Source organism: Ostrea edulis, chromosome 4 (genome assembly GCF_947568905.1).
Source record: "Ostrea edulis chromosome 4, xbOstEdul1.1, whole genome shotgun sequence".
In the NCBI taxonomy this organism is placed as follows: domain Eukaryota; kingdom Metazoa; phylum Mollusca; class Bivalvia; order Ostreida; family Ostreidae; genus Ostrea; species Ostrea edulis.
Window position 1 is genome coordinate 40601274 of NC_079167.1, and position 144179 is coordinate 40745452.

General features: G+C 35.9%; 4 protein-coding genes and 2 pseudogenes across 8 annotated transcripts; 3 read left to right on the forward strand and 3 right to left on the reverse strand.

Moving 5' to 3' along the window:
* Window positions 1-16043: 16043 nt before the first annotated feature.
* Window positions 16044-45641, reverse strand: LOC125668168 (steroid 17-alpha-hydroxylase/17,20 lyase-like; annotated as a pseudogene).
* LOC125668172 (failed axon connections homolog) lies at window positions 18268-30766 on the forward strand. The gene is made up of 6 exons (XM_048901997.2): window positions 18268-18424; window positions 22949-23072; window positions 23891-24093; window positions 26401-26597; window positions 27558-27674; window positions 30495-30766. The coding sequence occupies exons 1-6, from the start codon at window positions 18312-18314 to the stop codon at window positions 30596-30598; spliced, it is 858 nt and encodes a 285-aa protein (XP_048757954.2). The 5' UTR covers window positions 18268-18311; the 3' UTR covers window positions 30599-30766.
* Window positions 45642-49684: 4043 nt separating the features above from the next.
* On the forward strand, window positions 49685-79670 carry LOC125668170 (steroid 17-alpha-hydroxylase/17,20 lyase-like). 2 transcript variants are annotated; one of them, XM_056162634.1, is made up of 11 exons: window positions 49685-49772; window positions 53550-53714; window positions 59418-59495; window positions 60008-60106; window positions 61147-61240; window positions 65222-65377; window positions 67935-68146; window positions 68339-68467; window positions 69251-69355; window positions 69452-69583; window positions 79070-79670. In XM_056162634.1, the coding sequence occupies exons 2-11, from the start codon at window positions 53576-53578 to the stop codon at window positions 79420-79422; spliced, it is 1497 nt and encodes a 498-aa protein (XP_056018609.1). In that variant the 5' UTR covers window positions 49685-49772; window positions 53550-53575; the 3' UTR covers window positions 79423-79670. The 2 variants fall into 2 exon arrangements, with proteins under 2 accessions (XP_056018609.1, XP_056018610.1); XM_056162635.1 differs by lacking the exon at window positions 49685-49772 and adding an exon at window positions 55561-55664 and having other exon boundaries at window positions 53589-53714.
* Window positions 69849-74562, reverse strand: LOC130054127 (failed axon connections homolog). Its single transcript, XM_056162639.1, has 4 exons — window positions 74273-74562; window positions 73807-74003; window positions 72447-72563; window positions 69849-70121 (listed from the first exon to the last, which is right to left on the reverse strand). The coding sequence occupies exons 1-4, from the start codon at window positions 74431-74433 to the stop codon at window positions 69982-69984; spliced, it is 615 nt and encodes a 204-aa protein (XP_056018614.1). The 5' UTR covers window positions 74434-74562; the 3' UTR covers window positions 69849-69981.
* A 5832-nt stretch (window positions 79671-85502) lies between the features above and the next one.
* On the forward strand, window positions 85503-117261 carry LOC125668173 (steroid 17-alpha-hydroxylase/17,20 lyase-like; annotated as a pseudogene).
* Window positions 101316-113288, reverse strand: LOC125668171 (failed axon connections homolog). 4 transcript variants are annotated; one of them, XM_048901992.2, is made up of 6 exons: window positions 113046-113288; window positions 110529-110652; window positions 106552-106754; window positions 106079-106275; window positions 104796-104912; window positions 101316-101589 (listed from the first exon to the last, which is right to left on the reverse strand). In XM_048901992.2, the coding sequence occupies exons 1-6, from the start codon at window positions 113156-113158 to the stop codon at window positions 101486-101488; spliced, it is 858 nt and encodes a 285-aa protein (XP_048757949.2). In that variant the 5' UTR covers window positions 113159-113288; the 3' UTR covers window positions 101316-101485. The 4 variants fall into 4 exon arrangements, with proteins under 4 accessions (XP_048757949.2, XP_048757951.2, XP_056018613.1 ...); XM_048901994.2 differs by lacking the exon at window positions 113046-113288 and adding an exon at window positions 112880-113043; XM_056162638.1 differs by lacking the exons at window positions 101316-101589; window positions 113046-113288 and adding exons at window positions 102045-102374; window positions 112880-113028.
* Window positions 117262-144179: the final 26918 nt, after the last annotated feature.

A 144179-nucleotide genomic window follows, 5' to 3' on the forward strand; every position in this document is an offset into this window, starting at 1 on the left:
AACTGTCCATTCTGTGAGAGAAAGAACTGATCGAGGCCCTACGGGCCTCGATCAGTACTTTCTCTCACAGAATGGACAGTTTGAGGCTTATATCCTACTTACATGTAAAACATTACATCTTTTGTTCTAAGAATGGACAGTCTCAGGTAAACCCATTGAGAATGATAATTATGAATAAAGCTATTTTGAATAATCTGACAATATAACCAGTCTTGCGTATAATTCTGTTTCTTTTGTTCACTTATTGGACAGTGTCAGGTGAGTAGTCTTCTACTGCAGGTTTTATATTCACTCACTCTATAGTACTGAGCCATATCAACATGTCTTCCTCTGATGGGGAGAGCATTTTCATTGCACAGTCAAAATTGAAGGATTTTAGTGAAAGTATTGCAAATATTCTGGATATGGAGGGTGAAAAAGTTATGAAGTCAAATTTTGATCTGAAAAGTATTGTGTTTTCGAATATTTGGATGAGGAAATAATTAACGCCAGCCAAAAGAACCCAATACAACTATCTCGTGAGGTGAAATTATTGATGAAAGCGAAAACAATAATTCAAAATTATGATATGCTAATAAAGAAAACTTAAAAAAAAAACGTTGTGAAGAAGTTTCGGAAGGTGCCTCTGTATCGAGCGAAATTCAAATACAGTATGGAAATATGTCTTTCAAATTTAAGTTTTGATGCGATATAGTAATGGTCAATGGAATTAAAAAATTGTGAATCTTAGGAGTTGAAGCAGAGAATTCTACTAAAGGGAAATATCATTTTTAAGTGTTTCAGTGATTTTTCCAATATCTGTGTTGGTTCTTACTTGTAGGGAATTTAAAATTAAATTTGTATCTCTTTGATAAATGTATTGTCTTTCTCTTATTTTCAGCCTACCTGTAGATGTCTAATAAGTTATTGGGTTTACCTGTAGGTGTCCAATAAGTTGACAATTACTGTCCATTATTTTTAAGAACGGACAGTATCTGTCCATTCTTAAAAATAATGGACAGCAATTGTCAACTTATTGGACACCTACAGGTAACCTTTTCACTACAAGTAGACTTTCTTCTATATAAAAGCCTAAAAAGACAAAGGATTGCGTAACAAAAATGTTTTAAAAGCTGTTGCAGTTTCTTTAAGCTTTCTCTCACATCTTGTTATAATTATATTTTATATTTCTGGTCGGGTTGCACAATGTGCAAACAGTTTATAAAATGGTGAATGACTGGTGGGCGAGCAACAGTAGCGTCCCTGTAATAGTACCTACTTTGTGTAATCAACTCCTTTCACACCTCTCACTTGATGTTCCTCAAACTTTGTACATTTGTTAGGGATACATTAAAGATGTGCATGTGCCTTTTTGAAAGTGATCAGACATTTTTCGAAAAATTTACATGTAGTTGAACTTCGTAATTTTTAAGCATTTCTTGAATACACATGTAGATGGTAACTATTTTGTGTAATCAAATCATCATGCACCTTTGACTTGACATTCCTTAAACTTTGTACAGTTGTTATGAACACATTGAAGATGTGTATGCGTCTTTTTGAAAACGATTAGACTTTTTTTTAAAAATTACGTGTAGTTGAACTTGGAAATTTTTTATGCATTTCTTGAAAAGATGGTACCTATTTTGTGTGATCAACTCGTGCACATCTAAATTGATATTCCTCAGTAGTTATCGACACATTTAAGATGTGAATGTGTCTTTTTGAAAGTGATCAGACTTTTTTCAAAAAAATTACATTTAGTTGAACTTTGTCATTTTTTAAAAAGCATTTCCTGAATTGACGGTACCTATTTTTTGTAATCAACTCCTCTTACAGCATTTATTTGACATCCTTCAGACCTTGAACAGCTGTTATGGAAGTATTGTAAATGTGCATATGTCTTTTCGAAAGTGATCAGGCATTCTTTGAAAAATTTACATGTGCATGGTGAAGTTGAACTTAGTCATTTTTTAAGCTTCATGTAACTAACTCAGCTTTTACTTAACATTCCCTGTACATTATAGATGTTATACAAACATTGAAGATATACATGTAACATTTTAAAAACGTTTCTCCCCCCCCCTTTTTTTTTGGTTGTTGAAAAATTCTACCTTTAATTTGTCATTTTTCCAGTATGTTTCTACTGTTGTTCTTCTGATAGATAGCATATTTTACAAGAACCCGGTCATTTGTTCTGTGTTTTTGAATCATTCTTTTTTTTTAAATTAGTATTTTTGAATATGTTAAATACTTGATATGTCATTGTTCTTGAAATTATATCAATTGAATTGTTATTTTGTTTTTGTAATAACAGTTTATATAGGATCCCTTAATTTCGAGCAGACAGTGCCAGAAGTGTGCCGCAAGTTTGCTGCAAACTGTGTGCCAGAAGTCTGCAGCAAGAGCGTGCAGCAAGTTTGCCGCAAGCTGTGTGTCAGAGGAAAAATTTGCATACGAAAAGTATACTTGCGGCAAATATGCCGCACACTGTGTGCCAGAAGTGTGTGCCGCAGGTTTGCTGCAAACTGTGTGCCAGAGGAAAATTTTTCATACGAAAAGTATACTTGCGGCAAATGTGCTGCCAGAGGGCTTATATTTTTGTAAGGGTTATGAAAGGTGAAGGTAACGAACAGTGATTAATCTCATAACTCCTATAAGCAATACAAAATAGATAGGTGGGCAAACATGGACCCCTGGACACACCAGAGGTGGGATCAGGTGCCTAGAAGGAACTAAGCATCCCCTGTCGACCTGTCACACCCGCCGTGAGTCCTATATCTTGATCAGGTAAACGGAGTTATCCGTAGTCAAAATCAGTTTGTCAAGAACGGTCTAACAATAATTATTGGTATGAAACAAGTCACACAGCATTTGACCCAATGATAGGTTGTATTGGCAAACTAGATCGTTATAACGATTATTATATATGTAAAATATACACATGTAAAATAGTTTAACATGTAAATACAGTGAAATATCTTTTCCGTGACAACAATATAATTTATTTAATTTCCTTTTACTTTAATAGATGACGTTAGTTTTGAAATTCGATTTGGAACATCCAACATATCAAATAATTCTCTGATCAGAAATGTTAATCTACCGACTGCATTTCTATACAAACGACATTTCAAATCAAAGAATGACTACAATAAGTTCGTTATCAACACAAAGATGGTTTAATATTAATCTCAAATCCAAACGACACTTTCTTAAACTCATCACAATATGATTGGTTCATTGCCCCCTACCTCCACTGAAATCTGTACACTCTAGTGGCACATACTCAATTTGAAGTTTTCACCGTTTATATGACGTAAAATTTCTAAAATCATGAAAATATATGCAACAGCTTTATGTGCAGAAAACATGCATATTAGTCATATCATAAGGAGTGGTAGAATCATTGAAAGTTTCACCAAATATCGTTCAAATTTGCATCCTTACGTGTGGTTGCCGAACATTGTTGAAGTGTTCACCTATTTCTAGCACGAACTGTAAGGTGGGAAACGAGTAAGAGTAAGCGCGGACATCACTGTTCCGTTGTTTGTTAATATAAGACTAGTTTTATCTCTATAGCTGTAACCAAGCTAAATATCTCAACTTATCTAGTAAAACACGCTTCCAATTCCGTACCCCGTAAGGTTACCATTCCGCACCCCCAAATGTGGGGTTTTACACGGTGTAAATACAAACACCGACATAAAACATTGTTGCAAGCACTAAAGTGATGAGCCAGAAGATTTTGGGAAGTGTAATAACTTAAAACATTCAAGAAAGGGTGTTCCAAAGGATTCCTTTGTTTAAAAGCGCGTGAAAATTACAAAGCGAAGGCTATTAAAATTTAGAGTTTCGATCAAATCCGGAGATGAACGAACTAAATGAGAAACGTGTCGTAAATCATATTGAAGTAACAATTTATTACTAGGGCAGTCGGGGAATATTGTAGATAGTTTTAAGAATTTATTTATGATCCTTAGCTCAAAAAACAATAGCCAAGTGGACTGCACTCGTATTTTGCTCAAAACAAGCAAATCAGAACAAGTTTGAGAATAGAAAATGTCATTTATTGAGTAAATGACGAAAAGCATATATAGTACAGGGGGTCATTAAAACCAAGTAAAAATTAAGATTATATGCTGCAAATGACTAGATGACCCCCTGTTACATATACACTGTATCTATAAAATCAACATTGAGAAAGAGAACATATATACACAAAATAAAACCATCCGATAGGGGGTCTAACAAGATGACCCCCTATTGCATACACATATGTAAAAAGATTAGCATAAAAATATTGCCTGCTCACAAAAACAGGGTGGGTAGCAACAACAACTCAAGGCCATGAATCCAAGACAAAATGAATTGGATTAACCCCAACCAAAGGCCACTTGGCAAGTAGATAGATAAAACCACACATAAAAATGCATTAATTAAAGAATCCGCCCGATAGATAAAACCAAAAAACTGGCTGTAATAACAGTCCATGACTCATTGCAGTGAATAACAGACACAAGCAACGTTTACCAATTTATTCATATAACAGCAATGACACATTCGGGATATACTGAAATGGACAATATCGGCCGCATGTGAAAATTTTGTGGGGTAACTGGGGAGTCGCCCAGTGAGCCAGTTTAACTTAACTTGTAAGGGGTACACTGGGGGGGGGGGGGGGGGCGAGTAAAACATTCAGTGCCCAGACCTGAACGGACACCAGCGTTCTAAGGAGGTAAGCGAGACCCGCCCTTCTCACCCTGTCTCCTGCAGTGCTACCTGGTATGTACATTATCATGTTGGACATAAGCCCCAAACATGCATCAGACTGTAGCATCCCCTCACTGAAGTGAGGTGGATGTGGGCCCAACCGTCCCCGGTGGTGGCCCCACTATTAGTTTACTTGTTTTAACTTGTACGACTTTTAGTACTGTAAATTGCCCCCTGCTTTAGAAGCAGGTGGGGGAAACAACCAGGTTTGGAGCCCAACCGTCCCCGGTGGTGGCCCCACTATTAGTTTACTTGTTTTAACTTGTACGACTTTTAGTACTGTAAATTGCCCCCTGCTTTAGAAGCAGGTGGGGGAAACAACCAGGTTTGGAGCCCAACCGTCCCCGGTGGTGGCCCCACTATTAGTTTACTTGTTTTAACTTGTACGACTTTTAGTACTGTAAATTGCTCCCTGCTTTAAAAGCAGGTGGGGGAAACAACCAGGTTTTGGAGCAGAAACAGTCATCACATACCATTACCGACTCCCCAGTCCCCAACCCCCCCTTAAACATGCGACAGTCTAATTAATTAGACTCAAATACACTGTATCAACAATTTGCCTTAATATTAAAAATTCCCCCTTAACATTTAAAAAGTTGTTATTAAGGCACTCCATCCCGAATGGCAATGCAGTCACACTTGGTGTGGTCCAGGCTTTACCATTTACTTTATCCAGGTAACCTGTTGGAAGTCTTCGTCTGTTGCGAAACCTATGAAAGAGAAGGAAACAGCAGAACCAAAAGGAAAGAACATGTATATACAAATTAAAATTGGGGGAGGGTGGGTGGATGCTTCGGTTGGAAAAAATGTAATGAATGGGTTCGATCACAGGGAGTACCGAATGTGACGTAGTGCATACGAATTAACTTGTACCATCTAGCCGCTAAAGTCACGTAGACCCGACCTACAGGGTGTATCAAAATGAATACGGACTATTTGATATAAACTCAAATAATCTCGATTATTACAATGTGAAAGGATTTGACAAGTAACCAAAAAATAATGAACTGTACACAAATAAGGTATTGATATCATGTAATCTGCGTGCACTTAAAGTGGCAATAATTTAAGAAGTGCCAGCAAGGTCAACCCTCTAGACAATAAAAATTACAGACACACAGTTCTGGTTTTGCAAATATCAACAGCAGAAAACTTCTGAACTGCTATGAAAACAAAATGAAGTGCGGGAATCAGAACAATAATATATGCAAAACATAACAATTGTCTTTGAACAGAAATAACAGCAGACTACTGACCTGTCATTACATATTAGCCTCATCAAAAACAGAAAAATTGAAACACACCTGAAAATCGACAGGTGCAAATTTGAGATTACATGAACAGCAGCCAAATGCTGACCTGTCATGTAAAATCCTAAAACCTAAAAGAGTTTATACGGATATAACGACGGAATGCATCAGAATTCCATCTTATCAAAGTCGACAAGTACAGCAACCCACAGAATAGAATATTATTTATTGCCAAAATCATAGCCCAAATACATACATGTAAAGAATATAATTATTGTTACAAATAAAGACAATACACAGTGAAGAGTGATTCTTCCGAGTTAACACACTGTCATTGGTGGTATTTAAAGTTTCATATGTAGATACCTGTACTCAGTTGGTATATAAACGTGTACATTATACCTACATGTATGAAAGTCTGTATACAAATGTATACACAGTTTACACTGGTTCGATCGATCGATACAAGCCCTCGACTAACAACACTTTTGTCTGATAAATCCATATACATATGTACATGTAAAACATGTAGATTATCGATATTTTATAGGCCTATATGTTGCAGCCCTTCACGGGCAATGGTAGCTGCAGAACTGTAGCTCTCTGAAAAAATATTTTGACGGAACAGAGAGCTACAGATCCACCCCTTAGAAAAACCTTCCATTTACGGCGCACAAAAAGCTGTGCACGGTTGAGGCCTGATATCGTTGTATTCTTGTGTTGCTGTCTCATAAATTTAATATGAAAAAATTCTTAACATATTTTCCTACTATACTTGTGTCCAAACATACCTTCAAATATTCATTAAAGCCCCATACAACCCGAAAACTCCCAGCTTTAAATGAGTTCGTTTGTTGACGTAGCCATGTTAGGTAGCCGGTCAGTTCGAACCCCGGTTCATTTCCATACTTACACAATAACGTCTAGATGTGAACTAATATCCCCATAAATATTTTAGCTAAATATTTTAAATAATATATCATCCCAGTTCCTTTAAATAATAATTATTCAAATAGCTAAACTCACGGCAATGCGGTTTCCATTAGTATGGTCCGGTTTCCATCCCTGTCACACGAGTGTTAAGGACTTTTGTAGCATTTTACCTTTAGAAAAACTATATTTTTAATTTCTATAAATTATTCGTGTTGATAATAAATGAAGAGCGAACATATAACTTATAACGGATTTTATGAATATATACCAACAACAACAGGGTTCGTAGTAGCTCTCTGTTCCGTCAAAATATTTTTCAGAGAGCTACAATTCTGCAGCTAGGGCAATGGCGAGGTCTCAATATGAGTGAAAGATTCTCGAGAAGGACGTTAAAGATTGTTAAAAGACAAAACACAGTTACTGTCAAAAAGTTATTGAGCTGTCAATTGATAAAATCATGTCATCTCCCAACCAGAATTATAGACGGAGTAGATTCTGTAAAATCCTCGTCACGGCGTGGTTTGTTGCTTTGTAATAATTTGTAAAATTCACCTGCAGCAATTTCATTTGAAAAGGGCGGATTAAATATCAATTATCGAAAAATGATGCCAAGAAACAACCTTATACATGTAGCCATGTATTTCGACATAGAAGAGTTTAGAAAAGTGTGTTTAATGTATCGCACAAGTTTGTATCAAAGTGATTTTTTTCTGCTTGTAATTGTTATACCATATAATTATTTACTATGGGAAAATAAATATACCAGCCTAGTGACGATTTCACGATTTAAGAAAATCGGGCTTGGCAAAGTAGACTTGTATTATAACACCACCCATATTTCTCGTAAAAATCAGTGGTTTGCTAAGTAAACATGCATCTTTTATTTTTCAAATAAAAAGTGGAACAGGCCTTCTTATATGTATTTACTTTTAGTCGTACATGTATATATGGTCTGATTGGTTGTACACTATCTAACGACTCATATTATGGAAGATTGGGATTTGCCCCCAAAGGAAATCTACTTTATACTATAACAATGATAACAAAATAAAACACTATAATTAAGATCGATAGCTGAAATTTTATATTTTTTATTCAATTTGTTTATGTAGTGCCTATGCATGATTTTAGAAATCAACGAAATAAAGCATAAAGAAGATTTACAACTTTCAAAATCCTGACTTTTATGCTTCTTAGACAGTACAAGGGTTTTGTCAATTATCATGCATTAAAACGATAATTGACAAAACAATTGTACTCTATAAGAAGCATAAAAATCAGGTTTTTGAAAGTTTTTTTGTTGTTGTTGCAGTTTTAACATATTTTGGAAGGTCATTCCACAAACTGACTGCAGCTCAGGTACATGTAAACGTGCGTTCTCCGAAAGACTTTGTACGAGTGAGTGTCAGTAATATTTTCGATATTAGTGGTTGGGGTGGGGGATACACATCAATGAGTTCTTGTAGATATTCAGGAACACATCCCGTCAGCGTGCAGAAGATGAATGCCGAGAAATTGTATTGTGGACGATGCTGCACTGGAAGCCAATGCAGCTGAGCTAAGACTGGGCGCCAGACATTGCTTGCTCCGGAACTTGGTGTTCCGTCGGTTTATGACCCCGGACCTTAGTGTCTTATGTTGTCTCTCCGATTCTTCATTAAAAAGTGGCGCTAATGCCGATACCACACACGTGTTGTGATTTTCCTTCTTATATTGGCGGGGAAAATATGATCCCGTGTCGTTGTCTTTGACACAAGCCTGTACCTTCTGTAAGGGTGTTGCTAAAACTCGGAACGGAAGACGGAATGGAATTTAAGAAATAGAGAATGATTAATGTACATGTAGCTAAGATAACACCAAAAACTCGGGGGGGGGGGGGGGGTGTTCCATTTTGATTAAAATCAATATTTTGATAATTTGTTTACAAGCGCGGTAAAAAGATTTTATCTTAGAATTTTGCATCATAAATTGAATAAACGTTTGTATAAGAATTTATAAAGCGTGTTACAAGAAAGGTGAAGATAACGAACAGTGATCAATCTCATAACTCCTATAAGCAATACAAAGCAGATAGTTGGGCAAACATGGAACCCTGGACACACTAGAGGTGGGATCAGGTGCCTAGGAGGAATAAGCATCCCCTGTCGACCTGTCACACCGCCATGAGCCCTATATCCTGATCAGGTAAACGGAGTTATCCATAGTCAAAATCAGTGTGCCAAGAACGGCCTAACAATCGATATGAAATATGTAAGAAAGCATTTGACCCAATGATAGGTTGTATTGACGAACTAGATCGTTACAACGAGCCTAAAATTTGCGAAATGCTGACTTGAATCGAGAGTGTTGAAACCCCTGTACCATCAACTTGTTTGTCAGTCGATTTAAAAACTGACTATACGCAGAACAAGCTCTTGCGTATCGAATCAGTTGAAAGAAATTTAGACATTTGGCTATGGGTTTATATCCTCCCGTGGCAAAACGTCAGTAACACACATGTACAGCTGTACATGTATTTATACATAATACCGTGTATGTGTGTACTTACAACAGGGAGTATGGTATTTATAAAACAACGATAATTCATAATCTTATTAAGTCAAAAACTTAAACATCTTGTGTTTAATTTATCATTTATTAACTAACAGAAAGTTAGTGACCGCAGCACTCCAATCCTAAATAGATAAAGAGGTGACCTTTTAATTTCATTCAAGCATAGATTCTCTCTTAGCCTTTTAGCTATTTCATATATCATGAAATAAATCTGTTAATTCCACTTACTACAGATCGTAAACTTCACCCTAGATTGTATTGGTTCTGTTTTGGTCTTTCTTTCCCGCTGTATCTCCTCAGGTTCAACACCAATCCACAGCTAGGATATCGGTAAATGTAAGAACTTTCACATAATTCATTCCTAATGAAGCAAACCTTTTATACACACCGGACGCTTTCGCTTTCAAGTTTGATGATGATGATATACATAATATATATATATGTATATATATATATATATATATATATATATATATATATATATATATATATATATATATATAATATATATATACTACTCAAAATTTGATAAGGATCATAGATATTTTTCTGTTTAAAAAATTAATAACTGCATAACTGGCAATATTGTGTCCAAATGAAATCAAAAACGTCTTCAACAAACTTGCACGTGCATTTCATGCCATGGGAAATGCGTGTCTCATCACAGTTTATGCTTTTGCTACCATTGCACGATTTTCACTCAAGCATCGGTGTCTGATTCTTTCTAAAATTTCAAACTCACTTGAGTGTTTACACTAGGTTTATCAACACAATGCCCCCTCAACGTGTAAGGCGTCGCCTGACGACAGAACAACTGGGCAGATGTACTGGAATGCTTGACGCTGGCTATTCACAACGTGACGTTGCAAATGCACTAAACGTCAGCCAGAGCGTTGTAAAAAGGGCCTGGAACCGATAGCAAACTTTTGGTACAGCAGCACACCGACATGGGGGGTGGTCGTCAGAGGTCGACAACCCAACGCCAAGACCATTTTGTGGCTCTTCAGGCACGACGCCATCCCTTCTGGACAGCAACCAGCCTACGTAACGACCTCCTGAACGCCTCGGGAGTGAATATGTCCACTCAGACGATACGGAATCGGCTTCACAATGCAGGTCTCAACTCGAGAAGGGCATGCGTTCGAGTCCCTCCCACTGTTCGACACCGGCGGGAGCGATTGGACTGGGCTTAAGATCACGTCACTTGGACACAGAACGATTGGGTTCAAGTTTTGTTCACCGATGAGTCCAGGTATTGTTTGGACTTTACAGACAGGAGGCACCGAGTGTGGCGACGACAACGTGAACGTTTCCATGATGCCAACATCAGTGAACATGACCGTTATGGTGGTGGTTCCATCATGGTCTGGGGTGGAATCAGCAGGGATGGAAGAACAGATCTTCATGTCCTGGAGAGAGGAACAATGACGGGGGTGCGGTACCGGGATGAGATCCTCGATGTTTACGTCAGACCCTACGCTGGTGCTGTTGGCCCTGAGTTCATCCTGATGGATGATAACGCCCGTCCTCATCGCGCCAGGGTGGTGGAGCAGTACCTTCAGCAGGAGACAATTGTTCGTATGGAATGGCCACCGCGCTCGCCGGACTTGAACCCGATTGAGCATGTATGGAACATGCTGCAGGTTGCCCTTTCACGCCATAGAGCACAACCCACGACTTTGGCAGAGCTCGGAAACGCCCTCGTGGAAGAGTGGAACAACCTTCCCATTGGAAACATCCGGGTGCTTATTGACAGCATGGCTCGACGTTGTCAAGCCGTCATTGATGCAAGGGGAGGCCATACCAGGTATTGACACTTCATCGACTAAGTGTAATGATGGACTATCCTCCAAAACTGTGTAATTCTTTCTCTGGTTTGCTGTTAACTTTTTGTAATGAAATGCCTTTTGGTGTTGTTATCAGATTTCAAGCATTCCGTATTGATAAAAGTTCATGCCGTTCATGAATTTTCATTCATAACCTGAGTAAACACGTTTCTGAGTCAAATTTATGTCTTTTGTTATGTTAGTGGTAAATTACACACATATAACCTAGTGATCCTTATCAAATTTTGAGTAGTATATATATATATATATATATATATATATATATATATATATATATATATATATATACCAGGCGTAGAACTAAATTCAATTCAGTTTTCTTTGAAAATATATCTAGTTCGATAAAAAGCACACTCGGTTGAAAAAGGCTATGTTAAGGGAAAATGGTTGTTTTTTGTTTTGTTTTGATGTTTTCTGCCACACTCAACAATTTTTCAGTTATATGGTGGCGCCCAGTTTTTATTGGTGGAAGAGAGAACCCAGATGCAATGTACCTGGGAAGAGACCACCGACCTTCCGAAAGTAAACTGGGAAACTTTCTCACTTACCGGCGCAAGCGGGATTCGAACCCGCTCCGACAGAGGTGAGAGGCCGTGTGATTTTGAGCGCAATGCTCTAACCACTCGGCCACATAAAATGGTTGAAAAATTTATCTTTTATAATGTTGTTTCGGGGGGGGGGGGGGGGGGGCTTTAATTTATTCAAAAACTTCTACGTGAACAGAAAACACTTCTTGCTGTGGTCTTCAATTCGAAATTTAGATATATTGAAGACATTTTGTCAATTAACAATGATAACTTTCATTCATATGTCAATTCGATATATCCCTGTTAGCTGGAAATAAAAGACACCACAGTGTCGTCCACTTCTGCTTCATGCTTAGATATATTTTTTTAAAGTAGACATTAACGGCAAACTGACAACTCAACTGTGTGACAAACGGGATGATTTCAACTTCTTCATCGTTAACTGGTATAATCCTGTCATATTTGCCGGTGCCTGAGATGATTCTGGCTGCAGCGTTTTGGGTGGATTGGAGCCACTGGGTCTGTTTTGATGGTAAGTAGAGAGAGTTGCAGTAGTCCAGCTTTGTTGTTATCAATGCATGGACAACACATTCCAGCGATTCCCTGTCCAGATAACTCCTCAGCTGGCTCAGATTCTTAAGTTGGATTAATGCACCTCTGCACACTGATGATATATGTGCCTCCATGGTCATGTGACAGTCAATGGTTACACTAACGCTTTCAAGGTGTAGTGGGCCACCTTAAACGAATTCACCAACGCTTCGCCCCTGAACTACTGCGAGGACGTGTGACATAATAATTGAAACATGATTATTCAAGATACAGGGCTCACGGCGGGTGTGACTGGTCGGCATGGGATGCTTACTCCTCCTAGGTACCTGACCCTACCCCTGGTGTGTCCAGGGCTCCGTGTTTGCCCAACTATCTATTTTGTATTGCTTATAGGAGTATGAGATTGATCACTGTTTGTTATCTTCAGCTTTCATACTCCAGATCTCTTCGTTCACAATAGTAAAAACATATGTGCCGAAATGAAGCGAAGCATCAAGTGTGTACTATAGATACTTTTAGTATGAATGCTAGATGTTTTAAAAGCAGTAAATCAAGTAGATGTAATCTTAGAGGATTTTGAAACTGTCCGTAAGTTTAAGTACCACAAATCCAGAATCAGTGAATTTTTGGTGCTGTGACAGTAATCACAAATCCAGAATCAGAGAAATTTTCGGTGGGTGCGACAAAAATCCAGGGTTGTTTCCTTTCCCTCCCTGTGTAATAAACTCGTTATGTTGAGGTATATTTGTTTTTAAAAATCCTCCGCGAGTATATTGTAGACGGGATATCCGTATTACTTTGTTAAAACAAGGGACTTCGGTGTCATTTATTTTCAGTTTTATTTTCTAGATGAGAATGCCACATTCGTTATGTGCCATCAAGATATAATGCTTCCCTAATATGCATTTGTCATTTGGATTCTAGCCACTGCAATATTGTATGTACAGCTTACTCCGGATATATTGAAATTCAGGGGACCAATCTTTTTCTTTCAATATAACCGAAGTTGAAAATAAGCGAAATCGGAAATATCGACCATATCGGAGGCTTCATTTTGGCATCTCGATCCCCGATTACGAAAGCAGAAATATGAATTTATTACATTACACAATTTACAACATATAGGTAATTGATTGAATTTAGTCCACTGAAGATTTTTATTTAAAATAAATATGTGAGTTTTGTTAACTTTTGTTTCTTATTGAGCTGACGAAGAATGAATGTTTCAATTTCCGATGTCTACAAAACTCTCGTCATCTTCTTTAGGTAGCGTCTGTATATAATCTTTTTAAAAATAATTATTAAATTTACACATACAATTTCGAGGTCGATTGTACGTCACATTTTCATCCGTAATTTCGTTGTTGTTCTCGTCGCCGATAGTTCCCTTGCAGTATGTACATGTATATAATATCGGAAGTAAGTTCTTCCCTTGAAAGGATCGCCGTGAAAACATTTGACACACATGTATGTCTAGGCTAGTACCATCAGAATTTCAGAACCAGTTGTTTTTTTTGTTGTTGATTTTTTAAAGAAGTTCACTAACATAAGCAAGTTGCATCATGTTGTCTTTAAAGACATTGTCGCTGTCCACTTCAGATGTTATAGACTAAATATTTGGAGATTTTAATGTGAACCCAGTCTTGCTAAAACTATTTTTAATGCACTGAGATAGCGCTAAGGTGTTTGAAATTACTTAAGCAAAATTGTCATTTTAGATTTTGACTTCAAATTTTTACATCTCTTGCAGTTATTAATTTGTAATTTGGTGTCCAATGATAAAGTTTTCCTTTTTTTGTGGGGAGGTCAAATATTACAAATGATTCTGTCATCAAGCTGTTAGGGAGTGATTATACCCCACGGTTATTTTATTCCTATGAAAACACGCAATTAAAAGTAATCCATTGGAAACCAATCAACTGACACCTAACTGTGTATTATGAAGCCACCAACCTGGACAACTAAAATCGCAGGTGACTTCAATGTAGCCGTTATAAAAACAATACAATATCTACTCAGCGTACCGATAATTGATTTTAAAATAGGCGATATTTCAATATAAGTGATTTCAATTTAACCGATATTTTAATGCAAAGAAAATAAGAGACTGAAACTTGGGATTTTGTTTTTCTATACTTATATTGAAGTCGCTTATTTTAAAATATCGCTTATTTTGAAGAAAAACAAAATCCCAAGTATTATATTGAAATATCACCTATTTTTAAATCAATTATCGGTACGCTGAGTAGATATTGTATTGTTTTTATAACGGCTACATTGAAGTCACTTGCGATTGAAGTAAGCTGTAATTGTCGTATCTCCCACTCAAGGCATCCCACTCTCACCACAATCCCCCCTCTCCCATTTGCCGATGTTGATTTGATAGCAATTTGTTACAGATCCATCTTTCTATAAGTTTTAATATTGTGGTTACGTTAGCTTTCGAGTCAACTGGCCTTAATAATGGATTATTTTTAAATTTCCTTTTCTTTCTAATATCGCGAATTGTGCACACGGGAAAAGGTGCTTATCGCCAATTCTTATTTTGACTTTTTGATTAACATTTGACAGATATGTAGAATAAAATTTTGTAATCCTACTTTCGTCCAACGGATGAGAGCTCGTGTCAAAGAAGGCGTAGCACAATAAAGATATCTCCCTGGTCAAAGACGGTAAAACGCCGAGCATAGGCCTAAATTTTGCAACCCTTCACTTTCATTGGTGACGGCTCCATATGAGTGAAACAATACATATATAAATAAGTTGTTGCCATTCACACGCCCCGAGAGGCATAGTACAATAGTAAAACATGTAAATTTATGCATAATAAAGATATTTGTATATAAATCATAGATAACAACAGAAGGCACCGAGGGACGAAGGTTGAGGAACATAACATGTGTATATTATACATTTATTGAATGATAGTGAGGGAGATATGAAGATTTATTCAACCAAGAAAAATCATTCCCCGAGGGCAACGCCCGAGGTGAATATGATTTTTCTTGGGTGAATAAATCTTCATATCTCCCAAACATTCATGCAATAAATTGTTTATTATACCGAAACAAAGCAAGAATCAAAAGTGCATTTGAAATTGGAGTCCTCTCATCTATATACATTGTATGTAGCTGAGATCGTCCTAACACGGTAACACGGCGCCGTCAACGTATTACGGTAGAAGGTACAAACAACAAAATACAGTGATATGATAACCAGTTTTTGTATTTCCATTCTCCTTAAATGCTGATTTACTTGCTTGTTTTTGTATCAACCAAAACCATGCATTCAACTGTGTATTAGAGACCAGCACAGTAACTATGAAAGTAGAATGACTCGGACTTATTGTCCGAGTCATTCTTTGTCTACCTTGACGTTAAATTATGGAAAATGCACGAGGCTGCCCTAGGGGTAAATATGATAGGGAGATAGGAGATATGAAGTTTTGTCATCCCTGGCACGTGACTGTCTAGACCAATCAGATTACGCGTTAAATAGAATTCTCATACTGAGGTATAATAATACACCACATTAGCACATTGTAATATTTCATTGCCATATAATACTATAATAGTATTAATTGCTCCACCTCGTACCAAAAGTTGCCATCACAAGAAATACATACAATATGTAAGTTAGATCACTGCTTGTATTATGATGTGTACTGATATTGGTAATTGGACTCCATGCTGTACCAATCACAATTAAGGTAAATAAATTTTGACAATTGCAGTAATACAACCAAATGATACAGTAAATAATACAATATACAATCAATCAATCATAAGCCTACTACATGTCTACGACCTATATTATTACGTAAAAGTCACGACATTCTTATAACGTTATTGACATCACTAAGTAAAGACAGTCATTGATTTAAAAAAAACTTGTCTAATAACATTGTCATGTGCTTAAATTGATATACATGTATATATGTATTTCACATGCTTACTTATGTAATTATCATTGACATACAGTATTACATTGATATGTGAAATTGTGTAATGAACATGCTGATTTATGTAACAGTTGACATACAGCATTATCTCAGTGGCAGATTACAGGTATATTTGGATAGAGGAATGTTAACATTATTTACATTACGATTTAATAGCTAGAGAAAAGTATACTATGAAAGGTGAAGATAACGATCAGTGATCAATCCCATAACTCCTATCAAGGTGAAGATAACGAACAGTGATCAATATCATAACTTCTATAAAGGTGAAGATAACGAACAGTGATCAATCCCATAACTCCTATCAAGGTGAAGATAACGAACAGTGATCAATCTCATAACTCCTATAAGCAATACAAAATAGAGAGTTGGGAAAACACGGACCCCTGGAATACAGAGGTGGAATCAGGTGCTTATGAGGAGTAAGCATCCCCGTGGCAGGGATAAATCTGATTGTTATGACTTATCAAATTATTATAACCCTTTCGTTTTCTGGTGCTATTTTTAAAAAAGCCGAAGCCAATGATTAAGGAATGTTGGTTTGGGTTATTGTTGTGGTTGTTTTAGTCTATCACTAATATAATACACTAGTTTATCTGAATGTTTTATCTATCAAAGATTTAAATTCTCTCCTTCACTACAATTTTGTAATCGGAGGGTAATTCTATTCCAAAACCGGTCATTTTGCATTCAGGGTTTGGTTTGACGCCGTCTGGAAGACGAATCTCAAACCGTTGCAATAGATTTGCACACATCAGCAGTATTTCCGGTTTGGCGACAGTTTCTCCCAAACAAACTCGGCGGCCTGCCGAGAAGGGAAGTCAACTGTCTGGTTTTGCTGGTTTCGATTTGCCATTTTCGTCAAGGTATCGATAAGGATCAAATTTCTTTGGTTCCCTCCAATATTTAGGATCGTGGTGTAACGCCCAGAAATTTATGAAGACGGTGGTGCCTTTAGGAATGTCGTATCCACCTATTTTTAAAAAGAAAATATGTCTAAATTCAGCAGTTATGTAATTACTCATAGATTAATGAATTTTGGAATAAGTCCTCAGTATCCCTTGCTTGTCGTAAGAGGCGACTAAATGAGTCGGTCCTTCGGATGAGACCGCAAAAACCGAGGTCTCGTGTCACAGCATGTGTGGCATGATAAAGATCTCTCCCTGCTCAAAGGCCATAAGCGCCGAGCATAGGCCTAAATTTTGCAGCCCTTCACCAGCAATGGTGACCTCTCCATCTGAGTGAAAAATTCTCGAGAGGGACGTTAAACAATATACAATTAATCAGTCATGAATTTCGTAGCATCAACATCTTCGCTAGCCAAGGGTGACGCTCCACGGTGTTTCTCTTTTCAGTGAAAAGAGAAACGTCGTGGAGCGTCATCCTTGGCTCGCGAAGATGTAGCATCAATTACATATCAATCACATTGTGGTTATATATATTTACATGAAACGTACATGCATTTGGGTAGGAAGGTATGTATGTAGGACAGTGTATGTATCCTGGTCCTGACACTCTTGTCTGATGCATCACACCACGCGCATGCGTGTTGTAGTAAACAAGTTAATCCTGAACGGAAATAAAGTTCAAGTACATATTGACGAACTAGGCCTATAACTGACAAAATTGTGTTTGCATTTACCACAATTTTGAATAAAAATATAGATATTCAACGTTTTAAAAATGCGTGTAGGTACAGTAATCAATATACATGTAGCATTTAATAGAAAAGGAAGGTTTCAAAATTCGGCATCCCTGCCTAACTCGAACTTTGATTATCTAAATGCTACGTACATCAATACCTCTATTATGCATTAGCATTTTAATTATCCGTGAAACGGGATGTAGTCCCGACATTGGGAACTAAAGTGTATCTATTATTAGAATATGCGTCCTGATATAACATCCTGTTCAAATCCTTGCATGTCAACATTTTATGCATAACATGGATGCTGTATTTTCTCAAACAGGTTTTCTGAGAGTATGTGGGACGGTAGCATTAGGAACTGTTATAATGTTGGTCCTGCGCAAGCTCCGACAGAAACCAAGGTAAATGACAAATCGCCAATTTGATGTTTACGTTTATGCTCATAATGTCGTACGCATCTCCAAGATCGCCTGGTTACGATTCAATTGACCTGGTATCCCAGAATTCTCTTTACACCGATATTTACACACGTACATGTATAGTGATATAGGAGATGCCTAGCAAGAAAGGGTAAGTTCCCATAAACAGTATTTATGTATTCTCAAATGATATTATATAAGGCCGAACTATTTTGTGATTTATGTAAATTAATTCATCGCAAAGTACGTGGGTTTTTTTCTCGAAATTGTATAAAATACAATGTGTATTTTTTCTTTTACTATTTGACAATGAAGATAGATAGATATATACATGGATGGATGAACATATAGAACGACATGAATGTATACATGTATAAATGACCAACGACACGAACAATTAGATAATTTTTGGGACGATATGTTCCTTCTTCAGGACAAACAAAAACGAAGCTTTTAGTTATTGGATGTTGTTATGTAATCTATTCTTTCAGAGAAGTAGACAAAACGTAGCCTACCTTCAGACTATGCTTATCCACGTTTCGAATGAGAATAGGGTGGTTGGTTGGTTGTATATTGTTTAACGGGACGCTCGATAATTTTCATTCATATTGAGACCTCACTATTGCATGTGTAGGGCTGTAAAATTTAGGTCTATGCTCGGCGCTTACGGCCTTTGAGCGGGAGGGATTTTTATCGCGACAGAGCTGTTGTGACATCTGGCCTTAGGTTTTGCGAGAATCGCCCCCATTTAATCACCTCTTACAACAGGCAAGGAGTACTGAGTCGGACCCCACAGGTAATCTCGCTACAAGTGTAACAGATGACATGTCTGCACTAGACTTTTTTTAATTGATACAATATTACAAAACGTTTTAAGATAATGCTTATTTCTATGTACTGTTTATTATTTAATTTTGTTCTAATGTTGTCAACTTGTTCATCATATGGAACAAAATGTAGAGGGAGAGAGAGTTTGATATAGTTCCCATCATTTTTTTCTTTTTTAAATGGACAGATGGTTTTGACCGGTTTTCTCATTTAGAAAGCAAGAATTGATCATCGACAGCAAATACACCAAATTCATATTTCTTTATAAATATTTTCAGTGAATTTAAAATGTAATACATTTTTGTAACAATATGCACAAAAGTGAAGAGACTCACATGTAGCCGGGTTTATATGTGACCAAATTTGAATCTACACTTAATGGTCAACAGTTTTGCAGTTACTTCCCTTACTCTTGAAATTGTTGGCGTGCTTTTGTTGCGGATCTAAGCTTAACGCAAATATATAAATATTGCATGTATTTGAGGGTAACATTGAAAATTTTCACCCCGAGAAAACCATTGTCAACCGAGGCGTATTTGTTTTATTATACTGAATGTTATGTAAACTGGAAAGCAGAAAAACTTACGTCTGTTTACATTTGATCAATCACTGTCGTGCGATATTTCGTATTTCGATGCGGGTACTCGCGTTTATTACAAACGTTCAAACAACGTCGTCTAGCAATCTACGGCGAACCGTACGCGCATAAATTTGACGCATGTGATAATTTTTTATAATATCACCCGTTGTCAAGTACTGTTACCCGTTGCTAGATACTATCACCCTGGGTCGCGTGTTTTCTGTTCTTAGAGGGTAACAATATGGTTTTTTTTTCAAATGCTTCTTGACCAATCAGGTTCGAGTATTTTACATGAAAGTATAATAATAGTATTTAACAAATGTGTCATGAGGTCAAATGCTGTCTGACATGTTTCATATCAACTGATATGTCGTTCTTTATATGCTGATCTTGACTAGGGTTTACAACGTTTACGTGATCAAGATATTTGTTTCATGGTGGGTGTGACGATACATTCTCCTCTTAGGCATCTGACACCACCTCTGGTGTTTCCAGGGGTCCATGTTTCATCTACTCTCAATTTTGTATTTTTCATCGGATTTATCTTCACTTGTTTAAAGTTAAGATTACGTTATAATTTTTTTAGTGTATTGAGTTTCAACACAGTGTAACATTTATCATAAAACAGGGTTTTATGGAGAACAGTTTATCAAAATGTACATTTCTAGAAACAAATGGTAGGATTGGGGAAGGGGGTGTTACATGTATAACCGCATTTGACGTTCATTTCTGTCTAAGTTATCGTGCAATTAAAACTCAGAATTTCAAAAGTAATCTGTGGGGAGGGGGGGGGGAGACGCTTTGGAATAAAAGCACGATGAGATCATGTAATGATATAAATATAGTTATTTGGGTTGAACTGTGCTATATACATATATGTATGTTAGTGGACACAAAACTTAATCTTCAGAAGATTTAATCATGCGTGAAAAACAGGTTTAAATACAAAGATGAACTAAAGATATTGATTTGACATAATTAACGCATTCCGTTCATTGGCAACTGGTGTACATATAGTAATGACTTTTTTTTGTCCACGGTATGACAGGCGAAGATAAAGAACAATGATCAATCTCGCAACTCGCACAAGCAATACAATATAGAGAGTTGGGAACACACAGACCCCTGGATATACCAGAGGTGGGATCAGGTGCCTAGAATCCCCTGTCGACTGGTCATACTCACCGTGGCCCAATATATTCGGTTGAGCATCACTGAAGAGACATTATTTGTCGAAATGCGCATTTGGTGCATCAAAATTGGTACCGTATAAGTTTTACATTGATCAGGATGAAATGATAAAAGAGTTGATATTGTATATGCCTTGGTTTTAGGCATATCTATTATTTTTTGCCGTTTGAAATATTGATTAAAAAATAACAAAGAATTGCAGATGTGCTGAAGACCTCCTGATCTAAAGATGTCGGGGACTAGTATTTACATACTTTGTTACATCATGACCCATTATTACCTGCGAAAAAACAAAGAAGGGACACATACATAAAATCAACGACTAAAATTATTATGCAGTCACAATAGTATTCATTCATTGCAACTTAAGGACATATGATACCCAAAAAATTGTTATTGAATTCCTTAAAACTGTTTGTAAATGTTTTAATATTGTTAAAACCCATATATGCCATCACCATGGTATGAAGTATCATTGCTACGCAGACGATACACAAGTGTACATGGTAATCAGACCAGAAAGGCACTGGGTAAACTACGTATCGCAGACATCGAACATTCTTAAATTAAATCAAGACAAGACTGAACTAATCATATTCTCAACGAAACAAAACTTGGACTGCACCCCTACACTACATCTCAAGTTGGGGGACCATACTATCACGAGTACAACATGCGTGAAAATTTAGGAATATTTTTTTATCAACATCTTACAATGGAAAAACAAGTGTCGTCAGTCGTCAAATCATGTCACCATCAGATTTTGAATATCGGGCAGATGAGACGTTACTTAACAAATGAAGCTTGCAAAACCCTGGTTAGCGCTTTTGTAACATCTAAACTTGATAATGGAAACTATCTATATTTTGGAGCTGGGGGAAAAAATATTGGACCGTTTGTAACGGGTGCAGAATACTGCTGCTCGTCTAGTTACGAGGTATCAGAAAAGGGAACACATATTTTCGATTCTAGCGGAACTCCATTGGCTTTCCTTCAATTACCGTTCCCAATTCACGATGTGACCTATACATATTGTTCCTTCCACGGATCTGTGCCGTCATACATCGCAAGTCTTTTACATGAATACAAGGCACATTTACCATTACGGTCAGAATCGATATCGCGACATGTGGTGCCAAAACAAAAATACAGACAACGCCAAATCAGCTGGGTTGCAGCACATTTGTGGAATGACCTTCAAGATGACAACAAGAAGTCAACGTCTTTTGAAATATTCAAAACACATCTTAAAACTCATTTTTATCAATTAGGTTTTTATATTATAACATGTATAAATTGTGCTTATAATTATCAAACACCAAAAAAAGTAAAAGGGAGAAAAAGAGGGGGAAAGCTTAGCTATCGATCTTAATTAAAGTGTTTTATTTCGATAATTTTACAGATATAAGATTTTATGTCATACTGTCATTGAATTGTGTTTTATTGTTGCATTCCTCTTCTTACCCCTGTAAACATCAACTTATTTGTCAGTAGCCTACCTCGATTTAAAAACTGATCATACGCAAAACTCGATTTAAAAATACATTGATCATAAGGAGGACATATTTTGCATATCAAATCGATTGAGGGAAGACCTGATCAACAAAGACTACGTAGATTTTGTCAATGATGAACTCCAGCATTTCAAAAAAAGGTAATCGTGCGTTAAATCAGTGCTGTTTACCAAAGTAGTTTTATATGATTTATCACATCATTTGAATGTTTTCGTGTTCCATTTTTTTTTCAAGAAGCAGCTGTCTGTGATTTAGAAAAGCGTAGTCTTTAATGTATTGTGAGGAATGGTTGTGCAAATTGTTGAAAAGTCACAAGTGTTGATATGGGGAAAGTTTTGTAATCTCAAATTTACTATAACTTTTCTCTTTCACGGCAGTTAATATGTTTTGCAGAAAAGCCTACCCGAGTGACATAGTGGTTCACCATCAGCCGGGCCGGGGTCCATTTTCTCCTAGTATGACACCGTTTGCCGTAAAACTAGAGACCTTTCTTAGAATGACAAAAGTACCAAGTATGGTAAGAAAATAGTTACTACCACTAGATTCTTGTTTCATTTTAAAGAATGTTAAAGACTTTGACTTATTTCCTATAGATGATAAGGTATCGGCGCACTGACTGTACATGTATTTTGCAAACAGAGTTACATGTACCGATATCAGAGAAGCACGGTTACACTGAAACATAATATATATCCTCCATGTTGGAAACAGTAGACACTGTTTAAGGGCCCCTCTATACACCATAGAAAAATCTTCTTGGGACATTGAAAAACTTATATCCCATAAATGTGAATGTCTTGACATTTTCATGATATGTCCCGTTTTAATGATCCTCTTTTACACTATTGAGAAATGTTTTGTTAACAATTGAGAAACTTTGCATAAAGATGTACGTATTGAGTTTCTCTTGACACATGGGTATATGTCATATTGCCCCAGGAAATCTTTTAAAGTCTACGAAAAACTGATGAACAGAAACCAATATTATTGACTTAAAATGACAACGGTTGTTAGATAAAACATTCAGTAACCTTTTCGTGGTCTAATACTATGACAGCTACTACAATTGGTTAAAATTGTATAAATCACTGCAAAGTTCAGTTTATTACATTATATACCAAAGGACAGATCACTCTAACTACAGAATACTAGCTCTCTAGTGTATGGAGGAACCTTCAGAGAGTAAATTCTAATTTTGATCTACAACATCCGCATAGATTTGTAATTCAAAGTGATGGACGTGTAGTGTTTTTATGTTATGTATTCTTGTTATCAGGAAAATCATATTATGAACTGTTAAGAAACTCAGTTATTCTTTCATCACTTATTTTATAGAATGTTTATGATAGCAGAAGAAATAGAAGCTCCAAAGGTAAAATGACCTGGATTGAATACAATGGAGAAGCAATTGCAGATTCAGAAATTTGTATTGAATTCATTAAAAATAAATTCAATGTTGACTTGAACAAAGATTTCACCCCAGAGGAAATAGCGTCTGGTTTCATGATTCAAAAAATGGTGGAAGAACATTTGTATTGGTAGGTCACTATTTCACGATACACTTTGAAAGCTAAAAAAGGCTTATGGTCAAAATTGAAATGAAGGTTATTGGACTAACATGTGCACGGGGTGTATGCTACATGTTGTGCACGGGGTGTATGCTATCTTATTTCTTTTACAGATAATTAGTGCGTAATATTCAATTTAAAGCATACCGATTGTAGTAGTACTTCTATTTGTTGTTTAATATAAGAGTACAGTCATGCATTAGTACTAGCCTAATTTATTGAATGAAACGACTTACGTTACATACATGTTTACAATCCATTTACACGTGGTATATGTCCTGAAGTTATTTATACGTGTTAAATGTTTATCCACTGTTGCTTTGCAATTGGCCTTCTGAATAAATTGTCTATAATTGGGAGAGAAACGTAAATTACATGTTTATGCAACTATATAATCATGTTGTCTAACACCTCTTCATTCTCAGTATAAAGAAAATATACTAAAGTAATATATAAATACAGAGAGAGAAAATATTTTCTACAAATGAGTGACGGAAAGCGAACTTCGTAAGCTTAAGCTTCTTGTGTATGGGAATATGTTTGATTCCATTATACCTATACATGTACGACTACATGAAAGGTGAAGATAACGAACAGTGATCAATCTCACGGACCCCTGAATATACCAGAGATGGGATCAGGCTTCTAGAAGGAGTAAGCATCCCCTGTTGACCGGTCACACTCGCAATGAGCCCTATATCTTGAGCAGGTAAACGGAGTTATTCGTAGTCAAAATCACATATATTTGTCGAAATGCGCATCTGGTGCATCAAAATTGGTACCGTATAAGTTTTACATATAGTAGATTGAAACCAACTACAGTATCCAAATATTAAAAAGGTTTGCTGACACATCGTTGAATATTTTCTCAATGGTTTACGATGCTTGAGAGCCTTTTGATGAGGGACACATTAAACCCCTTTCCCCATGCATCTTTCAAACCACTATATGAAAGATGGAGATAACGAAAAGTGATTAATGTAAAACTTATATGGTACCAATTTTGATGCACCATCAAAGGTGAAGATAACGAACATTGATCAATCTCATAACTGCTACAAGCAATACAAAATAGATAGCTGGGCAAACACGGACCCCTGAACACACCAGAGGTGGGATCTGGTGCCTAGGAGGAGTAAGCATCCCCTGTCGACCGGTCACATCCGCCGTGAGCCCTATATCCTGATAAGGTAAACGGAGTTATCCGTAGTCAAAATCAGTGTGCCAACAATGGCCTAACAATCGGTATGAAACACGTCAGACAGCATTTGACCTAGTAGCAGGTTGTATTGACGAACTATATCGTTATAACGACCATAGAATTTGCGAAATCCTGACTTCAATCGAGACTGTTGAAACCCCTATACCATCAACTTGTTTGTCAGTAGTTTACCTCAATTTAAAAACTGACTATACGCAGAACAAGTTCTTGCATATCGAATCAGTTGAGATATATAAACACCATATGCAGGTGATAATGGAATATTGCTACATAAATATGGGAAGTCGACGATGGAGAAGCGGAAATCATTCCGTTTGTCATACAGTTGAGTCGTCAGTTTGTCGTTAATGTCTACTTTCAATAAAATATCTAAGTATGAAGGAGAAGTGGACGACTCTGTGTTGTCCTTGATTTCGAGCTCAATCTCATAAATCCCATAAGCAATACAAAATAGATAGTTGGGCAAACACGGACCCTGGATACACCAGAGGTGGGATCAGGTGCCTAGGAGGAGTAAGCATCCCCTGTCGACCGGTCACATCCGTCGTGATCCCTATACATGTATTTCTTTCGATATGCGAAAGGAAAAATAAACTGAAAATGGATCTTTTTAAAAGTAAAATAGAACTTACAATACTCGTAAACTACACGTTCATGCATGTGAGTATAAATTTTGATTTATACTGCAAATCTTAAATTCTTCTTAACATATCTGAGGTTTTTCTTATATTTGGGACACGTTTGAGACGTATCATTGTGTGGTGAGATGTGCCTGTTTTGTCCATAGTTGTCTTTGAATCCACGAACCTCGACCATCTATATTGCCGTTTCAGTAGCCTACACCCCGGTAACAACATAGCCTACACCCCGCATGTTGGGCTATACTCGTTGGTATATTGTGGTTCATGTTATTTTCATGGTAAATAATTGCATCAGATTAAACACACTACACGTGCATGGGAAAATCATCTGACCAAGGTACATGCATATCCTACAAATAATTCATGTCATACATGTCGATATAAGCTGTTTTATAATTTAACTGTCTCTTCCAGGACAATGACATTGAATCGTTGGGTGTACGAGCTCGGGTTAAGAATTCACTCCATTATACCTCTGCCTTTTTATATGAGATACCTCATTTGCCGCCATATAAGTAAACAGACATATGCTCATGGCATAGGCAGACACAGCGAGGAGGAAGTTCAAAACTTCATGACCCACGATCTGGAGAACCTCTCCGTGTATATGGGTATGTTTTCCAACATACTATATATCTACATGAAAGGTGAAGATAACGAACAGGGATCAATCTCATAAATGCTATAAAATAATCAAAACTGTGAGGAATGCAAACATGGACTTCTGGGAATACCAGGGGTGGGATCAGGTGTCCACGTATACTGTATAGTGAGCATCCCTTATTGATGGCCACACGTGTACATGTACCCCCATGACCCCATTATCTTGATCAGCATTCGACCTAATAACTTGCTGCCTTTGTAAATAAGACCATTTTAACAACTATTGAATTTGCAAAATGGTTCCTTAAAAATAGAGACAGTTGAGACTCCTGTATCATCAATTAACCTGTCCGGATTCAAACGTTGATCGTATGTAGAACATTCTCTCGCGTATTAAATCAGTTGAGAGAAATAATCACTACATGTATATGCAAGTGAGAATGAAAAATTACTACGTACTTCTTATTTTTGATAGATTTTTACTTTGGCTTACTCCGTTCACCCTGTTTAGAGGGTATGATGAGGGTGAGTGTAACGGTTCAACAGGGAATGCTTACTCCTCACAGGCACCTGATTCCACTTAGGAGTCCGTGTTTGTTCTGCGCTTCATTTTGTATTTTCTATGGTATTTATGAGACTGATCACCTTTAATGCAATCACTGTACATAGGAGTACACAGGATTTATCAGATTGATCAATATCTTCATATTCCAGGAAGATATTGAAAAATACATGAAGAGAAACAAGATATTAAAATTAACTAGGAAAATCGCAGATTGTTATTCTGAATGATCATTGAACCGTATAGACAGGAGTTTAGGAGTATTGTACACCTTTGTTATTGATAATTGAACAAATGGTAGAGAGTGAGAGAGTTAAAACAATAAGCACTGTATAAATCTGTACGTATTGTACCCCATCCTATAAACAATCCAGAATTACTGAATTCATAAGATGTTTCATTTTAGGATCCAAAAAGTTCCTGCTTGGAGATAAACCTTCTCAGGCCGATTGCGCGGTGTTTGGGATGTTGTCACAATTCTACTGGGAGGGATTTGGAGGCAAAACAGAGGAAGCAATAAAAAGTAACACATCGTCATCGTGTTGAAATTTTCATTCAAAATAATCTTTTATTTAGAACTCGATATAAAACTGTTTCTGTAAAGGTGGCGCATTACACTAAAGGCTTGTTTAAAGGGAAAGGCAACCCGAAATTTTTTTTACATGATAAATGATAGGATTAGTTATATGATAAAGATTTGTCATACTATTCTGTTGATATACGGCCAAGATAAGCTTCAGTACTAATTTGAAAACGTTAAAAATTGAAATTCCCGCCATCTATACAGGCTGCCATGATGCGGAACTCTTTTGTATTCAAGACCACAAAAATCAATAATTTTGACGTCACACCGTCTATTTCGGTTTTGATGAGATTCTAAGATCATCAAAGATGTGCATGTGGTATATTTTACGAATACATTATAAATAGGTGGATATCTTCTTGTCAAGCAGTTAATTACACTAATGCGAAGTGAAAAAAGCCCCCCCCCCCCCCTCGAAATTCATGACCCAACAAAGTTATTTGAAAAGAAAATACTATGTAAACTGTGGATCCATCATTTGAGTAATGACAAGTTGAGGTTTGAGACATTTACATGTAAGAAGAAACAAGTACCATCTACCTGGTCTGCGACTTGACTGAACGTCTTCTTTTCCTAAATTCTTCTTGCGAAAGAACGGGCTCAAATCTATACGGCTCCAAACTTAACTGTTCGTGACTTGTCATGTTTACAGTGCTGCTGATGAAATAAACCGGAAACGACGGTGTGACGTAATAAATTAAACTTCAATGGCCGCTCTTTTAGCGGCGGGTAATTTGAAATATACGATAGATTAATATTGATTTAATTGTTAAAGGATTTTTGTTGTTAAAGACTGCCATTTACGATATCAGTAAGTAATACTTTATTCATAAAGGCAACAATTGGTTAGGGTTGCCTTTCCCTTTAAGCACCTTATATGAAACATGATTTCATAATCGAAAGAGTGATACAAGCTGTCGATTATTTTATATGAAATTTTTGTGATTTTTTTCCGGAATGATGATAAAGGTATTTTGTTACAAATAGATATTTTCAAACTGAACTTTGATTTGATGCATGTTATGAATAGCTAATAAAACCCGCAAAGAAGACCAATGTAAATGTTCTAATTTTCTAATTAATCTTTTTTATAAAAATTATAACGATTCATTATTAGTAATTTTTAAATCTAAGACTAAAATCTTTAAAAAAATATGTCATTTGGAAAAAAAAAATAGATGCTTACTCCTCCTAGGGACCTGATCCCACCTCTGGTGTATCCAGGGGTCCGTGTTTGCCCAACTATCTACTTTGTATTTCTTGTAGCAGTTATGAGATTGATCACTGTTCGTTAGCTTCACCTTTCATTAGACAAATATACTTCAAAACAAAATTGAATTGAAAGGTGCAATTTCAGAAATGTCATTTTTTGAGATTTGAATCAAACCAGAGAAAAGGTACTGATCCCGCTCAACTTTGATAGAAATTACGAAAATAATCACTTTATTGCTAATTATGTGCACTTTTCATTTATTTAATTGCTGTTATAAAATTTAGAAATTCATTTCAAAATTAAGGATTATCTCCCTCATGCATAGCTCTTATCCTTGGACGAATTTGGCTCCACTTTTTTGGCACGCTGTTTTTGGCTATATTTAGCTCTAAAACTTCATAGTTATTTCGGATTTCAAACATTTCGGTTGAGCATCACTGAAGAGACATTATTTGTCGAAATGCGCATCTGGTGCATCAAAATTGGTACCGTATAAGTTTTACATTATGACCCCTGGGTCGAGGCCTCTGCTGGTGGACTGTTAGTCCCCGAGGGTCTCTACAGCCCAGTAGCTAAGTACTTCGTTACTAGCTTGAAAATACGGATGTATATTTAATTGCTGTTATAAAATTTAGAAATTCATTTCAAAATTAAGGATTATCTCCCTCATGCATAGCTCTTATCCTTGGACGAATTTGGCTCCACTTTTTTGACACGCTGTTTTTGGCTATATTTAGCTCTAAAACTTCATAGTTATTTCGGATTTCAAACATTTCGGTTGAGCATCACTGAAGAGACATTATTTGTCGAAATGCGCATCTGGTACATCAAAATTGGTACCGTATAAGTTTTACATCAAGAAATTAATTCCACTTTTTTATAATTCCGATCGGGCTCGGTTCAAATATAAAAAATCGCAATATTTCTAAATTTTAGCCTATTTATTTCAATTTCTTTTTAAAATACATTTGTCCTATATATCTTTTTTTCTAATTAAAATTTTGTTTAAAGATTTTTGACATAAATTTAAAGATACTAACAAATAACGTTTTCAATTTTCATAAATATTTTTCATTAAAAAAAATCAGAACATCTATTTGAGTCTTTTAGGCATGTTTTATTATACATTCAGACATATATCATGCATCAAATCACAGCAAATTTGGACTCTAACATGTAACATGAAAGGTGAAGATAATGAATAGTGACCTATAAGGAATACAAACTAAAAGGTGGACAAACAAGAACCCCTGGACATCCCAGAAGTGGGATCAGGTGCCTAGGAAGAGTAAGTATCCCCCGTCAACCGGTCACATCCATCGTGAGCCCTGTCTTGATCAGGTAAATGGAGTAATCCGGGTTCATCTCTTATTTACAAGTAAAACATCTTTTTTTTTTATTCCGGAAAAAAATTATTTAATATAATTGAGAGGTTGTATCACTCTTGCGATGGTGAGATCATACTTCATAAGAGGTCTTGTAATGAACCATTAAATGGAATTTTGATGTAATGGGCCACCTTAATGATTTTGATTTCACCTACACAGAATTTCCAAACCTATGCAGTTATTGTAATCGAATGAAAGCCGAATTCTGGCCAGATTGGGAGGAGTGCATAACTCATGGTGGAACGAGAAAAGCAACGAAATAAGTCAACCTTTAACTTAATAGAACTCCCAGTGTGTATTGTCATTATATGAAATGTATGTCGATGTGATATTTTACTTCAACATAAAAATAATTAAAAAAATTAATTTCGCATACCTTTCATACGTCATGGAATAAAGCGTTTTTCGTACAATAAATCCAAGAATCCACAGATTGTGTTGCATTATGTAATAATGCATGTATTTGCAAAGCTGTGCAGAAAGGTATATGATCCTTGATGTTTACAGAAATAATGTAACATAGTTATGCTTTGTTTTGTATGCGTGACTATGTATGCGTATCTAATAAACGAATTTACTGCACCGTAAAGTTACATTAAGCCACCCTGGTCTATAATCAATTGATCCGGGTTATAGTAGGTCCTCAGTACCCCCTTGCTTGTCGTAAGAGGCGACTAAATGGGGCGGTCCTTCGGATGAGACTGCAAAAACCGAGGTCCCGTGTCATAGTAGGTGTGGCACAATAAAGATCCCTTCCTGCTCAATGGCCATAAGCGCCGAGCATAGGCCTAAATTTTACAGTCCTTCAACGGCAGTGGTGACGTCTCCATATGGGTGAACTATTCTCGAGAGGGACGTTAAACAATATTCAATCAATCTGCAATGTATTTCTTACATACCTTTAAGTCATTCTTATAGATCACTTACCCACTTGGGAATCACAAATAGTCATGTGTGGGGCACCCAATCCTGTAACACTTCCCAGCCTCATCGTCTCAAACATGCCTGCCTCTGTAAAATGTAGGGTGTCACGATGTTTCATCGAGGGACGCTCCGTGCCTAAAATGTTAGATATTTAAATCTAGATGCAGGTTAGGACATATGACTTCCAAAAAAAAAAAAAACTCGATTCAATTATCAAAATGAATACTTCTAGTTTCATTAAGTTTAATATCATTTGACTTGGAATTTAAAATGCACGTGCTTCTTCCTCACCAACAACTCTGTCAATTTCCTCCTGGCATTTGGACTGGATTTCCGGATGCTTGGTCATAAAGTATACAAACCAGTCCATGGTAAATCTGGTAGTGTCTACTCCAGCTAGATTGTATTTAAAGAATACTTTCTTTAGATCAGAGCATAACATGGATTAGGTGAAAATAAGGAACAGTAATTAATCTCATAAATCGTATGAAAAATGCAAAATTGAGAGCAGGACAATCGCGGACCCCTGGAAACACCATAGTTGGGTTTAGCTGCCTAGGAGGAGTAAGCATCCCCATAGCAAAAACAAAATACATATAAGAATTTAAAAAAAAAATAAAATGTTAGAGGAAACCTACAATTTTCAATAAACAACTCAATTATTTGTTCCTTTACTTAATATATCACTGCAATAGATACTACCTCTACTTTTGGTTTCTGAGTTCCTCTAACCCAATGAGTGCTGCCCACTACACATGTTTCATAATGCCTCTACTTTCCGAGTGATTTGCAACTATTTGGTGGATAATGTATTCGAATACACACTTGCTAGGCTTTCTGGTTCTTCTATGGAGGTGGGATTTATTAGAAGAAATTTTTATTGCTTGGCTATGTTGTAATCAACATGAATGTTTCTATAATCAATTGTTGTCCTACCAAAAATATATCCGATATTGTCAGAACTAAGCGTGTATCGTCCAATTTTTCCATTGCCGCTTCATCCCCCTCGTTTTCCGCTTCCTGTCTGGCGATCAGTAAACTATCGATGAAGTCTCTATTTATACCTTGAAATATATTCACAGTTTTAAAGAATATATAACGAATTTTTTTCTGAGATCTATAAAAGAAATGCGTTTATTTCTCCCCTAGATCATCAACTGTAATAAGATCTATTTCTGTTACTTCGTATTATAAAATTCCTTGAAAGAAGCCTTCAAAGACATTTTAACAAATTTTAAGAAAAAGTATAACCTGGTTCGAAAGTATCCACGTGTTGCTTGAATTTATCTCGAATTATATCCAAAACTCTTTTCATATTGCTGGATAGCTTCTTCCATTTAGTTGTGGTGTAGACATCTTTGAGATATGGAACTATATCCTCTAGTACCCCTGCTCCAAAGTCCTTAATCAACCCGTCATCTAATTCCAGAAGTGTTTTAACTTCCGGGTCATCAATGTCTCGCCTTTATATCATTAATTTATTATTAGGTAGATAAATGATTATAGCGAGGATATGGTATTGTTGTGTCACATTATAGAATGCTAAAAGGAGTCAACAAAAGTTTATTGATAAGAATTCCCCGAATAAGAATAAGCATATCATTAGATAGAAAGTATGAAATAAAGATACTTCTCTCCAAAACAAATAGTGTACAGTTGGTGGAAAATCATCAGATCCAAATGATTTCTAATGATGAACGGATCTTTCTCTTCTGCCATTTTATCCAAGAATTTGTTCATGTTGTTTTGTATCATGTTCTCCAGTAGATCACCTTGTAGATAATGCCTAAACGTATGTAAAACGTGATAAAGATAATTCACAATTAGTGGCATTTTTAGACCACTCCATGCTTTTATCATATCCTCAGCATTCAGATCATGCTACGTTTTGGATATAAAGATTCCACAGATAGAAATCTGAATGTATGACGATATCAATCACTGTATGCATAGTAAACACTAAACAGTAGTTTATGATACCAGAAACTTAAAAAATCATCATTGTGTATATGTATATCCTGAGGTTCACTATGAGTGTATTAATGACTGACTGACTTATTCTCAAGAACCAAAACTCGTATAAAGGGTGGATGGAAGGGAAGGAAACAGTTATCCCTTTGATGCATCCAGACATAAATGACTAATACGTCATATATACTTCCGCTCGGATATTAACCAATGAGGTTTTCCCCTATCATCAGTGAGTTACATAATAGAATTCAGATAAAGTTAAAGAAATAAAGACCCCATAGATCTTAGGTAATAGTATGATACCACTTAGGCATAAAATATATCGGCCACCTTGGCCTTATAGGAACCACCAAAGTTCATGACCTAGGCTATATCAAGTAATATAAAATACTTTTCCAAAAGACCGTTAAAAAGCCACGGGAGAAAACGTGTCCTTCCACTTGCATGCATGCCTAAAGAATGACTAATAAATCACATGCACCTCCGCTCGAATATTAACCAATGAGGCTATAGCTACCCAAAATGTTCAATACTCACAAGTCTAGAGGACGAGGTGAATATTGGGGTTAGCTAATGTATCAACTTCACCGAGTGAGCTATCAATTATTCTGTTATATGATTAAATAATTTAAAACATTGGATCGGCTAACAAAACGATACATGAACAACCATCTTCGTTTATAGCTATCTGGGAGCGTGCACGGTCTGGTCGAGAATGATTAGATTAATCACTATATCACTGTTCGTTATCTTCACTATTTTGTTTATAATTGAATAATCTAAAACAAGACCAAACATTTTTGAATGTCCCATTCCCTTGATATACATATGTATGAATTCAATAAACATCAGTCCGCGAATAATTACAAATTGCAAACAGTGAATATTGACTTATATTATTTTTCACTATTGCATGGAATCGAACGTGACTTTCAATGTACAATTTGAAGCTTTTAAATCGACTTAGTATGTTGGTGTTCTTTGTACTTCACAGATAAATCAATAACATCATAATAGTGTAAAATAAATAAATAAAAAATAAAAACACACACACACCCCAATATATATCGCATAACAAAATCTGGTAAACATTATAGGACCAAGTTATACCGCTCCAAACTCTTTCTATGTTTAAGTCTTACCTAATAGCTTTGCCTGCTATCTTTCTGTGATATTTCCACGTGGGTGAGTACGTACTTAATACTATGTCCTTGCCACCTTCACTAAACATGTCACCTGCGTTCACAATTTCCACATATCAGTAATTAAATCATTATTGATTTTCTTAAATTGATTTTAAAGGTATATGTGCACAATTATTTGATGCTACATTTTAAATACAAGATATTGATTGATTGTATATTTTAACATCTCTTTCTTTATCATGTGGATACGTCATCATTGTCGGTGAAAGACTGTAAACTTTAGGTCTATGGTCGTGCTTACGGCCTTTGAGCAGAGAGATATAAATAACGCCAACCAAAGACGTACAAAAGCAATATAAGTCAAGAATTAACTACCAATTTGGAATGTCGACCTAGTCCTTGCACAAGCATTATATATCGAAATTGTAGATACATGTACTATGTTAGTTTGGAATAAAAAAAAACACATTGATTATTAGTTCATCTGTACTGCCGCCGTAAAATGACTGAAATATTGCCAAAACGGCATAAAACCTTAATCAAACAATCAAAGAAAATATTGCATCTTGCATGGTATTGATTACATATCCCATTATAATACAGGTGTATTGTACTCAAATGTATGAATGTTAGTACTTGATGGAAAATTAGGTCGTCCAGCAAAATCTGCCTTCTTTTTCACCATTGCTTCTATTACAACCTCAGCATCATTCAGGAATATCATGGTTACTGGACCTAAATGTATTGTGTGTAGGTTATAGAAGATATATAGATACATGAATAGTTCAGGGCCTGGTGAGCATATTTAGTATGACGTTATTACCGCTAATCCATACGAGTTTCAAAGTGTCTGCATAATAATAGGATTACATTAATATATATAGGTTTATATGAAAAAGGAAAATTTCTTTTATACAGGTAAAATGAATGTTAAGGTATCTCGATCGAGCATCTTTCAATAGATTTGCATTCGTATATATACAATGTAACTTGTAAAATCCTGACTTTAATATCGTCTACAGCGTTTCTAGTTGGACCAGTTTTAAAATACAATTTGATACAATGAAATACAAGATTACATCATATCTTTATATTGTAGTTATGTTCTTAAATATCAAAGATATTACAAAACTACGCCATGCAATAAAACTGTTTAGTAAAATTACACTAACCAAAAGACAAGCGCACCACTGGACCATATACCTTGGAAAGCTCAGCAATTCTTCTGTGCATTCCAACAGAGGAATAAACTGAAAAATGTAAAGAATATCTGTTACAATTAATTTCTCAATAACATACACTCATAATCGTGCAATCGGCAATTAGAATTTGCCGTTAAAGGATGGGAAATGGTGATTCAAAACGAGAAAGAATGAGTTATTGGATTTTTCGTACATTTTTTCGTCCATTTGCAACACTTTATTGTTATTGAAATCCTCTTACAATACAATACGAACAGTCACTGAAACGTTCTACTCTACCATTTTCCGTTCCCTCAACGTGTGCTCACCGTTCGTTTACTGTACGCGCTCTATATGAGTGAAATATCCTCGAGAGGGACGTTAAACAATATACAATTAATCAAGCCATCACATTTTTGCGCTCACCGTTCACACAGTGTTCGCCGTTCTCTTCTCATTCGGCCTTCTGTCTTTGCATTGTCATTCGGAACACCAAGGTGAAAAGATTGATTTTCATAACGAGGCGAAAATAAAAAAGGAAGAGTGGAAGGAAACTTTCTTATTATATCAGAAATCTAATTTCAAAGTACAAAATGTCAGGATTATCAACTGTGAAAATTCAAGGGAAAATGCTCACCACTCAATAATTTGTAACATCGAGACAAGGCATACTCAATTTCATAAAATGATTTGACACGGAGCATCTATACCGTCCGTGTTCTTTGTTTAATGCATCTGTCTTGACTCCTTTCGGAGGTGTTCGTTAATTACATGTAACCCAAACGACCAAGCTCGTAACTGTTGAAGCCATGCATGTACGCCTGTAAGTTCTGGACGTCTTTACAGTGCTAATCACTAGACTATATTCTTTCCTTTCCTATACATTTTACATGTCTATACTAGTGCATTCAAAAACTAAATACCATGTATAATTTGTCAAAATGTAATACTATACCGAGATAACGCCCCAATATCAATGATTTATCATGAAACTGTCAAGAATTCTAAACATTATAGAAAATAACAAACTTGTATTTCCCTAGTATTCGGTGTACATATGTATACTTTAACCTGTACATGCACAATAATAATGTAAACAATGTGCAAACGGAATTTGCTTTTGTTTCTGTATGACTGCTGTGTGCATTAATCAGGTAAAATTTACGATTATTTCATAAGAAATATACAACCAACTATCTATTTTGTATTGCTTATAGGAGTTATGAGATTGATCACTGTTCGTTATCTTCACCTTGCATACATCCAATACTTGTACAGAAATACACTATGCTTTATTTAGACTAGATATTTTCAGAACTGTAGAACATGCAGTTTCCGGATTATGGTTTATTTTATCATTTATTCATTCATTACATATTATCTGACTGTGGAATAAGTACAATCCAAGGGGAAAATCCGAAACATTCCCAATATATAGGTCATCTTGCGTTCACAGTATGCTCATCGTTCACTTTGAGCTCCGTTCAACAAATTCTGTCCACTGTTCGCCCTGCGTTCACTCACCGTTCAAGTGGGAAAGAACATGACTGAAGAGACATTATTTGTCGAAATGCGCATCTGGTGCATCAAAATTGGTACTGTATAAGTTTTAAATTACATTCAGGGACTGTACAATGTTCATGAAGGGTGAAGATTAATCAATCTCATAACTCCCACAAGGAATATAAAATAAAGAGGTGGATAAATACGGACTCCCAGACACCAGAGGTGAGATAAGGAGAAGCAAGTACTCCCTGTCGAAAGGTCATGTGGTTGGGCATATCTTGTAAATGTGTAGTATGGATTCGGCATTTCAATTTAGCTCTAGGGGTCCAAATAGGAGAGGAAATGGTTTGTCATCAGAATACTGTAACACGTTTACCTGATCAGGATATAGGGATCACGGCGGGTGTGACCGGTCAACAGGGGATGCTTAATCCTCCTAGGCACCTGATCCAACCTCTGGTGTGTCCAGGGGTCCGTGTTTGCCCAACTATCTATTTTGTATTGCTTATAGGAGTTATGAGATTGATCACTGTTCGTTATCTTCACCTTGCATACAAATAAAATACGAGCCAAGGATATTGCCAATAGACTACTCTGAGCACGGGTGTATATAAAAGGTAAATATAAGGAACGGTGATCAATCTCCTAAAACACATAAAAATATAAAGCAGAGACAATAGCAGATTTGCTCTTATGTACCCAAGACGAAGGAGCACTCTTCTTAATATTTCACACCAACTGCGCGTTTCTTCTTGATTCATATAGTAACAAAATCAGTAGAAAAAGAACTACCTTACTAAAACCCATATGAAGCACATCAGGTAACATTGGACCTATCGTCTGTAATTGCAAATAATATCATTATAACTGGAATTTGCGAAATGTTGACTTTAACCGAGGCTGTTAAAATCCTTATATCATGAATTTATTTCGCAGTAGCCTGCCTGGGCACACAATGATATATATGGGAAAAATATCCATTCATATCTCCTTGCTCAAATTACATTTCCATTCCATAATCTGTAATTTTATCTCCATCATCCCCAGTCCTTCATGTCATATAGACAGTCAAATAGATTTGATTGTTTTAGTTGAGAGTATTGGATATATCAGGGGTTGATTAGTATACACTGCATTTCCTCAGCATGGCTCTACAATTATACAGTTCTAACCATAATCCACCTAACGTTTTAGAATTATATTTTGGATAGCCTGATTATCTTTCCTTTTACACTTTCTCACGTTCTTGTACAAGTGTCACTTTCCAAAAAATATTTCAGGACAATAATATATCTTTTCGCTTCTCTCTCAAAGAACAAAATCATATAAATTTATCATTTTATGAAAGTTTCCCAACCTCTTTAGAACTCGGATAAACATTCTTGTCCAACGAATCTCAAAGTAGGTGATGTCTTTAAGAAAGTAAATAAGAGTTTAAGGTTATTATTGCATGCAAACTCAGTCTGGTAGTGCACGGTTCATCATTGAAGAATATATATAGACTAACGTTACCTGGTACCTGGGTTTGTATGTAAAACTTATACGGTACCAATTTTGATGCACCAGATGCGCATTTCGACAAATAATGTCTCTTCAGTGATGCTCAACCGAAATGTTTGAAATCCGAAATAACTATGAAGTTTTAGATCTAAATATAGCCAAAAACAGCGTGCCAAACAAGTGGAACCAAATTCGTCCAAGGATAAGAGCTATGCATGAGGGAGATAATCCTTAATTTTGAAATGAATTTCTAAATTTTATAACAGCAATTAAATATACATCCGTATTTTCAAGCTAGTAACGAAGTACTTAGCTACTGGGCTGTAGAGACCCTCGGGGACTAACAGTCCACCAGCAGAGGCCTCGACCATATGGCTCAATAAATGATTGAATACGCCGGTTTCGAGATACGTCCGAGATATTTCCCTTTGGAGAACTCTCGTACATAGTAAGGCGCGAAAGAATTTGTTTACACGCGGGAGTGGGACAGATATTCATCACAGCGTAAGTGAATGTACTCAGTAAGTTTCTCATACGCTATTTGATAACCCGAATTCGACTGATACACAAACTAAGTAAGTGATAAGTATTTAGGGAGTAATTAAATACATAGAATTCTTATCCTATCACGTTATTTCGCTGGTCATAAGTACCATATCCAAGATATTTCTTGCAAATATAACATTGTTTGCATGTTTCCACTTCGGTAAAACATTTCTTTCGATAGTATTTAGTATTTCCCACATTTACATATTTAAAGAGAATCCGCTTTTAATACATTTCGTCGTCTTCCTCGTTGGCTGTATATCCACTCTGTCTCACTTAGGCATTCAAAGTTCCACTAAATGCACCTCCTATACAGAAGAGTTCGTATCTCGAAACTGGCGTATTGAAACATATACATGAATTATTTATGACTTGATGCCCATGTACATTTTATTAATGAACAGAATATTTCAAAGCAATTTATATAAACGCGCAATAGAAACAGACACACCTAGTACGTATGGAGAATTAAAGTACCTAACATTGGAGATTCAAATAACAAAATAAGCACACGTTACAGATTTGTTGGTTTCATGTTAGATGTCGCTCATTTCTACATCATGTTAGATGTCTCTCATTTCTACATCATGTTTCCCTGAAATGATACATTGGTTTCATAAAAAGGCTCCAGTAGATGCATGAAATAATGTGATGATAAAGGATAGTGATCAGGTGGTAACAGATGTCTAACTGAGAGGAGTAAGCATTAGCTGTTGACTGGTCACAACCGCCATTAACCCTCTTTCTCCATTACGTAAATAGAGTAATCCGTAGTCAAAATCAATATGTAAAGGGAGGATAATACGATTATATCAATTCGATGATTTCTGTGACATTACGACGTTGTGTATAATTGTTTTGTGTATCGTTTATATGGATATTGTCTAGTATGAAACTGCATTTTCTTTCCTACCCAGAAAGGTGAACACACAAAGAGTAATAAAAATTCCAAAATCATATAAAAATGACATAGACACGATAAAATAAACTTATCGTATTTTTTATCTATTCGATTAAAATGTGGTTGAAACTTTATTTATCTCAAATCCTTATGATATGTATTGAATAAAAAGATTGACCTTTGTAATGTCCAATAAGTGGTATGCACCATGGTCCCGGTGGCAGACGATATCGCATTCGTTTGATGACGTAATACACCAGAAGACCCATGCCAACTGCCACCAACACGGTCTGCGTGTCTAGAGAAATGTTGATCATGCTGATTCACTGCCTTTTTTCTCTCTGCAATATAGAAACATTGATTTTCCAAACAAGATAATTCTAAAGTCCTTCATTTCACACATAAAAAGTTCGATTCTACGATTGCCTTATTCATGAAGACTATTGCACATCGAAAGGTTAAGTCCCGTAACATTTGCCGAATTATGGAGAATTATTAATATTGTGCATTTGTATTGCGCCTTATATAATCAACACAACTACCCTAAAGTGCTTTACATGCTTACTCCTCCTAGGCACCTTATCTAGGGTATATCTAGGGATCCGTGTTTGTATAGAAGTTACTAGTATGAGATTGCTCACTGTTCGTTATCTTCACCTTTATAGAAGTTATGAGATTGATCACTGTTCGTCATCTTCACCTTTCACATGTAACACAGACTCGAACAAAGAATAGTAAATACATAAATAAGGAAATGAGATAATAATAACCCGAGGTTAACATAGTAACTAAACGTAGGCAAATATTTCATAAATCCTGCAAAGAAATCAAAATTAGAGTATGGCAAACACCAATCCAACAACATACCAGAGGTGATATCCGGTTCCTAGAAGTAAACGCCCCCTATTTTCCATGAAAAAAACCCCGCATTAAATGATTTTGTCTATGAGAAACTTATTAAAAGAAAAATCAAGATTTTCAAAAAAAAAACGACTGAATCCCTCGGGCCATCTTTAGCTCTAAAGTGAAAGGTGAAGATAACGAACAGTGATCAATATTATAACTCCTATAAGCAATACAAAGTAGATAGTTGTGCAAACACGGACCCCTGGACACACCAGAGGCGGGATCATTTGCCTAGGAGGGGTAAGCATCCCCTGTCGACCTATCACACCCGCCGTGAGCCTTATATCCTGATCAGGCAAACGGAGTTATCCATTGTCAAAATCAGTGTGCCAAGAACGGCCTAACAATCGGTATGAAATATGACAGACAGCATTTGACCCAATGATAGGTTGTATTGACGAACTAGATCGTTATAACGACCATAGAATTCGCGAAATGCTGACTTCAACCGAGACTGTTGGAACCCCATTACCATCAACTTGTTTGTCAGTAGCTTGCCTCGATTTAAAACTGACTATACGCAGAACAAGCTCTTGTGTATCGAATCAGTTGAGAGATATAGACACCATATGCAGGTGATAATGGAATACTGCTACATAAATATGGGAAGTTGACGATGGAGAAGCTGAAATCATCCCGTTTGTCATACAGTTAAGTTGTCAGTTTGCCGTTGATGTCTACTTTCAATAAAATATCTAAGTATGAAACAAAACTGGACGACTCTGTGGTGTCTTTTATTTCAAGTCCACTGGGATATATTGAATCGACATATGAATGAAAAATAGTATTGTTAATAGATACATGTAATTCATCGTCGATATATCTAAATGTCGAATTGATGGCCACAGCAAGAGACTTTTTTCTTCTCACGTAGAAGTTTTTAAAATAAATCCTGCTTCATATGAATATAAGAACAGGTCAGCCAACAAAGGAGCACAATTCGTGCCCATGGGGATTTCAACATAATCGTGAGTATGTTTCGGCGAGAGTTATTTCCCGTGTATGCACTCATGAAACAACGGTCCAAAACTATCTTATAAATATGATATGTAGTAATGTGAAAAACAACGAGATGATATTGAAGTATGATATAACATGACAAACACAAAATCAATAATCACACCTTATCCAAAACACCCGCGGCACTCACTACTGTCTGTCCAGCATTTGAGTGCTATGTTTGGGGTGGCCAAGGCACGAGCGATTCTGCGACCTGATGGTCAGTGATCACGAGGTAAATGTTCGAACAACTGGACCACCGCGACGGAGTAATCCGTAGTCCAAACCAGTGTGTCAAGAATCATATACTTGTATTTCGTCAGGGGATACCTTAAAATCTTCATTTACATCTTGGAATGGACGAAAATAGTGTGAGGGGAAGTCTGCTTCTGACTAGGAAAGAAGAATTGCTCTAAATACTTGACTTAGTGGGAGGAAGGGGTGCACTTTGTTTCTTAAGCCTGGACACATATTTAACAATATCATACACCTTTCCAGGTGGGATCCTTTTTTCAATAAGTTTATCATTCAACTTTTCTGTACATTCATTGCTACATTATTGAAACAAATCAACAAAGTTTCCAAACCTCTTAAATAATGTAGAGGATATCTCGTTTTCATGCCTTTAACAAGACTTAGGCTTATCAGAAGGATGGACTATTGCATTTAGTTGAGGGTAACATTGAAAATATTCACCCCTCGAGAAACCATTGTCAACATACGCCTTGGTGTTTGTACTGAATGTTATATAGATAGCAAAGCAGCATAACTTACGTTTGTTGACATTTGACCAAGCACTATTATTATTGTTTTGTATATAAATGTGGGTAACGCTTAAACGACGTCGTCTAACAATCTTCGGCGAAACGTACGCGCATAAATTTGACGCATATGATTTTTTTTTTTCATATTACCCGTTGTCAAGTAATGTTACCCGTTGCTAGATATTATTTCCCTGGAGCACGTGCTTTCTATTCTCAAGGGGAAATTTTGCTTTTTCAAATGCTTCTCGACCAATCAGATTCGAGTATTTTACATGAAAGCATAATGAATTTTTAATTTGCATTTTAATTACATTATGTAAATCCGTGCCATTACATTTCCAGTTAATATACATCTTGTCTATAGACTTTACTCACATTGACTGAAATGGAAACTAAGCTTTGAAAGTCTGTTAATTTGTCATTTTGGAACTAATATGCATGCTCCTTAATAAACTATTTAAAAATAACCTGAATTAACACGTTCTAAATGTTGGCTTTTAACTGATAAAAGCAAGTGGTATTTTTAGTCGGTCAAATGTCAGTACAGGTTTTATCATCTACAAACAAATTTATAATCTCTTGCACAATACAGCAGTTTCAAAATAATCAATAAGTTTTATAGTCTACAAGATAATTCTGTGGTACCTAGTTCCGTCCTTTTTTCTGCTTCATCACAGAATATGTGATTGGATTTGCTAGTCGATTCATTAATCTTAATGACTTTAATTACCTGCCAGATCAGTACTCTTTATGTGAATTTTAGAACGTTAATACCATTATGATAAGCAACTATAGATGGATAGTTAAGATAATGAACAGTGCCGTGATTACATTTCTAAAAGAAAATAATATACAATTTACAGTGAAACAAACTCAAAACATGCATGGAAGACAATATGACAGTAGAACTAACACAAAGGGTTAACATTTGCAAGGTGCATGCAAACTGAATAGTAGTTTAACCGCAAAAACCGAGGCCCCGTGTCACAGCAGGTGTGGCACGATAAAGATCCCTCCCTGCTCAAAGGCCGTAAGCGCCGAACATAGGCCTAAATTTTGCAGCCCTTCACCGGCAATGCTGATGTCTCCATATGAGTCAAAGGTTCTCGAGTGGGAAGTTAAACAATATTTAACCAACCGTAGTGTTCTGCTACTTTCATGTAAAGTCGCATATCAATATAGATAAGCTTCATATTAACATGCTGACATTAACACGTCACACACTCGTGTAAATAAGTTGAATATTAACATGCTGACATTAACACGTCACACACTCGTGTAAATAAGTTGAATATTAACATGCTGACATTAACACGTCACACACTAATGTACATAAGTTGAATATTAACATGCTGACATTAACACGTCACACACTCGTGTAAATAAGTTGAATATTAACATGCTGGCATTAACACGTCACACACTCGTGTAAATAAGTTGAATGCTTACATGCTTATTGTACGCGGCATAAACTAAAAATTACTAGGAACGGTTTCATATGAACAGAGAATACGCAGTATAGTAAAGGTGTTCATTGTGTGCTGATTTCATGCAGAAGCCACATGAAAATTTATTGATGCAAGCATCAAATTCGGACGCAACTACTTACTAACTATCAAAACTATGCAAGGTGAAAAATTGAAGAAAAGGAACTGTGATCAATCTCATAAATACCGTAAAGAATATGAAATTGAGAGTAGGGCAAACACGAATACCTGGAAATATCAGAGGTGGGATCAGGTGTGTAAGCATCCCCTGAACTAACTGTAACTAAGCAAACCATTTTAGAAACATTCATGTTTTTATATCAAAGCTTATCTTTTCCTGCATTAGTCCTTCACTATAGTTCATTCTGGCAAGCTAAGGGTATTGCACACACTTTAAATGTATTAAGTAGCTTTCAAAATACTCATATGTAGAATGTATTTAACTATATAAAAGAAAAGATATTTCAATTTTTAAAGTAAGATATGAATATAGAAAAAAAAGAACAAAATAAACCATACAACAAAGAGAAAATAAGTACTACTTAACCTCTGATTACCAGAAATAAAACCACCAAGCTTCATTGTCGCTTTGAATACGAAAATAAATAGTATTATAAGTTAACTACGGAAGCCGATAGGTGCCAGGGTATAGAATTAATATTTATTTAATTGGCGGCCGCCACTTAATTTATGTGGCGGCCGTCGCTTAATTTAACTGGCGGCCGCCACTTATTATCTGGCGGCCGCCAGTTATTACTGGTGGCCGCCACATAAATTAACTGGCGGCCTCCAGGTAATAAGTGGCGGCCGCTAGTTAAATAACTAATAGTTGTATACCCTGGCACCTATCGGCTTCCATAGTTAACAGATCTCGGACACCGAAAATTCTAATTGTTATTCACACAAAAAATCGTGATTAGATATATGTGAAAACCGTAATTCAGTTCCATAAAATAGTCAAATAATTTAGTGTATTATTTCATAGTGCAGGCCCGCAGTAAATCACAATCGGTCCCCCCCCCCCCCCCCCCCCCTGAAAACCATAACCTCCTGGCGGCCAATATTAAAGTTGAAACTTACTAGGCCTATAAATTCACACATATACTAGTATAACAGAATTTGATAAGATGATATGGCAGTTCTATCAACAAAGGTTCATACCCTCGATCCAGAGTTTGATTTTTCGTTCCACACCGTAAGATTACTCGGGTACAACACACACAAGTAACACTTACCTGTCGTTGTTTCAGGAAACGTGCATCGGAATACACTGGTACCAGCGTCACGTTCATTTATAGCGCCACATATGCCTCTAGGTCAAAATCTAGTACTCTGACATACTGTGGCTATCCTAAATACAAACGCCGACAAGAAACATTGTTGCAAGCACTAAAGTTATAGGCTGGAAGATTTTGGGAAGTGTGAGAACTCACAACATTCTCGAAAGGGTGTTCCAAAGGAATCCTTTGTTTAAAATCGCGTGAGAATTATAAAGCGAAGGCTGTTAAAATTTAGAGTTTCGATCAAATCCGGAGATGAACGAACTAAATGAGAAACGTGTCGTAAATCATATTGAAGTAACAATTTATTACTAGCGCAGTCGGGGAATAATGCAGATAGTTTTAAGATTTTATTTACATCAAAGTCGACAGCAAGCCACAAAATAGAATATTATTTATTGCCAAAATCAGGGTCCAAATGGACATAAACATATATGTAACGAATATGATTATTGATACAAATAAAGACAATACACAGTGAAGAGTGATTCTTCCGAGTTAACACACTGTCATTGGTGGTATTTAAAGTTTCATATGTAGATACCAGTACTCAGTTGATATATAAACATGTACATTATACCTATGTACATGTATGAAAGTCTGTATACAAATGTATACACAGTTTACGCTGGTTCGATCGATCGATACAAGGCCTCGACTAACAATACTTTTGTCTGATAAATCCATATACGACTAAAGGTAAATAAAAAGGTCTGTGCCACTTTTTATTTAAAAAATAAAAGATGTTTACTAAGCAAACCACTGATTTATGAGAAATAGGGGTGGGGTTATAGTACAAGTCTACTTTGCCAAGTCCGATTTCTTAAACCGTGAAATCGTTCTCGTCAATACTTTACCAGTTTTAGTAGTATTTTGTCTACAGGGGATGCTTACTCCTCCTAGACACCTGATCCCTTCTTTGGTATGCCCAAGGGTCCGTGTTTGCCCATCTCTCTATTTTGTATTGCTCATAGGAGTTATGAGATTGATCAATGTTTGTTATCTCGACCTTTCATTCATTGGATAGGCTCATAAAATATTTACTTAAAGTAGCTGCCAGAATAAAGTAATAAAATTTGAAAGGAGTTGAATTATAATTCAATTCTTTTCGGTATGTTTATTAATTTTTTTCCTTTATTTGTGAAACAATATACTTTAACAATCGGGATGGGGGGGTTGGGGGGGGTTAGAAAATGACAAAGCCGGGGAAAAGGATGGTACCCACCGGCGCTTGCTTTAATATTTTTCATGACAAGTTATGGTTCTAAAATACATATGCATTAGTATGAAGTACATGTAACGATAGATTCTGTGGATGACTTCTCCCTTTAATTTCTCCTTCCCTTTTTCATAATAAGCCTTTTGACTTTACAAAATGCTGACCTCCTCATAACATTATCGCATAAAATTCCGTTCCGTTCCGCGTTTTAGCAACACCCCGTTGCTTGTTGGCGTGACGGTGTGTTGTGACTAACGCGAAGTCACGCTTTTGTAAATGGCCCTATCCGGACACCATAATCAGATATGTAGTTTTCTCCAACTGAAAGATAATGTAATGGAATTTTTGTGCACAAATCTTGCAAATTCAATTCATAGGGAGTATGATTGGAGTATGATCGGAGTGTTATGCATCTCCATAGGATAAATCAAAACTCTGTACAGCATACTCACGAATGTTTGTTATACCTAGTGTAACATAAAAAAAAAGAACCTGATCAGAGACACAATTTTTGAGGGGCTATTAATAGGTTATCATTATCAATAAATTGTTTTGGAAAAATATCATTAAAACTACAATATCATATTGATACAGAAATAACAATAAGCCATTAACACTGAGTGTTGGTTGGTTTGGTTTTACACTGTTTTATGTACAAAAATGACCTGAATGTCATTGCAGCATATCAATGTGTACTAAGTCGCTTCTGTTCGTTGATTGATTGATTATATATTGTTTAACGTTCCTGTCGAGAATCTTTCACTCATATAATATAAAGACGTCATCATTGCCGGTGAAGGGTTGCAAAATTTAGGCCTATGCTCGGCGTTTACGGCCTTTGAGCAAGGAGGTATCTATATCGTGCCACACATGCTGTGACACGGGGCCTCAAGTTTTACGATCTCATCCGAAGGACTGCCCCATTTAGTCGCTTCTTACGACAAGCAAGGGATACCGAGGACCTATTTTAACCCGGATACTCACGGCACTGAGTATAATGTACAATATCCTGTAAACGTTGTATGGTGTTTTATGTCCAATTCAATAATTTGTTACTTATAAAAGCCACCAGGTGAAATACCATGAAGTTTGACCTCTTTGTGGCGCTCAAGGTCATAGGGGTGAAGGTATTTTATCATGCCGACGCCTCTTTTGACACGGGACCCCCGTTAATATGGGTTTATCGGAAAGACCCATAATTAGGGCATCGCATTAAATGCGGGAAGCCCTATAGTAATCACAATGTCCGTCCGTCCGTCAACACTTGCTTTGTGACACGATAACTCAAACAGTTTTTATCGTACAGTTTTCAAATTTTGTACAGAAATACTTTACAATAAGAGGAAGACACATATAGAGCTTGGAGTCATGTCACTTTGTCTGTCTGTTTAAATGTCATCATCTTTCTTATTATGACCGTATTTATTTACCACTGTCTAAGGAAGATAATTCAATTTGAATTATAATATGCATTGTATTGATATGTTAGAAAATTTACAAGAAATAACTCTACAAGATTGTGTATGTGTATATATTTGTTTTTTTTTTTTAATGTGATATAAAAAATGCTTGATGTTACATGTATATTGAATTAACACGTCATTCCCAGTCATATCCGGTTGCAAAGTGAAACTGCTTCATGCTTCAAGTTATTGAATTATGTAGTAATTGCACGTTACACATTAGAGAACCGTTCCTTTTAATAAAGAAAGTCACAAAATTGATACAAAATGAGTGTACCTTATTCATTACTGTTACCGAGCTTTCGTCGGTGAAAATCTCGAAATGGCGTGTTTCACTGCGCTTGTTGACGGTAAGACTCACATTTTCTACGTGGGTATTTTGATATTTGCTTATGAATTTTTTGTGCATACATGATGTGTCTCGGTTAGGAATAATGGAAACTTTCTCACCTATGTATGTAAAGACATATTATATTAATCTTTATTTTTAAAAATGTAGAACACTTTTATCAAATGACAATGTGTTTGAAAACGCCTAGAGCCCCGATGTCAGAATTTCCTTTTCCAAGACATCAATATGTCAAATTCATAATCCTTTTCGAATAGTATGTACCATATTTTGTACCAGTTATCCATTTTGAATCCTCTATTAGAATGGGATTTTGTTACACTCTGTTGTGTTTGAGTGGGTGAGTGTGTGTCAAACAGAAGTAATTTAAATTGCATAAGTCTCTCATAAATATGCTTCATGATTCCTTTTCCACAAATTGGCATTCTAATGTATCTTTATATATTATTAATTCTAACATATATACCAGCCCCAAACATTACTATATGAAATACAGATGTCACTTTCCTCTAATGACCCTCAGCGGGGCCCTTGCTGACCGTGTCAGTTTTCTAGTGCTCACTTCTACCGCCGCGGTAGACGAGAGGTTAGCGCGTTCGCCCCGCATGCGGAAATCCATGGTTCGAATCCCGGCCGCGACAGACCTAAGTCGTTAAAACAGATAGTGACAGTTCCATCGCCAAACACTCGGCATAAGGTGTAAATGTCACGGGTCCTCGGAGATGACCTTAACAACGGATGTCCCGTGTCACAGTAGGTGTGGCACGCTAAAAAAAACCCTCACTGCTTAATGGGCGTAAGCGCCGAGTATAGGTCTAAAGAAGCCCTTCACCGGTGTTGGTGACGTCTTCATATGAGTGAAAAATTCTCGAGGGAGACGTTAAGCAAGATACAATCAATCAATCAAATATTCGGTGCTTAGCAAAGGAACTCACTGTTCTAATGTTTAATGTTTAAAACGCAGTGTCATTGATCTTGTTAGCTATCTCTCCAATAAAGAAAAGGAACACTATTGAATATTTTACGATTTGCTAGAAATCGGGAAAGGTCGAAGGGTCAAAGATTGATTTCTCCAAAAAAAAAATCCCCAAAGATAGATGGCGAGACCTGCATCTAAAAATACAATTACCCATTATAAGGCAGATTGCTTTATCGGCGATTATATCTAGAGTAAGAGTACATTGTACTAGATTTTTACCTAGAGACACAGGTGGCGCTATAAATGAACGTGACGCTAGTACCTCAGTGTATTCCTTAAGAGTTTCTTACGATGAACGTTTCCTGAAACAACGACTAGTAAGTCTTACTTGTGTATTCGCCTTATGTATCATATGTGTTATATCTGAGTAACCGTGCGGTGTGGTACAGCAATTTACAACCAAACTCTGGATCGAGGATTGTGAAACCCTGCTGTGGATTCACAATATTTGTCGTATGATGCTATCGATTTGTGTTGGTTCTGACATGTTTTCCATGCATGTTTTGGGTTTGATTCATATCATAATAAATTGTGTATTGTTTTCTTTCAGATTAAATCAGAAATGTACTTTTACCACTGCTTAAGTTCATTGTCTTAACTATATATCTATATTTGCTTATCATTATGATATTGATATACATTCGAGTCACAGAATTACAATAATTGTTTTCATTTACGTGTTGCATGCATTCTATCCATATGTTTTTAATATGAATAGACAAATCCGGGTCCAATTTGTGTCAATAATCTAATTGTTTTTTCCAAATCAGATCAATCAACAAATCTCTATTAATAGCATTAGCATTGCCCATATACACGTAGTACACAGTTTACTCTCATATTAATTGTTTTCTTCATTTCATTTTATTTTATTCACTCAAACCACAATGGAAATGGTACATGAGGTACAATACAGAAATTTCATGTATCAATACAAGTAACGTCAGAGGAATGTATATAGGTATGCAAATAAACAAGGGGAAATATATACATAAATATGTACAACAAGTACTGACCTGACAGTGATGAAACACATGTTGCCGCTAATAGTAGCAAATTCCAATCACAGATTAAGTAAGCCAAGTAGAAAAGACGACGGGACTATGTACCACATAATTATCTTGCATAATATAAAAGTTATCGATTATTGGCATACTGCTCTGATGTACAAGAGATCTAAGTACCTCAGAATTATCTTGTATAATATGAGTTATTTTTAAAACTACTATGTTGTGCAAGAAATGCATTTTCTGTAGATAATTAAACCTGTACTGACCTGGCCCCGACTAAAATATCAGCCGAGTTGATCAATTAAAAGCCAATATGTAGAACGCGTCGCTCTCTGTCAATTGAGGTTACTTTTAAGATATTTTGATAAGGAACATACATATAAGTGCAAAACTGACGGAACTAGGCACCCCAAAATTACCTTGTATAAAATAAAAGTTATTGATGATTTTTATGTTACATGTACAGGGGTTGAACAAACAGTCTTATGTAAAGTCAGCATTTTGCATATTCTATGATCGTTATAATGATTGTTAATTATAATTTACAAATACAAGCTAACACTTCCAAGAATGCTGAGTGACTAGGTATGTGAAGCCTTTCTGTACATACTGAATTTGACTACCTGGATTACTCCGTTTAACCGATCAAGATATAGGGCTCACGGAAGATGTAGTCGGTCAACAAGGGATGCTTACCATCTTTGAAGACATTTGACATTTAACGTTTATGTAAAGGTAAAATTCTAGAATTATGGGACATTATTTGGCCTGAACATAACTGTTTTGTCTTTTGACATATGCCTTTCATGTTTGGTTATGTGGCTATACCATGATAACACTGTGTGTCGCGTGCCATTCTTTATTACCTCTAGCCTTGGTTTTTTATGTAAATGTTAAATGATAGGTTTCTTGGGCTGCTGGTATACCATGATAGGATAGTGTGTTGCGTACCATTTTGTTGACCTTTGATATAGATTTTTTATGTAAAGATCAAATAATAGAATTTTAGGGGCATTTTTTGTCTGGACCATAACTGTTTTGTCTTTTGACATAGGCTTTGATATTTGGTATGTGGGTATACTATGGTAAGACAAATCTGTCGCATGCCATTTTTGTTTACCTTGACTTTTTATGTAAAGGTCAAATAATAGAATTTTTATCTGGACCATGCCATTTTTGTCTTTGACATCTGTCTTTGATATTTAGTATCTTTGTAAGTTTAATTTAGTATCATGAAAGGCGATGATAACGAGCAGCGATCAATCTCATAAATCCTACAAGCAATACAAATCAGAGAGTTCGATATACCAGAGAGGGGTTCAGGTACCTAGGAGGAGTAAGCATTTCCTGTCGACCGGTCACACCTGCAATGAGCCCAATATCTTAATCAGATAAACGGAGTTATCCGTAGTCAAAATCAGTGTGCCAAGAACGGTCTAACAAGCGGTATGAAACATGTCAGATGTTCACAAGACTGTTTCTTGTTGAAACAAACTATTTGTGACTGTTTTGTACCGTAATTATTAATTTTCCGCTTTAAAAATGATCCCTAAAAATGTTTATAAAAACTATGGAAAAAGGAAGGGAAGAGATATGTTTTAGTTAAAACAATACTTCCTAGTTTTCTATTCTTGATAGGATTTATCAAGATTAACCGTTCGTTATCTTCACTTGTTCATTATGACGTAATCGAATCAAACTGTATGCCTTTATGAAAGGTGAAGATAATGAACAGTGGTCAATCTCGTAACTACTATAAGCAATACAAAATATATAGTTGGGCAAATACGAACCAATGGCCACACCAGAGGTGGGATCAGGTGCCTAGGAGGAGTAAGTATCCCTTGTCGACCGGTCACATTCGCCGTGAGCCTTATATCCTGATCAAGTAAACGGAGTTATCCATTGTCAAAATCAGTGTGCCAAGAACGGTCTAACAATCGGTTTGAAACACGTCAAACAGCATTTAACCCAATGATAAGTTGTGCTGACGAACTAGATTGTTATGACGACCATAGAATTTGCGAAATGCTTACTTTAATCGAGACTGTTGAAACCCCTGTACCATCAGCTTGTTTGTCAGTAGCTTGTCTCGATTTAAAACTGACCATACACAGTACAATCTTATGCGTATCGAATCAGTTGAGAGATATAAACACCACATGCTGGTGATAATGGAATATTGCTATATAGATATGGGAAGTTAACGATGGAGACGCTGAAATCATCCTGTTTGTCACACAGTTGAGTTGTCAGTTTACCGTTAATGTCTACTTTCAAAAAAATATCTAAGAATGAAACAGAAATGGACGACTCTATGGTGTCTTTTATTTGAGCTCACATGGATATATCGAATTGACATATGAATGACAGTTATTATTGTTAATAGACAAAACGTTGTCGATATATGCATGGCCTCATTACATACACTATTTGCTTTGTCAACTGATTATCATCTAGATTTTTTGTCGCGAGAGTAATGCACTTTAGAGCTAACGATGACCTTAGGGATTTATGGGATTGGTCACTGTTTTCTTCATTTTTTTTCAAACGCTTTTGCATAGACAAAAATGTTTGATGTGTTTCTTCATAAACAATAGGGAACGTTTACTCCTAGGCACCGGATGTCACCTCTGGTGTGTCCTGGGATCGGTGTTTGCCATACTCTCAATTTTAATTTCTTTGCAGGGCTCATGGAATTCATCACTGTTCGTTATCTTTTTCAAATTCTTTTAGCATATATCAGATAATCTATTTTATTTTTGACTACTCTTAGTTACTAGTTTAACCTCAGTTTAGTATTATTTGAAGTCCTTTTTATGTATCTATTGTTCTTTGTTTTACATGTAGGGTAATTGTGTTGATCATAAAAAGCGCATTACAAATTAACAATATTAATAATTCTCCATAAGGAGAATGTAACACTTCATATAAATTATTTTGTCCGGCAAATATTACGTGACTTAACCTTTCGATGTGCAAGAGTCTTCATGAATAAGACAATCGCAGATTCGAACTTTTTATGTGTGAAATGAAGGACTTTAGAATTATCTTGTTTAAAAAATCAATGTTTCTATATTGCAGAGAGAGAAAGAAGGCAGGGAATCAGCATGATCAACATTTCTCTAGACACGCAGACCGTGTTGGCGGGAGTTAGCATGGGTCTCGTGGTGTTTTACGTCATCAAACGAATGCGATATCGTCTGCCACCGGGACCGTGGTGCATACCACTTATTGGACATTACAAAGGTCACTATTTAATTATTGACTGCCTATGGTAAATATTTGAGATGAATATATTTATAGCCACGTTTTCATCGAATGGATAAAGAATATAATACATATTTTATTGGGTCTATATGTATTTTCATATAATTATGAGATTGAGCACTTTCATTACTCTTCGTGTGTTCACCTTTCTCAATAAAGAAAATAAAACAAGAAATACCCAACTAAACGATACACAAAACAATTGCGCACAACGACGTAATTTCACAGATATTGAGTTCATATAATCGTATTATCCCCTCTTTACATATTGATTTTGACTACGGATTACTCTGTTTACGTAACTGAGAAAGAGGGTTCATGGCGGTTGTGACCGGTCAACAGCTGATGCTTACCCCTCTTAGCTAGACATTAAGACATTGATCAGTATTCGTTATCTTCGCCTTTCACATATGCTACCACCTGATCACTATCCGTTATCATCACATTTTTTCATTCATCTAATGGCGCCATTTTATGAAACCAATGCATCATTTTATCTAACCTGTAAAGTACAATTTTATAACTTGCGCGTATTGTTTTGTTTGAACTTCATATTTTGGGTATTTATTTCTTCATACACAAGTCCGTTTGTTGCATGTTTACATAATTTGACTTTTTGAATTTCAAGAGATTGCATATTTTCATTTTTGCATAAGCTTGGACACTTCAACAAGGAATGTTTACTCCTCCTTGGCACCTGATGACACCTAAGATATATCGAGGGGTCCGTGTTTGCCCTTCTCTTTATTTTGTATCATTTATAGGATTTGTGAAATTTATCACTGTTGGTTGTCTTTACTTGCTCATTTTGTAGATTGGCATTTCAATTTAGGTCCAGGGGTTGAAATGAAAATCACAACTTTAAACTTTTTTCAATTAACCTTCACACTGACTATTTATCTTGAAAAAATATTAAAACTACATATATTGTACGTATCCCCAAAAATCCATGCACGAATTTTAAGAAAAATCAAACCAATCCTTGGGAAGTCTACCAGCTACTAGATCTAAAGTCTTATATTAAACGGGTTTTTTTTACCTTGAAGTGGGGCCGACAAATTTTTCCAGAAGCTAAAGCTGTGAACACTTATCATAGACTCATAACATTATAGTGGGTTTGCAATAATGTTTCGAATGCAGGAATGGAGACAATTACCGGAAGTGACCAGTATGAATTTAAATCCAAGTTTGAAATCTTATGTCCAATAATGAAATGAACATAGGATATCAAATCATATATGTTATGAAGTTGCAATTATTTTCTAGCTGAGTGACAAAATAAGATTTTTGAGTCGGGTTCAATACCGAACAAAAATAGATTCTACTGGGATAAAATTTGCATTGATTGATATTCGTAAGAGGGCTGTCGACCTTGGAGGACTATGAAATCCTTATTATCTATAAACTAGCATTCTGTAGTCGAGAAAGCTGGATACATTAAACATGAACCTGTAAAGATACCTACAATCAAACTTGATGAAGTTTAGTAATTGATATATACAGTAGGGGAGAAAAGTGTTGAAAAAAATGGCGTTACGTGTCTAACACAAGAGAGGCAACTCGTACGAAAAACCGTCTTGACAGCTGATTCACTAGAATAAAGAAACAATGAGTTACTCAGTATTTAGTTAGGTGACCCTTCAATCGGATGACGTGCTTGATTCTCTGAGGAACAGAATTATAAAGATTTGTGACCTCATTTAAGTTAATGTCCTGCCATATTCTGAGCGTGTGTTGAAAAAGTTTGTCGGCGGAATTTATATTGTGCATCTGTAATTGAAGTTTTCTTTTAATATATAACTAACCATTTTCAATAATATTTAAGTCCGGAGACTGTGCAGGCCAACTCAGGTTTTTAATTCGATTTCTGGCGATGAATTCCTGTGTCAAACGAGATACATGTACTAGGGCATTATCGTCTTGGAAAAGGTAACTTTCGTTTGGAAAATGACACACAATATAACTGGACAAAGGTTTGTATCTAATATATCAATGTATTTTGCTGAATTTATATTCCCTTCACCTCGACTTGTTGTTCCAACTCCATTAAAACACAAGCATCCCCAAATCACAATGCTGAACTTTCGGCCAGTTTGTCGCGGTGCTAAATCGGGTCTCCAACCCTCCCCAGCTTTCTTCCACACATAAACACGGTCGTTTTCAAACCCACATATCTGAGATTCGTCACTAAAAGTCATTTTAGACCACTGATTTTGTACATCCCATCACCTCTACTCTCTACACCATGACAAGCGTTTCTTCCTGTTGACATTTTTCACTACAACTTACACACACCTCTGTAGAAACCATTTTCTCTAAGTCGACGTTTGACAGTCTTCTGATACACTGATGCTGGTCTGTTTTCATTAAATTGTGCTGTAATGTCTCTAAATGGAGCCCGCCGATCTTTCTTAACGATTATCTGGAGCCTCCGATATTCCCGATCGTCAATGGAACGAGGCCGGCCCGATCTTGGTAAATTTTCTATCGATCCAGTGCTTTGAAATTTACGGACAAGTCGATATACCGAAGCCAAAGATCTGTTGACACTGTTAGCAATCGCTGATATTTTTTTTCTGTTCGAATGTAGCTCTATAATAACTTGCTTCAAGGGTTGTGAAATTTCTTGACACTTCATCTCCATTTTGTTACCGAGATGTTATGTAAACAAAACTATGAGCAGACGATAAAATATACCTTATGTCACACATGACACACTCTTATCTATTTATATTTCAAGGGAATTTCCGTAACTCGAACCCTGAACAGAAATAAACAGATTTTAGTACGCGCGGATGTATGACATGTTAACGCGACGCCATTTTTCTCTCAACACTTTTGTACCCCCTACTGTAGTTTCTTTACAAGCTTCCGGGACGTCAATGCTCTATTCTGAATGAATATATGTTGGTACTTGCAGGGTCAGATGACAAAGACATGGATATATTCAAAAATACTTAATTCATGTACATATGTTTCAATTCAATCATTTATTGAGCCAAATACAAACCCAGGTAACGGTAGTCTATGTATATTGTTCAATGATGAACCGTGCACTACCAGACAATGTCCACATGCGATGATAACCTTAAATTGTTAATATTTACTTTCTTGACAGCACCTACTTTTACATTTGTCGGACAGACAATTTTATACGAGGTCTAAAGAGGTTGGATTACTTTCATAAAATGATAAATTTATATGATTTTGTTGATTGAGAGAAGAGCGAAAAGATATATCATTGTCCTGAAATATTTTTTGAGAGGTGACACTTGTACAAGAACGTGAGAAAGCGTAGAAAGAAAAGATAATCAGGCTATCCAAAATATAATCTAAAACATTAGGTGGATTGTGTTTGATGCTGTATAATTGTAGAGCCATGATAAGGAAATGCAATGTCTACTAATTAAAACCTGGGACGTCCAATACTCCAGATTAAAACAATAAAATCTAACTGACTACAGGACAAGAAGGACAAGGATGATGGGGATTTAATGAAAGATTATGATTTGAAATTGAAATTTGAGTAAGGACATATGAATGGACACTTTCTCCATACATATTTTTGTGTAATCTAATTGTAAGCCCAGGCAGGCTACTGAGAAATAAATTGATGATAAAGGGATTTCAACAGTCTCGTTTAAAGTCCGTATTTTCCAAATTCCACAGTTATAATGATTTTATTTGCAATTCCAGATGATAGGTCGAATGTTACCTGATGTGTTTCATATGATTGTTAGTAAGGCTATTATTTTTCTACTGATTTTTTTAACGATAAGGCTTATACTGATCAAGAAGGAACGCACAGTTAGTGTGACCTATTAACAAGAATGCTTCCTCCTCATTGGTACATGATACCAAATCTGCTGTTTTCTCTGTTTCGTATCTTTATAGGGTTTAGGAGATTGATCACCGCTCATTATCTTTACTGTTTATACACACCCGTGCTCAGAGTAGTCTATTGGTAATATACTGGTCTCATATTTTATTTGTATGTGCATTCTGATGACAAACCCTCTTCTCTTCTATTCGGACCCTTAGAAGTAAATTGATATGCCGAATCTGTATTGCACATCTACAATATATGTCTAATCACATGGCAGGTCAACAGGTGATGCTTCCTCCCCCTTGGAACCTGATCCCATCTTTGGTGTGTCCGGAGGTCCGTGTTTGCACAACTCTTTATTTCGTATTCTCCGTGTGATCAGTTATGGGAATAATCACTGATCGTTATCTTAACTTTTCATGAGCATGCTACAGTCCCTGAAACGTTCTTCCTTAATTGAACGGTGAGCGAACAGTGAACGAACGCAGAGCAAATGCTGAACGGTGAGCACACGGTGAACGCAAGATGATTTATTTCTTCGGAATGTTTCGGATTTTCCCCTTGGATTGTACTTATTTCATAATCGGGTAAGAAAAAAGATATGTATATTTAATGAATGAATTAGATAAACCAGAATCCGGAAACCACATATTCAATAGTTCTGAATATAAGCATAGTACATTTTTGTATGTATATTTCTCGTGGAATAAATGTTACATGATTGATACACACTGCAATCATACAGAAACAAAAGCAAATTCCATTTGTACATTGTTTACAGTATTAATGTACACGGAAAAGTAGGGGAAATGCATGCTTCCTATCATCTTCTATAATATTTAGAATTTTTTATCTTTTCATGATAAATCATGAATATTGGGACGTTATCTCGGTATAGTATTACATTTTGACAAATGACATTATGCTATTCAATTTTTCAATGCACTAAGTATATACAAATGTATGTGAAAAGGAAAAGACTATAGTCTAGAAATTAGCACTGTATCAATAATTTACAGGTGTACATGCATGACTTCAAAATTACGACCTCTGTCGTTAGGAATATATATAATTAACAAACACCACCAATGAGTAAAGATAGGTGTATGAAACAAACAACATGGATGGTAGACGTAACCCGTGTCAAATCATTTTATGAAATTCAGTATGTATATTGTCTCGGATATAACAAATTGGTGAGTGTCTGCAGCGTTATTTGGATTTTCACAGTTGATAATCCTGACATTTTGTACTTGAAAATTAAATTTCTGATATGATAAGAAATTGTCCTTCCACGCTTCCTTTTTTCATTTTGGTAACGTTGTGAAGATCGATCTCTTGACTTTGTTGTTCCGAATGGCAAGGAAAAGACAAGTCTGGACCGTGAATGAACAGTAAGCACATGGCGAATGCAAACATCTGAACTCTGACAACACGGCGAACGCTTTATTAATGGTGAGCGCATTGCGAACGAACGATGAGCGATGAGTTAGTGGTCAAGTACAACGTTTCAGTGGCTGTAGCTATTGTATTGTAAGAGGATTCCAATAACAATCAAGTGTTGCAAACGGACGAAAAATGCACCAAATATAGAAAATTCGCGTATAATCAAAATACAATTGCTTTTGCTTCTTTGACCCTCCACATTCAAAAGCATCCAATAACTCCATTTCCGTTCTAAATCACCCTTTCCCATCCTTTAACGGCAAAATCTAATTGACGATTGTATGTTCATGAATTGTAAAGTTTGTCAAGTTGTCCTAAAGGTTTTACACAATTTCTAATGAAGCGGATTAAAATGAAGGAGGTATGCTATTGAGACATTAATTGTAACAGATTGTCTTTACATTTTTCAGTTTATTCCTCTAATGGAATGCACAGGAAAATTGCTGAACTTTCCAAGGTATATGGTCCAGTGGTACGCTTGTCTTTTGGTTAGTGCAATTTTATCCACAGCTTTATTACTCGGAGTAGATTTGTACTTTGTTTAATATTTAATTATTTTCTTGAAAATAAGAGCATAATCACAATATAACCATATGATATCATCTTGTATTTTATTGTATCGAATTGTATTTTAAAACTCGTCATACCAAAAGCGATTGAGACGATATTAAAATCAGGATTTTACAAATTACATTATATATACGAATGCAAGTCTCTCGAAAGATGCTCGATCGAGATTCCTTAACATTCATATTACTTGCATAAAAGAAAGATATGAAAATATGCTATTTTCACAGTTTCTTTTATGTTATAAGCCTAAACCTATCCTTAAACATACATTTTGAAACCCCTATGAATTAGAGGTAATAAAGTCATATTAAATGTGCTCACCACTCTCTGAACCATTCATGCATCTATGTAAAACTTATACGGTACCAATTTTGATGCACCGGATGTGCATTTATATATCTTCTCTAACTTACCTACAATACAAATATAGGTCCCACATCCATGATATTTCTGAATGATGCTGAAGTTGTGTTGGAAGCAATGGTGAAAAAGAAGGCAGATTTTGCTGGAAGACCTAAATTTGCATCAGGTAGTTACATTCATACATTTGAGTACACCACACCTGTATTGTAATGGGATATGTAATTAGTACAATAAAATATGGTATTTTATTCCTTGAAGGTACATATGAAATAATTATTATTTTTTGCTTCCAAACTAAATGGTTAACGTATCTATAATTGCGATAAATAATGAATGATGTTAGCTAACTTAAAGGGGCATGGACACGATCGAGCTGAATTTATTTTTCTATTTTTGGTGACCTATAGAAATACCTTAGTTAAGCATTCTAAACATTAAAAATGGAACAATAAAATTTTGAAATTTTCAGCTCAAATCGTGGGCATGCACCTTTAATCTGTTGGATTTCAACTCATTTGAAAGGAATAGGTCGAAATGTTTAGTTCGTTCTTGACTAATTTAACTTCCGGACGTCTTCAGTTGCCCTTGTTTGTATATATAATATATGTATTGTGCACACTTTATTCACACGTGTTCGGAAAAACAATATCGTCAACTTGCTTTGAAATCCAGTTCATCAGCTGCAGATATAGGAGTAAGGCCGTATTAGACCAAATCCATTATACTTTTGATTGATTGATGTTTTCCGCCACACTCAACAATATCTCAGTTATCTCGTGGCGCCCAGTTTTTATTGGTGGAAGAGAGAACCCAGATACGATGTACCTGGGAAGAGACCACTGACCTTCCGAAAGTAAACTGGGAAACTTTCATCCCGTGTATAACACTTATAGGTAGTTATATAGGCACGAATCCAAAAATTGCCGGGAAAATAATACGTGCTAATAAGACAATCATGTGATCAGTACTTGGCTCGTTTCGAAAAGAAAAATGTAAAATGACAGACTGTATTTTGAAACTGTTTCATTATTATCTCCACAACCATAGTTTTTCTATGCTTATCTAATAGTTTCCTTTCATATCATTCATAGAATATCGCAATACTACTATCTGTATTAAAATCTAGCATGTACAGCTGTACCTTTAATACCATTTAAGATAATGAAAAATAATGTCATTACTCAATTGTGGAAATTGTCAACCCAGGCGAGATGTTTAGTGAAGGAGGCAAGGACATAGCATTAAGTACGTACTCACCCACGTGGAAATATCACAGAAAGATAGCAGGCAAAGCCATTAGGTAAGACTTAAACATAGAAAGAGTTTGAGGGGTATAACTTGGTCCTATAATGTTTCTCAAATGTTTTTCGCGCAATATCAACTTTGACATTTATAATACTTACTGTGATGTCATAGTACTTTCGCGTATGTAGTCATGCGTTACGTTGCTATGAGAAATAAACACGACTGAAGAAGACCGGTAACACGGTCGAAATATTTCTACAAAGTGTTTAGAGTTTTTTTTTTGTATATTTTACTTTTTAAAAAAATAGACTTTAAATATATATATATATATGACAACTCAACTCTATGACAAACGGGATGATTTCAGCTTCTCCATCGTCAACTTCCCACATTTATGTAGCAATATTCCATTATCACCTGCATATGGTGTTTATATATCTCAACTGATTCGATGTGCAAGAGTTTGTTCTGGGTATAGTCAGTTTTTAAATCGAGGTAAGCTACTGACAAATAAGTTGATGGTACAGGGATTTCAACAGTCTCGATTGAAGGCAGCATTTCGCAAATTCTATGGTTGTTATAACGTTCTAGTTCGTCAATACAACCTCGCATTGGGTCAAATGCTGTCTGACGTGTTTCATACCGATTGTTAAGCCGTTCTTGGCACACTGATTTTGACTGCGGATAACTCCGTTTACCTGATCAGGATATGGGGCTCGCGGCGGGTGTGACCGGTCAACAGGGGATGCTTACTCTTCCTAGGCACATGATCCCACCTCTGGTGTGTCCAGGGGTCCGTGTTTGCCCAACTATCTATTTTGTATTGCTTGTAGGAGTTATGAGATTGATCACTGTTCGTTATCTTCACCTTGCACACACACACACACACACACACATATATATATATATATATATATATATATATATATATATATCCCACCTCTGGTGCATCCAGGGGTCCGTGTTTGCCCAACTATCTATTTTGTATTGCTTATAGGAGTTATGAGATTTATCACTGTTCGTTATCTTCACCTTACATATATATATTGCGGTGGTCAGGCCAAAGTGCGATGGTCTGCGTCAAACCCGATGGTGTGACACGCCAAAGTGTGATGGTGTGAAACGAATACGCCATACATGTAATAAGATGGTATCGATACAACAAAGTCCGATGGTGCATACTAATGCGCCAAAGTGCGATGGAGTAACACGCCGAAGTCCGTTAATTTGTAAACAACACAGTGTTTTTGGTACCGACTGTACCAACCGTGTGTTGTTTCACCAAAATCTCACTGCAAAATCCATGCACAAAAATAAGGATAGGAACTTATTTGGTTATCGTGCTATTAAATACAACATTTTCCATATAGTATACGCCCAGGAATTTATTACGTGTACATCAGAAGTAATAAATTATCATGCATTAAAGAATTTTTGGCCGAAATAGATAGTTCGACAACAAATGTACTTTGCCGTTATCACAATCCTCAACCTTGCCGTTCCTGTCGTCCATGTCAATCTTAATCACCCGTTCCTTCCTCCAATACATCCCGAAAAAGTTGGTTTCAGCACTGCAGCAGAAATAACCTTCGTTGGGGGCAAACTGACGTTGCACTTAGGTTTTATTTTCAAAGACGTTATGAATGAAGTCACAATGACGAGATGTCACAAACGTTACTGAACCCCGCACTATCGCACTTTGGCGTCCGTAGCGTTAACAAACCATCGCACTTTGGCGCAGACCATCGCACTTTGGCGTGACCATCGCAGTTTGGAGCGACCATCGCACTTTAGAGTCTTACATATATAATGGGAATAGTGAAATTGAATGCTTGAATTGGTTTTAGAATATTCATTTATGAAAGAGGTAAAGATAATGAACAGTGATAATATGATTAATCTGATCTTTTTCGACTAGACCTTGCACGCTAGCTATAAACAAAGATGGTCATCCATGTACCGGATTGTAAGCTATAGCAGACGGTCTCAATGTTTTAGATTATTCAGTCATATAATAGAATAATTTGGGTAGCTATAGCCTCATTGCTTAATATCCGAGCGGAAGTACATGTGTAGTATTAGACATTCTTTAGCCAACCATGCAAAAGCAAGGACTTCTTGTCTCCAGTGGGTCTTTTTAGCAATTTTTGGCCATTCTCCTTATTTAGGAAAGTATATTTTCTTTATAGCTTAGGTTGCTGAAGTTTGGTTGTTCCTTTAAGGCTTACGTGGCCGGTATATATTTTTTTTTTACACCTATGTGGTATCGTATTGTAACTTAGCTAGGTGGACGATCCTAGCTAGTCCCTTTGCCTGCTACCACATATATTGAAATACATTATTTTGAGTATTGGAGTATTATTATAGTACTTTTAAATTTATTGATTGAATGATGATCTGTTGAGTGTTTAGGCTAACTTTGAATGCTAGAAGATATCTCTCACTGATGATAGGGTATACGTAATAGCCTCATCAATTAGTATCCGAGCGAAAGTACAGGTGACTTATTAGTCATTTACACATAATAGCTTGTCCTGCGTATGGTCAGTTCTAAAATCGAGACAGGTTACTGAGAAATAAGTTGATGTTACAGAGGTTTTAATAGTCTCATTTAAAGTTTCATTGGGTATGATGTTGTCTGATATGCTTCATATTGAGGCCGTTCTTTACACACTGATTTTTATTACGGATTACTCCGTTTCCCGGATCGAGATATAAATCCCATAGGGATCAAAGCGTGTGTGACCAGTCGACAGGGGATGCTTAATCCTCTTAGGCACCTGATACCACCTGTGGTATATCCAGGGGTCTGTGTTTGTCCTACTCTTCATTTTGTATACTTTATAGGAGGTATGAGATTGATCGCTATTCGTTATCTTCACTATTTCTCTAGACATCCATGCTTGGTTGTATACAATGTGTATCAAGAGGAGGAGGATTATGGTGATAAGTTTTGCTTCCTCCTATCCACTCTTTTTACGAATGTTATGGTTTTGGTTGTTGAGATAATGTCATTGATATATGAAAGGTGATCAATCTCATAATTCCTATTAGCAATACAAAATAAAGAGTTGGGAAAACACAGACCCCGTAAGTAAAGAATGACCTCAGTTGGTACGAAGTATGTCAGATAGCATTATACCCAATGGTACTTTATAAATCTATAGTAAACCCCGGGATATAGCATAATGGTAATACATTTCTGGTACCATAAGCTATTGTTTACTTTGGATGCAGTGATTAGTATCGTCCTACATTCATATTTTCATCAGAAGAATATTTTATGCTCAAAACTTAACATTATCTGAATGAAAGGTGAAGATAACGAAGTGTTAATCTCATAACTCCTATATGCAATACAAAGTAGATAGTTGGGCAAAAACGGACCCCTGGACACACCAGTGGTGGGCTCAGGTGTCTAGGAGGAGTAAGCATCCCCTGTCGATCGGTCACATCCGCCGTGAGCCCTCTATCCTGATCAGGTAAACGAAGTTATCCGTAGTCAAAATCAGTGTGCCAAGAACTGCCTAACAATCAGTATGAAACATGTCAGACAGCATTTGACCCAATGAATGTTAGATTTTATTCATCTGAGGATATGATAAAAGCATGGAGTGGTCTAAAAATGCCAATAATTATAAATTATCTTTATCACGTTTTACATATTTTAGGCAATATTTACAAGGTGACCTACTTTTAGGCAATATTTACAAGGTGATCTATAAATTATCTTTATTCTGTTTTACATACTTTTAGGCAATATTTACAAGGTGATCTATAAATTATCTTTATTCTGTTTTACATACTTTTAGGCAATATTTACAAGGTGATCTATAAATTATCTTTATTCTGTTTTACATACTTTTAAGCAATATTTACAAGGTGATCTATAAATTATCTTTATTCTGTTTTACATACTTTTAGGCAATATTTACAAGGTGATCTATAAATTATCTTTATTCTGTTTTACATACTTTTAGGCAATATTTACAAGGTGATCTATAAATTATCTTTATTCTGTTTTACATACTTTTAGGCATTATTTACAAGGTGATCTACTTGAAAAGATGATACAAAACAACATGGACAAATTCTTGGATAAAATGGCAGAAGAGAAAGATCCGTTCATCATTAGAAATCATGTGGATCTGATGGTTTACCATCAACTGTACACCATGTGTTTTGGAGAGAAGTAAGTATTCTCGTTTTATAATCTGTCTAATGATATGATTGATCTTATTCAGGAAATTCTTAACAACATTGTTGTTACTCTTTTTAGCATTTTATAATGTAATGAACACGCCAACACACACTAATCAAATCTACATAAGATACTGATTGCAACAAATAGATAATATTAAATGCTGAATTCATATCATATGTCACATAAACTCGAATGGTCCGAGAGCTGATATTTTAACTGTTTCAAGTTGAAGGACACATCTCATGTTTTCAAACTATACAAAATTGCATGCATTTTGTTTTCCTTGTGCTTGTAGTAATTTATTCTAATATTTCGTTCGCCGAAATATTGCGATAATTAATCACAATACAAACTGAAATCTACGCCCCGATTTCAAAATGTCTAGATAATTAGTTGGGTAGTCACGTTGTACAGTGACGTCACATGCACCCTTCTTCGATCAACTGATTGTGAAAGTAGTGCGAGATGTTATTTTAAACTCAGTGGAAAGATACACCTGGTGATTTTTCCTGTACCAATTCCTCATATATCTATAGAAACATTGGTAATAACCCAGATCACAAGTATTTGTCGTTTATTTTTCACACTGTTTTATTCATTTTCTAAAGAAAATTGAATTTCATCAATTTTCAATGGCATACTCCAGAATTCCTCGTTTTGTCTTTTGAAATATTCCTGTTTACGATGTTTGAATTAAAATACAACAAAACAGTATTTTTAGTCATCATGTTTTTTTCATTATTTCGGGAAAAAATGTTTTTTAACATCAAAATTCAATTTCTTGAAAATGGTGGTTAAATCTGTACCAACTTCTGTAAATAGAAAATACACATTTATACTAATGATATGAAAAGGCGAAATTGAAAAAAGTTTCTATACAGTCATATATAAAAAAAATAATAATAAAAATTGTAGGTTTTGAAATTCCGGATGGTGGCGTTATCTTCCCTAAAATAGCAAGATCCAAACAATCTGGTACATTTTGTAAGAAAAGTATAGAATTTACATATATTTTCGTCCAAAAGCCAAAAAGTCGTTCTCAGATAAGTGAGAAACGATACAGAAGAAAAATATACAATGTTATTGTAAGAATAAACTTTTTTGTACAGAACTTTAGTGCACAACTAATTTATGCATACATTTGCATATGAGCAAAGCAGTAAAATAAAATGCATGTGCTGTAAAGGAGTATAATATTGTCAACATAACAGGCTACAACAGTAGGATAAATATTTTTAAAAGAATTTAAGGAAATAGAAAATTATATGCAGGTAACAATATCTAAATCAAAATAAAACAAACACTACTTAATGGAAACTTTTAGTCACTGCAATATTCTATTTTAAAGCATTACTACTTACCGGATTTAGATGTTATGCCATTAATTTGAATAAAAATGGGCAATGTACTCTACTTGTATTTACATTTAGCACCCTAATCTGCCATGGCATTCTCTATTTCCGTTTAAAACATAAGCAGAAGTGATATTCGTATCCATGCAAGTATGTACAAAATATATCTTTCAAAATCAAAAACATATTTCATGTCCAAGTACTTTCAATGAATGAGGATAAGGTGACGAACATACCCGTAGTATTATATATAATCATTTCCTTACACGTGATACATGTACATTTATGTATATTTTAAAAATCCAATTAATTCAGTAATGATATTGATGATGAATTGGTGCTAACCATTAGGTTATTCTATATATGACCGGTCGACAGGGGATGCGTACTCTTCCTGGGCACCTGATCCCACCTCTGGTGTGTCCAGGGGTCCGTGTTTTTCCAAGTCTCTATTTTGTATTGCTTGTAGGAGTTATGAGATTGATCACTGTTCATTATCTTCGCCTTTCATACAATAAAAAGTTTACTTGAAATACACGGCATGATAAAATCATGTGAACTTACCTTCGTTTCTTGAACGGTCGCGGTAGCTCAGTGGTAGAGCTCTCGCTTCGTAACTTAGAGGTCGTGTGTTCGAGCACTGTTAATGCCATGGGCTCATCAAACATAAGATGTAAACTTTTGGTAGTTCGATCTATTACTCCTTCACCAAATACTCGGCATTTAGAAGCGAGAGTCACGGGTCTTTAGGATATTACCTTAAAAGTGGAGGTTCCGTGTCACGGCAGACGATGGCATGATAAAGAAACTTAGCACTAGGTCTATGGTACTTTACGTTTTCCCTGCGTTTCTAACGGTATCGCTTTGTTTATGAACAAGTTATTTTAGCGCTCATATCTCCATCAGATATCTCCCCTTCAATAAAACGTTGAAAAGTACATTCATGAAAGAAGAGTTCTGTTTGCAGTTTCCTAAGCTATTTGTTACACGAGTAAATCAGTTTTTTTACCGGAAGAGAATGGAGTTTCACCGAAATTACCGCCATTATGGCAATGGCTCATTCCCCATTAAGGGCCTAATTTAATCACCATGGACAACATTTAAACCGATGTTGAACAGTTTGGCATCTTTTATATCCACCATATTCTTGTTAAAATCATTCATCTACCTAATAATAAATTAATGATTTAAAGGCGAGCCATCGATGACCCGGAAGTTAAAACATTCCTGGAATTAGATGAAGCGTTGATTAAGGACTTTGGAACTGGACTATTAGAGGATATAGTTCCTTATCTCAAAGATATCTACCCTACAACTAGATGGAAGAACCTATCCAGCAAAATGGACACACTTTTAAATATACTTCGAGCTAAATTCAAACAACATGTGGATAAATTCGAACCAGGTTTCTTTTTTTACGTTGTAAAATGTCTTTGAAGGATTCTTTCATAGATATTTATTATGCGAAATTACAGTAATAGATAAAACTCGCGTCTTGTCACAGTTGATGATCTAAGGGAGAAATAATCGTATTTCTTCTATAGACCTCAGAAGGATTTCGATAGATTTTGTTTTAAAACTATGAGTATATTTGAAGGTATAAATAGAGACTTCATCGATAGCTTACTGATCTCCAGACAGGAAGCGGAAAACGAGGGGGATGAAGAGACTCTAGAAAAATTGGACGATACACACTTGGTTCAGACCATATCGGATATATTTTTTGGTAGGACAACACGATCAATAACAGAAGCTTCTATGCTGATTAGAGCATAGTGAAGCAATAAGAATTTCTTCAAATAAATAATGCACCTTTTGAAGACACAGAAAGTCTTGCAAGTGTGTAGTCGAAGACATAACCCACCAAATAGTTATAAATCACTAGGAACATGACGATGCATGTATAGAAGACTGGGTTAGAGGAACTCTGCAGATACCAAAAGTAGATGCAGTGTCAATTGCAGTGATATACATGTATGAAGTGCACTTAAATTGGCTGCAAGTTGCTTTAACAGGCGAAAACCTAGAACAGATGATTGATTTGTTTACTTTAAGAGTAATTCTATGTAATTATCAAAGAATTACTAAGGTACTGAGAAATGGTTTGTCACAGAACATGCTCATACTTACTTTAAATGTTTCTTATTTAAAACTCCAGCATTTCAACAACAACAAAACATTACAAAATTTTGTTACTCTAGGGCATAGCTATCATTGTATATAACAACTTTTAGAACCCATGATGTACCATTTCTGACCCATTTTGGTCGTTACATAGAATTTCTCGGAAGTTCCCTCTGCATTTTATCTTACAAAATCATTAGGTGTATGTAGCTTTTGCTATGGATATTTTACTCCTTCTACACATTGGTGTTTCTTGGGGTCCGTGTCTGTCCTGTTCTCAATTTCGTATTTTCATAGGATTTATGAGATTAATTATTGTTCCTTATTTTCACCTATCTCATGTTATTCTCTGATCTAAAGAAAGTATTCTTTAAATACAATCTAGCTGGAGTAGACACTACCAGATTTAGCATAGACTGGTTTGTATACTTTATGACCAAGCATCCGGAAATCCAGTCCAAATGCCAGGAGGAAATTGACAGGGTTGTTGGTGAGGAAGAAGCTTGTGTTTTCTAAATTCCATGTTGATTGATATTAAACTTAATTGTCCTAACCTGCATCTAGATTTGAAGATGTACCATTTTAGGCACAGAACGTCCCTCGATGAAACATCGTGACACCCTACATTTTACAGAGGCGTGCATGTTTGAGACGATGAGGTTGGGAAATGTTGCAGGATTGGGTGCCCCTCACATGACTATTTGTGATTCCCAAGTGGGTAAGTGATCTATAAGAATGACTTAAAGGTATGTAAGAAATACATTGCACATTCGATAGTATGCGATTCTGATTGGTAATAGATCAATGTGGTTTAATGCTCCTTGACAATGCATATAATTTTTTTTAATATATTCGCATTATACGCACGTATACAAAACACAGCGTTAATTCAATACATTGTTTCTACAAATATCAAGAATCATAATAATTATACCTTTCTGCCCAGCTTTGCACATACATGCATTATTACATACATATGTAATGCAACATACTTCGTTGATTCTCCTATTCATTGTATGAGTAAAATTTTATTCCATGACATATGTAAGATATACAAAGTTAAACTCCTTTTGTTATTTCATTTTATGTTGCAGTAAATATATATCGATATACATTTCATGTATTGACAATACGCACTGAGAGTTCTATTTTGTGAATCGTTGCCTTTCTCGTTCCACCATGAATTATGCACTCCTCCCAATCTGGCCAGAATTCGGCTTTCATTCGATCACAGTAACTGCATAGGTTTGGAAATTCTGCGTAGGTAAAATCAAAATCATTAAGGTGGCTCATTACATAAAACTTTTATTTAATGGCTCATTATGATACCTCTTATGAGATGATTTCATCATCGAAAGAGCGATACAAACTCTTAATTATATTTTATGATGGGTTTTTTTTTCAATGATAAAAATGGTGTTTTGTTTGTAAATAAGAGATGTTAAGAGTCCAAATTCCGGTGTGATTTGATGCATGGTATGAATATCTAATAAAAACATACTTAAAGACTCAGATATATGTTCTAATTTTTGGAATAAAAATATTTATGAAAATTGATAACGTTATTTGTTAATATTTTAAAATCTATAGCTTAAATCTTTAAACAAAATGATGATTAGAAAAAAGGAACATCGTATTAATGTGTTTTAAAACGAAATTGCAATTAAATGGCCTAAATTAAGAAATATTGCGGTGTTTTTTTTAATTTGAACCGAACCCGATAGGAAATATAACATGAGTACCGCAAACGGTACATAATACGCATGTAAAGTTGCTTTAAGCCATAGTTTGTAGAACTTTGCTTCAGGTAGTATCAACCATCATTATTGATCTATGACATTTTACATGTGAACCGTGATTATGTACTTTCAACTGTCCAGTTGCCAAATAAATTATCATTATCATTATCATCAGGCTGCAACATACCTTAATTTCCATAAAGTGAATAAAGGATATTGGCTTAAAACTGTGACAGGAGGTATATGAACAAACCAAGAGTTCTGTATGTAAAACATTTCCTAAGTTCAACAATCTGTAAATATTCTCAATGTCGAAGAAAATTAAAAATTGTTGAGAATAAAAGTCCTTGCACTATACACATCTTCAAGTTATTTACAAATACCCTAGTTTCTAAACGGTGAGAGGAGTTACCGGTATAAGGACAAATCATGCTCTTTATCTAATGTAGTATTTCCTCAAACTGGACTATGTTTAACAACCTGTAATTTTCTTTAAAATTGAAGAAAATCAAAATCGTTGCCACATTCACATATTCCATACCCATATAAATACTCTGTAAAGTAGGAAGGTCCTCACTTAAAACCTGTAGAAGGAAAAAATGACAAATAATGTACAAATCTGACTAAGGTCAATAACCTGTAACTTTCTCAAGAATTGGAGAAAATCAAAATCCCCTCACATGCACGATTTCAATACCCATATAAACATTCTGTAAAATAAAAAGGCTCTCACTTGAAAACTGTGGAAGGAGTTCACTAAACAAATGATGTACTCCCTTTGTAATATTTCCTCAAAGCGAATTAAGTTCAACAACATGTAATTTTCTCAAAACTTAAAGAAAATCAAAATTCGTGCCACATGCACATCTAGACTATCTATACCAACACTCTGTAAAACAAGATGGTCCTCGCATGAAAATTGTGGGAGGAGGTTCGCGGACAAATTAGCTACCCTTCTTATAACAATAAGTTTCAAATAAAGTGTGGAAACTCCCGCAAGAGAGGTCGAAATGGATCAAAACTGCAAGATGATCTAGAGTGATCCACAAAGAAGCTAAAAATGTACATAGTAAGTTTCAGCTTGATATGTGATACAGAAATTAAATTAGAAACATAAAAATCCGAACGGACGGTTGGATGTACAGACATCGCTGTACCATAATGCGTCCCATCTAAAGACGGTTGTACAAAGCAGTTATGATATAGAACATCGTAATCAGAAACTTCGATTTAAAATGGTTTACAAATGAAATGAAATGAATTCATAAAAGAATCTAATTTCTTGATGAAAAGTGCATAGGATGAGCAACAATATGACTATATCAGTAATTTAGATCAAATTTATTCGGAATGGGTACTTTTTTCTCTGGTTTGATTCAAATGTAGAAAAACTAATAACTATATTTCTGAAATTGGTCACCTCAATTCGATTTCTTTTTGAAATATTATTGTTTAATATATTTTTTCCCACCTGACATGATTTTTTGAAGATTGAAGTCGTAAATGTTAAAAATATTAACAATAAACCGTTATAATTTTCAGAAATAATATTCATTGAACATTATAACATTTACATGAGTTTTCTTCGTGGGTTTTATTAGAAATTTATAACATGCATCAAATCAAAACTTTTGGATTGGAAAACCTCTTATTAGCAAACAAAATACCTTTATTATCATTTCGCAAAAAATTCAGAACTTGTATCACTATTTCGATTGTGAAATCATGTTTCATACAAGGCACTTACAAAAGCGTTTTAGTGCAATGAGCCACTTTAACAGAAAGAGTTTTATATCGAGTTTAGTTTGACTGAAAATTTGAACAAGATGACGATGTGTTTACGTTTTATTGCTTCCTCTCTTTTCCCTCCGAATCCCTGCCAGTAGAACTGTGACAACATTCCAAATACAGCGCAATCGGCCTGAGAAGGTTTATCTCCAAGCAGGAACTTTTTGGATCCTAAAATGAAACATCATATGAATTCAGTAATTCTGGATTGTTTACAGGATGGGGTACAATGCGTAATAATTCATACAGTACTTATTTTTTTAACTACTATGTACATATTCTTTAAATCTTTTTTACTCTCTACAATATGTTCAATTATCATATTAAACAAAGGTGTACTGTACTCCTGTCTATACGTTCAAATGATCATTTAGAATAACAATACTCAAAATGATCCCATGAGGCTCTTCGTTAATTTCAATATCTTGTTTTTCTTCATGCATTTTTCAATATCTTCATTAAATATATTTAATCGATCTGATGAATTCTATGTACTCCTATGTACGGTGATTGCATGAAAGGTGATCAATTTCATAAATCCCATCAAGAATAGAAAATTAAGAGCAGGACAAACACGGACCCTGGACACGCCATAGGTGGGATCAGGTAACTATGAGAAGTAAGAATGTCCCGATGAACGGTCACACTCACTGTAATCTCACTATCTACACATGGTGAACGGAGTAGTATGTAGTTAAAGTTAGTATGTAGCTACGTTCTATGCTCACCTGCATATAGTTTTTATTCTCAACTGATTTGGTACGCGAGAAATTGTTTTGCATGTGAAGAAACTTATCAATGGGGATGAGCTACTGACAGATAAATTCATGTTACTCTCGTTTTAAGGATTGTAATGATTATATATTGTTTAACGTCCCTGACAGATAAGTTCATGTTACTCTCGCTTTAAGGAACCATTTCGCAATTTCTTTTATTCGCCATAGTGATAGTATTATTAAATACAGCATTAGGTCGTATGTTCTCTGACCGGTTCCATACCAAATTTAGGCCGCTCTTTACATACCGATTACTCCATTTACCGTTTACCTCTCTTATCAAGATAGTGGGCTCACGGGGCTACATATATGACCATCAATAAGGGATGCTTACTATACCTAGGTACCTGATCCCACCTCTGGTATTCCCAGAGGTCCGTGTTTGCTTTGTTATCAATTTTGAATACTTTATAGTTGATAGGATCCTTTTACCTTATCAAGATATAGGGCTCACGGTGTGTGTGACCGGTCGACAGGGGATGCTTACTCCTCCTAGGCACCTGATCTGCCCTCTGGTATATCCAGAAGTCCGTGTTTGCCCAACTATCTATTTTGTATTGCTTATAGGAATTATGAGATTGATCACTGTTCGTTATCTTCACCTTTCATGGAGATATATAGTGTGTTGGAAAACTTACCCATATACACGGAGAGGTTCTCCAGATCGTGGATCATGACGTTTTGAACTTCCTCCTCGCTGTGTCTACCTACGCCTTGAACTTGTGCCTTTTTACTTATATGGCGGCAAATGAGGAATCTCATATAAAAAGGCAGAGGTGTAATGGAGTGAATTCTTAACCCGCGCTCGTACACCCAACGATTCAATGCCATTGTCCTGGAAGAGAAAGTTAAATTATAAAATATCTTATATCTATGACACGAATTATTTGTAGCACATACCATAGTCAGATGATTTTCCCATCCAGATGTGGTGTTATTTTTATTTTGTTTGATCTGATGTAATTATTTTCCTTGAAAATAACAACATGAACCACAATATCATGATTTATTCAGCGATTCGTGTGCTAGTCCCATAACTTTCATTTCAATTTTGACTATAAGTATGTTTTAACTTTTAAAGTGTATCTTGAAAAAAGGACCTACCAATACAAATGTTCTTCCACCATTTTTTGAATCATGAATCCAGACGCTATTTCCTCTGGGGTGAACTCTTTGTTCAAGTCTACATTGAATATATTTCTAATGAATTCGATACAAATTTCTGAGTCAGCAATATCTTCTCCATTGTATTCAATCCAGGTCATTTTACCTTTGAAAATTCTATTTCTTCTACTATCAAAGACATTCTATAAAATAAGTGATAAAGGAATAACTGAGTTTCTTTACGGTTCATATGATTTTCCAGATAGCAAGAATACATGGTATAAAAACCTACACGTCGATCACTTTAAATTACTTTAAATCACAAATGTATGCTGATGTTGTTCATCAAATTGAGATTTTTTTTCTTGTTTTGCTGTTTTCCGCCACACTCAACAATTTTTCAGTTATCTGGTGGCGCCCAGTGTTTAGTGGTGGTAGGGAGAACCCAGATACAATGTACCTAGGAAGAGACCACCGACCTTTCGAATGTAAATTGGAAAACAAAATTCTCACTTACCGGCACGAGCGGGATTAGACACCGCGCCGACCAGAGGTGATAGGCCGTGTGATTTCGAGCGCGATGCTCTAACCACTCGGCCACGGAGGCCCCCCAAAATTAGAATAACATGTCCAAACTGAAGGGTCCTCTATTCACTGCACACTGAAGGATTCAAATTCCAAGCTACTTTTCTGCAATTAGAGTGATCTGTACCTTGGTGTATAAAATAAGAAACTGACATGTACAATGTTTTACACATATTGTAATCAATGGAAGCAATTTAATCATTGTATTAGCTCTCGAAAAAAGTATTCAATGCTTTATTTGAAAACATATGTCATTTTAAATCAATAATATTGATTTATGTTCATCAGTTCTTCGTAGGCTGTTCAACGTTTTCCTACTGCAAATTGGCACGCAACTCGACACAAACACCCTTAAGGGATCTAAGTTTCTCAATGTCCCAAGAAAGATTTTTCTATGGTGTATAGATGGGCCCTTCAACGGTTTTTACTGTTTCCAACAAGGAGGATATATATTATGTTTTAGTGTAACCGTGCTTCTCTATAATCGGTAACTCTGTTTGCAAAATACACGTACAGTCACTGCACCGACACATTGTACCATATTATTTATAGGAAAGAAGTAAAACTCTTCATCATTCTTCAAAACGAAACAAGAATCCAGTGTTAGTAACTATTTTCTTACCATATTTGGTACTTTCGTCATTCTAAGAAAGGTCTCTAATTTTACGGCAAACGGTGTCATACTTGGGGCAAAAAGAGCCCGGTCTGGCTGATGGTGAACCACTATATCATTCAGGTAGGATTTTCTGCAAAAGGATTGCAATTATTCCTTTAAGAAGTTTTCACTGCAATATGGTGAAAGACAAGTCCCTCTCCATATCAGGTACTTCGCTTTATGGTATAAGCAATAAGCTTTTTATGAGTTACCGTACCTATTATGGATTCTAAAATTTCACAAAAACCTTTAGAAGCAGATATATTGCTGGATCCAGTAAATGTTCTACTAAGTGCCTATTTTGTATGTTTTAAAAGTTGATTAAGGAAAACATTGAAGAAGTCAAAATACAATATTCATGATTAGTTTATAATGTTGAAAGCATTCCTTCAAATGATAATGATTTAATACAGTTTATTGTTAGTGACCAGACATTTCTTGATATTTTACTTATGGAAATTAGAGGAAAATATATTTCGTATTCAACATTTAAGAAAAAGAAAATTTGTGAAAAAGAATTACAGTTAGAAAGAGAAATTTCCAATCTGGAACAAAATATGGCAAAACAATCAGTTGAGGAACTTACTAACAAACAAAAAGAAATTGAAGATATAAGAATGAAAAAACTTAAAGGTCAATGTATAAGGTCAAAAGTCAAATGGATAGAAGGAGAAAAACCTTCTAAATACTTTGTAAGTTTAGAATCAAGAAATTATATTAGTAAGCTAATACCAAAAATTGAAAAAGATGATGGTACAATTTGCACTGATCAATTTGATTAACTAAATGAATCCAAATTTTTTTTTATGAAAATCTATATAAAAAAAGAGAAACTATAGAAAAAGAAAATATTCACAAAAGATTAAAGGATTATGATATCCCAAAACTGACTAAGAAAAAATCAGATAGTCTCGAAGGAAGTTAAATTTTTTTTAAAACAAATCAAAAATGAGTCCAGGGCCAGATGGCTTCTCGTGCGAATTTTTAAAAGTTCTTTAGGAAAAAGTTAGGCTGCTTTATCGCAAGAGCCATTAATAATTCTGCAGAGATTATGCAGTTTACAGAACCTAATAAAGTTGGCATAATTACATGCATACCAAAAACTAGAAAGCCTAAACAGTATTTGAAAACCTGGCGTCCAATAAACCTCCTAAATGTTCTATACAAAATAACTTCAGGATGCATTGCTGGAAGATTAAAAATATTTTAAGACAAATTAATCAATAGGGATCAATCAGGTTTTTTAAAAGGAAGATTTATAGGGGGAAATATTAGGCTGGTGTATGATTTAATGCAATATACAGAATATAATCAAATTCCTGGTTTATTAATGTTGATAGACTTTGAAAAAGCCTTTGATTTAATCTCCTGGGACTTTATATATGAAACTCTTGACTTTTTCAATTTTGGTACATCAATTAAAAAAAACTGGATAAAAACCTTCTATAATGACATAAAATCTTGTGTCATACAAAATGGAATAACCTCAGAGTATTTTCACCCAAAAAGAGGCTGTAGGCAAGGTGACTTCATATCACCTTATCTGTTTTTACTCTGTGCAGAAGTCTTTGGAATAATCATAAGAAATAATAAAGATATAAAATGAATAACAATTGAGGGGGAGGAATACAAATTATCACAGTATGCTGATGATACCTCATTGTTCTCAGATGGATAACCTGAATCCATGGACGGTATCCTTAGAGAGATAGATTACTTCGCCAATGTTTCTGGTCTTCAAATAAATTTCTCTAAAACTAAAATGGTATGGATTGGCAGTAAAAAAAATTCAGATGAAGTTTTCCATCATTCCAGATGGAAACTTAACTGGAAAAATACAACCTTTCATCTGTTGGGGATTAAATTTTCTGAAGACCTTAATGAAGTAGTTTAAATGAACTATAACACAAAATTATCTGAAATTAAACACCTCATAAATCAATGGAAATTAAGAAAGTTAACTCCTATTGGAAGACTAGTTGTGATAAAAACTTTGATTATACCAAAGTTGAACCTTTGGTACTTACTATACCAAACCCTGACCCAGAATATATCATGAAATTTGAATTAGAAATCTTCAGCTACCTATGGGGAAGTAAAATTCATAAAATAAAAAAAAAATACTATCATTCAAGAATATAGAAATGGAGGATTAAAAATGATAGACTATACAGAATTTATTACAGCTTTAAAATCAAGTTAGATTAGAAGAATTCTTCACTCAAATTCAAAATGGGTATGTTTACTTGAGGCAGAGTTGAAAACAAATATTAGTAATATATGCTCAAGAGGGACTGACTACATTATCACAATATGTAAAACAATAAATAATAATTTCTGGAAAGAAGTGTTTTCTAGTTGGATCAAAATTATTCAAACCCCTAACAAAGAGCTAGATCTCTTTGAGCATATATGGTATAACCCAAACAATAAAATAAACAATAGTTCCATCTTCTGGAAGAGTTTTTTTTAAAGCTAGTATGATATATGATCCGGCCTTCCTAAGTATCGAATGATACCAATGTTGGACAATAATTATGTGTACTGTTGGTATCAACAGTCTCGTTTAAAGTCAGCATTTCGCAAATTCTATGGTCGTTATAACGATTTAGTTTGCCAATACAATACCATTGGGTCAAATGCTTTCTGACGCGTTTCATATCGATTGTTAGGCCGTTCGTGGCACACTGATTTTGACTACGGATGACTCCGTTTAACTGATCAAGATATAGGACTCACGGTGAGTGTGACCGGTCGACAGGGGATGCTTACTCCTCCTAGATACCTGATCCCACCTCTGATATATTAAAGGGTCCGTGTTTTCCCAACTATCTATTTTGTATTTCTTGTGGGAGTTATGAGATTGATGACTGTTCGTTATCTTCGCCTCTCTAAATTTGGCATATAATGGCGTAGAAGAATCATTTTCTAAGGAAATAAAACTGTTTAGATTGCTAATATGTTGTTTTTATGTTCTGTCAACAAATTCTTAGTCAAACGCCCACGGCCTCCTCGAATATGCGAGTTACGGGTAATGTTAATTTTGCATTTAAAAACCAATATGTAAGACATTTATAACATCGCACTAACGACTGCATCAAAATACAAAGCTGCGCAAAGTCATGCGCATTCGACCTCCTAAATGTGTGTTTCAACATTAGAATTAATAAACACGCATACATACTTTCACGCATGCACACACACACACACACACACACACACACACACACACACACACACACACACACATGTACATACATACATACATACATATATACATACATACATGTACATACATACATACATGTACATACATACATACATGTGTATGCATGCATTGATGCATTTAATGTATGTTATTATATAGGTATGTATGTATGTAATTCAATTACAGTAACTGCACACACATACCTTCCTACCTACTTATATGTACATGCATAAAAATAATGCGATTATCTGATTATCATTCAATCATATTATATGTAATTGATATTTTGAAATTGATCAATCTATGTGTAATTAAATAACTGCTGAATTCAGACATATTTTTTAAACAGGTGGATACGACATTCCTAAAGGCACCACCGTCTTCATAAATTTCTGGGCGCTACATCACGACACTAAATCCTGGAAGGAACCAGAGAAATTTCACCCTTATCGATACCTTGACGAAAATGGCAAATTTAAACCAGCAAAACCAGACAGCTGGCTCCCCTTCTCGGCAGGCCGCCGAGTTTGTTTGGGAGAAACCATCGCCAAACCGGAAATATTGCTGATGTGTGCAAATTTATTGCAACGGTTTGAGATTCGTCTTCCAGACGGCGTCAAACCAAACCCTGAATGCAAAATGACCGGTTTTGGAATAGAATTACCCTCCGATTACAAAATTGTAGTGAAGGAGAGAATTTAAAAGCCTTTAATAGATAAAGCATTCAAATAAACCAGTAGCAAAAACCTAAACCAACCTTCCTTAAAAATTGGGCTTGGGCTTGTACCAGAGAACAACATGGTTTTCGTGAGCCGGATGGAAATAACCCAGTACAAACATTCTCCATTTTGCAGTATTTCATTGTTCGTATTCTGTATCACTGTATCTCATATTAACCTGGTTTCGTTTTTATAGGCTTGTTCAATAACAATAAACGGTTATTCTTCTGTTTATCTAGTATACGTATAGATGTATTTGAAGACTGTTAGATAATAATTATAATTTGATAATTCCTTGCAATTACATTTAACCGCTGGTACCTTTGACAGGGACTACAAGGGGGTGAACTAGTATTCTTTACTCCAACTATTAAAGCAGAACGTAAATAATGTTAACATTCCTCTATCATAATATACCTGTAATCTCAGACCAAACTGAGATAATACTGTATATCAACTGTTACACAAATAAGCATGTTAATTACATATATCAATGCAATACTGTATGACAATGATAATTACTTAAGTCAGCATATAAAATACATAAATATAAATTTAAGCACATGGCAATGTTATTAAAGGGGCATTAGCTGTCATTTTGTCACCAACATTTTTATTCAATGAACATTGTCCCAAGATTTTTGCCTGTACCAAATCATTTGGTACACCCCAAGTCTAAGCTTCATGTTTGGGTAACCGTATCATTGTACGTGTATTTATGATTACTAAACCAATAATTACCAATGATTGGTAACAATCAAGAAGGGCGTCGCGCTTTCTGAATACGGTGTTTCGATTACCAGAAATTGGTATGGAATATTGACCAACAGAAACAGAGGATCAAACATGCTGATAGATCGATACCAATCTAAGATCTCTCTCTCTCTCTCTCTCTCTCTCTCTCTCTCTCTCTGTCCCCCATCTCTCTCTCTCTCTCTCTCTCTCTCTCTCTCTCTCTCTCTCTCTCTCTGTCCCCCATCTCTCTCTCTCTCTCTCTCTCTCTCTCTCTCTCTCTCTCTCTCTCTCTCTCTCTCTGTGAGGTGTCAGTTATGCCCCATTACTAACACTTCATGAAAATAGTACATATAAGATGTGTACCCACCATCTTGTGTTCGGGCTTCGGTCAATCTAAATTGTCATTTGAAACAAATTTAAAAGACACCGGGACAGTTTTATATCACTCAGAATATCTAATCCGTTTTTGTTGGTCACCCAAATAGTCTTTGTTTTCAAAATCATTTTCAGAAATTATATCTAGGATACGCACAGAAATATTTTCTATCATGCCCGAAAATGTCCATTCAAAAAATAGTTTTAGTAAGTTCTTAAATTAAATCCATTTGAAAAGACATGGCCCACACCCTTGAAACTTTTGTTGCAAATACTTGAAGGCACTAATCATCAAACCCAGCAATATCAAAATTGCACCAATCACGATAAATGCTGATGATCTTAATTAAAGGATGAGTTCATATAATCGTATTATCCCCTCTTTACATATTGATTTTGACTACGGACTACTCTGTTTACGTAACTGAGAAAGAGGGTTCATGGCGGTTGTGACCGGTCAACAGCTGATGCTTACCCCTCTTAGCTAGACATTAAGAGATTGATCAGTGTTCGTTATCTTCGCCTTTCACATCTGTTACCACCTCATCAATATCCGTTATCATCACATTTTTTCATTCATCTAATGGAGCCATTTTATGAAATCAATGCATCATTTTATCTAACTTGTAAAGTACAATTTTATAACTTGCGCGTATTGTTTTGTTTGAACTTCATATTTTGGGTATTTATTTCTTCATACACAAGTCCGTTTGTTGCATGTTTACATAATTTGACTTTTTGAATTTCAAGAGATTGCATATTTTCATTTTTGCATAAGCTTGGACACTTCAACAAGGACTGTTTACTCCTCCTTGGCACCTTATGACACCTAAGATATGTCGAGGAGTCTGTGTTTGCCCTTCTCTTAATTTTGTATCATTTATAGGATTTGTGATCACTGTTGGTTGTCTTTACTTGCTCATTTCAATTTACATATGTTGGTCAAGGGTTGAAATGAAAATCACAACTTTAAACTTTTTTCAATTAACCTTCACACTGACTATTTATCTTGAAAAAATATTAAAACTACATATATTGTACGTATCCCCAAAAATCCATGCACGAATTTTAAGAAAACTCAAACCAATCCTTGGGAAGTCTACCAGCTACTAGATCTGAAGTCTAAAGGGGGTTTTTTTTACTTTGAAGTGATGCCGACAAATTTTTCCAGAAGCTAAAGCTGTGAACACTTATCATAGACTCATAACATTATAGTGGGTTTGCAATAATGTTTCGAATGCAGGAATGGAGACAATTACCGGAAGTGACCAGTATGAATTTAAATCCAAGTTTGAAATCTTATGTTCAATAATGAAATGAACATAGGATATCAAATCATATATGTTATGAAGTTGCAATTATTTTCTAGCTGAGTGACAAAATAAGATTTTTGAGTCGGGTTCAATACCGAACAAAAATAGATTCTACTGGGACAAAATTTGCATTGACTTGAACAAGAACGTGAGAAAGCGTAGAAAGAAAAGATAATCAGGCTATCCAAAATATAATCTAAAACGTTAGGTGGATTGTGTTTGATGCTGTATAATTGTAGAGCCATGATAAGGAAATGCAATGTCTACTAATTAAAACCTGGGACGTCCAATACACCAGATTAAAACAATAAAATCTAACTGACTACACGACACGAAGGACAAGGATGATGGGGACTTAATGAAAGATTATGATTTGAAATTTGAGTAAGGACATATGAATGGACACTTTCTCCATACATATTTTTGTGTGATCTAATTGTAAGCCCAGGCAGGCTACTGAGAAATAAATTAATGATAAAGGGATTTCAACAGTCTCGTTTAAAGTCCGTATTTTCCAAATTCCAGTTATAATGATTTTATTTGCAATTCCAGATGATAGGTCGAATGTTACCTGATGTGTTTCATATGATTGTTTGTAAGGCTATCATTTTTCTACTGATGTTTTAACGATAAGGCTTATACTGATCAAGAAGGGACGCACAGTTAGTGTGACCTATTAACAAGAGTGCTTCTTCCTCATCGGTACATGATACCAAATCTGCTGTTTTCTCTGTTTCGTATCTTTATAGGGTTTAGGAGATTGATCACCGCTCATTATCTTTACTGTTTATACACACCCGTGCTCAGAGTAGTCTATTGGTAATATCATGGGCTCATATTTTATTTGTATGTGCATTCTGATGATAACCCCTTTTCTCTTCTATTCGGACCCTTAGATGTAAATTGATATGCCGAATCTGTATTGCACATCTACAATATATGTCTAATCACATGGCAGGTCAACAGGTGATGCTTCCTCTCCCTTGGAACCTGATCCCATATTTGGTGTGTCCGGAGGTCCGTGTTTGCACAACTCTTTATTTCGTATTCTCCGTGTGAGAGTTATGGGAATAATCACTGATCGTTATCTTAACTTTTCATGAGCATGCTACAGTCCCCGAAACGTTCTTCCTTAATTGAACGGTGAGCGAACAGTGAACGAACGCAGAGCAAATGCTGAACGGTGAGCACACGGTGAACGCAAGGTGATTTATTTCTTCGGAATGTTTCGGATTTTCCCCTTGGATTGTACTTATTTCATAATCGGGTAAGAAAAAAGATATGTATATTTAATTAATGAATTAGATAAACCAGAATCCGGAAACCACATATTCAATAGTTCTGAATATAAGCATAGTACATTTTTGTATGTATATTTCTCATGGAATAAATGTTACATGATTAATACACACTGTAATCATACAGAAACCAAAGCAAATTGCATTTGTACATTGTTAACAGTATTATTGTGCATGTACAGATACAAGTATACATATGTACATTGTTTACAGTATTACTGTACATGTACAGATACAAGTCTACACATGTACACGGAAAAGTAGGGAAAATGCATGCTGCCTATCATCTTCTATAATATTTAAAATTGTTGACCTTTTCATGATAAATCATGAATATTGGGACGTTATCGCGGAATAGTATTACATTTTGACAAATGTTAATATGTTATTCAATTTTTCAATGCACTAGTATATACAAATGTATGTGAAAAAGAAAAGACTATAGTCTAGAAATTAGCACTGTAGTGACATCAATAATTTACAGGTGTACATTCATGACTTCAAAATTACGATTTCTGTCGTTTGGAATACATATAATTAACAAACACCACCAATGAGTCAAGATAGATGTATGAAACAAACAACATGGACGGTAAAGGTAACCCGTGTCAAATCATTTTATGAAATTCAGTATGCATTGTCTCGGATATAACAAATTGGTGAGTGCTTTGCAATGTTATTTGGATTTTCACAGTTGATAATCCTGACATTTTGTACTTGAAAACCAAATTTCTGATATGATAAGAAATTGTCCTTCCACGCTTCCTTTTTTTCATTTTCGTATCGTTATGAAGATGGGTCTCTTGACTTTGTTGTTCCGAATGGCAAAGAAAAGACAAGTCTGGACGGTGAATGAACAGTAAGCACATGGTAAATGCAAACATCTGAACGCTGACAACACGGCGAACGCTTTGTTAATGGTGAGCGCATTGTGAACGAACGATGAGCGATGAGTTAGTGGTCAAGTACAACGTTTCAGTGGCTGTAGCTATTGTATTGTAAGAGGATTCCAATAACAATCAAGTGTTACAAACGGACGAAAAATGCACCAAATATAGAAAATTCGCGTATAATCAAAATACAATTGCTTTTGCCTCTTTGACCCCCCACATTCAAAAGCATCCAATAACTCCTTCCTTTCTGTTCTAAATCACCCTTTCCCATCCTTTAACGGCAAATTCTAACTGACCATTGCATGTTTATGCATTTTTAAAGTTTGTCAAGTTGTCCTAAAGGTTTTACACAATTTCTAATGAAGCGGATTAAAATGAAGGAGGTATGCTATTGAGACATTAATTGTAACAGATTGTCTTTACATTTTTCAGTTTATTCCTCTAATGGAATGCACAGAAAAATTGCTGAGCTTTCCAAGGTACATGGTCCAGTGGTACGCTTGTCATTTGGTTAGTTTAATTATCTCCACAGCTTTAGTACATGGCGTAGATTTGTACTTTGTTTGATATTTAATTATTTGTCTTGAAAATAAGAGCATAATCACAATATAAACATATGATATCATCTTGTATTTTATTGTATCAAATTGTATTTTAAAACTCGTCAAACTAAAACCATTGAGATGATATTAAAATCAGGATTTTACAAATTACATTATATATACGAATGCAAGTCTCTCGAAAGATGCTCGATCGAGATTCCTTAACATTCATCTTACTTGCATAAAAGAAAGATATGAAAATATGCTATTTTCACAGTTTCTTTTATGTTAGAAGACTAAACCTATCCTTAAACATACATTTTGAAACTCGTATGAATTAGAGGTAATAAAGTCATATTAAATGTGCTCACCACTCTCTGAACCATTCATACTCCAACTGCCCTTTCAAAAGACGAAATTCTTCAAAACCATGCTTCAGATTTAGACACATTTAATATTCCAGTCAATGGGTCGAATGAATATGAGTTACCGTACCTATACTGGATTCCTAAACTACATAAAAACCCTTACAAAGATACATTGCTGGATCCAGTAAGTGCTCTACCAAGCCCCTATCTTTGCTCCTCACGAAAATGTTAGCAGCTGTGAAGGAAAAACTTCAAACTTACTGTGTGACTACATATGCCAGAAGTGGTGTTAATCAAATGTGGATTCTAAAAAATTCTAAAGAACTTTTAGTAAACTTGAAATCACAAAATTTTTCCCAAATCAATAGCATTAAAACCTATGACTTTTCAACACTATACACGACCATTCCCCACGATAAATTAAAGACTAGACTTTTTGATATCATAGACAGTTGCTTCTTCAACAAAAACGGAAAACTGAAATATTCATATCTAGTGATCAGTCATTCAAAAACTTACTTTGTTAAATACCACTCTGATTCCACGCACAAGTACTCTGAAGTTGAAATAAAAAATATGCTAGAGTTCCTCATTGACAATATCTTCGTGGTCTTTGGTGATCAGGTTTTCCAACAGTCTGTTGGAATTCCCATGGGCACGAATTGTGCTCCTTTGTTAGCTGACCTGTTTTTATATTCATATGAAGCAGAATTTATTCAAAAACTTCTACGTGAGAAGAAAAAATCTCTCGCTGTGACCTTCAATTCGACTTTTAGATATATCGATGACGTTTTGTCTATTAACAATGATAGCTTTCATTCATATGTCGATTTGATATATTCCTGTGAGCTCGAAATAAAGGACACCACAGAGTCGTCCACTTCTGCTTCATACTTAGATATTTTATTGAAAGTAGACATTAACGGCAAACTAACAACTCAACTGTATGACAAACGGGATGATTTCAGCTTCTCCATCGTCAACTTCCCACATTTATGTAGCAATATTCCATTATCACCTGCATATGGTGTTTATATATCTCAACTGATTCGATATGCAAGAGCTTGTTCTGGGTATAGTCAGTTTTTAAATCGAGGTAAGCTACTGACAAACAAGTTGATGGTACAGGGATTTCAACAGTCTCGATTGAAGTCAGCATTTCGCAAATTCTATGGTCGTTATAACGATCTAGTTCGTCAATACAACCTCGCATTGGGTCAAATGCTGTCTGACGTGTTTCATACCGATTGTTAAGCCGTTCTTGGCACACTGATTTTAACTGCGGATAACTCCGTTTACCTGATCAGGATATGGGGCTCACGGCGGGTGTGACCGGTCAACAGGGGATGCTTACTCCTCCTAGGCACCTGATCCCACCTCTGGTGTGTCCAGGGGTCCGTGTTTGCCCAACTATCTATTTTGTATTGTTTGTAGGAGTTATGAGATTGATCACTGTTCGTTATCTTCACCTTGCATGCATCTATATATCTTCTCTAACTTACATACAATACAAATATACGTCCCACACCCATGGTATTTTTTAATGATACTGAAGTTGTGCGGGAAGCAATGGTGAAAAAGAAGGCAGATTTTGTTGGACGATCTAAATTTTCATCAGGTACTTACATTCATACATTTGAGTACACCACACCTGTATTATAATGGGATATGTAATTAGTACAATAAGATATGATACCGGTATTTTATTCTTTGAAGGTACATATGAAATAATAATTATTTTTTGCTTCCAAACTAACATACGTAACGTATCTATAATTGCGATAAATAATGAATGGTGCTAGGTAACTTGAAGGGGCATGGGCACGATCGAGCTGAATTTATTTTTCTATTTTGGTGACCTATAGAAATACCTTAGTTATGCATTCTAAACATTAAAAATGGAAAAATAAAATTTTAAAATTTTCAGCTCAAATCGTGGCCTTGCCCCTTTTAAGACAATAAAATATAATGTCATTACTCACATGTGGAAATTGTCAACCCAGACGAGATGTTTAGTGAAGGAGGCAAGAACATAGCATTAGGTATCTACTCACCCACGTGGAAATATCACAGAAAGATAGCAGACAAAGCTATTTGGTAAGACTTAAACATAGCAATAGTTTGGAGGGGTATAACTTTGTCCTACATGTATCATGGTTACCAGATTTTGTTATGTGATATGTTTTGGTGTTTGTTTGTTTTTACAACATTATGATGTTATTGATTTCTCTGTGGAGTACAAAGAACACCACAGCACTGATCCGATTCATTTACATTAAAACTTCAGATTCTACAGTGAAAGTCATGTTCGATTCCATGCAGCAGTGCAAAAGTTATATCATTAGATATTGCAAAATGTAATTATTCGCTGACTGATGTTTATTAAACCCACATTAAATCCATATATATATATATATATATATATATATATATAGAAAGCACAAACAAACAATTATAGCACCCAACCTTACATTAACCCCTAGGATCTAAACGATACATGTGATAATCAATCAATTAATATAGAAAGCACTAAATAATCACAACTAGGTACTGAAAATTTTCACCCCAGCCCGGGGTCGAACCAGCGACCTACGGCACCCACCGCCTAACAAGACTGTCAAACCAGTGCGTAAATCCACTCGGCCACAACGACTTGAAGTTCCAACAACACCCGAAACCTCAAAGTGTCGGATCCACAACATGGATACAAGGTCAAATACAAAAAATTATACAAAGCACTAAAATGACCAACGACACGAACAACCAGATTGTCAAATTTCGGGACGACCCGTCCCTTCTTCAGGACAAACGAAAAGAATTACATAATGTGGCCAATATCAACAGAGACTACATATAAATACATCTAGCATTACAACTACACTAATCTACAAACGTATTTACAACGCAGACTACATGTTGTTGTTGTTTTTTGGTCTTTAAGCTTGCCAATCAATGTTAAAAGTGGAGCGAATAAGGACATGCCTTATTCGTCCAAAGAGCTGATCCAAAATGTACGAAGTGATAAAAATAGACTTAATTAATCTCAAGTTGAACGAGTCAACCCAATTACGTTGACAAATAATAATAATTGATCCACTGCAGATTTTAGGAAAATATTAGATTCCTGGGTCAGAGAAATCTAGACATCATTAAATGATAAGAAAGTATTGTAAAAAAAAAATTTAAAAAAATTCAAGACTCTCCAATATGTTTGCAACTAGGAGAAATGGTCACAAGCTATTTTACACCCGCATCCCTCTTGGATCGAACCACTATAACTTTTAGGATTACAATAAATCCTCTCCCAACAATGTGCACATCTGCAAATGGCAATGAAGCATTGTACAACGTTTCAAGTTTATCAGATAATCCATACAGGAGGAGAAGCATTTTAATGCACAATTTTAAGCAGGTGTTAAGCCCCGAGGGAAGAATGGTAGCTTGTGTATAGCTTCCGGAATACACGGGATGTTACCTGTGTTACCTGTACGTTTTCGTAAGATAAATCATAAGTTCAATTATTTTTCTTGTGCATGTTATTAAAAATATTGTTAAAAAAATTAATGAATCAAACATGTTAAAGCACCTTAAATTTATTTTGTAATTGAGGACGTTAGCCATTGAAAAATTAGGCAGAAAATTCTTAATTATAATCATATAGTTTACTGCCTAATTTTTCAATGTTTCCAGCTCCAGCCACGGGGAGGCCTCCTCAAAGTAGAGCCATATTTTTTTTTTGGGGGGGGGGTGTCTTTTTAACATGCTTACACATTTATACAAGATCGTGGATAAATCTTCTCCAGATCCTTTCCCGGTAAGCATGTCCTTGGACCCAAGGTTCTCTTTGTTCGTCCTGAAGTGGCCTGATACACTGACGTGGCTTGTCGGTCCACATTTTCATTCCAGTGACAAATCGCCAGTGATGTCCGCATCTTGTAGGACTCGTCACCGAAATGAATCCTTTTGTCCAAGAAAATGTTGAGCACATTGTTGAAAGATTCAACATAAAATGTGTCCATTGCATACACAAAGTCCTCGGGAGACTTATAGACCACAGTCTTCCTTATAGCCGTCTTCAAAAGATCCTCAGCCCTAGGGTCTCGGATCAACAACTTGCTGGGCTCATAATTGGGATCTTGTCGACACCTGCTTTCATCGGAACAATTCTCATGTATGTTTTTATAATGTTCCACTACATTGTCCAATTTCTCCCTAAGAATACGAGGATCGTTATGACAATTTCTGATGGAGTACTGTACATGCACACGGACGGAATGTACCTTGTCCGATATTTCCTCATGCCACGTCTGCCTGTGTTGCCTTTTTGATCCCTTTCCGACAATATTGATGGCCCTCTCCACAGATTTTGCTGCATGCCAGGTATCATTCTGATTCAGAGTGTCCGGTCTTTCCTCCCTTATATATTTATTTACAGACGCATTCCTGTCGTGTGCATGAACGTGCACTCTGACGGGTCCTCCTATTGAAGGAATGTCACTGTCAAAGTATTCATATAAACGCCTTGTTCCGAGAAGTTCATGTCTCTGGGTGCACAGGTCATCTGTCTTAGTTACATGCTCTTCTCTTATGACTTTGTGCGAGGAACTTCCAATGCACACCACGTTGGTATCCTTGGCATTGCGGCGACATCCATGCCTAGCGTCGGTAAGGATGCTAATGGCGCCATCTTCTTCTTCCGACAATGTTATCTCTTCTCGGAGTGCGTTGTCACAGGAAATATTTGTTTCGGCGCCCACAGCTTCAGCATATTGTGAAAACAAGTTCCTCTCATCCTGCAGCTGCTGTGGATAGAATCTCATGCCATTCTGGAGTCGTTCGATCTGATTAGGCAGGATGCCGGTGCTGATAGTAGCATGCATCCAGCGTGCGTTTACGAGAAATGTTCCATTAGGTAAGTATGGAGAACTGGTCCATGAAATATTATGTCCATATGCACACTGTAAACTATAAAGCGTCTGCCAAACATACAGATTCCTACGAGAATCCCTTCGTACTGCTGCGGATTTTCTGGCGATATAACGACCATCGTCCCACACCCCACGATGACTCAACATAGTCCAGAATTTCTTATAAAGTTTTTTTCTGTTAGAGTTATTTTTTCTGGACGGCACACCGGGATTTTCTGGCCACCAAAGTTGTCTGTGCGACTCGTCCATAACGCACGGCCTACACCAACAGTCGGGACATTCAGCTCTTCCGGCATTTCCCTCAATAGCTGGTCCATGCGAAGAGGGTACTTCCTCAGATATAACTTCTTCTTCCTCGGCATCCCAATCCCAACCATTGTATGCAAAAAGGGCCCTTACAGCGGATAATTTCTCTTCTGATAGAATTGCAGTTACTTTTGTTGCCATGTTTCGTCGTAAAATGACGCTGATAAAATTTCAACTGAATATAAACGGAATTTTAATGACGTATTTACTCATAATTAAAATTTTGATAATAATATATAAACACGACATTTCCAATGAGAGTCGGTACAGTCTCTTGAGCATAAAATCCATGTCCATGTAATTATGTTCTAACCATCCATAATTATTTATCGCACCTCTTCCTAAACACAACCCATCATAATTTATTATAATTGATGTAATTATATGTCAGATTTTCTACTCAATACATTATATTTTGTGACTATAGATGTAATACAAAGCCATAATTTTCTTATCAAAACTTTCTCTATCGAGCTGGCATACTACGCGGTAAACATCAAAACATTTCACGGACGCCTCGATCGAGAGACGAGGTGGACAATGTATACACACGGATTAGTAACTAAATGTCCATCAATTTCTAGCATCCAATCTGAAGCTAAATTTCTCCTGATTGACAGGGGTTTACAGAGGTAAAATTGAAGGCGGTGCTTATTTCCTCGGTCTTTAATTACAATAAACAAGTACATCCATACATACAAGACTAGTTCGGATATGTTGTCATGTCTGACGAACCGTAACGAGTAGGATTTAAAAGGGTAGTTTGTTAATTGGGAATACACAATGACTGACCAGTGTCCCCACTACATTTTTTTTTTAATTTCCGAACTAAACATCGTGTAACTGTTTATACCATACATATATGAAATATTCAAATTGTACATTGTAGAATACCAGGGACTAAATAGAGTTACAATGGGAGTAGTTTTTTAATTGGAAGTACACAATGACTGACCAATATTTTCCGTTTGAAAGTGCCATTTCTATCTGGTCAAAACGAGCTTTTTGTCAATTTTGGACCATAAATCCTGCAGGAAGAGGGATGGCTTCCGCTCCTCCGCCTCTAAAGTTGTTTTTCTGATTTCAAAATATTAAAAAATAATCCTCGTATGATTATGTATCCTAGATATTTAAAGTATTCGAAATGTTAACGTTGTTTATTTCAACTTTCAATATAGTTAGGAAGCTAATATTAAGTGAATAACGCTAAATATTACCGCAGATATCCATTGACTTCATTTACCTAATTAGTAGATCAACACAATACGTCTACCTAATAACTGGCGGTTCCAGGGGGTTAAACTGCAATATCAATACTTTGCTCTTGAAGAAGAAGAAGAAGAAGGGGGAATAACCAAACAAATAAAAACTCCAAATAAGCAATGAAACATACGAGTAAAGATCATAGGAATTTATCACGTACAAAATCAACTCACGACTAAGTAGTGTCAGTGGCAACATAACGGTCTGTATTCAATGATGAAGTTTGTTTATTAGAAATACACAATGACTGACCAGTGTTTTACGTTCAAGGGTAATGTCTATCTGGTCAAAATGGGCCGCTTGTCAATATTAGAAATTGAATTGTGCGAAGTAGGGGTGGGTGTCGTTCTCGGTTATCCACCGCTAAAGTTAATAAACATCATAACATCATATGATGAAGGCATGCCTTTATATATATATATTATTCAAAATGTTTACATTATATTTACATTTATTTTAACTTTCAATAAGTTAGAATGATAGGTGAGTACATGCACCGCTGTTATAGGCATCACCAGAATTAATTTAGCTAGTGGCGGATCCAGGGGGGGGGGGGGGGTATTATAAGAAGTAGGTATAAAATCGTTGTAACGGTACATGCACTTTGCTTTTTCAACAATGATAAATAAATCAGATAATCCTGATATATAAATGTCCGAAATCATAGAAATGTATCACAATACAAAATCGTTGACTAAGTAGTGTCAATAGATTGATTTAAGGTTTCATGTCCAACGAAGCGTAACGATTATGATTTACGAGGGTAGATTGTTAATTAATTGGGAGTACACAATGACTGAACAGTGCTTTACATTCAATAGTCGTGTATATCTGGTCATTAAGTGGCTGGGGAAATAAATAGTACTATGCGTGAGGGATGGGAATGGGACGGGGGATCCGCCCATTCGCCACTGAAGTTATAATTTGAAAAATAAACATCGTATAGTTAAATTCTTTTGCGTATACAAGGTATTCAAAATATTAACGTCATCTATTTTATCATCCAATGAAATTAAAATGATAAGTGAAGACTGTTGTAACCACACAACTTGTGTAACTAATTAGTGGCGGATCTCGGGGTTAATACATTTGTAAGTAGACCTAAAAATTTGCGATAACATTGCTTTGCTTTATGAGTAAAAAAGTCTACAATATTCATAAAACATTGATACACAATTGTCGAAAATCATAGAAGTTAATCACTATAAAATCACTCGAATGTTTAGAACACTTAGAGCCGAACTTCCCTAGAGTCGAGACGTCTGTTAACCGTTTATTCGGACACGCCTGTCAAAGTCTTTTCGACGCTTCAGGTAATGGTAGCAATCGGAGAAAGTACTTTCACTTGAGAATGAATACGATTGTAGAAGGGAGGGAAAGATGGACCGAAGCATGCATTTTGTAAAACGATTCTTGTGTTGTTAAATAATCGAGAGTCTTATTTGAGATGTCTGATTCGGTTCACTAAACAACTTAGCATCACCTAGCAGAGTTCATCTTTCACCGTAAGCACTTAACACTAATTTTAGAATATGTAAACAAGTTGTAAGCTAGGCCTATTCCGTAATTCAACAACATATCACAGGAACTGGTAATTTAATATGTAGTAATAATACTGCTACCCTTTATAAAACCACAAGGATGGTGGGTGACGATAATTTTAAGAACTATTTTGAAACGAAGTTTTGAGTGAAGTATCAGCCCTTGTAGGTTTTTTCCCCCAATAGCAGCTGATTAGGGGATGGTACGGTATATGGTATATACCCACACTATTATTAATACACTGACAAAATTACCATTTCCTGTGAACATATTTTAACACCTGACGACATATGAAGGGTTGTGAATAGTGAATGTGAGCAACTGCATGTGAATGCACGGGCAATGGAAGTTGATTTAAATAGATACATGTAGTATGTGCATGTATATATATTTATACATGCACATACTATATATTTACATTAACTTACAGTGCCCGTGTGTGAATGAGTATTTCATACTGTTCTTGTCTGCTTGTTGCAATAATATAGCCCCGTCCAATTTTATATGGATGTTTTTGTGCAAGGGTTAAATGTATACAATTTAAATTGCATGGGGAAAAGTTTAGTAATGCAGAGCTCTAATATCCTTTATTATCTCTCATGTTTTTTAGACATTTATTCACAAACACATAGGCCTACGCATAAGAGTTTATAATTACTATATATATTTAAAAATTAATGTCATGCCTTGGCTTTTAAGTACATTTTAAGAATCATGACAAACAACACTTTTTAAGATACAATTTTCTGTTTTATTGTTATATTCATGGAATAAAAATCCCATCCTGTGTTTTATTTGGGATATCTATTCCCATTCATGCTCAAATAGGATATTTACTGCCATTTCATGTTCATTATGGAACATTTCCTCCTATGGGACATTGTATCCCATATTAAGTTTAAATATGGGAGTTAAAATCCTATGGGAGAAATTATATTTTTTCTCCCATAGGATTTTTGGTGGGAGTGAAAATCCCCCAAGTGGGATCAAAAATCCCTCCAAAATCCCATGGGATTTTTTGATTTCAGGTGAAATATCTTAAAAACTACAATAGGTACAAGTGTAAATGTTGGTGCATGTCTTGTGAGCATAAAATCCCATCTTTTTTTGTAAAGGGTTTATTTGTATCCTTAATAAAAGGGTTGGCGAAACTCCGGACTTTTGTCGTGTCCAGAGTTAAATGTCGCACTGTTTAAAGCTAACTCGTACCCAGAGAGATTCTATTTTAACTATGCATTAAGAATATATAATTTATAAAAGATAATAATAAGTAAAAAAAAATATCATCACACACACAAAAAATAAATAAATAAATAAAAATAAACTATGTAAATGAAGTAAGAAATGAACAAAATTTGAGAGAAAGATAAGGTAAATAACAAGTTTGAATAAGTAATCAAAGTGGACCAACTCCAAACAAAAACAAAGAACAAGCAACCTAGGAAATTGAATCAACATCAGACATTCCCGTACTGATCATGTCTAGGGTAGACATGCAAAAAACATAGAATCACGGGAACTGATAAATGGGATTTACATGTAAGCAATCGGTTATGAAGGTCAAAGTAATTAAAAGGGCTGGGCTGATTGTAAAAAGAATTGAAAAGAAAAACATGTGTTCAAAAATGGTCATAATATAGAGTATGTAGGTCATATATATATATAAGACTCTTAAGTGCGATGGTCGCTCCAAAGTCCGATGGTCACGCCAAATTGCGATGGTCTGCGCCAAAGTGCAATGTTTGTTAACGTTACGGACGCCAAAGTGGGATGGTCACGCCAAAGTCCGATGGTGCAGGGTTCAGTAACGTTTCCGACATCACGTCATTGTGACATCATTCTTAACGTCTTTCAAAATGAAACCGACGAAATACAACGTCAATTTGCCCTAGCAAAAGGTTCTTTCTGCTGCAGTGCTGACACCAACTTCTTCGGGAGGCACGGGTGATTCAGATTGACATGGACGACAGCAACGTCAAGGTTTACACTGTTGAGGATTGTGAGAACGGCAAAGTACATCTGTTGTCGAACTATCTACTTCGTCCAAACATCCTTTGATTTAAGATCATTTATAACCTGCGATTTACACGTAATAAATTCCTGGGGGGTATGCTATAATGCAAAACATTCCATACGATTTTGCGTTGGAAAAGTTTGTGCTTAATAATACTACAACTAAATGGTATTGAAATAATTTCTTATTCTTATTTTTTGTGCACTGATATTTTGTTGTAACAACACACTATTGGTACAGCCTGCACCAAAACACTGTCGTTTACAAGCCATTGGACTTCGGCGTGGCACTCCATCGCACTTTGGTGCATTAGTATGCACAATCGGACTTTGTCGTGTCGGCACCATCGCACTATGGCGCATTCGTCTCACCCCATCGCACTTTGGCTTGTCAGACCATCGCACTTCAGCGCATGAGTGTGGACCATCGCATTTGACGTGTCACACCGTCGCGGTTTGGTGCAGACCATCGCACTTTGGCGTGACCATCGCACTTTGCAGTCCCATCGCACTTAGAGTCCAATCGCACTTTGGAGTCCTACATATATGTAATGGGAATAGTGAAATTAAAATGCTTGAATTTGTTTTAGAATATTCAATTATGAAAGAGGTAAAGATAATGAACAGTGATACAATGATTAATCTGATCTTCTTCGACGCTACCTATAAACAAAGATGGTCATCCATGTGCCGGATTGTAAGCTATAGCAGACGGTCTCAGTGTTTTAGATTATTCAGTCATATAATAGAATAATTGATAACTCACTCGGTGAAGATGATGCATTAGCTACCCACAATATTCACCTCGTCCTCTAGACTTGTGAGTATTTTACATTTTGGGTAGTTATAGCCTCATCGGTTAATATTCGAGCGGAAGTACATGTGCAGTATTAGACATTCTTTAGCTAACCATACAAAAGGAAGGATTCGTTGTCTCCAGTGGATCTTTTTAGCAATATTTGGCTGTTCTCCTTATTTAGGAAAGTATCTTTTTTTATAGCTCAGATTGCTGAACTTTGGTTGTTCCTTTAAGCCTTACGTGGCTGGTATATTTTATACCTATGTGGTATCGTATTATAACCTAGGTGGACGAACCTAGCTAGTCCATTTGCCTGCTACCAAATATATTAAAATATATTAATTATTTTGAGTATTGGAGGATTATTACCTTACTTTTAGATTTATTGATTGAATGATGATCTGTTGAGTGTTTATGCTAACTTTGAATGCTAGAGGATATCTCTCACTGCGTATAGGGTAATAGCCTCATCAATTAGTATCCGAGCGAAAGTACAGGTGACAAATTAGTCATTTACACATAAGAGCTTGTCCTGCGTATGGTCAGTTCTAAATTCGAGGCAGGTTACTGAGAAATAAGTTGCTGTTACAGTGGTTTTAATAGTCTCATTTAAAGTTTCATTGGCTGTGATGCTGTCTGACATGCTTCATATTGAGGTCTTTCTTTACACACTGATTTTGATTAGGGATTACTCCGTTTCCCGGATCGAGATATAAATCCCATAGGGATCAACGCAGGTGTGACCAGTCGACAGGGGATGCTTAATCCTCTTAGGCACCTGTGGTATATCCAGGGGTCTGTGTTTGTCCTACTCTTCATTTTGTATACTTTATAGGAGGTATGCGATTGATCGCTATTCGTTATCTTCACTATTTCTCTAGACATCCATGCTTGGTTGTATACAATATGTATCAAGAGGAGGAGGATTATGGTGATAAGTCCCCCCACACCATCCACCCTTTTTACGAATGTTATGGTTTTGGTTGTTGAGAATAGGTCAGTCATTAATAATAGACCCAATTTCCGTGTTGCCCAATAGTTCTTTCCCTTTGTGGAACTCTTACACACAGTGAGACGCAAAACATACTATCGTCCACACGCGGTGGGTACAAATGCTTATCGCTGCCCTCATGTATTGCCGGAAGGCCGATTATCAGAAAACATGCAACCACCCAATCTGCAGGGACACACAATATTAGTAAGTTTATTAGTATTTAATAATAAATTAGCTTAAACAATTGATAATCACCATTTTTCTATGATTAAAATATCACTCGTGCAGAGGAGGAAATAGAAAATAATTTCATATTTAATTTAATGGCCTAATGCAAACAAATATTATTTTTGATATGGTCAGTTTAATGTATACCAACGGCTGATACATGTAAAAGCAAAATTTACTCTTTCATGGCTTTTATCCGTATTTACATAGCTAGTCTATGGTATATGTATACATCTTGTACCCACCCAAACGTTCAACAGAACACTTAACGTACCTCCATCACAGAAGAGCTGATATCTCGGAAGTTGCGTATTATGAAAGGTGAAGAGGACGAACAGTGTTCAATCTCATAATTCCTATAAGCAATACAAAATAGAGAGTTCGGCAAACACAGACCCCTGAGGTAAAGAATGGCCTCAATTGGTATGAAGCATGTCAGACAGCATTATACACATTGATAGTTTATAAATCTATAGTAAAGCCTGGGATATAGCATAATGATAATAAGTTTCTGGTACCATAAGTTATTGTTTGCTTTGGATGCAGTGATTGGTATCGTCCTACATTCAGATTTTCATCAGCGGAATATTTTATGCCCAAAACTTAACATTATCTGAATGATAGATTTTATTCATCCTAGGATATGATAAAAGCATGGAGTGGTCTACAAATGCCAATAATTATAAATTATCTTTATCACGTTTTACATATTTTAGACGATATTTACAAGGTGACCTACTTTTAGGCAATATTTACAAGGTGATCTATAAATTATCTTTATTCTGTTTTACATACTTTTAGGCAATATTTACAAGGTGATCTATATATTATCTTTATTCTGTTTTACATACTTTTAGGCAATATTTACAAGGTGATCTACTTGAAAAGATGATACAAAACAACATGGACAAATTCTTGGATAAGATGGCAGAAGAGAAAGATCCGTTCATCATTAGAAATCATGTGAATCTGATGGTTTTCCACCAGCTGTACACCATGTGTTTTGGAGAGAAGTAAGTATTCTAGTCTTATAATTTCTGTCTGATGATATGCTTATTCTTATTCAGGAAATTCTTAACAACATTGTTGTTACTCTTTTTAGCATTTTATAATGTAATGAACACGCCAACACACACTAGTCAAATCTACATAAGATACTGATTGCAACAAATAGATAATATTAAATGCTGAATTCATATCATACATGTATGTCACATAAACTCGAATGGTCCTATATCAGCCCGAGAGCTAATATATTAGCTGTTTCAAGTTAAAGGACACATCTCATGTTTTCAAACTATGCAAAATTGCATGCATTTTGTCTTCCTTGTGCTTGTAGTAATTGATTGTAATTGTTCTTTCGCCGAAATATTGCGATAATTAACCACAATACAGACTTTTATCCAAGCCCCGATTTCAAAAAGTCTAGTTAATTAGTTGGGTAGTCACGTGGTACAGGGACGTCACATACATCCTTCTTCGATCAACGGATTGTGAAAGTAGTGCGATATATTATTAAAAACTCAGCTTTTAAGGTGGAATGATATACCTGGTTATTTTTCCTGTACCAATTCCTCATATATGTATAGAAACATTGGTAATAACCCCTCTGGTGTGTCCAGGGGTCCGTGTTTGCCCAACTATCTACTTTGTATTGCTTATAGGAGTTATGAGATTGTTTACTGTTCGTTATCTTCACCTTTCATGAATGAAAGTTTTTATTGTTAATATACAAAACATCGTCGATATATCTAAATGTCAATTGTAGGCCACAACAAGAGACTGCTTTCTTCTCACGTAGAAGTTTTTGAATAAATTCTGCTTCATATGAAAATAGAAACAGGTCAGCTAACAAGGGAGCACAATTCGTGCCCATGGGAATAAATAAATAAGGATAAGGTGACAAACATACCCGTAGCATTATAAATAATCCTTTCCGTACACGTGATACATGTACATGTATGTATATTTTTAAAATCCAATTAATTCAGTAGTGACATTGATGATGAATTGGTGATAACCATTCAATAAAACGTAGAAAAGAACTCAACTAAATTTACCTTCATGAAAAGAGGGTTCTGTTTGCGGGTTCCTAAGCTATTTGTTACACGAGTAAATAAGTTTGTTTACCAGAAGACAATAGAGTTTCACCGGAATTACCGCCATTATGACGATGGCTCATCCCCCCCTTAAACCCAATTTATTCACCATGGACAACATTTAAACCGATGTTGAACAGTTTAGCATCTTTTTTATCCACCGTATTCTTGTTACAATCATTTATCTACCTAATAATAAATTAATGATTTTAAGGCGAGCCATCGATGACCCGGAAGTTGAAACATTCCTGGAATTAGATGAAGTGTTGATTAAGGACTTTGGAACTGGACTATTAGAGGATACAGTTCCTTATCTCAAAGATATCTACCCTTAGAGGCTACAGCTAAATGGAAGAACCTATCCGGCAAAATGGACACACGTTTAGATATACTTCGAGCTAAATTCAAACATGTGGATAAATTCGAACCAGGTTTTTTTTTAACTTGTAAAATGTCTTTGAAGGATTCTTTCATAGAGTTTTATTATGCAAAGTTACAGTAATAGATAAAACTCGCTTCTTATCACAGTTGATGATCTAAGGGAGAAATAAATGTATTTCTTCTATACACCTCAGAAGGGTTTCGTTAGATTTTGTTTTAAAACTATGAGTATATTTGAAGGTATAAATAGAGACTCCATCGATAGCTTACTGAAGCGGAAAACGAGGGGGATGAAGAGATTCTAGAAAAATTGGACGATACACACTTGGTTCAGACCATATCGGATATATTATTTGGTAGGACAACACAATCAATCAATAAAAGAAACTTCTATGCTGATTAGAGCATAGTGAAGCAATAAGAATTTCTTCAAATGATTAATGCACCTATAGAAGACACAGAAAGTCTTGCAAGTGTGTAGTCGAAGACATAACCCACCAAATAGTTATAAATCACTAGGAACATGACGATGCATGTAAAGAAGACAGTACTGATTGGGTTAGAGAAACTCTGCAGATACCAAAAGTAGATGCAGTTTCAACTGCAGTGATATACATGTATGAAGTGCACTTAAATTGTCTGCAAGCTGCTTTAACAGGCAAAAACTTAGAACAAATGATTGATTTGTTTACTTTAAGAGTAATTCTATGTAATTATCAAAGAAATACTAAGGTACTGAGAAATGGTTTGTCATAGAATATGTTCATACTTACTTTATATGTTTCTTATTTAAAACTCCAGTATTTCAAACAAACAAAAACATTACAAAATCTTGTTACTCTAGGGCACAGCTATCATTGTGTATAACAACTTTTAGAACCCATGATGTACCATTTCTGGCCCATTTTGGTCATTACATAGAATTGCGCTGAAGTTCCCTCTGCATTTTATCTTAAAAAATCATTAGTTGTATGTAGCTTTTACTATGGATATGTTTACTCCTTGTACGCACCTAATTCCACCTTTGGTGTTTCTAGGGGTCCATGTCTGTCCTGTTCTCAATTTCGTATTTTCATAGGATTTATGAGATTAATCACTGTTCCTTATTTTCACCTATTCCATGTTATTCTCTGATCTAAAGAAAGTATTCTTTAAATACGTTCTAGCTGGAGTAAACACTACCAGATGTAGAATAGACTGGTTTGTATACTATATGACCAAGTATCCGGAAATCCAGTCCAAATGCCAGGAGGAAATTGACAGAGTTGTTGGTGAGACAAAAGCTTGTGTTTTCTAAATTCCATCTTGATTGATATTAAACTTAATTGAATCGAGTTTTCTTTGGACGTCTTATGTCCTAACCAGCATCTAAATTTGAACATGTACCATTTTAGGCTCGGAGCGTCCCTCTATGAAGGATTGTGACACCCTACATTTTACAGAGGCGTGCATGTTTGAGACGATGAGGCTGGGAAATGTTGCAGAATTGGGTGCCCCACACATGACTATTTGTGATTCCCAAGTGGGTAAGTGATCTAAACGATTGATTTAAAGGTATGTAAGAAATGCATTGCACATTCGATATTATGCGATTCTGATTGGTAATAGATCAATGTGGCTTAATGCTCCTTGACAATGCATATAAATTTGTTTAATATATTCGCATTATACGCACGTATACAAAACACAGCGTTAATTTAATACATTGTTTCTACAAATATCAAGAATCATAATATACCTTTCTGCCCAGCTTTGCACATACATGCATTATTACATACATATGTAATACAACACACTTCGTTGATTCTCCGATTTATTGTATGAGTAAAATTTTATTCCATGACGTATGTAAGATATACAAAGTTAAACTCCTTTTGTTATTTCATTTTATGTTGCAGTAAATATATAGCGATATACATTTCATGTATTGACAATACGCACTGAGAGTTCTATTTTGTGAAAGGTTGACTTATTTCGTTGCCTTTCTCGTTCCACCATGAGTTATACACTCCTCCCAATCTGGCCAGAATTCGGCTTTCATTCGATCACAATAACTGCATAGGTTTGGAAATTCTGTGTAGTTAAAACGAAAAATCATTAAGGTGGCTCACTACATCAACATTTTATTATTTACCTCTTATGAGATTATTTCCCCATCGAAAGAGCGATACAAACTCTTAATTATATTATATGATTTTTTTCAATGTTAAAAATGGTGTTTTGGTTGTAAATAAGAGATGTTAAGAGTCCAAATTCCGATGTGATTTGATGCATGGTATGAATATGTAATAAAACATATGTACTTCAAAGACTCAGATAATGTTCTAATTTTTGGAATGAAAAATATTTATGACAATTGATAACTTATTTTTTCAATATTTTTATATCTATAGCTAAAATATTTAAACAAAATGACAATTAGAAAAAAAAATGACATCGGATCAATGTGTTTTAAAACGAAATTGAAATTAAAAAGCCAAAATTCAGAAATATTGTGTTTTTTTAAAATTTGAACCAAACCCGATCGGAAATATAACATGAGTACCGCAAACGGTACATAATACGCCCGTGAAATTGCTTACATAGAGTGTTTTTCTTAAGCCATAGTTTGTAGAACTTTGCTTCAGATAGTATCAGCCATGATTATTGATCTATATGAAATTCTACATGTGAACTGTGATTATGTACTTTCAACTGTCCAGTTGCCAAATAAATTATTATTATTGTCATGCTGCAACATACCTTAATTTCCATAAAGTGAATAAAGGGTATTAGCTTAAAACTGTGTCAGGGGGTAGATGGACAAACCAAGAGTTCTGTATGTAAAATATTTCCCTAAATTCGACCAAGTTCAACATCTGTAAATATTCAAAATGTCAAAGAAAATTGAAAATGGTTGAGAATAAAACTCCTTGCACTATTCATTAATACCCTAGTTTCTAAACTGTGAGAGGAGTTATAAGGACAAACCATGTAATATAATATTTACTCAAACTGGACTAAGCTCAACAATCTGTACTTTTCTTTAAAATTAAAGATTTTCCATACTTATAGAAATACTCTTTAAAGTAGGAGGGTCTTCAGTTAAAAACTGTGGAAGGAAAAAACAGAAAAATAATGTACTCTCTGTGTAATAATTCCTCAAAACTGATAAATCATGTACTCTCTATGTAATAATTCCTCAAAACTGACAAATCATGTACTCTCTATGTAATAATTCCTCAAAACTGACAAATCATGTACTCTCTGTGTAATAATTCCTCAAAACTGACAAATCATGTACTCTCTGTGTAATAATTCCTCAAAACTGATAAATCATGTACTCTCTGTGTAATAATTCCTCAAAACTGATAAATAATGTACTCTCTGTGTACTAATTCCTCAAAACTGATAAATCATGTACTCTCCATGTAATAATTCCTCAAAACTGATAAATAATGTACTCTCTGTGTAATAATTCCTCAAAACTGATAAATGATGTACTCTCTATGTAATAATTCCTCAAAACTGACAAATCATGTACTCTCTGTGTAATAATTCCTCAAAACTGATAAATCATGTACTCTCTGTGTAATAATTCCTCAAAACTGATAAATCATGTACTCTCTGTGTAATAATTCCTCAAAACTGATAAATAATGTACTCTCTGTGTAATAATTCCTCAAAACTGACAAATCATGTACTCTCTGTGTAATAATTCCTCAAAACTGATAAATGATGTACTCTCTGTGTAATAATTCCTCAAAACTGATAAATAATGTACTCTCTGTGTAATAATTCCTCAAAACTGATAAATAATGTACTCTCTGTGTAATAATTCCTCAAAACTGACAAATGATGTACTCTTTGTGTAATAATTCCTCAAAACTGACAAATGATGTACTCTCTGTGTAATAATTCCTCAAAACTGATAAATCATGTACTCTCTGTGTAATAATTCCTCAAAACTGACAAATCATGTACTCTCTGTGTAATAATTCCTCAAAACTGATAAATGATGTACTCTCTGTGTAATAATTTCTCAAAACTGATAAATCATGTACTCTCTGTGTAATAATTCCTCAAAACTGACTAGAATTCAAGAAAATTAAAATCCTTCCCACATGCACGATTTCAATACCCATATAAACACTCAGTAAAATAAGAAGGCTCTCACTTAAAAACTGTGGGAGTTCACTGAACAAATCATGTACCCCCTTTGTAATATTTCCTCAAAACGGATTAAGTTCAACAACCTGTAATTTTCTAAAAAAAAAAAAAAAAAAAAAAAATCAAGAAAATAAAAATTCGTGTCACATGCACATCTAGACTATCTATACCAACACTCTGTAAAACAAGATGGTCCCCGCATGAAAATTGTGGGAGGAGGTCGCCAGACCAATTATGTACTCCTCTTATAACAATAAGTTTCAAATAAAGTGTGGAAACTCCCGCAAGAGAGGTCGAAATGGATCAAAATTACAAGATGATCTAGAGTGATCCACAAAGAAGCGACATAGTAAGTTTTAGCTTGATATGTGATACAGAAATTAAATTAGAAACATAAACATCCGAACGGACGGTTGGATGTACAGACATCGCTGTACCATAATACGTCCCATCTAAAGACGGTTGTACAAAGCAGTTATGATATAGAACATCGTAATGAGAAAAGTTGATTTAAAATGGTTTACAAATGAAATGAATTCATAAAATAATCTACTTTCTTGATGAAAATTGCATAGGATGAGTAACAATATGATTATTTCAGTAATTTAGATCAAATTTATTCGGGATGGGTACTTTTTTTTCTCTGGTTTGATTCAAATCTAGAAAAAATAATAACTATATTTCTGAAATTGGTCACTTCAATTCGATTTCTTTTTGAAATATTTTTGTTTAATATATCTTTTTTCCAACTGACAAGGTTTTTTGAAGATTGAAATCGTAAATTTTAAAAATATTAACAATAAACCGTTATAATTTTCAGAAAAAATATTCATTGAACATTATAACATTTACATGAGTTTTCTTCGTGTGTTTTATTAGAAATTTATAACAGGCATCAAATCAAAACGTTTGGATTTGAAAATCTCTTATTAGCAAACAAAATACCTTTATTATCATTCCGGAATAAACCACAAAAAATTCAGAGCTTGTATCACTCTTTCGATCGTGAAATCATGTTTCATACAAGACGCTTACAGAAGCGTTTGAGTATAATGACCCACCTTAACAGGAACAATTTTATATCGAGTTTAGTTTGACTGTAAATTTTAACAAAATGACGATGTGTTTACTTTTTATTGCTTCCTCTGTTTTCCCTCCGAATCCCTGCCAGTAGAACTGTGACAACATTCCAAACACAGCGCAATCGGCCTGAGAAGGTTTATCTCCAAGCAGGAACTTTTTGGATCCTAAAATGAAACATCTTATGAATTCAGTAATTCTGGATTGTTTACAGGATGGGGTACAATGCGTAATAATTCATACAGTACTTATTGTTTTAACTACTATTTACATATTCTTTAAATCCTTTTTACTCTCTACAATATGTTCAATTTTCATATTAAACAAAAATGTACTGTACTCCTGTCTATACGTTCAAATGATCATTTAGAATACCAATCTGTGATACTCAAAATGATCCCATGAAGCTCCTCGTTAATTTCAATATCTTGCTTTTCTTCGTGCATTTTTCATTAAGAGCAGGGTAAACACGGACCCTGGGCACGCCATAGGTGGGATCAGGTTACTATGAGGAGTAAGAATGTCCCGATGAACGGTCACACTCACTGTAATCTCACTATCTACACATGGTGAACGGAGTAGTCTGTAGTTAAAGTCAGTATGTAGCTACGTTTTATGCTCACCTGGATATGGTTTTTATTCTCAATCGATTTGGTACGCGAGAAATTGTTTTGCATGCGATGAAAATTGTCAATGGGGATGAGCTACTGACAAATAAGTTGATGTTACAAGGGTCTCTATATTCTCGTTTTAAGGATTGTAATGATTGTATATTGTTTAACGTCCCTCTCGAGAATATTACACTCATATGGAGAAGGAACCATTTCGCAATTTCTTTTATTCGCCATAGTGATAGTATTATTAAATACAGCATTAGATCGTATGTTCTCTGACTGGTTCCATACCAAATTTAGGCTGCTCTTTACATACCGATTATTCCATTTACCGTTTACCTCTCTTATCAAGATAGTGGGCTCACGGGGCTACATATATGAGCATCAATAAGGGATGCTTACTATACCTAGGCACCTGATCCCACCTCTGGTATTCCCAGAGGTCCGTGTTTGCCTTGTTATCAATTTTTAATACTTTATAATTTATAGGATTTATTAGATAACTCCTTTTATCCTATCAAAATATAGGGCTCAAGGTGGGTGTGACCGGTCGACTGGGGATGCTTACTCCTCCTAGGCACCTGATCTGCCCTCTGGTATATCCAGAAGTCCGTGTTTGCCCAACTCTCTATTTTGTATTGCTTATAGGAATTATGAGATTGATCACTGTTCGTTATCTTCACCTTTCATGTAGATATATAGTGTGTTGGAAAACTTACCCATATACACGGAGAGGTTCTCCAGATCGTGGATCATGAAGTTTTGAACTTCCTCCTCGCTGTGTCTACCTACGCCTTGAGCTTGTGCCTGTTTACTTATATGGCGGCAAATGAGGAATCTCATATAAAAAGGCAGAGGTGTAATGGAGTGAATTCTTAACCCGCGCTCGTACACCCAACGATTCAATGCCATTGTCCTGGAAGAGAAAGTTAAATTATAAAACATCTTATATCTATGACACGAATTATTTGTAGCACATACCATAGTCAGATGATTTTCCCATCCAGATGTAGTGTTGTTTTTATTTTGTTTGATCTGATGTAATTATTTTCCATGAAGATAACAACATGAACCACAATATCATGATTTATTCTGCGATTCGTGTATTAGTCCCATAACTTTCATTTCAATTTTGACTATAAGTACATGTTTGTTTTAACTTTTAAAGTGTATCGTGAAAAAAGGGACCTACCAATACAAATGTTCTTCCACCATTTTTTGAATCATGAATCCAGACGCTATTTCCTCTGGGGTGAACTCTTTGTTCAAGTCTACATTGAATTTATTTTTAATGAATTCGATACAAATTTCTGAGTCAGCAATTTCTTCTCCATTGTATTCAATCCAGGTCATTTTACCTTTGGAGCTTCTATTTCTTCTGCTATCAAAGACATTCTATAAAATAAGTGATAACGGAATAACTGTGAGTTTCTTTACGGTTCATGATATGATTTCCCAGTTCACTAGAATACATAATATAAAAAAACCTGTTTTCCGCCACACTCAACATTTTTCAGTTATCTGGTGGCGCCCAGTTTTATTAGAGAGAACCCAGATATGTACCTGCGAACAGACCACCGACCTTCCGAAATTAAACTGGAAAACTTTCTCACTTACCGGCGTGAGCGGGATTCAAACCAGCGCCGACCAGAGGTGAGAGGCCGTGTAATTTTGAGCGCGATGCTCTAACCACTCGGCCACGGAGGCCCTCCAAAATTAGAATAACATGTCCAAAACTGAAGGGTCCTCTATACCCTGCACACTGAAGGGTTCAAATTCCAAGCTACTTTTCTGCAATTAGAGTGATCTGTACCTTGGTGTATAATATAAGAAACTGGCATGTACAATGTGTTACCCATTTTGTAATCAATGGAAGCAATTTAATCATTATATTAGCCCAATCTCTCACCAGAGGGCGTATTACGCTACGCGACAACACCTCTGTCAACGTCTGAATGTCAAGATTCTTGGCAAAACTTATTTCTACCTATTGCAGTATAAAGTACGATTTTACAAGTTTTAGTGTTAAGCTTAAAATTTTACAGTAAGTTCACAAAAACAACGAATTCCAAGATTATTCTAGTATTATTGAATGAATGAACATTTATAAAAAAAAAAAAAAAAAAAAAAAAAACCTTTTAATTCGCTCAGGTGTCTCATATTTACCAGCTTCTGCTTTTATAAAATTCAGACAAGTGTTTGATTTGCTTAGATATGATCATTACAGTTTGATATGCTAAGTTAGTTTTAGTACGTTTAGATATGATTTTTAGACGTTGACAGAGGTATTAGTGGAGCTTAGCGGGAACGATAACTCTGGGTAGAGATTGATATTAGCCCACGAAAAAATTACTCAATGCTTTATTTGTTTGAAAACTACGAAAGCCTATTAGTATCATGTGAAAAAAAATAATTCACTTCCCATTATCTCGTAATTACGAGAAAAGATCTCGTAATTACGAAAACAGATCTCGTAAGTAAGTAAGTAAGCAATTTTTATTTAAAGTCGGAACTATATACAGGTAACAATAAACATGAGCCAAGAGCTCTTTAACCGACTATACAGCATTAAAAAAACCACAAAGCACTAATGATATATAATTGCATGCATAGACATAAAAACAGAAATTTGAAATAAAACAGGACGCATACATGTATACAGACATCACAAGTCATGCATATATATACACAGGGACAAGCTATATTAAGATGCACATGCAGCACTGAAAACAGTTTGCAACACAAACATAAAAATATGGATATATACATAGACTAAATAAATATGCATACCTAAGAGACAGAGCAGAGTAAAAATAATACAGTTAAATTTGTACATGTAAGCTAAGAAGCATAGTTAGAAGTTAGATGAAAACTTTAAGATTTAAGCAGGAGAGGCTGGAGATAATTATATCGTAATTACGAGAAAAGATATCGTAATTACAAGATAATTATCTCGTAATTACGAGAAAAGATCTCGTTATTACGAGAAAAGATCTTGTAATTACGAGTTAATTATCTCGTAAATACGAGAAAATTTTCTCGTAATTACGAGAAAATATTGATATAAAGCCGAGTTGCACAACTTATGGATAATCTTGGAAACGTTTGATACCATTTCTCTCTTTGCTGATTGGTCAGGAAATAGAAATGATCTTATTCAAAGTGTGTGTGACGATACATATTGTCGTCCGATTTAGGAATGCTAAATACCTATAATTTTCGTTCCGGGTTATCATTTACGTTCCGGTCCGCGTAAGTGTAGTTCCGGTCATAATCACACTTTTAGAAATATGAAATGCATATGTTTACGCACATTTCTTATGGGTGTTATTTCTTTCATCAGGTTATACAATAATCAAAGACTAACATCATTTGAACCGGAATATTTATACGTCTAATTTTGTGTTTTCAAAATTTGTCAGATCAACAGGTGTTTATTACGGAGATTTGATCTCCATTTCAAAGGATTGTAAACTGGAGGTGTGAAACCTGTATATATGTAGATAGAGTTGTTACATGACTCCTTCTACAATATGTACCGACACAAACCCTCACCATTATTAGATGTACATGTACACGTAACATCAGGTACTGATCTACAGGTAGAAATGAGACTTCTTGAAATAAGTTTGGATTTTCATTTATGTTTTATTTTTAGAAATCTAGACTACATACATGTATATACTCAAATGTATGCAATCTGTTTTCTTTTTCATTGATCAATGTCATCATATATCTTTAATGATCAAATCATTTCGTACTGGTTACTTAAGATATTGAGTACGCGTGAGAGAGAGAGAGAGAGAGAGAGAGATGGGACTAGTCCTGTACATGCATGTTACTAGGATAGTAAAAACAAAAGATGCATACACTTTTAAAAAGCGCTAGATAGTGATTTGTTAAAATAATATTTTCATATTATAGATACTTGAAATTGAAATGTATCAATATATAAAATGAAACAAGTCAAATATGTAATCATTTAAATTGAATGAGATTAACAAAAAGGCGACCACGGCCGCCATTGAAAATGGTATTGGAATCGTACAAGGATTCCAAATACTCATTCGCATAAAACAATTCAGCATCTAACCACAGCTAAATATTCTCAACAGAGATACCTATAGTTATCTTAACCCTCCCCCCCCCCCCCTTCCCATCTATCGCGGCCGGCGATAATATATTCCAATGGTCTATTGTCTCCGACGACAGTATGTACCGTGATGTAAAAAATATGCCTTATCTCGGCGCATATTATCGTCGGTGACAATATGTAGTATATGTACCAAGGGACAATCTGTACCGAGAGGGTATGTGCATATCGTCGTTGAGGATGATATTTTCCAAACGACAATGTGTACCATCATAGTGTGTACTTAACAGTGGAATTACAAAAATCTTGAACTTTCAAATTCATAAAGTTACACTAAGCATTATGATAGTTTAACCTTATTATTAGCTTATATCATCGTAAAACTTGTAAAATTTTATTAATTTTATTAATTGATAGTGCAGAAACCTACAATAATAAATCGTTGTTGGTTTTTTTTTCATTTGTACTTTAAATGCATGAATAAACATTCGTTCGGTAAGTTAACTTTCTAAAAATTATATTGGTCTACTGGACATACTTTGAATGGAAAGTGATTTCTTATATTTAAAACAGCATCCAAAACACACTGATGAAATGAGGAGAGGAGAACTCATATAAAGAAAGATATCATGTGACCAATATTTACATATTTTCTCTTAATTTCGAGATAATTATCTCATAATTACGAGATCTTTTCTCGTAATTTTCGTAGAAAACAGATGTCATTTTAAATAAATAACATTGATTTATGTTCATCAGTTCTTCGTAGGCTGTTCAACGTTTTCCTACGGTAAATTGGCAGGCAACTCAACACAAACACCTTTAAGGGATCTAAGTTTCTCAATGTCCCAAGAAGATTTTCCTATGGCCCTTAAACAGTTTTGACTGTTTCCAACATGGAGGATATATATTATGTTTCAGTGTAACGGTGCTTCTCTGAGATCGGTAACTCTGTAAACTACACGTACAGTCACTGCACCGATACATTGTACCTCATTATGTATAGGAAGTAAGTAAAACTCTTCATCATTCTTCAAAACGAAACAGGAATCCAGTGGTAGTAACTATTTTCTTACCATACTTGGTACTTTTGTCATTCTAAGAAAGGTCTCTAATTTTACGGCAAACGGTGTCATACTTGGGGCAAAAGGAGCCCGGCCTGGCTGATGGTGAACCACTATGTCATTCGGGTAGGATTTTCTGCAAAAGATTGCGATTATTTCTTTAAAAGTTTCCATTGCAATATGGTGATACACAAGTCCCTCTCCACATCAGGTATTTCGCTTTATGGTATAAACAGTCAGCTGTATATGAGTTACCGTACCTATTATGGATTCTAAAATTTCACAAAAACCCTTAGAAGCAGAGATATATTGCTGGATCCAGTTAATGTTCTACTAAGTTCCTAGTTTGCTCCTTAATGTGGGGGTTTCTTATCATTCAATCAATAGGTTGGTTGCTTGAATACAACGTCCCGCTCGAGAATTGTTCACTCATATGGACAGTTCACCATTGCCGTTGAAAGTCTGTAAAATTTTAGCCTATGATTGGCGCTTACGGTCTTTGAGCAGGGAGGAATCTTCATCTTGCTACACCTACTGTGAAATGGTGACTTGGTTTTGCGAGAACTGCCCCATTTAATCACCTAGTACGACAAGAAAGGGGTACTGAGTTGGACCCCACAGGGAATCTCGCTACAAGTGTAACAGACGACATGTGTACACTCGGCTGCTTTTAATTGATAACTAATATTACGAACTTTTTGGGATAATGCTTTTCTCTATGTACTGTTTACTACTCAATTTTGTTCCAATGCTGTCAATTTGTTCATCATATGGAACAAATGCTTCCACCATATTAAAAAAAAAATTAAACGTACAGATCAATTTGCCCGGTTTTCTCATTTAGAAAGCAAGGATTGATCATCGACAGCAAATACACCAAATTCATATTTCTTTATAAATATTTTCAGTGAATCCAAAATGTAATACAGCTTTGTGACAATATGGAGAAAAGTGGAGAAACACATATGTAGCCGGGTTTATATGTGAACTTTGAACCCTACATTTAATGGTCAACATTTTGTAGTTACTCAGCATTCTCTTGAAGTTGGTGGCGTTCTTTAGTTGTAGATTTAAGCTTCACGCAGACAGTATCTATCAAATATGTCATGAGGTCAATGCTGTCTGACGTGTTTCATATCAATTCTTAGGCTGTTCTTTACATGCTGATTTGGATTAATGTTACTCCGTTTACCCGATCAATATATAGGGTTCACCGTGGGTGTGAAGATAGATACTTCCCTTAGGCAGTTGGTTCCACACCTGGCCTCGAGACCATAAATTGAGATTAGACTTAAGTCAAAATTTTGATTCCTTATCTCTTAAGATTTATCTAGCACAGATGATTAAAAAACTGAAGGTTTATAAAAGAATTCAAATGCAAACATATACTGAAAATTTCATTTGTTTATGAAAATTATATCAAACGTTAGCTGGGTATGAAATTTAGACTTAAGAATATTCTCAGTTTATGGTATTGAGGCTTCCAGGTGTCCGTGTTTCTCAATTTTGTATTCTTGATTGGGTTTATCTTTAATTTTTATATATAAAGATTAAGTTATAAAAAAATTGTCTGTTGCTGAGTTTTCAACACGTTTTAATGTCTATCATAAAACAAGGTTTAGCTTCTTATGGAGAACAGTTTTTCAAAATCTACATTTCCAGAAACAAATAGTAGGATTGCGGAAGGGGGTGTTGAAATCGTATTTGAGGTTCATTTCTATTAAAGTTATCATGTAATTGCATGTAATACTGAGAATTTCAAAAGTAATCAGTGGAAAAAACCCAGACGCCTGGATATAAAAGCACGATGAGATCATGTAATAATAGATATACTTATTTCTATGCACAGTTGAATAACTGCAATATAGGTTGAACTGTACAATGTAAGTTGATTGACAAGAAATGTAATTTAACCAACTACCCACCCAATTCTCATTCTCATTAGAGAAGTGGATAAGCATAGTTTGGATGTAGGCCAGGCATTGTCCACTTCATTGGTAAACATAACAACATCGGATACCTAAAACTTTTGTTTTCGTTTGCCCTGAGGAAGAGACAGATCGTCCCAAAATTCATTTAATTGTTGGTGTCTTTGATCATTTTAGTGCTTTATATATACATGTATGCATATATATATATATATATATATATATATATATATATATATATATATATCCATCCATCTATCTATCTACATTATACATTGTCAAATAGTAATAGGACAAAGTACACTCTGTTCTCTACAAATCCGGGGGGAAAAAACCACGCATATTGCGATGAATTAAATGTACATAAATCACAAAATAGTTCGGCCATATATAATATAATTTCAGAATACATAAATACTGTTTATGGGAACTTACCCTTTTTTGCTAGGCATCTCCTATACCACTATACGTGTGTAAATATGGGTGTAAAGGGAATTCTGAGATACCAGGTCAATTGAATCGTAACCAGGAGATCTAAGTACAGAGGCGTACGACATCGTGGGCATTAACGTAAACATCAAATTCGCGATTTGTCATTTACCTTGGTTTCCGACGGAGCTTGAGCAGGACCAAGATTATAAGAGTTCCTAATGCTACCGTCCCACATACTCTCAGAAAACCTGTTGGAGAAAATACAGCATCCATGTTATGCATAAAATGTTGACATGCAAGGATTTGAAGATGTTTTCATGTACATTATAATTTATATCCACAAGTGTGTGCATTACACCGCGCACTTAGGATCGGCGGCGTATAACACACGTTACATGACGCATACTCTAATAATAGACACAGTGTAGTCCCCAATGATTTAAATACGAGTTAGACAGGGATTCCGAATTTTAAAACCGCTCTTTTGTATAAAATTAGATAAAGGTCAATTTTATATAAATGCTACACATACATTAATTACTGTACTTAAATGTATCTTTAAAACATTGAATATGTATACGTTTCTTTAAAATTGTGAACAATGTAAATACAGCTTTGCCATTCATAGGTCTAGTTTGTCAATATCTACTTGAACGATATTTCCGTTGAAGACGTACTTGTTTACCACAAAAGTACCTATCATTATAGATAAACATTGCTATATATATTTTCATTCATTTTCAGTCTAACCATTTCTACCCTAGATATTTTGATGAAATTTCTTGCATGAAGTTTTACTACTATATCAATTAATTTAAGATTAAAAACCCTGACATTTACCCTCTCGGTTTCATACTTATAAACTTTTACTTTGGATTCTATAGGACTTTGTTCGAATGTATCAATTGGCTTGGTCCAGGGGTTATATCAAAGTGAAATTGCTCAATGTCTTATCTATCTAGGGTAGAGATAATGAGACCCGGCCTTGCTAAGTATCGAATGAAAATATTGATACCAATGCTGGACAAGAATTATGTGTACTGTTGGTATCAACAGTCTCGTTTAAAGTCAGCATTTCGCAAATTCTTTGGTCGTTATAACGATTTAGTTTGCCAATACAATACCATTGGGTCAAATGCTTTCTGGCACGTTTCATACCGATTGTTAGGCCGTTCGTGGCACACTGATTTTGACTACAGATAACTCCGTTTTCCTGTTCAAGATATAGGGCTCACGGCGGGTGTGACCGATCGACAGGAGATGTTTACTCCTCCTAGATACCTGATCCCACCTCTGATATATCCAAGGGTCCGTGTTTGCCCAACTATATATTTTGTATTTCTTGCGGGAGTTATGAGATTGATCACTATTCGTTATCTTCGCCTCTCTAAATTTAGCATATAATGGCGTAGAAGAATTATTTTGTAAGGAAATAAAGCTGTTTACATTGCTAATATGTTGTTTTTTATGTTCTGTCAACAAATTCTTAGTCAAACGCCCACGGCCTCCTCGAATATGCGAGTTACGGGTAATGTTAATTTTGCATTTAAAAACCAATACGTAAGACATTTATAACATCGCACCAACGACTGCATGAACATACAAAGCTGTGCAGTCATGCGCATTCGACCTCCTAAATGTGTGTTTCAACATTAGAATTAATAAACCCGCACACATACTTTCACGCATGTACGTAAATACACACATATACATATATATGTATGCATGCATTGATGCATTTAATGTTATTACATAGGTATTTATGTATGTAATTCAATTACAGTAACTGCATACACACACCTTCCTATCTACCTATATGTACATGCATAAAAACAATGGGATTATCAGATTATCATTCAATCATATAACATAATATGTAATTGATATTTTGAAATTTACCAATATATGAGTAATTACATAACTGCTGAATTTAGACATTTTTTTTAAACAGGTGGGTACGACATTCCTAAAGTAGCAACAACCACGCTCGCTAGGTGGCGCGTCATGTTCTATTTTTATTTCTACAGGAAAAGTGGGACGAGGTTCCACCCTATATTTTACGGGCTAGTATGGATAAACCTAGAGTCTACGAATGATGCGAAGTTGATCGTTCGGATCTAAAATAGCTATATTTAGCGTATCTCACGTGATTAGGCACATTCCAGAAAATCCCTTTGAGATTGAAGCGATTGAGCAGAGCGAGTATATGTAAACATTTATTTAACGGTGAAATGCGCAACAAAGAGTGACATATTAATACATTTTATGCATGAATAAATTATTCTGAGGTCAAACATGGACGATAATTGCCCGTGTTCATATAGTATTTGATTGATTTAGATATCCAAGGAAAGATAACTCCCATTATTAACGTACTCTCAACGTACCGGTGGTATACAATGTTTATACATTTCTGAATAATGAGTGAATCTTTATTTTCATCAGAATCTTTTCCATCACACTCACAGACCAGGTCCCCATACCCCCTACCAGTGTCAATCTGTGACTGATAGCAGTGCGGTATTTAATTTGATATAGTCTAGAGGAAATTCGAAATATGGTAGTGACATTTCTTCCTCACTGAATTAGCTAGATTTTTAACGTTTAAAGAAAAGTGGGGTATGGACTGGGGGGTTGAAATGCTATTTGCCAAATTTTCAACAATATTAATTACAAGGCAAGGCAAAAGGGGTCATAAGCTACAGTACAGATGATGCAATTTTCACTTGCAAGTTGCACTGCCACTAGTTACACTTAATTAGTGACTTACTAACAGATAAATAAAGTAACTTACAAATATTTTATTTATTTATTTATCTATCATTTCATTTCATTTTTTTTAATATCATGGTTTGTACTTGAAGAGTCATCGCAATAAAGGGACATTAATTATTAGTGTTACCAAAAAATCTGATCATGCAGTTTTTAAATTTCTGAATTTTGAAAAAATAAAAATAAATAAATAATAGATTCTGATACCACTCAGCCCCCCGACTGGCCAGAGAGTTCTGCTTCTGTCAGTTCTGATGCAACTAGCTCAGCCCCCAGACTGGCCAGAGAGTCCACTGTTTCGGTAAATTCTGATAATGATGCAACTCAGCCCCCCCCCCCCCCCCACCCACCCACCCACCCCGACAGCTCTACCAGAAGTTCTCGGAAAAGACTTGCTGATGTTTAATAAATCAGTTTTCCTATTAATTTTACTTTTGCTCCTGTTCATCAGTTCATTAGGCTATGGCCCAATCTGATTAAATTTAAGATCGTTGATCCGCTCCGTACGTATTCCTCTTCCTTTCCTGTATTTGTGAAGTCCAGAGGTGAGATATATTCTTTCCAAACAACTAAGAATGTTCATGGAACAATGTAGTATTAATTGTTTTCCTTTTCTGTTGTATGCCTTATTTCAAGAAATAACTTTCAGGTAACTTTTTAATGTGAAATGGAACATTTTCAATTTTTGACAACCTGACGGTTGGGGTGTTTAAGACACTATACCTCATTTTCTGTAAGGAAGTGGAGTAAAAGGAATTCAGAATTGGATTCAGCATACTCAAAATTGGTAATTACACCTGCTTTTTATTGTTTTGGGTAATGGTGTTTCAAGAAATAAAGTTGGGTCACTTTTTGATGCGAAATGAAACATTTTCCGTTTTTGGCAACCTGACGGTAGGGGTGTTTAAGACACTATACCTCATTTTCTATAAGAAATTGGAGTAAAAGGAATCCAGATTTGAAATCAGCATACTCAAAATTGGTAATTACACCTGATTTTTATTGTTTTGGGTAATTTTTAAAAAAAAAAATGGGTGGTGGTTGCTACCTAAAGGCACCACCGTCTTCATAAATTTCTGGGCGTTACACCACGACCCTAAATCCTGGATAGAACTAGAGAAATTTTACCCTTATCGATACCTTGACGAAAATCGAAACCAGCAAAACCAGACAGCTGGCTTCCCTTTTCGGCAGGCCGCCGAGTTTGTTTGCGAGAAACCATCGCCAAACCGGAAATACTGCTGATGTGTGCAAATTTATCGTAACGGTTTCATATTCGTCTTTTGGACGGAGTCAAACCAAACCCTGAATTCAAAATGACCGGTTTTGGAATAGAATTACCCTCCGATTACAAAATATTAGTGAAGGAGAGAATTTAAAAGCCTTTAATATAAGCATTCAGATAAACCAGTGCATTATATAAGTTTTAGACTAAAACAAACACAGCGAAAACCGAAACCAAACTTCCTTAAAAATTGGACTTGGGTTTGTACCAGAGAACAACATGGTTTTCGTGAGCCGGATGAAAATAACACGGTACAAACATTCTCCCTTTATTAACCTGGTTTCGTTTTTATAGGCTTGTTCAATAACAATAAACGGTTATTCTTCTGTATATCTAGTATACGTATAGATGTATTTGAAGATTGTTAGATAATAATTATAATTTGATAATTCCTTCCAATTAGATTTAACCGCTGGTACTTTTGACAGGGACTACAAGGGGGTGAACTAGTATTCTTTACTCCAACTATTAAAGCAGAACGTAAATAATGTTAACATTCCTCTATCATAATATACCTGTAATCTCAGACCCAACTGAGATAATGCTGTATGTCAACTATTACATAAATCAACATATAAATTACATGATTTCATATATTAATTTAATGCTGTATAACAATGATAATTACATAAGTCGGCATATAAAATACGTAAATATCAATTTAAGCACATGGCAATGTTATTAAAGGGGTACTAGCTGTCATTTTGTCATAAAAAAAATTATTCAATGAACATTGTCCCAAGATTTTTTCCTGTACCAAATCACTTGGTACACCCCAAGTCTAAGCTTCATGGTTGGGTAACCGTGCCATTGTAGGTGTATTTATAATTATTAAACCAATAATTCTCAATGATTGGTAACAATCGAGGAAGGGCGTCGCGCTTTCTGAATATGGTGTAAAAATTGAATACAAAAACACAACACTTTGGCGACCAACAGAAACAGGAGATCAAACATGCTGATAGAGCGGTATCAATCTAAGATCAAGATCTCGATCTCTCTCTCTCTCTCTCTCTCTCTCTCTGTGAGGTATCTGTCAGTATGTTATGCCCCATTACTAACACTTCATAAAAATAGTACATATAAGATGTGTACCCACCATCTTGTGTTCGGGCTTCGGTCAATCTAAATTGTCATTTGAAACAAATTTAAAAGAAACTGGGACAGTTTTATATCACTCTATCAGCATATCTGATCCGTTTTTGTTGGTCACCAAAATAGTCTTTGTTTTCAAAATCATTTTCAGAAATGATATAGAGGAAACGCACAGAATTGTCTATCATGCCCGAAAGTGTCCATGTAAAGAATAGCTTTAGTAAGTTCTTAACTTAAATCTATTTGAAAAGACATGGCAGACACTCTTGAAACTTTTGTTTCAAATACTTGAATCACGATAAATGCTGATGATCTTGATTAAAGGATAAAGAATATGGAAGGGTTATGATAAATTAAAGAGAGACCACAAAGAATTTTCATTTCTCGTGTGAAACATGTGCTAATTATGTTGTTAAACGTTTCTCTTGCCACTCGATTTGGACTCTCGCGTTGCTCGGCACCAAATCTTTTGGTACTCAAGAAAAGTTTACCAACATATACTTATTTAAAAACCAATAATTATCAATGTTTGGTACTCAGGGAAATACTGAACATGGTGTTTCCACTTATTTGGTAAACAACCACACACACGCGCGCATTAGTAAATATCTGGTGGGCAACCAACAGAACAGGAGATCAGATAATTATACTGATAGAGTGATATAAAGGATATCTATTTTCTCTCTCTCTCTCTCTCTCTCTCTCTCTCTCTCTCTCTTTAAAACATGAAGATATTCTAAATGTGAAGAAAGAAAAGACATGATTATGTTTGAAAACTACTCGCCGTAGACCATCATCTGGCTGTTGAATACAGGTATACTTATCTTGAAGGTTCATGTGTACTAATTATCAAAACCAGCCAGTATAAAATTCTACCAATCAAGATAAATTCTGATGATTTTGATTAAAGGATAGATAATACAGAAGGTTTATGATAAGTTAAATAGAAACCACAAAGAGTTTAAGTACTCGTTGTTTAGGTCACAGGTGTCAAGGAAGTACAATGTATTACACAACAATTGTTAGGATTAACTACGGATTACTTCGTTTACCTGATCAAAATAGAGGGCTCACGATGGGCGTGACCAGCAGACAGAGGATGCTTTCTCCTCCTAGGCACCTGATCCCACATCTAGCGTGTACAGGATTCCGTGTTTGCCCTGCTCTTCATTTGTATTGTTTATCGGATTTATGAGATTGATCAATGTCCGTTATCATCAATAGTAATATGAAAGGTGAAGATAACGAACAGTGATCAATTTCATAACTCCTATTAGTATATAGTTTTTAAATCTTTTCCAGCAAGTATTACTTTCTGTAATTATTCTCATAAAATAGTCACAGTCGAACTCACTGGAAGGGGTAACGAAGTTTAGTTTAACAAAGAAACTATCACCGTGATCAAAATCATTTTGTCTTTAACCTGAATTTTGTAATGCTAGAATTTGGAAAATTTCTGATGTAAACTGGGAAACATGGCTGTTATACTCGTGTTCCGATTTGAAGATAGAAAACTTAAAAATACGATTCAACATCATCTAAGAATTTGAATGATATGAATGATGTGGACCAGTCAGATGCTTAGTTATTTTTACCACATGCATTAATTAGCATTAAGGTATTCCATGTATAACGAAAGGATAATGAACAATTTTGAAGGATTTAGATCAACATAAAAGTTTATAGTTAAATAATGATGAAAGTGAAGCAGATGAAATTCACATGACTGGTAAATGACTAGAAGCTGACCTTTTTGCACTTAAGACTTTTTGGAAGAGTTGTCTGCCCTTTGTAAAAATAAGAAAAATCTAATTTTCTAAAAATGTGTATGGTCAATGATTAATTTTATTTCATATTTTCATAAAATGAAAGTATATGTAACTTTCTACCAAGAGATAATTATGAAAATATAATTTGTTTTTAAAATATTGTAATAAAACATGTTTTTCCCATATACTTCAATGTTAAATTCTAGGTGAAATAAATCAGGCAGTAAACAAAATTTTGAAAATTCCTATGGTGGATTATTTTTATTTGACGGACCCTTCAAAATGATACCATGATTACAAATATTCCACCATCTATTTATTACATATATGTAGATATGAAATATGGTCATTATACATTGAATACCTTAAAGACCCCCCAAAAAACACCGTACGGTTGCTCCACGGATGACTGAATGTGGGCGGAGCTTATCCATGGTCAATGTTATTTACCTGGAATTTACCTGGCCAAGAGATCGGTTGTTGTGTGTATTTTTATGATATACACAGGAAATTTCTCAGGTTATTACAAATTATGCTTAGTGTCTTGATTTGTGCAAAAAAAAATAATTAAAATTTCTACCTACATGCATACCGCATTTCTATTTCCCGTAAACCTTCAAACTTGGTCATATTTATGTATTGCAAATGACAGGTTTAGCCCATTTCTAAACCTTTGCTTTTTAAAACTTCTAATTAAATTGTTATATATCGTATATAAATAATTTCCGAAATATAATATTACCCGGCGTTTCCAGGCACTTCCTGGTGTCCTGGGAGTTCGCAGTGTCGTGGGTGTAGTAGGTAAAATATCCATGTTTCGAGAGAATGAATAAATCCAAGTAGATCTGTGTACATGTACAACCAAATGAAGAATGGTCAAGATACCCCTCAATATGGGCCGTCTGTAGGGTTTCTGTAGCTGTAGTGTTTGCGTAATGGTGGTATCCCAAACAGAAGCTGACACGAAGTCTCCCCCCTCCTCTCTCTCTTTCTCTCTTTCTCTCTCTCTCTCTCTCTCTCTCTCTCTCTCTCTCTCTAGGGTTTCTGTGGACGTAGTGTTTGTGTAACGATGGCATCCCAAACAGAAGCTGACACGAAGTCTACACCCCCTCCCCTCTCTCTCTCTCTTTAGAGTTTCTGTGGACGTAGTGTTTGTGTAACGATGGTATCCCAAACAGAAGCTGACACATAGCTAGTCTACCCCCCCCCCCTTTCTCTCTCTCTCCCTTACTCTCAATCATTGACTAAATGAGTAATTATTGTCATACGTATGCAACACTATTGCCATGCCATATTATTTCATCTATATTATTGCTACAGTTTTACACATTTCTCTCTCTCTCTCTCTCTCTCTCTCTCTCTCTCTCTCTCTCTCTCTCTCTCTCTCTTTATAAACATAAAACCGTGATAAATTATAAATAGCTCAATAACTAACTCTCTCTCTCTCTCTCTCTCTCTCTCTCTCTCTCTCTCTCTCTCTCTCTCTATCTATCTTTATATATATAAAACCGTGATAAATTATAAATAGAAATATCTCAATAACTCTCTCTCTCTCTCTCTCTCTCTCTCTCTCTCTCTCTCTAAATATAAAGCCGTGATAAATTATAAATAGAAATATCTCAATAACTTATTTATGTTTTTTTTTACTGTTGTTTGATTTCTGATTGTGTAATTTATAATCCATGTGGTATCTCAAACAGAAGCATTTTTTAAACTATACTGTAACAGTTTTACGCATGGGCAATATAACCATTATACATGTTGATGTGCTGCGCCAATAAAGAATTGTTCATGTTTTTATAAATATAAAGCCACAATAAATCATTAATAGAAAATATTCCAATAACTTACTAGTATGTTTGTTTGGGTTTTTTTTTTATTATTATTGTTTGATTTCTGATTGTTTAATCTATAATACAGTATAAAGATGGAGAGAGAAAATACGATGATAAATTGCATTGTATAGGGGACGTTAGAAATTAAAATATTCTAGGTGCGAGTCAATGCTATCAAAACTCAAGTATACTGGGGCTTTCCTCGAGATCTGAAGACTGCCGGTCATCATTAGCCATGATTGTTATCAAAACATCTTTCTCAGGTAGCTGTAGACCACGGTCTCTGCAAACGTCAATCAACCTAAGCTATATTGTTAAAAGTTTGATTGACCAGCGGCTTATCATTGATCGTGACACAGGTAAAATTTGGGGGCGTTAATTATACTTGTTGGGACTTTAAAGACCGCAGTAAAAACTGAGTTTGGAATACATGAAATTTGAAAATATGGATCTAATATCTTTGTCGAATTTTATACATTTAAATCTCAAACAAATTTCTTGTTAATCATTATATTATTTACCAAATGAACAGACCTATTTCATTCTAAAACTACCTCCATTCCCTTGGTTTAAGTGCCCTCGTCAACAAGTCGATTGTAATCCATTCATTATCAATCTGATTCACTACCATTTCAGCTTTACCCACGTGTACGCTGGTATGGGTTAAATATCAGTAATGATTTTATATCAAAAGGCTGTATCGAAGAAAAAACAATAAAAAGACAACAAACAAGAAACATCAAAAATCTTCCCAGAAATATGCGAGCACAGTTCTACACCCCAGTGGATTTAAAGATTAACAAGGGTAAAATGGGGGGGTGGGGGGGGGGTGTGTCGGATAATTAATCAAAACAAGACAGCTTAATAATCACTAATATATCATACATAAACCGTGCATGTGTAGGCTCTAAATACAGTGTACAAATTGTTGTACATTGATGGTGCAGTGAGTGCGTTTCAAACCCGGGGAAATTAAATTGGCTTACGGTTTTGTTATCAATCAGTACACAGAATTTGGTCATAGTCATAAGCCACCATTGTGTCAAATACGAGCTTCTAATGTCCCCATATCAAAACGCTGTTGTCTACATACAAGGTGGGAAGGAAGGAATAGAAATGTAAACAGACAAACAGACAGACATTGTGATTCTTATCGACCATCTGAACCTTATTTGCAGGTATATACATCTCTGTAATGTGCATGTACAATTCCTATACGATTAATTTGTTGACTGTATGTTCGGCAATAAAGAAGGAGAGTCTTAAAATTTTAATTTTTTTTTTCACTTAATACTCTATATCAGTAGCGGATCAAGGGTTTTTTGGAAAAGGGAAGGGACATGTGAAAGTCAAGCATTAGTAGTCAAAATTACTGAAGCCTTTTTGAGTGCCAAATCTGGAGTTTTACTCGCATTTTTTTGATTTCAAAATGTTTTGGGCAGGGTTTGTAGTTTTTAACCTTATCATATGATTCCTTGTAAAAACGGGGGAAGGGCTTACCTCTAAATCCGCCACTGCATATAACTACACTGTACAAACCAGCCTTATTCTGGAGTACTCATGACCCAGGGACCAAAACATTTACTTTGGTAGATGCTTCCCACCCATTATCACTGCACAAACAGTCTCTACGTGAAATATCGGTTTAATTGAGATCAAAATAAAATTTAAAGAAATATTCTACATGTATATACTTGTTAGATAAAACTTAAAACCATGTCTTGTCATCAAAGCCCTTGGCTCGTCCTGCATGGCACATGCATGATACAGGCCTCTCTCCTCATTATTACTCGATGTCAAGTTTGATGCTCAAGAATCAAGAAGAGACTCTTTTTGTAAAAATGCATTTTCAATATATGGGCAATAGAACCACGCCATAGCAAAACCAATTCCAAGCCCAAAGTCCATTAATATAACAAGTTTGATATCAGCTTCTCTCCTCATCATGAAAATGTACCCCGACATATTCATGCAGCGACAGTTTGCGTATGTGGTGTGCCGGAAGTTTTCAAATGCTTAACATTTAATTATATTGAACTGGAAAAGGTAAAACAAAATGGACAGGGTTTTTCTCTCTTCTGTCTTATCTTGGTTATGTTTTAGCTGCCTTAAATCTGTAAAAGATGGCTAGGAATATCATAATCTCCTTAGATGAATGAACGTAATTTTATCAGTGTTGCTAATTCTTTTGTGAAGCAGCCAGCTTTATATTATTACGTTTCACTATGGTTACTAATGTCCTTTATAGTTGCATCACTGGTCATGTGTGGAGATACACAATGTAACGTAAATTAACCGGGAAAATTTCTGCTTAACTGATTATCAGGCTTTTAGAATTCCTCGGAACTATCGGGGCAACATTAGCAGCAAAGATGTAAATACATCATAGAAATAGTGACCATTTATTTTGGCAATCACCACATTGTCTTAAAATGTAGTATCAAATCATATATAATATCATAACAGATAAATTTAATATTATACCGGTAGTTTACAGGTAAGTTTTGGTATTCATAAATCGACGGATGGTGCAAATGTGATACAACATGAATATGAAGTATGTAGAACTATTGGAGTATGTGTTTATGTCATTTACATGTATGTAACCTTAGTCATTCATTATAGTTTTCCGTGAGCAATGGAAGAATACAGTGATTATAATTTCACTTATCTAAACATTTATCTAAAACCGACTTCTCCAAAAGTCACAGGACAGATGAATACTGAAACCAACTTAATAAAGCCAGGCGAGTTTTAAAAGGTTTCTTCAATGTCACCAGTTATAGGCACATATTCACATTTTGAAAAGGTGAAGATAACGAACAGTGATCAATCTCATAACTCCCAAATGGAATTCCAAATTAAGATTTGGGCAAACACAGACACCTGGACATATCGGTCACCCAGGAAGAGCAAGCATAACCTGTTGACCGGCCACACCCGCCGCGTGCCCCACATCCCTACAAAGCAAACGGAGCAATCTGCAGTCAAACCAGCGGGTAATGAACGGCCTAGCACCCGACCCAAATGACAGGCCGCGTCAGTAAACCAGATCGTCACGGCGACATCGGAACCCGCAAAATGCTGACCCCAAACCGAATCGACTGGGACATATCAAATCGACACATGAACGAAAATCAATACTGTCAACAGACAAAACGCCGTTGACATATCCAAACGCCGAGTCGTAGCCACAGCAAGAGAATCCCTCGCCCATGCAGAAGCCCTCGAATAAACTCTGCCCCACATGAACACAAAAACAGGTCAGCCAACAAAGAAGCACAACCTGTGCCTACGGGAACCCCAACAGTACGCTGAAAGACCCGACAACGAAGACAACGCCAACGAAGAACTCCAACATCCCTCCAACATCAACCTCAGAGCACCTGAGCAGGTCTCAATAAAGCAAGCTCTCGAATGACCGACCGCCAGCAACGAATATTTCCTTTTCTCATCCCCGCTGAAGAAGCAACCCGTCCATAATATCAACATTTTTGCAAATATTTTCTTATATGACTCAAGATCGATTCGTAAAACTTTCAGTGATAATCGACTGAGTGCAAAATCACTATCTTTTTTATTGGTTCTTTTTTCTTTTCTTTTCTTTTTTCTTGGTCGCTGCCGATACTTCAAGACACGGGGAATGATTTAAATCTAAAACGTTTGGTTTGTAAAACACTTCCCTGATAGTACTGTCAAATATAACAATTTCCATTTAGTATTACGAAATTAGTTCTGCAATAATTAACGACTGACAAAGTAACGACAAGTCTCAACAATATGATGATTCACAGGAAGAATCAAAACCAGTATTCACAGACACTAACTGTATATAATAGTAAAACAAACATAGTAAGTACTCAGTATTTAGCAAACACGGTGACCTGGTCGTTAGGACGCTTTGCACTTCGTAACTTGGAGGTCCAGGCATGCGTCAGAGCCACGTGTAAGACGTTCAACATAGGCAGTGAATGGACCCTTCGCCAAGCGTCCGACAGTAGAAGGGAAAAAGATCTGGGTATTTCGGATATGTTAATTTCAGTCCGGTTTGTGTATTATACCAAGTACATGTACCTAACTTCAGATTCAGATTCTTTATTTCCGTGAGCCCCAGGCTCATTGGATATCATATACATAAATACATTTATACAAACAAACAAAACTGGTATTATGGAGAGTGAGTAGACAACAATGTTACAACGATGTATAATTCACCTAACGTCCTTTTCAAATGTAACTATGAATGGCAAGATTCAAGGAGAATGAAATTCTGCTTTCCGGATATGTAAATTTATGTTTATGATATTGATCACTGTTCGTTATCTTCACCTTTTTATGTGTGAATGCAATTTTCTTATTTCTTTATCCTGGGTACCTGACCCCGCCTCTGGTATGCCCAGGAGTCCGTGCTTGCCCTTCTTTGACTTTTCTTTTCCTTATGGGATTTATGAGATTGATCACTATTCGTTATCTTCACTTTTTCATGGTTCAGTTTATACTGAAAACTTTGAATCTTCCCCACGAGGAACAGTTATTGTGAAACGTCAGGCAGCATTCCACATCATGACAAGTTGTATTTGCAAATTAAATCGACAAACGAATTTATGAAACGAGTCTGTTGAAACCTCTGTAACAGGACATTAACATATGCCCTTCAGTCCGTGACTAGTTAAAAGTGTGGCAAACTGACTGACATTTGTTTTGGTCAGTCCGATGGGACTGGTCAATTTTCTAAAACATGATTTGGGAAAGCATATTTATTGAATCGTAAACACACATTTGGCATTCCTCTGTAGATATCAGATGAACCAAATTAGTAAATATAAATCTCACCTAAGTGTTACAATATTGTCTAAGGCATATCGAGTTAAGTTCCGTTATTTTATTTTAATATAAACATGAACGAAATATGTTTATTTATTTCTGAAAAACTCTGGTGGACCGGTAAATTTTTCTGCGGACTGGTTGAAATTATACCCTATTAGTCCGGCTGGACTGGTGACATAAAGAGTTAGTTTCAAGCCCTACTGTAACATCAACATAATTGTCAGTAGCCTGACTCAATTCAAAAATTGATTATATGCAGAACATGCGAAGACATATCGAATTCATTCAGAGATATAAACACCACAAGTATACAAGTGTTGATGGAATATTGCTACATAAATATGGGAAGTCGACGATAGAGAAGCTGAAGCCATCCTGTTTGATTGTCATAACGTGGAGTTTAGAATGCCGTTAACGTCAATGTTCAATAGAATGTCCAAATGTGAAGCAGATAGAGAAGAATTTATTATGTCTTTTATTTCGATTTTACTGGGATATATCAAATTGACATACATGCATGAATGAAAATAAGTATTGTTATATACCGGTCTTGATGACGTCTCCATATGAGTGAAAAATCCTCGAGAGGGATGTTAAACAAGATACAATCAATAATATCATAGATATGGGGAAACGACGCACTATCAGATGATTCGAATACAAATTTGTTTTCGCTCCGTGCAAGAGTACATTAGAGATTCTTTGAGATTTTGATAGTATAGATAATTTTCAAAATATAGTTCAATTTTAAAATATTTGTATGACAGTTTTTTTTTTATAAATGCATTGTATTGAAGTATATTGGAGAAGATTATAAGGTTGCAAGAACTTGTATGCATACATAGGTGTTAAAGACATGAGAAGGCGCGGGGGTGGGGAATATAAAGGTCGTGTGTTCTCATGTATAACCTCTGTCTATGCCGACATTACAAGATTGTAAAACGCGTTGTCAACTTTCACATGCAAACATTTAACTTAGCTTAATTCATGATGCAATATTGTTTTACCGTTTGTAAACAAATTCATAAAATTCTGATTTTAATTACTATAAAACGTATTTGCCCGATTACAGGTGTTATCCAAGTTGCCTGTACATTAATCATTCTAATTCTGAAATTCCGTTCCGTAGTTATCAACAACCTTTAACTAACACACACGCAGAGAGAGAGAGAGAGAGAGAGAGAGAGACCTACGCATGGGCGTGCTCTTCACTCACTGTTTGCCGTACTCTTAATTAGACTACATAATAACAACAAGACTAGTATCGTCTCTAGATTTGGTGCTCGAGACACGTTATATGTAAATGAAAGGTGAAAATAACAAACGGTGATCAATCTCATAATTCCTATAAGGAATACAAAATAGAGAGTTGAGCGAACACGGACTCCTGGATATACATGTACATATACCAGAGGTGCAAACAAGTGTTTGAATTGCATCTCAGAATACTGAATATGAATAGCAAATGTTGATATGGTTTATTACATTTTTACAAAATCGATGAATAAAACAATAGTATAAAGTTATTGACTGTGTCCAAGGACCCGAGGATGTATCTGTTGCCCGAAGCTGTAGGCTGTATATAGGGTCAAGCAAAACAGCTGTTGTCCGAGGAGACAGTCTATGTAACTGTTTTGTTATACACCTTCATTTTTAGGTTTGAATTAGATGACAAATGGTTTGTTGACTTGAACTTTTAACAAATCAGAGTGATTGCGAAAATTTATCAACGTATACCCACTAGTTCAAAAGAAAACATAGTTACCCAATATCCTAATCAATAATCAATAATTACATTTGTTCATGTTTCTGCTCTTCGTCACATCTAATAAATTCTGTATCTCATCACCTGTCAAATCAATTAGCCTTGCCATTATGTAAACAAAGCAGCTGATCGAGAATCACGTGATTTGCGTAGCCAATAGAAATAGAGCAGACTATTGCCCGGTCAACAGTTCGTAAACTGTTGACCGGTCAATAGACCACGAGAGTGAGAGTTGATTTATTACAGTTAAAATGCTAATTGTTTATAGAGGAAAGAAATGAAGGTGTATAACAATGTCAGATGAAACACCTGGTCAAATTAGTATAGTTCTCAAACTGTGATGGGGGTGTAATGGAAATCAATGCAGTTCGTTAGACACCTTCATTTTTTCCTATATAAAACTAATACAATTTAGAACCAACATTTCAAGTGTTAAATCAACTCTCACACTCGTGGTCTATTGAACGGTCAACAGTTCACGAACTGTTGACCGGGCAATAGTCTGCTCCATTTTTATTGGCTATGCAAGTCACGTGATTCTCAATCTGCTGCTTTACGTAACGGCGAGGCTCACAGATTTGACAGATGATGAAATCCAGAATTTATTAGATATGACGAAGAGCAGAAACATAAAAAAAATGTAATTATTGATTATTAATTAGGATATTGGGTATGTTTTCTTTTAAACTAGTAGATACATTGATATATTTTCGCAGTCCCTCTGAATTGTTAAAAGTCAACAAACCATTTGAATATAATAAAAACCTAAAAATGAAGGTGGATAACAAAACAGTTATAGACTGTGTCCTCGGACAACAGCTGTTTTGTTTGACCCTTCAACGGATTTGTTGCCCTCAGCCTATGGCTTCGGGCAACAGATCCATTCTTGGGTCAAACAAAACAGTTGTTGTCCTCGGACGCAGTCAATAATTGTATAATATAAAAATATCTCAAATAGGCATGAACATGGATCCATGGATGTAGAGTTCTAATAAGTGGGCTAATAACTGTGGTTCATGTTGTGAAATGTAATATGTCACCCACATTGCTTTTGATCACCCAATGTGTCGCAATTCTGTACCAAGGGTATCAGTATGTAAATTGGTATAAAGGCTCGATATGACCTTGAACCACATTTTGAAATGGGGAAAAGTGGAGGGGAAACGATGTATCATGAATATCTTGTTGAAATGTATTTCCATATATAAACATTCGACCGAGTTCTGCTTCCCGCAGTGTTTTAGAGATTACAAAACATTCGTGAAAAACATTAATATTTATTGAATGTAGTGTTATTTGTTGTCGGAAAGCCTTGTTGTTTATCTGTTTTCCTGACATTTATTGGCGTGGAATATGACCCTGTTTGAAATTTTACTTCAATGAAATGCAATAAGCCCTTAGCGGAATATGAGTTACGCGACATTTACACTGTGTTACATCTTTTTATTTCGTTGTTTCTGAAATATTGGATTCCGAGAGAGAGACCACGACATACACACGCAGCTAGCAATGTCACAAGTGCACTCTGTCTAAATATACTGATGAAGGTTATAGTGTGCACTCTGTATAAATATACTGATGAAGGTTATAGTGTGCACTCTGTCTAAACACACTGATGAAGGTTATAGTGTGCACTCTGTCTAAATATACTGATGAAGGTTATAGTGTGCACTCTGTGTAAATATACAGATGAAGGTTATAGTAATATACTGATGACGGTTTGTCTAAATATACTGATGAAGGTTATAGTGTGCACTCTGTCTAAACACACTGATGAAGGTTATAGTGTGCACTCTGTCTAAACACACTGATGAAGGTTATAGTGTGCACTCTGTCTAAATATACTGATGAAGGTTATAGTGTGCACTCTGTGTAAATATACAGATGAAGGTTATAGTAATATACTGATGACGGTTTGTCTAAATATACTGATGAAGGTTATAGTGTGCACTCTGTCTAAACACACTGATGAAGGTTATAGTGTGCACTCTGTCTAAACACACTAATGAAGGTTATAGTGTGCACTCTGTCTAAATATACTGATGAAGGTTATAGTGTGCACTCTGTGTAAATATACAGATGAAGGTTATAGTAATATACTGATGACGGTTTGTCTAAATATACTGATGAAGGTTATAGTGTGCACTCTGTCTAAACACACTGATGAAGGTTATAGTGTGCACTCTGTCTAAACACACTGATGAAGGTTATAGTGTGCACTCTGTCTAAATATACTGATGAAGGTTATAGTGTGCACTCTGTCTAAATATACTGATGAAGGTTATAGTGTGCACTCTGTCTAAATATACTGATGACGGTTATAGTGTGCACTCTGTCTAAACACACTGATGAAGGTTATAGTGTGCACTCTGTCTAAATATACTGATGAAGGTTATAGTGTGCACTCTGTCTAAATATACTGATGAAGGTTATAGTGTGCACTCTGTCTAAATATACTGATGAAGGTTATTGTGTGCACTCTGTCTAAATATACTGATGAAGGTTATAGTGTGCACTCTGTCTAAATATACTGATGACGGTTATAGTGTGCACTCTGTCTAAATATACTGATGAAGGTTATAGTGTGCACTCTGTAAATATACTGATGACGGTTATAGTGTGCACTCTGTATAAATATAATGATGAAGGTTATAGTGTGTATTTGCGAAGAATTGGGACTCAGATCTTTTTAATGTTGTTGTACGTCAATTTTAGTCTTGGTTGTATTTTGTTTAACGTTCCGCTCGAGAATTTTTCACTGATATGGATACGTCATCATTACCGGTGAAGGGCTGCAAACTTTGATCAGGGAGGGATCTTTATCGTGCCATACCAGTTGTGACACGGGGCTTCGTTTCTTGCGGTCTCATCTGAATTAAGGGCTACCTCATCCCCTATAGTCGCCTCCTACGACAAGAAAGGGGTACTGAAGGCCTATTCTAACCCGGATTTTGATCTTGGGTAATTTATATTAATTTTTCTACAAGGACAAAGCATATCTAGTATGATTGATTGACTTTTACGTCCCGTCGAGAATGTTGCCAGCTGTAGGTGAATTTAAGTACCACAAATTTAAACCTATGCATAGCGCTCACGCAGTGTCAGTTTTTGTTACGTGCCAACGCCTGCCGCGACACCGGACCTCCGTTTTTGAGGTCATATCCGAGAGACCCGTGACTCTCTCTTCTTAATGCCGAGCGTTTGGCGAAGGATCATAAGTGAGTTATGAAATTGATCACTGTTTGTTATCTTCACCTTACATTAGTCGCTATCTATATTAACATCTTAAGTTTGATGCGGCCATGGCATGACCTCCCGGTTACGAAGCGAACGCTCTACCACTGAGCTACCGCGATCGGTCTAGTAGGAAGATAAAATGAATATCATAATATATGTATATCACAATATTGATTTTACAAAGACATGAATCAGTCTAAACGTTGTGACTTTTTGATTGATTGATTGTATAACGTCCCTCTTGAGAATTTTTCAATCATATGGAGACGTCACCAATACCGGTGAAAATAAAACTTATTAACTTTTTTTGAAAACTTCTGATAGGACACAAAGCGAAATTATCATGAAAAGGTGAAGATAATGAACAATAATCGATCTCATAGCTCCTACAAGGAATACAAAATCGAGAGTTTGGCAAACAGAGCAAGCATTCCCTGCCGACCGATCACACTCGCTGAGAGCCTTATATGTTGATTCACGAACTAAAAATATTCAAAAATTTAAGCATGTTTGAACCCATTTTTTGTTTTTAAAAACAGTAGAAAAATGGAACTATAACAGTTAGAGAAGATAATATTAAACGTGAAGTTGATATTGTAAATCTGCAGACATCCAGATGTGAACGTGCATGTTATAATAAGAAGGGTCATCTTTGCATGTGATCATCCTGATGATGAAGTTTGATAATCATTGATTAAAATGTTCGTTACTTATTAGTCGGACGATCGATGTTTCGTGCTTGGACTTCCTTTGACTATTTGACCTGAAAATTGATAGATTTCATTTACTAGTCATCAATAACCTGCTTATGAAGGCTGATGACAGTCAGACAAAGGGTTCTTAAGTTATTCCTTGGACGACATATAGATCGATGCATGCTATGAAGCCCGGTGACTTTCTTGTAGTCATGACCATCCTGTCTATGAGTGCCATGAATATAAAACATACTATCTATAACTGTAGAACATTATGGTTCATTCTTTGAAAGTTTTGTTTGCAGTATATGATCTGTCTGTATATTGTTTACAGTATAGTATTTATCTGTATGATGTTTACAGTATAGTAATAGCTTGTATATTGTTTACAGTATATTATTGTCTGTATATTATTGACAGTAAAGTATGTATCTGTATGATGTTTACAGTATAGTATTTGTTTGTATAATGTTTGCAGTATAGTATTTGTATATTGTTTACACTATATCATTTGTCTGTATATTGTTTATAGTTTACAGTATAGTATTAGCTTGTTTGTATATATTGTTTACAGTATAGTATTTGTTTGTATAATGTTTACAGTATAGTATTTATCTGTATGATGTTTACAGTATAGTATTTGTTTGTATAATGTTTACAGTATAGTATGTGTCTGTATATTGTTTACAGTATAGTATTTGTCTGTATATTGTTTATAGTTTATAGTATAGTATTAGCTTGTTTGTATATTGTTTACAGTGTAGTATTAGTTTGTCTGTATATTGTTTAAAGTATAGTATTTCTTTGTTTGTACATTCTTTTATTTTTTATTAAATTCTATTCGATATTTTTGTTTATAGTTTTGTTTGCAGTATATTATTTGTCTGTATATCATTTACAGTATAGTATTTGTCTGTGTATTGTTTACAGTATAGTATTTGTCTGTATATTATTGACATTATAGTATTTGTTTGTATATTATTGACAGTATAGTATTTGTCTGTGTATTGTTTACAGTATAGTATTTGTCTGTATATTATTGACATTATAGTATTTGTTTGTATATTATTGACAGTATAGTATGTGTCTGTGTATTGTTTACAGTATAGCATTAGTCTGTATATTGTTTACAGTATATTATATGTATATTATTGACAGTAAAGTAATTTTCTGTATATTTTATACAGTATATTATTTGTCTGTATATTATTTACAGTATAGTATTTGTCTGTATAATGTTTACAGTATAGGATTTGTCTGTATAATGTTTACAGTATAGTATTTGTTTGTATATTATATACAGTATAGTATTTTTTGGTATATTATTTACAGTATATTATTTGTCTGTATATTATCAACTGTAAAGTATTTGTTTCTATAATGTTTGCAGTATAGTATTTATCTGTATGATGTTTACAGTATAGTATTTGTTTGTATAATGTTTACAGTATAGTATTTGTTTGTATAATGTTTACAGTATAGTATTTGTTGGTATATTATTGACGGTAAAGTATTTATCTGTATGATGTTTACAGTATAGTATTTGTTTGTATAATGTGTGCAGTATAGTATTTGTCTGTATATTGTTTACACTACAGTATTTGTCTGTATATTGTTTATAGTTTACAGTATAGTATTAGTTTGTTTGTATATTGTTTACAGTGTAGTATTAGTTTGTCTGTATATTGTTTAAAGTATAGTATTTCTTTGTTTGTACATTATTTTATCAAATTCTATTCGATATTTTTGCACTCCTGTTGTGATGCCAACAGCTTAAATATTGACCTATGTATAGCGCTCAGAACCGCAGCTGTATTAGGACTGTAATTGTTTGGGGGGAAATTGGGACGTACCCGAGGGATACAAATTCACCTCTTCTGATGTCGTCGCTGTATTCTAGCATTCCCGTCTTAAACGTCCTCAAGTAACTGGTTTCCAAGAGAACTATAGTATGCCTTGCTTGTTGTGAGAGACGACTAAATGGGGCGGTCCTTCGGATGAGACCGTAAAAACAGATGCCCCGTGTCACAGCAGATGTGGCACGATAGAGATCAGTGACTTTCACTTCTGATACTGGACGTTTGGCGAAGAACAGCCAGTACCTATGTTAAATATCTTAGATTTGAACGCAGCACCGACATCAACAATATATGCGATTATCATTTGTGCTGAAATGCGGAACGTTCCAGGTCCACACAATGCGATTAAAGATGATGGGGAAGTTCCGGGTCCACACAATGCGATTAAAGATGATGGGGAAGTTCTGGGTCCATACAATGCGATTATAGCTGTTGATGGGGAAGTTCCGGGTCCTCACAATGCGATTATAAATGTTGATGGGGAAATGCCGGGTCCTCGCAATGCGATCATAGCTGTTGATGGGGAAGTTCCGGGTCCACACAATGCGATTATAGATGTTGATGGGAATATCCGCTTGATAACTATAGACAGAGTTAAAAGAAACCCGTATACAAAGTTTACATAACTGTGGTTCAACTTGTAGGATGGGAGAGTCAGAGTCTGAACTGTAATGATTTGTTATGGTAGACTAACACCCTCCTCATTCATAAGATGAGTAGCAACATGCAATGAACTTAATATTTGTGGAAAAACAATGGATAAAAACCCCACAAAAAACAATGAATCCAAACACTGTCTCGATCTGGTATTGATCTGACCTTTCACTTTTATAACTAAGAAATCTCTATTGTGTAGTATATCCACTTCACGCCGTCCTTTGCTGATGCCTGATAAAGGTTAAAGATGGATAATGATGGTATCTTGCGTGTAAATTTGAAACGAGATGCTCATGGGCCTTAACAGTGTAAATTTGCTACTATTGTTTTTTCTTTATAGAAACCACGGCGCGCGATTGACGTAAATCGTACGTTCTTATTTTATTTAGGTTGGCCATACGAAATACAGTACAGGTGATGCACGTGGGGGATTCGTGTATTCGATTCGATTTGCATATCTTCAGTATCAAACTGTCAGTTTCATTTGATTGATCTATTTATTTTGATACTTGAATTCAGCATGCGCATGCTCTTGACTCTAGTTGACGAAGCCAAACAACTAAAATTCCTAAAACACACCATAATGTGTAGGAACGTTCGTGACCGAGCGGTATCGTTCATATCTACAACGTGTTTAAACGTTCGTCATCGCGCGAAGGTCGTTCATATCCATAACCTGTTTAAACGTTCGTCATCGCGCGACGATCGTTTACGTTAGCTCGTTTCAATTATTATTCTAATAATGGTGAATTTCTCAACGGAATTTCATTCATAGACAAAGATAGATTTTGTCATAACAAGATGTACTCTATCCACTGAGTTTCCAACGTGACCACAAATGGTGGTGGGGGGGGGGGGGGGGGCTAACAAGTTTAAGTTATTATCTAAGGTAAGTATATTTATGATCGACAATGCAGTTTGCAGTTCACTATTCGCAAATCAATATAAATGTAGTGAACTGCTTTCTAGAACGCAGTTAGCAATTCAAAATAAGAAAACTGGACTGGAATTCTAAGGACGGGGTGCTACTGAACAACTCCCAAAACTATGAAACTCTCTCTCTAGTTACGGAGATCCGCCCCTCCAATTTTTATTCATAATGCATTACATTTAGTGAATATACATCGAAGTCTCCTACCCCGGGATCTGACATTATGAGGGTAAGGTAATAGTGGTCAACTTCGACTATTGTGGGGGAAAAATGGGGATGGTGCTCTTTCTAGTTACTGAGATCTGCCCCTTGATCAATCTCTAGTTACGGAGATCCGCCCTTTATCAATCTAATCAATCCCAATATAGCGGCTGCACACGTTTACAAAGTATGCAACATTTCCACAAATGTTTGCAAAAAATAAATCATCGGGCTCCGAGAAAATCTCAAGATAAAAGGATTGAAATCAATATCATAACAAAATATTAAAAATACATTTATTTATGAAATATCAGCACAAGTATCTCAGAAAACGATCACAAACTTTATTATATTACATTGGCGGATCCAGAAAATTTGGGGGTGGGGGTGCGATCACAGTTTGTACCTTTTTCGCTCAAGTTTCGCCGGTTGTAAACCCCCAAACAAACAAAAAAGACATTTGTTTGAAAAATATTAAACTTAAGGCTGGTATCAAAACATTAACAATTTTGGTAGAGTGCTACATATACCTGTTCCTTCTAAATTTTATTTCAATATTTAGCATCCATAGCATTAAAGTCTAAAGAAGACGTTATTTCTATACATTACATTAAGGTATCCGATCCATAAAAGCATTTATTTTCACAGAAAGTCTATATCTGTAGCACTAAATCTTTTGTGAAAACAAAATGCCTGATTTCTAGTGAGATAAAGATGGCAGAGAAAGTAGATGATGCCACATCTATTTATAATGAATTCGATTTTTTTGTCAGAGTTATCTCCCCTTGTAGAAATGTAGAAAAATTAAATATTTTCATAATTTGTATGGTGATCTTTACTTTTCTTCACATATTTTGAAAGACCATGGTAAAAGGAAGCTTTTTCACCATGAGCTTTCTTTGAAAATTATATTTTAATTGATTTTATGTCAGAAATGTGTTTTTCACATAGGAATTAATGTTAATCTCTAAAACAGATATTTCTCATATGTCTTGTCAATTTTGAAAATTCGTCTTGTGAATCACGGTGTATGTTAATTATCTTTCATTTGATACCAAGTTTTGTATTATATAACAATTAATTATTGGACGAAAATGGGGATTTTATGGATCGGATACCTTAAGACAGCGTACCAAGTATGACTTCGCTCCGGTGATCATGAAATCTACAATTTTGGCAGAAGCCTTCCTTCGACAAACGAGATTGAATGATTGTATAATCTGTAATGTCCCTCTCGATAATTTTTCACTCATTTGAAGACGTCATCATTGCCGGTGAAAGGCTGCAAAACTTATGCCTACGCTCGGCGCTTACTGCCTTTGAGCAGGGAGAGATCTTTATCATTTCTCACCTGCTGTGACACGGGGCCTCTGTTTTTGCGGTCTTATCCGAAGGACCGCCTCATTTAGTCGCCTCTTACAACCAAGTGTTACTGATGGCTTATTCTAACCCGGATCCGCATAGGAAGCGAGAAACGGGATGGTTTCAGCTTCTACATCGTCAATCTTCTCCATCGTCAACCTTCTACATCGTCAACTTTCCATATTTATGTAGCAATATTCCATTATCACCTACATATGGTGTTTATGTCTCTCAACTGATTCGAAACGCAAGAGTTTGTTCTGCTTGTGATCAGTTTTTAAATCGAGGGAGGCTACTGACAAACAAGTTGATGTTACAGGAGTTTCAACAGTCTTGTTTAAAGTCGGCATTTTTATACCCGCACTTTCTAAAGAAAGTTCGGGTATATTGTTTTTATCTCGGTCCGTCCGTCCATCCGTCCGTCCGTCCGTCTGTCCCGGTTGTTGTCACTAAAACTGTGTCCACATTTACAGCGCAATCCAAATGATATTCTAGGAGCTGAATAGCAAAGTCCTGTAGATGTGCAATAAGGTTTCAGAATGTTCATATTGGCCCCAGGGGGCAAATAGGGCCTGAAAAATGACATTTTCTAACATAAAGCTTGTCACTTAAACTCCATCTACATCTGTAGGAGAAGTCACATGATATTCTAGGAGCTGAATAGTAATGTCCTGTAGATGTGCAATAAGGTTTCGGAACTTTCATATTGGCCCCAGGGGGCAAATAAGGGCCGAAAAATGACGTTTTCTATCACAAAGCTTGTCACTTAAACTCCATCTACATCTTTAGGAATAGTCACATGATATTTAGGGAGCTGAATAGTAATGTCCTGTAGATGTGCAATAAGGTTTTGGAATTTTCATATTGGCCCCAGGGGGCAAATAGGGGCCGAAAAATGACGTTTTCTATCATAAAACTCCATCTACATCTTTAGGAGTAGTCACATGATATTCTAGGATTGTTGACCTTGAATGACCTTGAAAGTGGGTCAAGGTCAAAGGTCAAGATCACTTTCTCCTCCACAAAGTCTTAGGTGGTTGACCTTTAAAAATGGGGTCAAAAGTCAAGGTCACTCTTCAAGATGTGGGTCTCCACAAGCGACGCAACATTGAGTATGTACGCCATTCCAAAGGAAGTCTATATCCCCTTCCTTCACGGGATTCAGCATGATAGCTGTCTGCACCAAGTACTTGCGAGACACAGATAGATGACTGACACTCTACGCATAACTTGGAAAACAGTCTCCATGGGAAAGCCCTGTCAATGTCAGGGAGGACTGCATAAACCAACCAAGTGCCAATTTACATATCTGCCCAATGTTCAACAGTAGGACACTGGTACTGATCTTTAAGTAATACACAAAATTGACACTCTACACAAACTGATAACCCCTACCCCCCAGAAAAAAAGAAAATTAAAACAAATACACATACATGATACACAGAAAGAGTTAAACATGTACATTTCACCTTCTGTAATATTGTAAACCAATAAATGAATAAAAAATGATTAAAAAAAAAAAAAAAAAAAAGAAATGATAAATAAAATAAATCAACAAGCCAGACTTGCCTGATCAGGAATGATGCAATATCCTCTGTTCAGACTCTATACTCAGGAAACAATTTCTTTGTGCCTTTAAATCCAAGTGAACTCACTGAAATGACATCCACGTCCACACATGTACATAAATCATCCAACGAGGAAATGCGCAGCTTTCCCTCCTGTCGTCCGTTTACTGCATCCTCAAAATTGAAAGTAGAAATCCCCGCCAACCAACTTTCTCACATGTCACTGTTTCGGATCCTATAAAAAGCCACTTTATCAATGTACAATGATCACCATCATGCATTCAAACACAAATAAACAACATTGATATCATTCAAACTCCATTATTTCTTCTCTTTATATCATCTAGTATTTAACCTGGTCACATTACCTTCGTAAATATTTTGCTCACTAAAACGCCATGACGGGTCAAATGATCATAGTTATATTTAGAGAGGGGAAAAGTGGAATATGACGATGAGTAGTATAAGCCCTCCCGATAGGGGGTTCAACTGAGTGCACTTTTTATGCAAATGAGGTCAAGCAAGGGCGGCTTTTGATTGGTCAAGCGGTGTCGGGGTCAACGGAGTGCACTAGGACGGGGTCAACCCCAGCAGGGGTTGTAGGCCGGTGAATAGGCTGGCCTATGGCCGCTGGTCTAATTTTAGCATGCGGTACTTTCGCTTTGAGTTCCTGGAAAAGGAACCTGGAGCTATTTTTCTGAAAATCGGTATAAAATCCAGTGAAATCCTGTGAAATCCTATGTATTCCTGTGTATTAAATCTAAAGAATAACACAAGGTTTTAAGTTGACATGTTTATTAAAGAACAATGGTACAATCCCCAGAGCTGGCACGGTACCTAGTTTTACCCAGCGCTGTCTATAGGTAATATATAAAGCGGCGCGCGGTGCATTGGGTGTCACTTTCGACATCATGTCAGACAAGTTACCTAGTGGACTTCCACGGAGTTATATTGAACAGCGCTTGAGATTTTTGAATGATCAGCTGAACAGACAACGGCAGCGTGAATTACAACTCCGCAGAGAGAATCAACGGCGATTACAGTATTTACAGCGGGGAGGAGGGAAAAAGAAACTCATTTCGGATTATTACAAAATTCAACTGGAACGAGGACGTCAATCACGGAAATTTAAAGTCAAGGAAAATGTCTACAATGTTGCCTTCAAGCCTATTCCAGAGAAAGAAAATACAGCCTTCATTCGTCGCCTCTTCCGGGATATGTTAAAAAATGTGAAACAGGAAATGCAGTGCAATCCCAATGATTATCTACGTTTAAATATTCGGCACCCGTCTCTGGATTCAGCTATTTGGTACGAATTTACGCAGTCCAATCAGCTCAACGAGGACAAAATTCTGAACAAAATAGAAGCCGTGCAGCAATCTAAAAAGGAATTCCTAATCACCGACGGGGCAGTGCAGATGGATTTTTTCCATGTCAAATATCCACAAGGCAGCGGGTGCACTAAGAAAAAACATCTACACGTGGATAAGGAGAAATTCAAAACCTCTAAGAGAGCGATCGTTCGCATTCAAAATCCTGAGGATTCTCTCTGCTTGTCCCGGGCTATTGTGGTAGCACGTCTACACGGCCAGAAATCAAACGACCCGGCATGGGAAACGAGATGGTTACGCATGAGAAAAGGGGATAAAGATTCTCTCGATCAGAAACGAGAAGCGATAGCCTTGATGGAACAAGCTGGGTGTGTTATGAACCAGCCGTGTGGGCCGCGTGAATGGGAGCAATTACAACACGCGCTCGCCCCGCAGTATCGATTGAAAATATTTCAATTCAAAACGAATACAGCTCGTTTACGACTGGAACCTATTTACAAAGGACCGGGAAACGGGACTTGTTTGAATATCCTGCTGGATAACGAGCATTACGATGCCATTGTGTCTATGCCTGGAGTGACGGAAAACAAATACTATTGCGATTATTGCGATGTTGGCTACAGTCACATTGAAGAACATCGGACCGTCTGTCCTCATCGATGCTCATTTTGTTTAGCCGATACCCCCTGTATCCCGGACGGGACTCAGACGAATTGCCCTCATTGTAAGGGATTTTTCAGAAATGCAGCTTGTTACCAGACCCACTTGAAACCTTACAGCACTAATACAACGACCACGGTCTGCAGTTTAATGGGGCGCTGTAACCAGTGTCAGAAATGGATGTCCAAGAAATTATTAAAACGCCACGCGTGTGGGGGTCAAACCGAATGCCGCATCTGTCACAAAGTCGTCACCATGCCTCATCACTGCTTTGTACAGACGAAACCCAAACCTAAGAAAGAAAAAGAAGAAGAAGAGGAGTTGAAAATATACATTTATTACGATTTCGAATGCAGTCAGGAAAACGGTATTCACATCCCCAATTTATGCGTGGCAGAACGTGTGTGTCAACATTGCGACAGTGTGGATATCGACAAGCCCTGTTCTCATTGTGAAGGATTCGGATCACAACGCCGCTTCCTATTTCAAGGACCCGACACGTTAAAACAGTTTATGGAATGGCTCTTACAGAGCGAGACCGATGAGCAAGGTTATGTGGAACTCAAACACGATGAAGCCACCATCATTGCCCACAATTTCAAAGGATACGATGGGCAGTTTATTTTGAATTACCTGGTGCACACGGCGTGTATCAAACCCACCGTCATCCTGAACGGTAGTAAAATCTTATCCATGCAAGTCTTGGGGTTGAGATTCATCGATTCTTACAACTTTCTACCCTTTGCTCTTGCCAAGATGCCCTCTGCTTTCGGATTAACGGAATTGAAAAAAGGATATTTCCCGCACTTTTTCAACACGACAGAGAACCAGCAGTATGTGGGTCCTTACCCGGCCGCTCATTTCTACAATCCTGACGATATGTCCACCGCCAATCGTGAAGCCTTCTATACTTGGTACCATCAACAAGAGGGCAAAGTCTTTGATTTCCAGAAAGAATTCTTAGCTTACTGCATCTCGGATGTGGATATTTTACGCCGGTGTTGTGCCCATTTCAAGTCCACCCTGTTTGATCTGATGGAAGTAGACCCCTTTCAAGAATCCATCACGTTTGCCAGCACGGCTAATTTAGCCTACCGACGAGGATTCATGGTTGAAAATACCATCGCCATCATTCCTAATATGGGCTACCGGCCAGCACGACGATATTCAGCTAAAGCTTGTCGATGGCTCGCCTGGCTAGAACATCAACATCACTGCATACGACATGCTAGAAATGGGGGCGAAGTCACGCTTGGACCCTATACAGTAGATGGGTATGATGAGGAATCTCGTATCGTGTACGAATTCTATGGCTGTTACTGGCACGGCTGTCCCACCTGTTTCCCGAATCTGTTGACTGACATGCATCCTCATCGTGTTCAGCATACGTATCAAGACCTCTACCTGGACACCTTAAAACGAGCCAGTGCTTTAGAAGACCAAGGCTATACAGTCGTGAGCATATGGGAACACGAGTTTGATCGTCAGACCCAGACCAATCCCGACTTACAGGAATTTTTACAAGGAGTCGATATACAAGATCCTTTGAATCCCCGTGACGCTTTGTACGGAGGCCGGACCAATGCTACACGACTGTATTGTGAGGAGGGTGACATGCGATACGTGGATGTCTGTTCCCTGTACCCGTACGTGTTGAAATACAAGCCATTTCCCGTCCAACATCCCCAAGTCATCACCAGCCATTTCACCGATGTCAGAGACTATTTCGGGCTCATTCGTTGTCGTGTCCTCCCACCCCGAGAGCTGTATCACCCCGTATTACCTTACAAGACCGGGGGCAAATTACTCTTTCCCTTATGCCGCACCTGTGCGGAACAGCGCAACTTAGAACCCGACGAGCGGTGCCAGCACACCGATTCTGAACGCAGTCTCACTGGCACCTGGGTGACCACCGAACTTCACAAAGCATTAGATCTAGGCTATCGTCTCGACCGCATTTACGAAGTTTGGCATTTTGAGAAAACCAGTGACCACTTATTTCGAGCGTATATCAACACCTTTTTGAAAATTAAACAAGAAGCTTCCGGATTCCCCGAGGATTGTCAAACAGCCCAACAGCAGCAACATTACATTGAGGAAATTCAGCAACGAGAAGGCATTGCCATGAACCCGGCAGACATCCAGAAAAATCCGGTCCGAAGAACCATTGCCAAACTCTTTTTAAATTGTTTGTGGGGAAAATTTGCTCAACGATTACAATTACCCAAATCCCTGTATCTCACGGAAGAAGAAGAATTACAACAGAAATTACAAGATGCCACTTTAGAAGTCAAAGGCATCGAACTCTTAGAAAATCGTGAACGCCCCGAATGCGATATGATGCTGATCAATTATCAGGAGAAAGAAGAATTTTTAGAAGACTGCCCCTTTGGAAACGTGGTGCTGGCGTGTTTTACAACAGCTCATGCTCGTTTACATTTGTACGAGACGTTACAGCCTTTGGGAGAGCGTGTCTTATACTTTGACACGGATAGTATCATCTATCAGCACGACGAGAGCCAGTTCAATCCGACCATTATCAACAGTTTAGGCGGCTGGACCGATGAATTGGGTGGAGATCGTATCATCAAGTACATGTCGGGCGGGCCCAAAAATTATGCATACGAGACCCAGGGGGAAAAATCTGTCTGCAAAGTCAAAGGATTGACACTCAATTATCGTGCCTCTAGAGTCGTGTCTCTCGATACGTTGGAAAAAATGTTAAAAGGAGAAGAAGAAGAAGTCCATGTCCGCTATCCGCACTTTATTCAACGAACCCGCCAACATGATGTGCGAACCATTCCTCTGGTGAAGAAATACCGCATGGTGTATGATAAACGTCAACGTATTCATAACTATGACACGCTGCCTTACGGGTATTAAAAAGGACATGCTAGAGAAAACCATCAGTCGGCAAAAATGACGGACTACGAATCACTACATAACCCGGGTACACCACGTTATGCTCTACTGTCAGATCGAGTAGCGTCGTTTGAAAATGCTCCCGAACACTTGCAGAAGCTATTACCTACCATTGCAGAAGCGGGATACTTTTACAAAGGGTACGGGGATAGCACGTGCTGTTTTTATTGCAACTTTGGACTTCACCATTGGGGAGCTGTCGACAATCCTTGGATACAACATGCTTATTGGTATCCTCACTGTCCTTACCTGAAGTGTAATAAGGGCAAAGAATGGGTACGCCAAATGTTCGACGCCGTTAGCCGAATGCGAGACACGGGGAAGGATTGGGGAGACTTGTCTGTAGACAGTGTGGAGAATCCGGCTACGACGACGGAGAAATGTCATCTGTGTTTAGAAAGAGACTTGAGAATAGCTTTTTTACCTTGTGGTCATTTATGTACTTGTGCTATATGTGCTACGGGACTGAAACAATGTCCTATTTGTAGACATAGTGTTGAGCAAGCTGTACGTATTTTTATTTGTTAATAAA

Bases quoted from the DNA above. Each gene is read 5' to 3' on its own strand.
- LOC125668172 (XM_048901997.2), top strand. From the start codon at position 18,312: ATGCATAACATGGATGCTGTATTTTCTCAAACAGGTTTTCTGAGAGTA. The intron at 18,425-22,948 runs GTAAATGACAAA...TATGTTTTGCAG, and splicing joins AAGCTCCGACAGAAACCAAG to AAAAGCCTACCCGAGTGACA. The intron at 27,675-30,494 runs GTAACACATCGT...TCACCTACACAG, and splicing joins AACAGAGGAAGCAATAAAAA to AATTTCCAAACCTATGCAGT.
- LOC125668170 (XM_056162634.1), top strand. From the start codon at position 53,576: ATGATCAACATTTCTCTAGACACGCAGACCGTGTTGGCGGGAGTTAGC. The intron at 69,356-69,451 runs GTGAGGAAGAAG...GTACCATTTTAG, and splicing joins GGAAATTGACAGGGTTGTTG to GCACAGAACGTCCCTCGATG. The intron at 69,584-79,069 runs GTAAGTGATCTA...TTTTTTAAACAG, and splicing joins TATTTGTGATTCCCAAGTGG to GTGGATACGACATTCCTAAA.
- LOC130054127 (XM_056162639.1), bottom strand. From the start codon at position 74,433: ATGACCTGGATTGAATACAATGGAGAAGATATTGCTGACTCAGAAATT. The intron at 74,004-74,272 runs GTAGGTCCTTTT...TTTCTCTTCCAG, and splicing joins GTGGAAGAACATTTGTATTG to GACAATGGCATTGAATCGTT. The intron at 70,122-72,446 runs GTAAACACATCG...TTACCTACGCAG, and splicing joins AAGAGAGGAAGCAATAAAAC to AATTTCCAAACCTATGCAGT.
- LOC125668171 (XM_048901992.2), bottom strand. From the start codon at position 113,158: ATGCATAACATGGATGCTGTATTTTCTCCAACAGGTTTTCTGAGAGTA. The intron at 106,276-106,551 runs GTAGGTCCCTTT...TTTCTCTTCCAG, and splicing joins GTGGAAGAACATTTGTATTG to GACAATGGCATTGAATCGTT. The intron at 101,590-104,795 runs GTAAACACATCG...TTAACTACACAG, and splicing joins AACAGAGGAAGCAATAAAAA to AATTTCCAAACCTATGCAGT.